This window comes from Melanaphis sacchari, unplaced genomic scaffold, assembly GCF_002803265.2.
Source record: "Melanaphis sacchari strain LSU unplaced genomic scaffold, SCAv2.0 Contig462_pilon_pilon, whole genome shotgun sequence".
Lineage (NCBI taxonomy): Eukaryota > Metazoa > Arthropoda > Insecta > Hemiptera > Aphididae > Melanaphis > Melanaphis sacchari.
Genome location: NW_020271306.1, coordinates 130,199 through 249,897, shown reverse-complemented (window position 1 = coordinate 249,897; position 119,699 = coordinate 130,199). Strand labels below are relative to the sequence as shown.

The window sequence follows — 119,699 nt, the reverse complement described above, 5'->3', positions numbered from 1 at the left end:
GTGTTACATCTTGATAAATGTCCTCTGTTTATAACATTTATCTTCTCTTTTAAGTGTTTAATATATTTCTACTTGAATTCACAATGAATTGTGAAAGTTTCTAAACGTTTAAAACATTTATATTCAGTTTAATATATAAATTATTTTAAAGACAGTATATTATACTGGGCAAGTTCTATAATAGTTATTTATAGATATTACATTATTTTACAATTTAAACAACATAATAAATATTATAGAATATGTTAATGTGTTTTATAGATACCATGAAGAGCAATACGTAACTGAACGAATACACAAGAATGGCAGTTAAATCTTCATAAATAGACATGAAAAAATAAACACCATAAAGATAATTGTGGTGAAAATAAACTATTGTAAATCATAAATATCAGATGATTGAACTTTTCATTAGCAAAAATTAATACTAATAAATAATATTGTAAATTTAAGAATCCAAGAGTGCCACTAATTGTAGACAAAAAGAATTAAGGTTGAGATGGTTCGATTTTATTATTAGGAATGGTAATTCAAAATCAATGAGAGTGACACTGAAAATGAATGTAGAAAAAATAAAGTGAGAGGAATGCCAAAAAAGAAACGAATAAATAGTATAGAGAATGAGGAGAAATGCATGTGTGAGTAATGGAGTGGCGGGTGACAGTCATAAAGAAATGTAGGATAAGGGCGACTAATCCCATATAATTAGAGCCAAAATGCGAAAAGGACAATAGTGTACGATCAGGCAATTTACAATGAATCACAAATCACAACTATCATTGGACATAGGATTTATACCAGAGGTCGTCGACCAGTCAATTTTTTTACAAAGAATATAGGTAGATCAGGAATAAAAATTATTTTAACCATTACTGGTCAGTCACGATAGTGAAATTATAAAATAGTTTGTTATAACAACTGTCAACGACTTTTTTTTTGCTTTTCAAACAAATCTCCTATACGAGACCTAGGCTCTAGACAGTCTAGACCTAGATGACGATCATCAGAGAGTTTAATTTTCTAATGTAGCTCACTTAATCGAAAACGTTGACGTCCTCCGACCTATACTATTGAACCTATGCCACAGAATATTACAATGTTACTACTCACATCAATCAACACGGGCATAATGACCTAATCACGCTGTACTTTAGTTACGCGTTTGCAGATTGCAGTCTTGTAAAAGAATAAGATTACTTTTCAAAAATGTTTAAGTACAAATACAGACTTCAGATCTGGATAAAAAATGCTCTCTACGAGCCTGTAGCTATTTTCGCGATTATTGAGTACCGGCGAATAGTTCGTCGTATCACTCGTATCTCGTCTATCCTGTTGTACAAAAGATAACAAGATAACAAGTTCTAGTAAACATGTTAAAAAAAATTGACAACAATTTGTTTACAACCGTTGGCTTTCGAATTTCGATAATAGTGATAATAATGATAACATAGTTTATGATAAATATGTGGTTTCGATTTACGTTTAAGATAACATTTCCAAATATCGTAAAATAATTAAATTTATAAATTATAATTTTATTATTCGTGCTTTCGATTCGTTTCGTGTTCTTGAAAAACTTCCTACCCATCACTCTTCAATGAATATTTCTACGCGGCATCTACAAAATCACCACTAGGTGCTCAGTCCGCGTTGAAATGTTTTTTTACTGTGTACTTTTCAAAAGGTCGAGTACACCGTCGACTTGAACAATATTGTTTTTTAGGTCGACATTTGTCTCGTCGTACAGTCAGAAAATGAGTTGCGTGACAATATAAAAACCATTGTAAACGACGCATACGTCTGTTATCAACGCTTGCATTTTTGGCGCTCATCTGCCACTTACTGGAAATCGTTATGAAACTGATGTGAAAACGGTCCGATTCGATCATGAACGATTGTGGTGCCAAACGAGTAGTGGCATTAGTCGACATGGATTGTTTCTATTGTCAAGTAGAAGTTCAACACAACCAGTCATTGATTGGAAAGCCGGTCGCAGTTGTCCAGTATAACAGTTGGAGAGGCGGTGGGTGAGTATTTTAGTATGATAATATTTGTGTCGGTCAAGCATTGGATCATAGTCATTCTATTGTCATATTCCAGCATAATCGCTGTAAATTATGAGGCAAGAGCAAAAGGAGTAAACCGACATATGAGAGGAGACGACGCTGTACAGGCATGTCCAGATTTAAATTTAGTACGTGTGAAAGAGCTTCATGGAAAAGCAGATTTATCAAAGTAAGTGCAAATTACTTAAGTTATATAGACCCTTAAAATATAAATTAATAATTATCTATAACTGTGGTTGTTAAAATGTATCTGCTATTTTATTGAGCATTGACATTTCAATAATTATGTTGCTACATAATTTTAATTGGAATTACAGTCATGCAGTATTTAATAGCAACATGATAATTAGAATTGCAATGTATTTAAAAATCATTATTATAATTAAGTACTCACCAACAATATTTCATAAATATTAAAAAATAATTTTTCTTATTTAAGTCTTAAAAAAATTCCCCCCAAAATAATAATTATTTCCTATGCATTTATTAATTTTTAATACCTAATTAATATTCTTATCTCAGTACACTAATGTTGTAAATTTGAGCTAGTGTCTTATTATTTATTATATTATTACTTACTAATTTATTTTTATCGAACACTGTTAGTACATTCTGGTGTCCCTCAAGGGGGCATCTATCTTTCTTTTTGTTTACCAGATTTATATTAGATATTAATTTGTGTTTTAAATATTGTAACTATTAATTGTTAACTGGCGATTTTAAGATATATGCTCATGTACCATCAGTAAATGTTAATTCAAGATGATCTTAATAAATATGGTGAGTGGTGTCTATAAAATAAGTTGAAGCTAAATACTTCTAAATGTTTTAAAATGTCTTTTTCTCATTCTAAAAATAAGTTAGATAATGTAAATTATTTTTTCGCGGACTGTATTAAAGAAATTACTTATGTTTGTGATCTTGGTGTAATGTTCTAAATGAATTTATTATTTTTCTCTTATATTGAATATATTTACAAGAAAACTTTGAGATGTCTTCAATTTATAACTAGAAACACTAAGGATTTTAAAAATGAACTATGTCTTAAAACTTTGTATACTTCTCTTGTTAAATCAATACTAGAGTACTGCTCAATCATCTGGAATCCCTTTTAAAAAGGTCTAATTGAAGCGATCGAACGAATTCAAAGAAGATTTTTACGTCTCGTTGCTAATAAACATAATACACTTTTTTATATCAACCCGTCCACATTATTAGCTTTGTCTTCAGTTCAGGCTTCTCTAAATTTAGATTCTCTTGTAAATAGGCGTAAGTACAATGATATTTGTTTTTTTTTTAATCTAAATTAGCGAATAGTGTGATATTTTGTCCTGAATCATTACAGTCACTTAACTTTCATATTTCGAAATATCAATCAAGAAACTGTCCCACGTTTGAAATTCCTTTTTATCATACATCTTATGGTTTTAATAATTCACTTGACCGTATAGCCAGAGAATTTAATAAGTTAATGAATTTTGATTTGTTTAATATGAGAAATTTATATCCATCAAACCCTTATTTTTCAGCTATTTAATGTAACCCAAATTAATATCAATAATCATCTTAGGTCTTTTTATATACTATATTTCGTTTATTCTACCTAAATTTAATTTACCAATTATTGTTTGCAAATCACATGTTGTATTATGTATTAATGATTTTATATTGTAGTAATGTTATTTTAAGAGATATTAGCTAATGTACTTAAGCCCACGTGGATATTCATGCTAATAAATAAATAAATAAACTATAAATTAGGTAAATAACCTATATTATTTGAATATTTCTTGAATAGAAATTTAAAAAAATATATGATTTAAGAATAACATAATCTATACTAATTATTTGTGAGGTAGTAACTTTTTTTAAAACATTTTTTTTTTTGCACATAACTTGCCATTTAAATTCGTTTTTGAGGAAAAAATGTTATTTCTAGGTATTATTTTTTTACATTTTTTACATCACATCCTGGAGTAAAATATTTTTCAGAGTATTTCAATTTTCATGTACTATGAAATTAAAAGTATAAATTGTTGTTTTGAAATTTAAAACTTAAAAAATGATAAAAACAAAAAAAAATTTACAATGTTATCTATATTTAATGATTTATTCATTTGTTTTGTCCTTTATAGATATCGTACAGCCAGCCAAAAAGTATTTGAGGTCCTCAGTGAATTTAGTTCTTGTGTACAAAGAGCTAGTATTGATGAGGCTTATGTTGATTTAACTAGCGTGGTTAATGATTATATTTCAACTAATCATAATATAATAACAGAAAATGACCTTACCAATACATTTGTTGAAGGTTATTCAGGTCATAACTCTGAAGGTAATTTAGTGTTGAGTTTAAATAAATTTAAAGTAAAAATAACCTAAATTATTGTTTTATGAATTTCTATATGGATTTAGTTACTTATAGTTTCATGTAGTTTTTTATCATAAAAATTACTAACTAATCCTAAAGGTAGAAATTTCATTTTAATTAAAAATAACAAAATATTTTTATGTACTTTAAAAAAAAATATTAACACTTATTTGATTTGTTCATTAAAAAGATAAAAGTGTGAGTATAAAATCTTGGCTCCACGATGTATACAACAATGAGTTACAAGATGATTACTTATTACGTTTAACAATCGGAGCTATGATGGTTGAAAAATTAAGAAAATCAATTTTTGAAAAAACTGGTTTTCGTTGTTCAGCTGGAATTGCAAATAACAAGGTTTGTGGATTTAAATATTTTCCATGATGAATAACTTGAAAAAAAAATCTACTACTTTTCTACTTCATATAAATTAATTAACTTAAATAGATTATTATAGTTTTAATTGTATTTAACAAGAAAAATATAGCAAATCAAAAATTTACTTCTATAATTTATATACCTTGTAAAAGTATTTAAACTTTGTATTTGTTTCTCATGTAAAATTATTTAAAATTATAAATTAAATAATAAAATCATGTTATATTTTTCCAGATTCTATCTAAGCTTGCGTGTGGCTTACATAAGCCTAATCAACAAACACTGTTGCCACCTTCTAGTGTACCTCATTTGTTTGAATCTATACCTATTAAAAAAATTAAAAATTTAGGTGGTAAATTAGGAAATAGAATTAAGCAAGAATTTAACTGTAAATTCATGTCAGATTTAGCTGCAATACCTTTAAATGATTTACAAAAAAAATTTAATGCCAAAACATGGTAATAATTAATTTAATAATATTTTTTAATATAAAACTATGATTACATTTTTTTTTTTTCAGTAACTTTTTGTGCCAAATCTCCAAAGGTATAGATCATGAACCTGTGGAATCTAGAATTATACCCAAATCAATTGGCAGTTGTAAATCATTTCCTATAGGCCTTAAAGTCAAAGATGAAATAAAATTGTGGTTGAACACGTTAATCAATGATATTGTAGAAAAACTAAATGATGATTTTGAGGCTGTATGTACCATTTATTAATTTTATTTAACTCAACTTTGAAAATTATTTTTTATTTTTAGAACAAAAGAAAAGCAACATTGATGACTGTCAGTGTTAGATATTTAGATAAAAATACAAAATTGCCGACTTCACAGTGTTTTGAAGTTACAACATATAATCATAATAAATTATTGGATGCTGCCTTCTCGTCATTGTGCACCATGACTGAAAATCAAAAGTCTTTACATTGGTATTTTATTATACTATAAATATTAAATTATCACTTAAAATATTGACTTCTGTCCTCCTAACACTAGCTAAAACAACATTTAACATACCATGTTGAATATTCGTAATGGATATTAAAGAAAGGACCATCTCAAACTGTGCATATAAAAGTTGTCTGAAATTATTTTCAAATGTGTTTCAGATAGTAATAATTTTGTGCTTACATGAACAAAAAGTCAATTGTTTTTTTGTTGTTATAATCTAAATGGAGAAACTTATAAATTATAATTGCAGTAAAATATTTTTAAGCATAGATTATTTTTAATCAAATAGATGTATTTTCAAAAATATACATCGTCTAATCTTTAAAATCTGAAATATAATTTTTTTAATGTAATAGATCCTAGCCTTTACCTCGTATATCATAATATGCAAATATGGTGATATAATAATAATAACATTATCAAATATCTATATTAACTCGTGAAGCCACAATTATAAATATTTTTAATAGTTCCAAACAAATCACAGTTATGTGAATATTCATTTATACATATCAGTACTAGCAATATTTATTCAATATTTATCGCGAACAACTAAAACATTGACAAAATCAATACATAGACATTAAATATAACAAAGAATAAATTTATTAATAAAAATTAAATATTTGTTTAGTTAATTTCTATTTTTTTATCATAATTGTAAAAATAATGTATCAATTAAGTGTATTTTGTAATTACATAAATTTACGTGTAATATTTTTAAAAATACATTGTTTTATTGATAAAATCCAAGTGATTATTATAGTTTTGTATAAATGTATATGTTACCAACAAAGTGGTGAATGTAGGCACTCTATAAATTCCCTAGAAATTCTATAAAACTCCTTGAACTATTTGGCAATGTATTAAATTTCAATGGTAATTTATATTATGCCTAGGTATACGATACAATTCCTAGGATTTCTATAAAACGCCTATACTATGTTAGGTAATGTGTTCAATCAAAATATGTTTATTATTATTTATTGTTTATTATTTATTTTTATTTATTTATTGTAGCATATAGTTGATGCATGACATTCAGAACTACATAAAATATTATTTTTTACACATAAGCATTTTTTAGATTGACATTTTCAATTTATCATTCGATAAATTAACAGTATTTTTCGACTTTTTTCAACTTTTCTGTAGTACAACATAAAAACATTTAGACATTTTAATGTATCTTAATTCTTAATACGACTAATCCTTTTACAAAAGTGAAAAGAAATCATATTTTTAAAGACGTATATTGATTTTTCCCGTATACACAAATAACATGATAATATGATTAGCTAATAATAATGATAATACTTTGCACACGTATTGTATGCAATAGCATAATCATCAAGATAAACATTAATCGTTGATTACAGGGATACACCAGATACAAATCTAAGTTATTTATTAATTTTGTATACTTTTCCTGCTTGAGGTTAAGTGATTTATAGAATACCTAGTCATTGTATTACATTCTATACCATTTCCTGCTCGTTTTTGGTATTCTATAAAATACCTAGAATTTCTATATAATACCGGATTCAACATATTGCCAGTAACATATATATTATTTATTTTTAACAGAGTGATAACCGCGGAAAAAAATATGCACATTAACTTTAATCCTTGATTGAAGGAATTTTTATGAATTCATTGACTTTAATTAATTAGTACTTAAAATGTAAAATTTTATGATGCAGTAAAATGTATTTATATTAGAACATTCACACTGTAAATTGATTCAAATTTTTAGTATTTAATATTACCTATTTATTATATTTTTGATAGTGATTTGTAATAACTCTCTTATATGGATATTTTACAAATAAATATAAAAATTAGAAAGTATTAAACAAAAAAAGTTGTATATTTTTGGAAATACATCAAATTAATCAAAGATAATTTGTTCTTGAAAAACATTTTATGTTTTTAATTATTCATAAGTTTAACTATTTAAATTGTAATACAAAAAGTAATAAATGTGCTAAACTGTATGCGTAAAAATGACATTACTATTGTTTAGAGCTTATTTTGGTGGAAACAATGGATTCGATCATAATTTTTTTCTCTGGCTAACCATGTTTAGAATTCTTTTTTCCAATGTTCCTGAATTATGTATAAAAATTTTTTTTGAAATATCTTACATGGTCTATTCATTAGTCTTTTGTCTGCTTTCTCTAAAAATATACAAAATATTTGATATGTAGGTTACTTATAAATTATAATTAATAGGATTTGATATACATGCAGTAATATTGTGTGTTATTTAGTATCCAAAAGTACCTTTTATACTGATAAGCTAATATCCATTTTTAAATATTCATTTTTTATATAATTTTACCTTTGAACCAAAAATTCTTATTTTTTTTTTCTTTTTCAGGAAAAATCCAATATCTTTTTTAGGTATAGCTATTGGAAAGTTTTTAGAAATTAATGCCAAATCATCAATAGACAATTATTTTAACAAAGGAGCTGTCAAAGAAGAAAAAGATAATAACATTCCATTACCAAGGCCAGAAAAAAGTACAACTAGCTCTAAAATCATTATTGAAAGTGATAGTTCTACGCCAATTAATCAACAACAATTTAATACTAAAGCTAACACATTATTGTCTAATCATCATCCATCATCATTAAATTACTCTAAAGATAAAAAGAAAGAAACATGTACTAACGATGTAAAGAATTTAAAAACTATGTTTGCTCAAATGAAAGATTCTTCTAGTTCTTCAATTCAATCTTCTTCAACATTACAAAATAAGAGTTCTAAAAAAGAAATTAGACAGCAGTATAAACATGACATAAACAGTTTTTTCACAAAAAAATTGGAAATTATTTCTCCGGTTAAAAATCAAGTAAATGGGAAAATAACTACAGTAGTAGATAAATGCTCATCAGCAAGTTCAGTGGGATTTTTATCGGAAAGCTCTGATGTAATTTATCCGACAAAAAAAATATTGAAGGATAATCATGACAGACCAGATCAATCAACAGAAAGTTTTTTCTCAAAAAAACTGGAAATTGTATCACCAACAAAACATCAAAAAATAAATGATTCAAAGTCAGTGCCAATTGTTCAATCTTCCATTACAAAAGATACTATTGATTGTGCATCTTTTGCGTTATTATGCGAACGGTGTAACAAAATGATTGAAATTGATGCATACGACGAGCACATAGACCATCATGTGGCATTAGAATTGAGCGAAAGTTTGAATACTATTAACCCTCTACAACCATTAAATAACAAAATAATCAAAAATGAACTATCAAAAAAGAAAAAAAATGAGTCTGGTAAAAAACGTAAACACAATTCAAAAGCTTCAAGTTCAAATTCCAAGAAACCATGTACCAGTATTTCTTCATATTTTAAACCACTTTTAAACCCTTGATTATTTTAAATAATCTTTTACAATTAAATGAATTTTTTTATAAAATTATTATTATTGATTTTCGTATTAAAAAATTTATATATTTTTATTTTTTTTACTTATTTTGTAAAATATAATCAATTTAATCAATTATAAGCAAATATAAATATACCTAATATAGTTATATATATATATTTATAATGTATTTAATTTAAAAAAAAAAACAAATTGATTTTTATATATTTTAAAAAGTAATTAAATTAACATTTATATGGACTTTATATAATTTTACTTACTTCATATAAATTTAATTTAACTTTAATACTTAAAAATGCATTTTAAAAGAAAAAATCTAGAAAGTTCTATTCAGTGTATTTATTAGACATTTGAAAACACTTCTATTTCTATTTGATTTTTATAAGGTTCTCTAAACAACAATATTTATTAATTTATTAATTTTAAATACCTCATGAGTCATTACTTTTACCAAATCCTAATTTAAAACCACTTATTTTTCGTAAATTATTTCAACATTAAATTTTGACAGTGGAGAACTAAAATACAATAGAAAGTAAATAATTTAATTTCTTACTTTTTTACCATTATTTAAGCATATTAAAATATCATACTAGACTATTACTAGAATACATACCTGTTGGCAGTAATATTTAAACTTTAAACCAATAACTTTCTTATTAACTCAACTATGAAGAGAGGGAATGAAAAGAGTCTTAAGCATCAAATTATGAGATATTTATTAGACAAAAAAAAATATAACGATTTTGGTCAAAAGTCATGACATATTATGATATAGATTTTTATAGTTTATGGGAAATTAGTGATAAGATGCTTATTATAGGCTAAAATAAATGGATAGATGTATGCTGTTGCAGAGTGTAATATTATTACCAAAGTATGATATCACTATGAATTTTAAATAAACATTTTATGGACCAACTCATATAATTGACAATCTAGTATCTGTTTACACCGGTTGCAACTTGTGTTTATCATTTTATAATTACATTTATTGATAAGTTTCTAAAACATTCAGCACTTTTAAAAATGTATCGATGACTGATTAGTTAATGATTGTATTAGTTTAAACTATGATAAAAGTCTCTAGTTCATTAATTATTATAAGGTAAAAATAAATGTCTATACTAATAAATAATAACATATTTTTATAGGATATTTTAAATGTATAGGTTGTTGATGTGTTAATAGCTGAAGTGATAGTTTTTTATAACTGCTTATTAACTTACTTTATACTACAGAATAATAAAAAGAAAAATTTAAAAGATTCATTTCCAAATTTATGTAAATTGTAATGACAATCACCATTAGCTTTGCTACTTGTGAGTATAGTTTTTTGAAAATGCGTTGGATACAGAAATGACTAAGCATGCTTCACCAAAGGTTTTCTAATTTATTTTTGTATAACATCAAAAAAGATTTATAAAATTGACTGAGTACTAGACCTCTTTTAAATAAATATTGCTTAGAACCAAGAAAAATCATGTTGAATTAAAATGTAAAAGTATATTTTATGTAAAAAATATTGGCATTGTTTTGGAATGGTAATAATTAATTGTAATTTATAAATTGAGGAATGATATTTGAAGTTGAGGAGGTGTAATCCTTTGGGTTTGTGATAAATACATAATCTCACTACCCCAATACTTGAACTAAGTTGTGCCTACAAATTGCATCAATATGATAAACATTTAACACTATACATTTTCATTTAAATCTTTACTCTTTGAAGGAATTGAAAACAAGTATTCCAGGATAACATAATTTTTTCACTCTCCAGAGGGATGTATTTAAGTCAAACGAGTATACTTATATAATATACAACAAAGTTGTTTAGAAAATACTATACACTTTTACACAGATATGCCAAGCCCTCTTTTCCAAATCATAAACAAGCTAAATATATGAATATGATAATTGAATAATATCAGATGAAGAAAAATAAGTTTAACTCCCAAATTTTAAAAAAGCATAATCATTATCTAATCATGATAACTGAATAAAATAAAAAATAAAAAATTATGAAAATTATTAATATTTAAAAGGAGCTGCAGTTATCAATATTACATTATATGTTACGTACAGTTTTAGAGGTCGTGCTTGCGTATAGACACAACCTTTAGACATACAAACATTTGTACTTTTAAAATTATAAGTAATAATACATACTTTTTATTATTCAAAAATTTTCTGCATACTTATATGTTATAAAGTGTTTCTTTTTCAAATAATTTTTGTATAAATATAAAAAAAATTTTAAATAAGTGTGTAGAAGGATTATTGGATATTAGATATTTTAATTATAAGGTAGTCCAAATTAAATGCAAATTATAATGAAACATTAGAATTAATATATTGAGACAGAGTACAGAGTTGATATTACACTACATTTATATGGTTGATTTTTATTAAAATATGACAATAAATATTTTTTCGCTTTTTGTTAGTAAAAAATAAATTGGTTTAAAACAATTATAGGTAAAACTAAATATTAAAAACAAAATTGGTATAAATCTAAATAAATAAATAATAATAATAAATCATAAATATATAAAAATCTGTTACTGTAAATATGTACTGTAGGTAAAAGCATTTTCCAACAAACGGTGACGTTACATTAAAAATTATCAGTGAATATCACAAAATTTAAAAATATACAATTAGTCTACTGGACATAGAAGCAATAATGATTGTCATCCTCCAATGACACAGTTTACATTTCTGTAATAAATAATATAAAAATCATAACAATAATATAAAAGATCAATAATATAAATACTTATGTTAATAATAATAATAATAATAAATGTAATGAATTGTTTAAAAAAAAAAACTGAACATAACAAATATAAACGGTGAATGCTATAATTATTATAAAATTCAATGTGTAGTGATGTGAAAATAATTAACAAATTGCCAATGACCATCAGTAAATATTTACAGTAACAAATTAACATAAAATACAAATAATATATAGTAATAAACACTAAAACTCCATAAAACAGTATGTGTAACCATTGTAACTATAAATCAAGAAAAAAATATTATCCACACAACAAGTATAAAATAGATAGACATAAATAATATTATATATTAATAATAGACTATAAATACAATAATAATAATAATAAATATTAATAGTGAAGGTGTGGATGGTTGTACACCAGAGCTATTACTGCGAAGACTGTCATATTATGAGATGATTATTAATTAAGTACTGCCTTTGAGGGCGACACAGTTAGGAGGGAGGCAAGACATAATTATCACAAAACGTACTATGTATCTTACAACACTCTGAGAACTCTATTAATTAAATAATTATGAAATATGCTTATATTATATATATAGAACATTAGAACATAACACACGAATACTAATATTGCGAACATCTAAGTAAAAAAAAATGTATGGCGGATTTTTCAGATATAATAAAATAAGAATATAAAATTTGGAAACATAAGTTAAGTAACAGCAGTATGTACTAATAGTACTATGTATCTGGACATGCATACTCAACTAATTTGTCTAAACAATCAGGAGTTCATTGTTCTATGACTGTTACAAAATTAATGAGACACAAAATTTATAAAAGTAAACACATAAAATATGTACAAATTTATAGGTTATATGTATAAATTATGTATGCTAAAGGAGTCCTCTAGTCCAGAGATTCCCAAACCATGGGTCATAGGTCACGTTATATTTTTTAAATAATACATTTTTTTAGACATAATATCGTCATCAAAATCAAAAAAGTAAATTTTAAATTATTTACAAAATCTCTAATCATATATAGCGGCTAAGCCTTTGGAATAAATAATTTATTATAAATTATAAATAGCCACTAGTCAGAAAATCAGTATTCCTGAAAATATTAATTTTTTTCTTCTACTAAATCTACTCTTCTTAATAAACACAACACTAAAAGGTAAACATTAAATCAAATTCAACTATGAATTACAATAATCTAGAAGAAAATAAATTGATTAAATGTGATCACTTTTTCAAACATTATAAATACTTAAGTCTAATAACAATACTTAATTTAAGCCATAATAACAAAATTGACAATATGCATTTTTTTTTCTAGATATCCATGTAGTAAATAAACAAATACAACAAAGAAGATAAATATAATAAATTAATAACAATTATGTTCATTATTACATGATTTCATAACAACCTATTTAGTTAAGTTATTTTGAAATCAATGTATTTTAAATTAATTTGAATTTAACTATAGTGTAAGCTAAAAAGTTTCAATGGATTAGAAAGAATGACATTTTTACAGCATTTTAAAATCATGAAAAAAAAAAATAATTATAATTCAACAAATGGAGTACACACAATATCTTCATCATATTAGTAAATTTAATATTTGTAATGATTAATTTCAAAATGAAATATTTTGATTCATCAACAAATTAATATCTCAGAAGATAATAAACTGTGATAAACATTTTTTTTGGTTTATATAAAAAGGTCAAATTTAATATAAAAAATTTTCATTTCAGTACAAACATAAATTTGATGATCAACTAAATGGTAATACTTCATCAAAGCAAATGCTATAATAAAAATAAACATAGATTATAAAATCGAGCTTTTTCCTGAAATAATCAATAATAAATTAAGAAATAATTTAAGTAATATATTGGTGGTTTATAGATTTTAGTAAGCAAAAATTATATAATTAAAAAAATAAAAACCTAAATTAAGCAATTTTATCAAAATATAATATAATAACAAAACTGTAAAGCACAACTGTGAATTGTTTTAAACATTGGTTGAGTTTTTTTTTTAAATAAATTTTACTTTGAAAACTTTTTAATTTTATATTTGATTAATGTTCACATTTATTGAATTAATCCTTCCAGCTCATGAAATGTATATTAAATGAAATTCAATTATAATGCATATGGGTATTATTTAAAAAAACACAAATTTAAATTTGGTTTATAATTGAGTAAACAGTAAAGTGTAAACATGTACTTTACGAATGCAAAAAATTAAAAATATTCACTAACATTAAATTATATCTTTTTTACTTTTTAATAATAAACTGAACTGGCCTAAAATACAATTAAAATAAGGTAAACAAAGGTAAGCAGTATAAATTATAAAATAAGTTTCTTTTTTTTAGTAAATGTTTTTAATTATCACATTAATAAACAGTAAACTCTTATTAATTGTGCATAACTAAAAACATATTATATATATATATTGTTTTGGCAGTATACTGAGTAACCATGTTTTACATCCTTAGGTTTTCTCTTAGAAAACTAACAAAACACAGTTGCAATTAATAAATATAATAAGCAATTATGTTCTTCATTCTATCACATAGACAATTAAAATCTGAAGTGTTATAGTGGTCATATTAATAAACTATTTCAATAATTTATTTATATAATATATCCAGAATAAAACGTTAAGCATATTTTGCACTTCATTCTCAAAACCAACCAAATAAATTGAATATTTAAATTAATTAACAATATATATATATTATATAAATAAATATATAAAGAATGAAAAATTTTTAATTGAAAATATTAACTAGTTCTGTAAATAATAGTATTCCGAATAAAAACAGAATATATATAACAAATTGATTTAAATTTTAATTAATTATAAAATGTTTTAAATGTTAAATTATAAAAAAATAAAATAAAATTGTCTAAACCAAAAATGAATTTGAATTTATTTAACAGTTTATTATATAACCGACACATAGAAAATTTTAATTGTTTGGTAAAGTAGTACCTTGTGTTGAATCAATGCAACAGTTGAAAGAAAATGAATGAGATATATGTTTGTACTAAAAATTTATGACAGACCATATAAAATAAGCTATAACCATCAAGATAAATCATGTATGATTTTCAAAATCAATAAACCTATTGGTTTTATAAGTATTATAAAAAAAAAAATGAATTAAACCTTAATAATTGTAGTCTAAGAAAAGAATTGATTTGATTAGATAAAATAACAAACACCAATTTAAGTTTAAGCTCTTACGATATTGATTTCTTTTTTTGTGGTCTTCCTCTTTTAGCTTTTTCAACTGGTGCAATCACCCCTTGTTCAGCTCGTTTCAACAAACAAGTAGGACAATACCATACAGCACAATCTGGTGGACACTGAATTCCCACACACACCCTGTAATTTATTAAAACAAGAACAATTTTATTTTTTGTTATGTAAAATACGTAAATTATACTTACCAATGATACCATGCGTCACATCCATCACAACCAATCATTGGACTGCCATCATCTTGTTTTCCACAAGTTGGACATATCCAAACTTGATTTCCAGCATCATCCTATACAAGTATTAACACAAAATATATATCATTATTATAGAGATTTCTATTAATTTAGTTTAAATTTTAAAAATACCACTTCTATCAATATTTAAGGAGTAATTTATAGTATTAAATTCAATATATATATATATATCTGTAATTAATAAATTATAAGAATATAAAAGTATATTTTGTTTAGTAAAAGACAATGTTATAAAGTTTTAATATATTACTACATTTGTATAGGTACTTACATAGTAAAAAGCTGGATGTGGTTGAGTCACTATTTTTTTAGATTTCTTGGCAGTTTTAACCTTTTGTTTATTACTTGATGTAATAGAATTTATTAGAGCAGAAGACACAGAAGCATTAAGAGAAGTTATAACAGATATATCAGTATCCACTACAGCACTAGGAGGAACTACAGCGTTTTTTTTTGATTTAGATGGTTTAGATACAGGTTCAGTAACACTTTCGATTTTTTCTTCTTTATTAGATACTAATGGAATAGACTGTGAGGTAGTTGTAGATAATTTATCTTTGGAGTGTGCTTTAGATTTTGCAGTAGAAGATTTTACTCGTTCCACTGGTGACTTTTCTTTTTCTTTAGATAAATTGTGTGAATCATCAATACATTCCGAGGGAGAATTGTTCTTAACTATAGGCTTGATTAAACTGTCACAAAAATTGTATACACATAAATTTAAATTTACCTTTAACATAAAAATTACAGTAAAACCTCGCTAAGACAAAAAATTCTTTGGTCCCGTTTAAAATGCATAATGAATTCACCCTGTCAAAAAAGCAGCTTCATTAAACTAGAATGGAACATTTTCATATCAAAATTGGTTGAAAAGTTTTGTTGATGGAATATAACATGGTAAAACTAAACTCAAATTATGACTAATATAATTATTTAAAGCAACATGCTGACAAACTGTCAACTGATGCTGTCGATTTAATTTAATTTACTATAGTATCATCAATAGCCATAAATAAACAAAGATTGATGATAAATGGGTGCTTTGCAAAATTATATTAAATAATACAATTAATAACTAAGCAGCAAAGTGCTCGCTTTGCTCAGCATTATGTATACAAACTAAATTATAAATAAAAATAATATTTAAAAATCTTATAATCTTAATATAATTTCCAATAGCTTTTTTTATTGTAACTTCATAAAGACTAAAACCCAACTGAGACAAAAAAAAAAAAAATTGAACGGGGCAAGCAATTTCGTTTTAGCAAGATTTTACAATATTTATTATAATATAATTCTAACATTTTTCGTTGTACAGATGGAGATGAATTTGATCCGTTTGACCCTGGTAATTTAAGCTTTATTTTTGGGACTAATGGGTCTTCTTCTTTCATAACAGGCTCTGCATCTTTTTCCTAAAACATAAAATGTATTAACATCAACAATTGCATAAATATGTACAAGAAAAATAATTAATAAATACTGAATTAAATTTAAAAAAATAAAATAAAAAAAAACTGTAAATAGTTTAGAAAATGTAATATGTAACCTCAGAAATAGTAGACTCCAATTTTGATTCTTCAGATTCAACTTTTTCTTTATTTTTCAATTTTTTCAATAACTTTTCTTTCTTTCTTTCACTTCGATCTTTTTGTTTAGTTTTGTCTTTTTTATCTTTCTTCTTTTTAGATTTTATCTTTTCTTTTTTGATTTTTTTATGTTCTTTTTTAGGCTGAAATTAATAATACATTTAAATTATAAAATAATTAATAAAAATCATATAATTTACTTTGATCTTTTCCGTAGAAACTTTTTTTTTTTCTGGAGTAAGAGTGGATGAAAGTTCATCAAATTCAGATTTATCAAAATCATTTTCACCCGGTAAAGGCAAATACATCATAGAAGTAGTTGTGCTAGGTTTTTCTAGTATTGGTAAAACACTATTAGGAGCAGTATATTTTGGAACTAATGGATTTGAAGCAAGAGATGGTGGTAAAATACTTGGCACAGTTGGCAAAAGACCAGGCACTGTTGGTAGATGACCAAAAAATGAAAATTTCAAAGGGGATGAAAACAAGTCAGAATCATGTTTGGTTTTAGTTTTTTTATTTCCCATGTTTTTGGTTTTGAGGTCTACACTTTTAGAATTATCATCACTAGGTATTTTCTGTTTTTTTTTTCGTTTTTTAGATGTATTGGAATTTAATTCTGGTTTGGTTTCTTTTATGGATGGTTTATGAACATTATCAGGTTTTTTTGTTTCAACAGTTGCTTTAATGAATCCTGGCTTAAATTGTTTTTCTTCAGTAGTTTCTAAATTTACTTCAGGTTTAACCAAAATATCTGAGCTGACAATAGTAGAATTTGGCTTAGATATATTAATCGAGCTATTTAATTTTGAACTTGGGTGTATTGAATTATCATTATTAGTTTTGTCTTCTTTAACTTTTGATATTTTTTTAAATATATTTAATTTCTGTTTATCAGGTTCTGTTGTCAATTTTTCACTATCACATAAAAAGTTTTTTGAGTACTTAGAATGTGATGTTGATGTTTGAATAGGCTTATCAAATATAGTATTTAGTACATTTAATTTTGATTTATCTTTGATCTTGGCTGGTTTTTTAAGTCGAGGTCCTTGATTAGATTCCCGGATAGCTCCAATTTTTAATGCTTTAAGTTTTGATGTTTCTTTCACATTAGTAAGTTTTTTCACTTTAGAATCTTCATTTTTATTATTATTAATATTACTGTCAACAATATTTTTTCCCTTTTCTTTGAAACTGTTCAATGTTTTTTGTGATAATTTTTTAATACGTTGTTGATTGTGTTCACCTTTGACCTCTGGTGGAACTGTAGGATAAGATGATGTATGTGATGAACTGACTTTAAAATTAGGAAATGGCATTAATCGAGGTTCTGGCAATTTGCCTTCTCGAGACGGTGAAAGAAATCCAGATGTTGTCATAACCACACTAGAAATCTCTCTAAGTCGTCTGTGAACAACTAGATTATCTTTCAATGGTCTGAAAATAAATTAAATATTTTAAATATTAATACAGCATAACTTTTTTTAATGATTGTAAGAAAACTTGTTTTATACTTTTAAAATAATTTTTAATAATTACTTATCACATTTGGAGACCTGAGATTCTTGAAAACTTAATGGCTCATTAAAAATTCCTAGTGAAGAACTTGAGTGTGGTGTCTGGCTTTTATCATTTTGCATTGATTTTTCATCTGTGATAAATAATTATAATTAAATTCCAGACTTTAATGACTCTAAAATATATAGAATGATGTAAGTAAGCACAAACTATTTAGAAATATTTTACATGATATGATCTTAAAATACGAAGAAAAAATAAAAAGAACTAATTAGAATATCCATTAACTGTTCAAATTAAAATCAAAGATTTTTAAAAATGTATAAAAAGTTTACCAATTTGTTCAGGGTACATTGTAGGAAGATGTTCATGTACATACACGGGTCTGGTCACAATTTCTCGGCTTCCTGGTTTCATAATATTTAAGTTCGATTTTGTTGGTATGGGGAACTTAGGCACTTGATGAGGAAATTCTATGGACCCAACTTGTTTTAAATATCTAATTAAGTCTGGTATAGCAACATCTTTATCTTGAAATGCCATTTTTACATCATCAATATCTGGTTCTATAGTATCGGCTAAAAAAATAAAAGTTATATATTTTACAATGAAATAATATTAATGGTAAATACAATTTCTAATAATAATTCAATAAAGATATTTTTAATTAATAAAAATTATTTATTGTGAAAAATTAAACTATATTTGCTATCAGTTACTACTCCTAAAAAAACAATTTAATCCTATTACAGCAAAGCCTAATCTAACCCATTTTCCAAGTCTTTTTTTAGTTTTTTTTCTTTGAATCTCAATAACCGTTTTTTTACTACAAAAACATTTTTGAAAAGTTAATCCAAAATTCCTAATAAATTTTATGTTTATCTATTAAAAAATATCAAAAATATCAGTCAAAATATTTTATATAAGCATTTACAATTAAAATTTTGTAAAAAATCTCAATAATGTGTTAACATTTTTTATACACATATCTTAGATATAAAAACTTATTAAAAAAATTTACTGATGAAGTGACGTAGATTTTTATGAACGCTTGAAGTAATAAGGCATTGAATATTCACCTATAAAATAAATATTCCTCTCAAAGATTTTTAATTTAGTTTTAGTTAAAACCAAATTTAAAAAAAATTCATAGATAGGTACTTGACATTTTCAAATTGAATTGACTATTTCGAGTTATTTATTCATAGTCATGAGCAATTTTCGATTACTTTAGTTTTGTTTAAATTTTGTCGATAAAAATTGTTTGTAGGGTCAAAGACTTCGACAATTTTATACAAGGTTTCTCACAAGTATTGTTATAATAATTATTTAAGTACCAATGGTAGAGATAGAAAAACACAATTTATTTTCATACCCATTTGAAATAAAATGTTGACAATATTCAAAACCACGAAAGTTCACAAATTATATTGTACTTAAAACTCATACAATTTTATTCATTCATGTCTAAGATTTGAAAATTCCAACATTAAAGATTGTTTATGATCAATTTAGGATATTTTTAAAAAAACATTCTTTACAATTAATACAGTCAAATTATTATCTATTACGTTAAAAATATGGTTTGTTTTGTGATATTGCTATTGAATTATTTATATAATTTAACTAATTTTTAATGTGGTTAAAATAATTGTTTTTAAAACTAAAAACCAGTAAAGCAAATAACTAAAGACCAGATTTTTCATACAATATATGTTGCATTTTTTAAATTATATGCATGCATTCAATGAGTTACCATAAATCATTACTTGATTAATAAAATAACAAAATTTCATGATACATATTTGTGTAATTTTCTGCAAATTATGGATGTTGTTGTTTAATCACTAATAATATAAAAATCAATTTAATTTAAACTGATATTTTGACTGTATTGTAATAATATTATTCAGTAATCATTGATAAGCTAAAACAATATTGATTCAGTGTTGTTTTAGCTTATCAATGTGAATATACCAGGGCCAGACTAGATACATAACCTAGCTATAATATTTATTGATTTTACAATATATATGGAAATACTACAGGCAACATAAACAATCATGTTAGTCTTCAAATTTTTAGTGACAGTATATATATAAAATACTTTTATTTTTAAAAATAAACTTATTATTTTTCTATATCATGTTTTTTTTTTTAATTAAAATGCCAAAAGTTTGAAATTCAAAATTTTAAAGCATTAAACAATGAATTAAATCATACAATAAATCTGATTAAGTTTTTAAAATTATAAACAATAATATAGTATTTTGTGAGTATTATCAAAAAACTATGACCAAATTGATCAGTATGCAAACTAGTAAATTTATTTATATGTGAAACAATAAACAAATAGTAAAGAAAGTACATTTTGGTACATTTTTTCTTGAAAATATTGCAGTTATTAAAAAAAAAAAGTGATATTTATCATAAAAAATAATGGACTGAAATTGATCAAAAATAATTCAAAATGAAATTATTTATTTTAAAGATATCTATTCTCACATATAATTATTTACGAGAAATTAGCCAATTTTAAGTATGCACCAGTAACAAGTATTTATGTAGATCAGAGTTTTTCATTAAATAAGTATAAACTAATAAATCACTGATATAATAATTATAGTATAAGCGTAACTATATATTTCTAAAAGTTATAGTAAAATGTATTATATAAATTTAAATAATATTGTAACTTTTTTCTCCTGACAAGTATTACAAATTTATGAATCTACGAGTAATATTTCTTTTGTATTATTTTTGAGTTTTTTTTTATTTTGCTTTAAATTAATGTTAAAGGTAGGAGATACAATTATTAATAAAATTATAAAAATCAAATATTTAATAATTATTAATGTATGAAAATTTAGTAATTACAAATCACAGTTAAATAGTCCATAACAATGATAAGAACATAAAATTTTAGGAATTTGGGAGAACCGAAAAAAGTTTTGTCTTACTATAGGTATCAATTAGATATTTATATTATTATTTAAATCAGCTATTTTCAAACTTTCTTTCACTTGGACCACTTATATATTCTTATAACTAGATAACATTTTATAAGTGTTGCACTACAATAATTTTACTATAATTTTTGATTTTGAGGTTTTTAGGGTATAAGAATGTATAAAGCTATGTAGGTTAAGCATAATTAATAGAAGTGTATAAGTACATAAATGTTAATAAAATCAATTTGAAAAACTTACCTCATAAATAAAACAAATATTTATTCCTATCCCTAAGTAAAATTATTAGTTATTTACCAGCAATATTAAAGCCGTACTAAACAGTTAAAGGGGCAGTATTTTGCGTTTGTTTACTAGATACTATATCAAATACAACAATAATAGGGAATATCAAATCCTCAAGATTGCTCAAAATAAAGTATTATCTCAATAAATCACAAAACTATTCAATGTACATGTATGAGATATTATTATTGCACATTATTATCTATTACACATTAAGCGCTACAGAGTTATCAACGTAACCAAATAAATACTCACAAATCTCGGAGAATTTTTTGACTGACTGAGCTAAATCTCTGAAATACTCGTACAGGATATCTGTCATCATTTGCAAAGTCGAATTTGACATGGAATGCCAACCAATGTTTGAACATATTTGGGCCACAGAGGTGGTCAATCCTTTCCTGATAAACTCGTCGGTCATGATGGTGCTCTGGAATTTCGTTCAAAACGCCTGCTCGCGATCAATGAATGAGTTACCGTGGACCGTCGAAATACTGCAGATGTCATCGATTGAAATCATCGCTGTAACGCAGACGACTGAACAGAAACAAGACAAAAGTCGTCGTTGGTTTAATAAACGGGCGAGGTGATAATAATATAAATACCTACTGATAAACTGGTGCGAGTCATTTTTCGTTAGCTACCATTAAGTATATGACTATATTAGCATACATTTATTATTTTTAATAAACATCATCGTCGCGCGTCGCGATCGGTGACATCATTTTAACCGGCACTCGGTCGCCGATCACCGTTTACACAGTGCATTAAAACGTAGGTACACACAATGAAATAGTGTTACGCAGAAGATCAATGATGATGTTACCCCGTTACCCAGTGATAACAGATAAGTCCGCGGATTGATTAGCCGCGGCTGGTACTATGACAATTTGCTACCGGGTCCCACCACTCGACCACTCACACCCCACCCAACACTTACCGTATTCGTATACTGTACACACACGCGCGCGCGCAAAACGATATAGTTGGCTTAGTGCCCTAGTCAGCTGTAAAGCCGAAAGCCCGAGTAATGAGTATTGTTATCGACGCCCCAAGTCGAGCACTTGACAATCTCGCAAAATAATTTACAATATTTTAAAACCACTCACCGCTCTTCCTTACAGTTCGAATACACGTAGTTGTGCGTGTTCGCGACATAGCGTTGGCGAACGCTTCGAATACACCTATCTCCTTTGATTGTTGTTCCCGGAAAGAGACATTAAATTTTAAATCCGTTTGTACGCGAGTTGTACCCAGGTAATATTGATATTATATGACGTTAAATTATGGTTGATTATTGTGGCGGTTGTACTAATGTCTTGTACTGCTACTGTTGTTGATACTCTTAATATATATATATATATATATTTCTAATCCGAACAAGCAAAATACTAAATATCAAAATTAATTGACAGAAAGCATTAAAACAATCGCTTTGAGATTGACAGTCATGTCGTCGCTAAAATGGTACGAAGGCGATTCCAAAGCAGCACTTCAACACATGATGGACCGAAATTGTGTGCTTTTGATCTATATAGGTATTTATAAACATTATTTGCAATGATATGAGCTCATGAATAGGCACTACATTAATTTTACTTTTTTATACATTCTTACTTATTTTTTAAAGTACTTGATTTTCTATTATTTATCATTTACATTAAATGAGACTATTCGGAATAATAAAAATTATTTTAAAATGCTTTAAATTAATTTTATAGATTTACAAAAACAAACATTTTGTTATTTTTGAATAAATATACTATTAATATTAATAATAATTTTATACCTGTATTATATATAATGTCAAATTAAGTCTATTCTAATATTATCTTAGTATTATCAATATGTAAAAAAAGACGATTATCTATAGTAAATATTTTACATTTATTATTTGTATTTCTAGGAAATGGAAATGATGATTTTGTAAAGATTTTCGATGATACAAATATCATTCAATCACTGAATAATGAACTAATGTTATGCTATAAAATGGATCCACTAAGTCCAAGCTTTAAAAATTTTAAAGCTATTTGTATCCTTTTATTTTTGATAATATTTCAAGTTTCAACTCTCAATACTATTTTATTAATTTAAAGATATATTTAATTATTTAAAATTTAAAATGCATTTTATTATTATTTTGTACTGATATGGTATTAAATATTAGTAGGTGTATCTGTTGTCTCGTATCTTATATACAACTTAGAACATTTTACATTGGGAATAACAATTTAATTCAATTATTTTTAATAGTGAAGTAAATTAATTTTTTATCACATTTTATGGTAAAAATTATTTAGAGTATCAAATTAAAGGAAATTATGAATACTTTATAACTTTATTTTCTGTAAAATTTATAAATATTTAATGATTATTTAAAAAAAATAAAATAAAATAGTTTATTTTTAAGAGGATGTTATATCGCTTCTAGCATATGTTGTCTCCATCTTACTAATGTAAAATTAAATTACATACTAATATTTAGGTACAGTAGTTCTAGTTTTGTATTGTTAGCTTAAATATTAGAGTGAATTGATTTATTATCAAACTTAAACATTATCTATGTTCTTTGGTTGGCTTTTTTAAATATTTTAATTTTTAAGCAAGTTATAATTATTAAGTTTTAATATTCTGTATAGTGTATACTAATAACTCGCTTAAAAATTAAAATATTATAAAAATACAATCAAAAACATAATTTTCTTACCTCTAAGTTTAATATATATAATCAATTTAATTTAACATTTAAGTTAACAGCACAAAACTAGTAGTGCTGAACTTAAATACTTGTATGTTATATGTTAATTAGATGGGTGTGAGTATGATATTCTTTTAATTGCTAGAAATTTGATTCTAACAGAGCAAATGGTTATTATTGATGTTGTTATATTTTAATTAATTATTAATTATTTACATTGAAATCTTATGCAAATGCAAATACAATTTTCTAACTCCTCAACTAATTTGTTTTTTATTTTATATTTTTTCAACTCTTTTAAACAGAAAATTAATAAATTACAAATAATAATCTATAAAATATCGTTAAAATTTTATTACTTATTAATATTGGTAACCAGTAGTGGTTATTCTATGATCCACAATGCTTCAGAAACATATGAAAATTTTGGTGAGTGTGTGAATGGTTGGATCTTAGGTGATTAATAATTATTTATCATACAATAACTTATTTTATTGTAAAATAATTTAAGTAAACAATTTTGTAATAAACCAGCTAAACTTGCCTTGAGTGTAAACCCTTCATTAAAATACAAAATTAAAAAAATTGCCTTCAAGGTGTACATTCTCAGCTATAGGATTACCTATATATCTAATTTATAAACCATGCATGTGATAGACTTGGCTATGAATTTTTTAGGTTTATACACAAATATTGCATTTTATTAATATAGATTATTATTTCATAGAAATCTAAAATACCTATAAATAGTACAAAAAAAAAGCCAAAATTTTTTATGTGTAATTATTAAAATGAATATTTAGTAAAAATGTCAATTATTTGTAGTTCAATATTTATTTTTGAGTTTGGCACAAAATTGATTTAATCAAAAACTGATTTTGCATAGAAATTGTAGTTTTTCATGATAATATTTGTGTTAGGAAATTTTACTTTTGACCCACAGAAAACAAATTATAGATTTAATTTGCTTTAATTAGTTACCCATAAAATAAAAGTTCAAACATTTTTTCTACTTCAGTTCAGTGCCTTATAAACTTTTATTTAATTACTATAATTTGAAATCACAAACAATGGATTAAAATTTTTAATTTATTTTAATCGTAGGACCAATAATACTGTTCATATCAAGTTCTTGCTACTTTAATATGTATGATATGATTAAAGTCACCTTGGTAAAGTAAATATATATTTAAACTTGGGCATGTAAATATTAAAAAATTAAGTTTCTAACTATTTTTTTTTTTCTAATAATATGCTTATATGTACATTATGCAGTATATATTATAATTTAAACTTTCACAATTGTTATTTTGTGTACAAAATTATTCTTTAACTCATTTCTTCAATCAGTCAATAGTGTCGTCATTCCATCAATTTATTTACTAGAAAAGAATAATTCTCAACAATATATCATAACCAAAAAACAAGTTTTAACAAATCCTGATGATGTTCAACTGGATTTGAAACGTCAATTGTTAAATGCTGTTCAATGTATTATGAAAGATATTTTAGGTTTGTTTAATATTTTATGTTATATTTTGCTAGATTATTTCTTCAAATTCACAAATTTAATCATTAAATTATAGACACAATCAATGTTGATGAAAATAAACAGAAATATTTACAATACTTGACTGATATTACTAACAAGGTAACCCAATACAAAATATTTTCTTTATTAATAATCTTTTTTTTTTTTTTGTTAAACTTATTGTCTATAAATTATGAAGTTTCATGTATATATTAATTTTATTATTCTTAATATCTAATAAATATTATTCTCATATAAAATTATACGTGCCATTTTTCTATTAACAATTCATGTTTATTTATTGTAATTTTAAATAATTTAATAAGTAATAAGACAAACATTTGACCTTATCATCTGGTGATTGTATTATTACTGTAGAATCCCCTTCATCTATAGATATGTTGCTGAGAAAAGTTATCAATGTCTTATGTTCTATGTGTTTTAATCTATATATTATGCAACTTTAACAGCTTTAAATTTTATTTTGTATTTCAGTTGAGTGTCTTTGATAGTCCTAGTAATGTTGGTGTCAAAAAAGTTGCAGAAAAAATTAAAAAGTAATTTCTATTCTTACAACAGTTACGACATAAACATATTTTATTTATTCTACTATATTATCTAAACATTGTTATTTATTAATAGACAATAGACTTTAATGAAAAATTTAATTGTTTTTTGAATTGTTCTAAAAACTAATGGCTTATAATATTTTAATATCTATTTAACAATTTGAAAAAATAAATTCTTATTCTTTCTAATAATAATTTTTAATTTGTTTTTTTAATAAACTGCCAATAAGCTTTTAACCTTGGGTATAGGTATATTTTTATAATCTATATTGTATGTAGTTATATAACTTCCATATCTATACAATTCTACACCATAATGTTTAGAAAATATCTTGGAAATGTTATTTAAATATTTACAAGCAAGTTCTGTAGTATAATCACTTATTCATTATAGCTTATGAAAAAATGATTTGTGTGTATTATATTTATGTAAAGATATTATTAAATGTTTAAATTATTATAGATCTAATGATACTGCAAAAATTAAATTCAAAGTTCCATGTAAAGATATGACGATAGTCAAAGAATTTCAAACAAATTCTTTACTCAAAGATATCAAAACTTATATATTAAATGAAGCTCGTCTCTCTGGAAGGTGAGAACATTTTCTTGATTGATTTTTAAAAAAAAAAAAATTTATAGAATAAAACATTTATTTTCAGACGTATAAAACTTATAGCTCATCGACAATTTACTGATGAAGATTTTAACCAAACATTAAATACATTAAATTTGTGTCCATCATCAACTGTTTATGTACACTTGGATATGGTAAATATAAAATTCAATAAATATTTTATTTTTCTAATCCCAAATTGCAGAAATAATTATTCAATGTTTAATGAATTGCTGAAGAACTGATGATTTCATGGTTTATGAAATAGTATTGAAACATAAATTAATCAGTTCTGTATATATATTATTGTTAACTTGTTTTCTATTATTTATGATGTTAATGTAGGAACAATCAAATCAGTGGCTGTACTCCATACTCAATTATCAATCTTGGCTTGGAAATGTACTTAATTTTATCATTATCAACCCGTTTAATTTTATTCAACATTTTTTAATGAGTTTGGTAAGACCAGCACCATCTGTTGAAGCTCCAAGAACGGTTAATTATCATTATAAAAATAAAACAAATAAAGTCAAGTAAGAACAATTAATGATTTAGAATTATTGCATGCATTTACTTAAACTAGATTATGAAGAAATTTTTAACTGCTTAAATCCTATATTTATCTATTCAATTAAATCAATAATTTTTAATAATTTTTATAAACATGATATTAACACACATTAAGCTAATTGAATGAATTGATAATATGGTTTTACCATTGACACTAGTGTACTAGTTGCTTCTAACAGTTAAAAATGTAAAAATGTCTATAATTTTTAAATAGATAGTTTTCAATATTATATAAAAGAGTTATTTTCCAACAAACCCTAAATTTTATACTAAATAAAAAAAATCTAGTGTTAATTTCCCCAGATAACTGGTTTGTTAAATTTAAATTTATTCATTTTTTTATGTATATTTAGTAATCCATAGTATTATAACATCAGTCAACAGGGCCTTCTTAGGTATATAATATGTGTCCATGAAAACAGTATACTATTAATTCACTACTCTGTACACATTTTCCAATTCATTTTTTAATACCAAGACATAATCAGAATTATTATTAAAATCATAATTTAAATGGTCCAAGATTAACCATTTTAGGAGCCACTCTACAGGTTAGTGTTTTATACCAAATTTCACTCTTTTTTTCTTGAAAAATTTGTGCTTTATGATCAGATATTTCATATTGTTAATAATAGATAACATTTATCTCTAAAGATAAATTATCAAAACAAATCGCAAATCATTTCACTAAAAATCTTAACTATTTTTTTCCTATTGTTCTTATAAAAATAGGGCCATAGTATAATTTATCATTAATCAAACTAATTCATATCTTTATCTTTCAACATATTTGTAAGTTTATAGGAACAGTTTAATGAAAATTTTCATTTGACCAATAGCGATTATTTAATAATTAATTATCACAAAATATAATTAATTAATAATGAACCGTTCTCAGACGTACTATAACATTGATTAAAATAAAACTTTTTCATAGTTATTTATGATTCATTTTTTTGTATAAAAACAACAAATAAATCACAGAAATTATAACTTTTTAGATAATAATAGATAACTTGAAATTACTAAGATCACAATAACATATAATCAAATTCATGATATTTAATAGAAAAATAATGACATTTTAATTATTTTTGGTAAATCACAAAAATAAAAAGACCAGCACTCATTCTTTGTTAATAATAATTAATAATTATAACTTTCGTGGAACAGATAATACACACACCATATAAAAACAAAATAAATTTTTAAATGTTTAATTCAATTTGTGACCTGTAATTAACACACCTGAGGAACCTTTGAACAATTGATCTAATAATTTATATTTAAATTTTCTATCAATCAAATCAATACTTATTTATTTATTTTTTAATAGTTCCAATATCTAAATTAATACAATTAAACCCGGTTAGATTTTATCATATTTTATCATAATACAATACGTTTTTATGTATAGATTCATTTTTCTATTTACATGGTATATTTTTGTTAATTATGAGCTACTATTCAATTATACATGAGTGGTAATTAGTATGAATATTTTTGGTAGACAATCAGTAGATAATTATAAGCCACTTGATTATTAGAAGCAACTTAAATATGTTAACCTTTTTATTTGTGGCAAGTATGAGAGGCAATGTTTAAATTTAAAGATAAACTAATATACTCCAATTTACACTAATTAAACATAAACTATATAATTAAATGTATCATTTGAAATAATTGCTTTTTTTGATTGTCACATAGAAAGTCAACATACAAATCAGTTTCTAATATCCATCAATTGAATACTAAAAACTCTGATGATGATGAAAACAATACATACAATGGAAACTCTACACAACAATTGTAATATTTAAATGTCTTGAATATATTATTCTTTTTAACTTAAAACAATATATTAAATATCTGTAAAATCAATTCTATTTTTTGTTATTTATTTTAAACATTGTTTATTAATTTCAATAATTTATTCACTTTATTTTTTAGTATAATTAATTCTTGATTATCAGAATTAAATTATTTATATTATAGTATAATTAAATGTATAATTTTTTTAATTTTTAACATAAACTGACCAAGGTATTTAAATAAAAATGTTTTTATTGTACATAATATAATAAAAAATGCAGTATTTTAGTAAAAATAATACATTATTATAATTTAACTAGTCAAACTAATGTTTGTAGACACTAAATTATCACAAATCAATTGTTAATTTAATAAAAATATAAAATATAATTGTTTGTTATTATGGCACAAAAATACACCAATAAAAAATATATTAAAATTCAGAAACATAAATTTCTATAAAACTAATACTTGAAAAAAAAAAAATTAGATCTAAAATCATGAAATTATTATTCAAGAAAAACTTTTAAAATATACTATAATAAGAATAGTATGTCAACAATTAAGTCAAATCAACTGGTCGCAGTTGGCGTTCACCATCAGCTAAAAACACAAGCATGGCCCGATACAAAAGATGGCAACCAAGTTTACATCGATCGCTATTCAACCATCGAGCTGTGTTATCGTAGTATGTACCACGCTTTTCATTTGTAAGTTTGTCCAATCCAATAGCATCAATCATAGCTGCCTCTCGAATATGTGCTTCTTTTATCATCAAATGGTGGAATGCTTGCACACAAACCACCCCCAATTTTTCCTTCCATAGGCTCAAAATATATTCAGTCTATTTTAACATAAAATTCAATATATAATAATATGATAACTATATTTAATGTAAATTTTTTAAAAATGTTTAAATACTACACACTTTACGGCTTTTATCTTGATTTTTGTTTTCGACCCAAGCCTTAAATGCTTCATTCATATGATCGTTAGGTCTAGATTTGGTGCCTTTACCAATGTAAAATATTGATCTAATAAATGTCTGCCATATTTCAATGGGATTCATTTCATTAGCTCGAACGGGTAGATTGTTTGTAATACGTGGATCTAATAATAAATATGTAAATGACGAACCACTCTTAGCAGAAACAATGGAATCTTCCAAAATACTCCAACTTTTTATAGTTTTTTTCCATGCATCATCAGCTAAAACTTTAGTTAACTGCATACTGTATGAACCTTTTAAAGAATAAAAAAATAAGAAATATATTAATTATAGTAAGCAATGACAATTAAAAACATACCAGATGAATTATTAATAGGCTTATCATCATGCTTCTCTTCTGTTTGCTTTTGTAATATTTGATTAAGTTTTCTTACATAAACTTGTTTTGTACTAGGTACTATTGGTCCTGGCGGATAGCCACACTCCCTAAGACTTTCACGAATGTAATCTGTATCACAATCTGAAATTTCAACTAAACTACAACTGCACTCATCTAAGCAAAACAGTAAAATCATAATTAAAAATAATATTAAATATATACAGAATTAAAATAAATAACTGAACATTCTAAAAAGTGAAAACATTATTCTTAGATCATACCTAAAGAATTAATAATATTTGAAACTTCTAGATTATTTAATTCAGCTGATGTTTTAGAAGTCGAATTGCTAAAAAAAATTAAATAAATATATTAATATTAATTAAATAAATAAAAACTTAACAATATAAAATATATGTAAGAAAAATTACTATAAATATATTTCCAAAGTAGAAATAAATATTGTTAAAAAAAAAAATATTGAATTTATCAAAAATGTTCTTAAAAATATAGGTAATAAAAGATATTAGTTATTATATTAAAAGATCGATTAAGATAATTCATGGAAACATTAAAATATTTTTTAACAATTAGAGCTATCAATATAATGTACTATAAAGCCATTAAAAATGTTGTATAAATATGCTAAAAATTTTAAATTTAAAAAGTATAAAATATTTAAAAATAATATTATTAATTAAATACAATGTATTATATACTAATATACATTGATACATATAAGTTTTAAGCCCTGATGAATATTTTTAAAAATACAATAAAATAACTAGAATTATTATTCTTTGTTTAAAAATTAAAATTATTAAATCATAAATTTAAAATATTTATAATAAAAAAAATTGTAAACATATTTTTTCTAAATTTTTTGGGTTTCAGAAAGAACTGATAAATAATTATGAACACATCATTGTAAAATCAATGTTTATTACTCTGTTTGAATTTTTAGTCCATGATTCAAACTTTGTGTTAAAGAAACTGTGTTTTATAAAAATTTTAAAAATCAGCTGTCCTATTAATTTATAGATCTAAAACAAATAACAACAGTTAATAAATATAGTACCTTATTGAGCCATAAATACTTGTCGTTGATAAGCTTTTTGTAACATCTTCCAATTCAATGTCAGTCTTATAAGTAACACTATTAACACTATTACGAATTTGTCGTTCAGAATTTGTATCTGTACATGTCAAAAAATCATCGGAACTCAAACTAGATAATCCAGATATATCTGACATCAAATCACTGTCACTTAAAGATGTATCTTCTACCTGGCTAAAAATATTTTTTGTTCCTAATTCAACCTCGTTATGTTCATATAATTCAGAATCACTTAGTAAATTACTGGAAGGAAAACTAATATTTTCTATGCTTTCAAATTCATCTGATACGCATTTGATTGAACTCAACATAGATCCGTCATAATAAATTTTAGATGGAATACGCTTGACGTGTAATCCAGTAATATGATTGTCTGATGAAACATTTTTATTTAAAATATCATCAAAAGAGTAAGCTGTTGAAGTTAATATACATTCATCGATGTTATTATTTTTTTGACCAACTGAATCAAATGTTGATTTGGAAATGCTATCTAAACTTTCACTGCTATTAAGATAACCACTGTTTGTACATAATTTATCAGATTTATCAAATGTTGATTCAGCATCGATCGATTTTTCAATATTCTGTGCTTTTTTAGAACTACGATATTTTTCTTTAATATGTTTTGATTGCATTACATCAGAGACTTGCTTTTTTAAATTACCTAAGGTAAAACATAGAAATACACAATTTTTAACTCAAAAATGTATATTAAAAATCATAAAATGTGGTCTCTGTTATTTATAACTATTTAATCTCATAAGCTTTGCAAAAATTATATTTTGTACTTACTTGTGTAGTTTTTCATATAAGATTGAAGAGTAGCAAGTGATTCCCATGCACTAAATTTCACAGCGTAATTAAATACATTGAGATTATCTTCATCTTTTATGTATGGATTGGGTATAATATAAGGACTTTTGAGTAAAATTCCAACGACCTGTGAACGATTCCATGCAACAGCAATATGCAGAACTGTGCGATTTCCTTCACAAAGTACGTTGGGATCACCTCCATTATGTAAAAATAATGAGGTCGCTATTTTTCCGAACGCCAAGTTTTCATGCCCTGCAGCTAAATGAAATGCTGTCATCCCTTCCTCCGGAATCAAAATATTTGGATTAGCTTTATTCTGAGATAACAAAGTATTGACTTGCCTAAACAAAAATAATAATTTAAATAATAAACACCACTTTTCAAACTCATAGAAAAGCTGAAGTTCAACAGCTTATTAAGTTAATATGAACCAAACTATTACACAATCAAATGTCCATGCAATTTGAAGATAGAGACATTGATGTAGTACAGTTTATCTGCATTCACACTCAAGTCAAATCCAGATTTTTACAAAACAGTATTATTTTTTATTTTCCGAACAATACGTACTGAATATTACAATCCTCGACTGCGTCATAAAGTGCTCGAGCCAGATACAAGGTTCTCCATTCGTCGTTCATTATGGCTTTCGCCATCGTTGTTACAAATCGATTAATTGATTGTCAATTGTTATTTCACTTGTTTCAAACCACATCCGGTACCCGTACGAATACGATTTCTGTGAAATATCGTGTCCAGGACATTTGGAATAATATTTACGAATACACATACATATATTCACACACACACGCGCGCGCGCGAGCGATGGACGATAGATAATCCCGACGACCGGTAATTACAGTTTTGTTTTAAACTCGGGGATCAAAGTTTATTCAAATCATCGTAATGATTAAGCGATAAATATTAATAAAAAAAAAAAGTACGCGATCGCGTACAAACATGAAACATGTCTCGTAACGAAAATCCCGTTATCACTTTATCAGTTATCACAGTAAGTTTGTATTTACTATTTACTGTTTACATTTTACATCTATCGTGAGTTGGCACAAATCAATGGCAATGTACTATATAGTACATAATTATAGTAATGAATGATATTATGATTAAAGAGAAATATTTTATGTTTTTACATGATATTAATATTATTAACTAATAACTACCTATGTATTTTTTTTTTAATGGTTGATACAATGATACCTAGCATAGGTAACGTTATCGAATATCGATAGTGCTAAAAACTGAATGGTTAATCTTTTTCAATACTGTGTGCAATGAAAAAAAAATCTATTTTCATTTACAATTGTATTTTAGGATTGAGGAAACACTTAAAGAAAATGACTACCAAATTTTTGGTCGTATTTTAAAGTCAGCTACTTTTTTTTTTTTAAATAGATTTTTTCCATTTAATTAAAAAATTGTTTTTATTAAAATAATGAATGATTAAGTCACTACTTACCAATATGTATAAGATGTTACCATATTTCTATTAACAATTATATTTTATTATAGATATCTAATCGTTTAAAAACATAATATTTATATAATAACTTTTTTATAAACTTATAATTTTGAACTGCTGAAGTCAAAAATATGAGTAGCGAATATATTGTACAGTAATAATGATATAAGTAATGTAACTCATACTGAGTATTTTACGAGTATATTAGGTAGGGTATTTCAAGGTATAACAGATATATTAATTTGTAATAAATATATTTCAAAAACCTGTTATAGGTCAAACAAGAAATTTAAGCTTTCTTTTAAACCAAACACTACCTAGTGTCCTAGTCAACTACTAACTAGTAAGTACCTACCTACTAAGTAGTTGCTATTACTAAAATACATTAGTTCATTAATATCTACTCTAATAATATATCTAAATAAATATATTTATGATTAAAATTACTCATTTATTTACTGTGACTAAATAGTCACATATCTACATTTCAAATAGACCACATAGGTATTATACATTTATACCTACTAATACAGGACATAGTTCTCACACTTCAAAACTACACTTTGTTATTTAAGTTACCTATTGGTTTCTTGACTTCGTAGTAAACTCTGCAGTAGTCAAAGACAGAAACATTCAATATTGTTGACGTCTCCAATATTAACCTAATATTTATGAATATATTTATTGAAATAAAGAAAATTAGGTATTTAATAAAATTGTAGTTTTTAGTGGTCGTAATATACATCGTAATTTTATTTTTCTTATTATATACAATTATATTATTTTGTATCACTATTTATCATTATTAAATGTAGATACCTATTATACTTATATATTGTTGTATGTTTAAATATTTTTATGCCTTTATGCTACATGATTTTATAAAAATATGTATTTTATGATTAAATGGCTTGTTTATGTATTACTAAATAAGGGGGTGTAAGAAAAACAGCCCTTGCTATTGGTAAACTGCTTCTAAAAATTATTCTTGAATTCGACGTTTTTATTATATTTTCTAATTACCAACTCAAAAATTGATAATAATCACTTAGACAGGTCCTATATAAAATATCATGATAAATTCATTTGTATTTTAACAAGGCTGGGCATTAACGAGTTAAAAATTAAAATTAAGTTAAAACGTTAAATTAATATTAACTAAGTTAACTAACTCGTTATTTTTTTTTTTGAAACTAACTTTTAACTTCATAAGTTAAATTTTTAACATATTTAACATGTTAACTTCAAGTTAATTATATACAGAGATTTCAAAATTAAGTTATATTTTAAAATTTGATATAACCCATTGATTTATAATTTTATTGGTTTAAGAAATATTAGATAATAATATATATCATATAAAATAAATAGGAAAATGTATAATTAATAAATAATAATTATTATCGGTTGTTTGATATGTACACATACACAATATAATACATATAATAGACATATAGGTATTTCCAATTTTGTAGATAGCCTATATCCAGTGAAATACCACTAATACCCACTCGCATGTATTATTAATTAATAGTTTTAAATTTAAAAATTTCAATAATTGATATTATATAGACGTATAGTAGCGCGTATAGGTAGGTACTAGGTTCTAGTCACTCTAGGTAGTAGGTACTACGGGTGGTAGCGACGTCTATGTACTTAATTAATAATTAATTTTGTTGTAAACTATAACTCATTACCTAGTGACACTTTACGAATACGCCACACATCCCGAGAAATACGTTATTACTTGAAATTATTAAAATAACTCATGGGGAAAAATTTATTTCTGAACATCTTTGTTAACTCTGTCATTCTGATTCGATGTTAATGTATCTCATATACTCTTGTATCTAATTATGCTGATTGTGTTTATACTTTATATGGATTTACCATATATTGACATGTAGCAGCTAATAGTAGAACTTGTATAATTTGTGTAATTATACCATTTTAATTCCCCCCTTTTCTTTAATGAGTAGGACAGTGGGAGAGAGTTGGATGGATTGTCAATTGCCCACCCTAAATCCTCGGTAAATACTGCTAAGCATACTACATGATTGGCTACATGGGTACAGAAATCTGAGCTTGACATAAATTCAAAATTAAGTAACCTATTTTTCTTACAGATTCGAAAATAATTAAATATTTAATTAAGTTAATTTTAACTTAGTTAAATTTTTTTATTCATTAATTCTTAAATTAACGAAGTTATATAAAAAATATTAGTTAACTTTTAACTTAACTTAACTTACTTTTTCTTATACTAACTTAACTTAACGAGTTAAAAAAAAAAAAACGTTAACTTGCCCAGCCTTGTATTTTAAACCTTTTTTACAAAAAATAATTTAAAGAACAAAAATTAAAATACATTATATGTGTAATAATACATTAAAAACTAACTTGTTTAAATCTGAAGCTATAAGGCATAAAGTAATAACTAGAACTATAAATAATATATAAAAAATTATTTTAAGAATTAGGAAAATTACTATTATTTAAACTTGAAGCCCATAATAATTATGTCATATGTACCATAGATTAAATATACTTAGATTAGTATATTTAATCTATGTATGTACCTACTTATAATAATAACATTGTTATATATATCTAACGTAAAAATTAATTTTAATTGATTTTTAAATAATAATGTAAAAGAAGAATTATGATGAAATGTGCAATATTTTACTTTTTGGTTTTAAAATGAAATTGTTTTAGTTAAATCTATTAAATATATAATATATAATATATATTATTATTTATTTAAGTTTTACATAAATTCATAATGAAAATATTTTTATTAATACAATTAAATATTTAAATAAATAACTGGTTCAATTACTTGATAACTGAATAAATATTTATTTTTTATTTAATTAACAAATAAAACTGATTTGATTAAAAATGGCTATAATTTACTATCTACTTTTCATATACCTTTCTGCCATTTTTACTATTTTAATTACCATTTTTTCCATTCTATTGAGATCAAAATATTTAATTATTACATAAATTATATTTATCTATAAATACCGATACCAGTTAAAGTTATACATATTAAAAAATAAAGTTGGACTTATTAGGTATGGACTTATAACCAGTTGTATATTATGAATTTAATATTATCGTAATATCATTGAATTTTTTTTTTTTTTAATTACGGCTCTTAGGACCATCCTGAAAACACTAAACTTTGCCACCTATCCCTGTCCTCCACTACTTCTCTCCACTTGACACCAGGCTCTATCTTTTTCACTTTTTTCTTCACACCATCTTCCCATCTTAACTTAGGTCTACCTAGTGGTCTTTTTCCATTAGGCACTTCTTCGATCACCCATTTTACTAAAGTACCCTTGTTTGCGCCACGCATGTCCTGCCCAACTTAGTTTCCGCTTGGCGATCTCTCTAACTATATTCAGCCTCTGGAAAAGTCCTTGGAGTTCCACGTTATGAAGTTTTCTCCATTCGTTCGTTTGTCTATCGTATATGGGGCCAAAAATTTTCCGTAGAACTTTTCTAATATCATTGAATTATATTTTTTTATAGATGTTTACAATTGTTTATTTATAGATATAATTACTATCTTTATATTTTTATTTTTTAGTTCATAATTTTTTAAATCAAACATCTCAAATTTAAAGTTATTAAGAACGATGAAGTCATGCTACGTAATAATACCGGCTCTCCCTACGTAATGTTTCTTTATACAATTATACCTATGTATTTTTGCCACAACGTCCTATAAAATTAATATCAATATACTAAAGAGCTAAAGTAGATATCTATATTTTATAAATTTGAATAGTTTTAGCTTATTAAATATCGACTAAATTACAGCAATTGTCAACGATTTATTTTCCCGTGTAATAACGTATAATATTATTTAATTACATGCAGTTTTTGTTATACATATTAGCATATACACCTGTTAATAATAAAATATTATAAAAATAAATAATCTTGAAAATTATGTAATTATGTAATAGATGGCTGATACGTAAAAAATAGCTACTATCTAATCATGATTTTATAATTATACCTATAATTTAAATGTATTTTTACCTTACAAGTTACAATGGATAATAATTTACAATTGTATTAATATTAACAAAAAATAACATAATATTTGAGGGTCCTGCGGGGTAATATTGAGAGTTAAGATTGTTAAGAACGAGTGACGTTCAAACCCTAGACAAAAATCTGAGAGAGTGTACAATTTAAGAAATTGAAACATAAATTATAATTTATTACAATTACGAATGGATTTTGTTATTTAGCTCTCATATTACTTTCAAAACTTAATATTGCTTTTAGTGGAAATTTATTAGATCGAAATAAATAGAATTTTAATTGAAATTAATAAGTATCGCCGAAAGGTACGTACACGAGACTACGTAAATAATATTTATAATATAAGTTTAATTCATGTCATTAGTGACAAAAGTTTCACAGAAAAATGTATCAATACGCCTTTATAAAATATTACTAATCAGCCGAATTATTCGACGATAACATTTTAATGTTTTCTGATATTAATTCCTTATTAAGTTATAACTATTTTATTAAATTATGGTGTATAATTTTTTGTCTACTTGTAATTAACTGGTGTACGTATACTTATTCTATATTATACTGGTTTTTGTACAATATTAAAAAAAATACACATTTGCATTCAATACTTACACAATATACACGATTCATATCTTAATGCACCTAGTTTACATAAATAGTGTTAGGCTAATACACTAGTATCAGCCTATTTATTGTTTTTAAAATATATATATATATTTATGTTGAATAAAAAATACTAAGTACCTACATACTTGTCACTGCATAATTTAAATTATAAAATACAGATTTCTTAAATTATTAAAAATAATTTAAGTTGTTCAAATTAATATATTTATAATAAGTCGGAAAATGATAATAATCATTTTTAAGTTATATGTCCACGAAAAATTGATAAAATATAATAAGTATTATACTTATAAAAATACTAGTTCGTATACTTAAATAGGGTGCCTGACTAGATAATATAATTATATTGTACCTATAGCAGGGGTCGGCAATTCAATTCTATAGCGGTCCAGAAATTTGAAAACAATTTTCGAAGTACAATAAAAACTTAAATATATTAATTTGTATAAAAATTGTTGTGTTATCGTAATTCGTAACTATTATTGCAAACAGCGCTAAACGATTCAACGATGAACTTATCGTAATATCCAAATACATCATAAAACAGATTAAATATAGGTACATTATGTATTTACGAGTATGTGCGGAAAACCAGCATTAAAAAATAATTATATTGTTTGCGGCTCAGTTTTTTTCCCTTTGGGAGCCGCCCATTGTCGACTTCTGTTGTACAGCTATAATTGAATATTAAACTTACTAAGTACTTATTTGATTTATTTGTTACTATATATGTATATGAATCTTTATAACATTATGCCTAAGGGCGCCCATAGAAAAATTCTCAAGGGGGACAAAATTTTAATTATGTCCATGAGATAGGAAAGGGTGTACAATTTAATATTATACTATTATATTTTATATATCAAACTAGAAGATTATGTCGATTATGAAATAATTATTATTTAACTAATTAACCATAAAAGTTATTTATTGAATTTTCATTTGATTAATAACATAAATTAAAATATTAATTTACAAATAAAAATTGTAAATTTCTTTTTTTAACACCAAATATATTTATTATTTGTTCTATGCATTCATTCGTTTTATCATTAATTTTTTCCCCATGTACGCTTATCATGCATAATCCATCAAGTCTATCTTCACTCATTGTAGATCTTGTGTAAACAATTTTTCAACATTTTCCAGAGGGGACATGTCCCTCCCTTGACCCCCTATTTGGGTGCCTTTGACTATATCTACGCCAATATAATACAAAACTATTATGTATTATAATTTAAATGTATATGTATTGTCTACTTTATATAAACTCAAATCGAAATAACAAAATGTTTGTCATTTTTCAAAATTATTATGAATAAACAGAATAATTTATTGAATTCTCATGAATTATTGACAATTTTATCTTGTTAGTTGAACAAATCTATTTTTTAAACTGAATGGTAACAAACATTTTGTTGATCGAATTTATATTTATAAATAAGACACGATATTTAGTTGATTAATATAATTAGGGCTCGGATTTCAATGCATAATTGCATCATTTTTTTCGAATATCTTACACGATGTTTTCCAAGCTACAAACGTATTTCAAGTATTTCGACTCCGTGTTCTAACCAAAAAATGTTTTTGGGGAATTTTTTATATTTTAGCAAATTTTTACTTTTTTAGCGTTTTTAATGCATTTTTTAATTTTTAGAATATTTTTAACCTATTTCTTCTATTATGACTAAAAATTGACTTTACTGAAATATAAGTACTTTATAAAGTACTACGTAATATAAATTATTTTCATTTTAAACTTAACATCAGGAAATCTGGTTTTATAATAGACAAGACATTTTCAGTATCTATATAATAACTTGTTGGAAGACAACCGTCGATTATTTTTAAGTTTAAAAGCATTAAAGAAGCTCTTATTGTAGGTACAATGTAATGCAAATTTAATTTAATTTTTACTCATTTTTAAGTTTTATATTTTACTTTTTTCATAATAATTTGAATTTATATAATAAATAATGTATTTTTAAGGGAATTTATATCCGAGTACTATTAATAATATAATATATTATGATAAAATTTTGATCATACCTACTCAAAAGATAATAGTAATTAACACGTTGACTGTCATGATTACCGACCATTATACGATATAATATAATATAATATAATATATATTATTAACATGCCAAACACATTTTCCCATGTCATTCTTAATCTGTAGGGTTTGAATTGAAGACAAAAGCCTTTTTTAAATAATAATAGTAATAAAAAAAATAATTTTTTTATAAAAATGTGTGTCATTTAATATGTAAGACAATAGATGTATATTTTTTTTGCCTGTTTTATGTATAAATGACTTTTTTTGGTTTTTTACCTATAAATGCTTTTTTGTGTTTAATTTTTAATAGATTTGATAGTTTAATACACAACATACGTCTAATGCATAGATATTAAATTCAAAATTGTTTGTCAGTACACAATTTTCTTTTTAATACAAACTAATTAAAATATACAATACACAAACTACTTAATGTTTTAATAAATTTTATAATTGCATTTTTTACAAATTAAATGTTTTTTTGCCTTTTTTGAAATTTTAAATGCTTTTTTTATTAATTATATTGCCTTTAAATTCGAACCCTACTAATCTGTAAATACTATACTTCATTTGAAAAAACGTTCAAAAATATGTACCTACAATAAAAAAATAATATGTTTATTAGATGAAAAAAAAAAATGCAATTTTCCCGTTACGCTACTGCACTTTTTTTAGTATATTATAGTAGTGTCATAGAAAAGTTAATAATTTAAAACTGTATCCATTTATATGGTTGCCATAGGTACACGTAGTGTATAAATAATAACATGGCGCGATCGTAAACATAATGTTTTATCACTTGTATCTTAAAGTCGAGAGCCGACAACGTTTTATGTTGAAATAGAAAAACGTTTGCAGTGTAATGTCAGTGATCTAGTTTAGTTTGAACTCATCGATTGAGATTATCGGTTGAAATTTTTATACTTTGCAAAGGTCTTTTTTTTTATAATATAAAATAGTAAACATTAATAAATTTACATTAATATAAACATTTTATGTGCGATCTGTGATCTGCAGTGTGATTTACTTACAAATCGAGTGTATAAGAAGTACCTACTGTAATTATCTTAAATTAAGACCAAATATTTTCATCATATCGATTGAACTTGTTTTTTCTATAAATAGCAGTCTGTAAGAGGAGGAGATGTAATGTAACGATATGTCATATTGTAATACTTGGTCCATCTAGCTATACTGGCACACCACATCGATGTCATCAATCTACCAAGTCTTGATCACTGCACCGCATAAATGCGAACTCAACGACCATCTCAATAGATTGCATAACTTTATGCATAGAATACAGGATAATTACGTCCCCCATATTTTTTTATACCTATACCATATTATAGCTTCACTTGTATTTTATTTTAACTCCACTCGAATAGAGTATGTACACCAGCTTAAGCAAAATATTCCCCACACTCTGTACACATTCTTCTCCTGCAAAATATATAACTGTAGTAATTTTGTGTTTAAAAACAAAAATATGTTAAAATAATAAAAAATTGTTTCGTCAAATAATTATCACGGTAATCAATCAGTAAGCAATAATAGTTACCTTTTTAAAAGTTACGAATATTGTAAAAAATATAGTATAATAAAATATTTTATTACCTATGTAACCAATTTTACCCAAAAATGGCACTTTAATATATTTATACATAAAAAAAAATTTACCACGATTACTGACTGACTCATATGTTAATATTTAATGTAAAATGTTCATTAATAAAATATGTATCATAAGATTCACCATCCTTGATCAAGATTTCATTGACCTGTATTTGATATAAATTTTAATTTCTATTCGAGTTTTGTGCTAATTGCCTCACTCCGGAAGAAAAAAAATTTCCTCCATTTTTTTGTTTTATTTAATTTCCTTTTATGTAATTTTTTTTACACATTTTATTCTGGGTCATCACTCATTGGTTAGCGATTCATGGTAGCTATGCACAGCCGCATAGGGGCGTCACTGCGTCAGTAATTACTCAGTATACATAAAGTAACATAGATACTATACTTGTACATAATTATTCATTAACTAATTATAATTAATAAAATATTCAAATTAAATATAACATTATAACTATCCTAATCAATACTTTTTATTTAAAAAATAATGTTATTTATAACTAAGCTAACTGTAAGTGTAATTAATCTCCACCAAAAAAATGAAATTTTAAAGATTGATAAATAAATAACTCAGCAGAAAAACGTCGAAATATTTTGAAAATGTTTTCATGTAGATATTAAAAATGATTGTTTAAGCATTTGGTGAAAATATAAAATACCTACGGTTTTCTGAAAAAATGAATATATACTCTATAGAAAAAATTTTAAAAAGTCAAATTGAAAATTCCCAATACTTTTCAAACTATCGGGAAAAAACAAAAACAAAAAAAAAAGGTTGGGCAAACGATTATCACTTTTTATACATTAACTATATACACAGGGGGACTTGCGGCTTGCTATAATGGATGTTTTAAATTTTAATTCACTATTACACCATGGTAAACGAAAAATGACACTTAGTGGAAATGGGCCATCTATCAACCTACATTACTAAGTTTACCAATTTCATTATAATGTGTTTATTGATATTGCTATTAAATAAATGTTTTGTTTTGCATTAGTGTCCTCTAGGACTATCCCGTCATACATCTATAGCCTTCCACCCATCCCAATCAAATTGCTTGTGCTTTCCAACCTCTCCTCTAGCTCTTCTGCATCTTTTTTCACTATATCTTCCTACTTCATTTTTTGTTTTTCAATGAATCTTTTTTCTGCAAGGTTCTTCACTTATACTCTACGGAATATTGGAGTAATGGGTTTTGTTTTCTCAAAGCGTGCCCCGCCCATTATAGTCATTTGTTTCTGATTGCTTTATCAATATTCGGTGTTTGATACAGTGATTTTAATTCCTCGTTTTTCCTGATCCTCTAATCAGTAGTTACACTGTCCTTAACAGGTCCGAAAATATTCTGGAGAAGAATAAATGTTTTATATTATAAGTATTATGGTAGGTTGACCTATTTTTTTCTGAAAATATTGTATATTATATTATTAGTAAATTTTATTAAGTTATCATAATAATTTACATTTATGTATACAATTATATATTGTACACACACAATGTAATTTTTAAATTCAAAATTTTTGGAAAAAATTAATTCCATAAACTATATTATATTGTTAATTAAATTAGGTATAAAACAAATTATTTTAACAGCGATTTCAAAATTTATGACAATAACATGAAATATACTTGGTGATATAATAGGTCGATAAATTGTATCCACTAAAAATCGTTTTTCATATATACAAGTATACAACATATTTATATACATATATAAATTTTAAAATCAAACATCAGAGATCATGCGTTTGAATATTGATTCCAATCTCCAGTTGTATCTATCCAGTTGCAAATACTAGGCAAGTAACGAAGAAATTCGCTTTGAGGTAACATGATTTAATAGATAGATGTGACATTTTATTTTTGTGTAATTAACTAAATATTTTTTTTTCATTATTATTTTATGCAAACTTAGACATTTTTTACCTGCAAATTTAAATATTAAGTTGATAATTTAGCAGTGTTGGGAGCATATTAGACGCGTGTTTATTTAAACGTTATTTTTGTGCAGGAAATGTTGAGCCCTGTTTATTATATTTAATACCCAAAAAATATTATTTTTATAAAAGTGTATTTTAAATTTTTAAAACAATACATAAAACAAAATAAGAAAAAACAAGATTATGTATAATGAATACAATACATTATTGAAATACTAATGTAAGAATATTTTTAGTACAAATAATACAATATATATACATGTATATTATATACATGAGGGATTAAAAACCAAAACGTGCTATAGCAAATAAATGCAGAAGAAACAATTTTCTAAAACCATTAATTTAAATAGTGCAATGAATTAAAAGATTTAAAATAATTATAAATTAATTTTTTAAATATAAATGCTATTTTTAGGTATTTTAAAATGTACTATTACTTTAATTTTATAACAATAGTACGTTTTGGAAAAATGATTATACATATTGCAATAGGTTTACAAAACTCGTACAAACATACAATATATTTCACAAGAATATTTCCTATAAAATAAATGATTATATTTTGACATTTATGTTTAACTATATTTAATTAATCAAAATATTATTATTATAATGTATGCATTAGTAATTTAATAATAATCTTCTTTAATTAACTTTTTTAATATTACCTTAGTATAAAAGTACTTTATTACATATGACAAATTATATTTCATATTTTTGTAAAACAATTTACATGAATAATATATATTTTTAATACATACATTTAAATAACTCAGAATCAAAACATTTTTACATTACTTGTTTGAATTTTGATTTAGATACAATCATAGGAGTGTTAAAAAAAAAAAAAAATGCTTTACAATTTACAGTAAATTTGTTTAGATTTTTTTTTAAAAAATTTAAAAGTTTTTATTGTTATAAGACACTCTTTAAATGATACAAATAATTGTTTTAAAAAATACAATCCTTATTATACCTACTTAAAAATTCTAAAAATAAGAATTTGAATAAATATAAAGTAGTATGTAGAATATTTTAGATATCTCATCAAGTTATGTAGGTACATCATTAAGTTTTATATAGGTTTCAGTTATAAATTTATATAATAGGTGATATTTAGCTCAGATATCACGTAATACTAAAGATTTAGTAAATCTAATTAGTGGTTACACCGACATAAAATAAAACTGACTGCCATAAAAATTATCCAAAGTTACGTTTATGCTTTTGGTACCTATCAATTATTTATGTACTTAATTACTAACCAGTAGTAAATAAAAAGTAAATTCAAATTATATTGAGTTATAACTTCTTTGAATAAACCACAATATCTTCTTTTGTAAATGTATTATTAAAATTATAGGTAGATACCTATATTTTTTTTTATGCTTAACAGATAGTGTTGGCAGTTAAGTAGTTATTTACTAATATTTGTATTAAAATATAATGTATTAAATTAATTCTCAAATATTCCCGGATAATATATTCTTAATAAAAACAAGCTCTTTAGGTAATAAACGGTAACATTTAAAATTAATTTTAGAAATTACTATTACATTTTTAATTTTATTAAATATTTTATATTTTATATACTTTCATTATACCTATAACAAAGGCAAATATTACGCTTTAACATAACAGAAAAATTTTATTTTGGGATAATTTATAGTAATAGTTTTTTTTTGGTATAGTTATGATTGGTGACTACTCATTTAAAATAGGAAATAGCATGTTTTGATTATTTAAATACAATTTTTATAATGTAGGAAACGTTCGTTTTGTATTACCCAGTCATTTTTAATAAGGAGTTAATTAAGATCTAATTAAGTCTATTCTGACAACGCTAATTGATTCCTCAATGATTTTCTATACAAATCCATACTTAACTTGACTTTGTAAATTTTGTCAATATTTCATATAGATTTCTACCCCACATACTGCAATATATTGTTTTATAGATTGTATGTACAAAAGTATATTAATTAGTTTCATAATTTATTGACAATATAAATAGAAAAAATACTATTTTAATATATGTTTTAAACTTAAATATAACCCCATAAATAGTTTACTTCAATAAGTATAATTTTAATATATTTTATTAATCAATCAAATCAAGCATAGTATAAAAGAAGAATGAAAATAATAGGATCAGTATATTCTAAATTTAAGTCAAAAACCTAGAAATGAGAAGAAAAATATGTAGCATGTGTCCCAAGATGGCACATGAAAAAAGTTAAGGGTATACAAAAAATGTAAATACTAACATCAAAAAAGTTAATAAATACTAAATTACTTTTTAGTTAAATATCTAATTAGCTTACTAAATAAATACAATAAATATATTTAAAGAAATACATTTTTTCTTATTTTACTCATAGTATTTACTCAATTTTTATTTTACCTAATATTTTAAATACAAATAATTTAAACCTCGTTTGAAAAATCATTAACTACCTTTGAAGGTAGAAGTGGAATAGCTTTAGGAACAGATTTGATCTGGTTTGATGATTGAGATTGATTATGAGAATAATATGATTGAATAGTGTTCTTACTGTTAATTCCATTTATTATTTGAGTGCTTTCACAAATAACATCAGGCAATGGTGTTTTCGTTTGAACCTTTAAAAAATAACTATCAAAATAAATGTTTATTTAGTATTAAAAAAATATATAACTTACAGGGATGACGGATGTGTCTAATTTATTTCTTTTATCCAATTGTGTAGATGTATTAGAATTTGTTTTTACTTGTTTTCTTAATGCGAATGGAAGAATAACAGATCTTTTCATTATTGGTTTGTTTAAACCTGTTTTAAAAATAGTTTTCAATGTCCTAGGCCTCAAATAATCATGGGAATTCATTACTTTTGAATTAACAAAATACATTCGATTATTTTTCCCAAGTACAAGTAGCTCTATCTTTGATGAATCATCCGTGTTCGAAGCAGGATTATCTGCATTATTTAATACTAAATCATTATTCAACGAAGTAACTGCATTCATAGATGAACTTGAACAAGTTGGAATATTACTACTTATATCACTGGATATTGGAAAAGAAGGAATTACGTACGGACCTTTGTTATATTTAGTGAAAATATATTTTTCATTGCTTAATCTTGAATTTGTTATAACTGGTGGATCTGTTTCAGTTAAATCAATTAATGCTGATGTAGAAGGTTCATGACACTCAGTTATACTGGATTCAGTCATCTCAGTAGCTGTGTTATATTGAGTAGAATTTGTAATTTGACTATTTAATAATTCTGGGCCTAGTCTTGAAGCCATCATATCTGGTGAACTATCCATAGTTAAATCAATGGATTCCAGAGAAGAAGATTTATTACATTTTTTAACTTTAGATTTAGTTAACTCAATACTTGTGTTATTTCGAATCAAATTAGATATTTTTCTTTTTAACGATGTCGGGCTTAGTAGTGAAGTTATTATAGTGTTGGACGCTGAAATACCATTTTTAATTGACTCAGTTATTTTAGGTTGACTAATCTCAATACTATAGTTAAATTGTGTTAAATAGTTTTCTTTAGAATTAAATGGTTTAGAGCTTATTCTTGAAATAGTTGTATCTCCTGGAATTTCTTTAATCAAATCAACTATTTCTAATGTAGAAAATAATTTTTTACTTATTCCTTCAGATTTACTTGTCATGATATCTGAACCAGATTTAAATAGGTATTTGTTTTTACTATTTAAAGATTTTTGGCATAATTTTGAAGTTTTCAAGTTTTCTGGTGTAATTTGGTTTTTTAATTTTGTGGAAACTGAAATAAAAATGTACAATCAATTTAATTTTAGTTTTTATTTTTAATTATATGTTAGTTTTAATTATTGTTTGTATAAGATAGTTAATTAACCTTTATTATTTATGCCGATATTATTTTTTTGTATGTTGACTCCAATATTTGTACATAATGTTGTATTCTATAACACAGTTAAGACATTTTTAAGTTAAATATTATATTAAAAGAATATTTATCTAGTAAAATTGTATGGATTAATGATATACTTAAATTATTAAAAATATACCAACTAAACACTATAATAATAATGATAGTTACGATATGATTATTTTTTTTTATTTTACTTGGAGACAATAGGTAAATAAAAAAATAACTCAAGACTAACTCAAGTCAGCTGTTTCTTTAATAATAATTTGTAGTTGGTACTAGGCAGTGCTGGATCTTGAACTCTAAGGGCCCCAGTGCGAAAAAATTAGGGGCCTCTTTGAAAAACATTTTATTGTATAGCATTATACCTTTATATTCTAATTAAAAATCAAATTACATTATACATGACAAGCAGGTAATTTGAACACAATTTAACACTATATTATAGCCTTTTTTATAAAATTCATAGTAAAACTTAAGACACTTTTTTAACAACAAAATGAAGTATTTTTACTTTCTAAATGTTCCTATTAAATGTAGGCACTATATGATACTATCTATATCTCATTAACTATAACATAAATAATACCTAACACATTCAAATATAAGAAGTTTTTGTTAGTTTTTATACGTGTTTCAATCAATTTAAATATATTCACATTAATTTACCGCCAATAAAACAAAATAAAAATAGTTTCAAACCAATTACTAAGATGTAATACAATGTTTGAAAAAATCAAAACATAAATTTCACCAAGTATCTATTTTAGTTTATGGTATTTTAATATTCATAATATTGGGAAGCCCCCAAATATGTCAATCCAGCAATGGTGGTAGGTATGTATAATATAAATTATTATAGCTACACAATTAGTACCTATAGCATTAACTGACAACAGAAAGAAGACGGTAATGCCATAATTTATTTTGTCTTTTAGTATAAATCTTATATACCTAATACAAAATTACCTAGTTAAAGATATAGAAAATATTAACACATAATTGTTCTGTTGGGTGCTATCATTGTTATGTTACAATTATTTAGACATTATTATTTGTTTGTTAAAAATTTAAATACAGAATATTAAAATTTACCTTTTTATTTCTATTTTGAATATCGATAAGTCTTCTATTATTATCTCTTCTTGTACTATTTAATAATGTATTTATTTTAAGTGCCAAACGGTTAAACTTTAATTTCCATCGATTGCTATAATATTTTAATACCTGAATTTTCCTTTTAGTTCTATGATTTCTTTCCATCATTTGAATTAAAAATTTGTTAAATAAAATACCTTCAAATACCTACAACATCAATCAATAATATTAATTAAAAATTTTTTAAATGTAAAAACTGTATTACCTTAATTCCTGTCAAAGGATCAGACAATTTATCTAAAACTGAAGGCCAATTTTTTTTACAATACATAAGTACATTAATATCATCACCCATTAATTTAACATTGTTTATTTCATTATTAAGTTTGTCATTACGACGAACAATTTCATTAAAATCAGAAATAAAACCATCATCATCATCATCATTGTCATCATCACTACTGTTAATAATAATTACATCATCTTCATTATCAATACTCTTGTTCACACGTCTTTTAGTTGTATGTGTAATATTAACTGAAGGTACACTTGTAACTATAGGTGTACTTTTAATTGTAGATGTTAAAATTGTAGATGTACTTAAAATTGCAGGAGAATTTTCAATTGTAGTTGTACCTACAACTGTATATGTACTTTTAAAAGTAGGTGTACTTATAATTGCAGATGTACTTGTAACAGTAGTAGTATTTATAACTTCATGTGTAAAATTTTTAGGTGTACTTATAGTTTTAGGTGTTAAAATTATAGATGCACTTGTAATAGTAGGTGTATCTATAATTATAGGTGTACTTGTAATTGTAGATGTACTTAAAATTTCATCAGGTAAAATTGTAGGTGTACAAATAATTTCCTCTGGTAAAATTGTAGGTGTATTTGTAATTGTGGATGTACTTATAATTGTGGGTGTACTTGTTATTGTAGATATACTTATAATTTTATCTGGTAAAATTGTAGATGTACTTGTTATTTTATCTGGTAAAATTATAGGTGTACTTGTAAAAGTAGGTGTATCTATAATTCTAGGTATACATGTAATAGTAGGTGTACAAATAATTTCCTCTGGTAAAATTAAAGATGTACTTATAGTTTCAGATGTTGAAATTGTAGGTGTACTTGTAACAATAGATTTATCTATAAGCGTGCTTATAATTGTAGGTGTATTTATAATTGTAGATGCATTTGTTGTTGTAAATCTATTTTTAGTTATAGGTAAATTATTAATTGTTGTTGTTAAAATAGTAGGTGTACTTATAATCATAGGCGTATCTGTAACTGTAGGTAAATTTTTATTTGTAAATTTTGAAGTGTGGTTTTTTAGTTTAACTTTTGGAGAAACTATTTTTTCGCAATCATTTGTGATTAATATATTTTTATTTTTTTGTTTATTAGTAGTTATATTTTTTTTCTTATGTGTAGTTGTAGTCAAAGTACATTTTTTTTTTGTATTTTTGATTTTTCGAGTATTAGTAGTTAAATTATTTGTTTCTTTATATGTGTTAGAAGTCAAAATATTTTTTTCCTCTTGTGTACTTGTAAATAAAGTACTTGCATTGTTTTGTATATCATTTAGTTTTTTTTTTGATCTTGTATTATAAATTGGTTCACATTCTTTGAGCTCTTCATTGAAAGAAGAATTATTTGTTTGATCTTCTATCATGCCATTTTTTGAGTTTTTAAATTGTATCTAAAAATAATTTAAAATATAATTATAATTAAGATCAAAAAAATATACACATAAGTGAAGAAAAATAACCATCCATTTATTTTAACATCAGAATTGGATTTTTTTTTAACAATTTTAATTGATTATTTTAAATACATATATTTTGTAAAAGTAATTGTGAATGATTATTAATAAAAAATTGTATGTTGTAAATGTTGTAAAATGCATCTCTCATTTGATTAAGTATATTCAATATTTTGTTTTTTGTTTTTACCATAACTTAATTAATTTAACTTATGAATTTAAGTTTTATTTAATGTGTTACACATAATTGTTGGTAAAATGCATGTCAAGATTTAAGAAGGAATTTATTTAACTTACTAAATAATTTCTTTCCTACATTATCATTAAATATTTTAGGTTTAACTATTATTTAATGTTCAACAATGGGATGATAGACCAGGGGTCCGCAACTTTTTAAACTATGCGGGCTATTTTTTTTTTCAATTGTTCATCAAGGGCCACATTAAAAAAAAAAAATTACATATTATGATATAATACTAATAATTGTATTACTATTATAAAATGGTTAGATTTGGTTTTATTTATAAATGAAAAGTAATTATAAAATATTGAAAATTATATGAAAATTGTTATTGAACAAAAATAAAATACAAAAATTAACCACCTTTGTGCGAGCCATCAAAAATTGCTTTGCAGGCTGCGGGTTGCTGACCCCTGGGATAGACGGTTAATATTGCACTGATTCTATGAGGTTGAAAATATTCATTTTTTTTTTTTTAAATTAATTGCTCTAGATTAACAACCTTTATATTATGTATATTTTCAGTTCACTATAATATGTTTTACATACGTGGAAAAATCAAATACACTTCACTAACCATCAAGAAATGTATGCATCAAACAGTTTTAAATATTACTAAGAGAAATAAACACTTAAGAGGTTAAATTAATAAATTAGTCAGTAGTAATAGATTACAGTGTTATTTATTATGTACCTATGAAGTTTTTATATATTTAAATAAGAAATGTCGATTGGCACATTTTTATTTTACAATAATAATTACTTAACATTATTTACACTGTAGTATTTTGATAAACATAATACTTGAGTAATTGCAGAATTTAAAATCATAGCATAAAGATTTATTAATCATGTAAGTTTTTACTTATACTCATTTTAGGTCTTACACAACATATAAACAAAAACAAATCTATTTAACCACACAATAGTGTCAATTTATGTCAGAAGAAGCTCAACATCAACAAATATGAGCAATTATGTATACAAATTTTAAAATTTACAACTTCTTTACAAACATATTAGGTGTTATTATTTAAAACTATGGAACAAATATATTATTAGTTTGTTAAACATCTTATTTTAAAATAAAAGCAATTAATGATATTGTTAAAATATAATTATTTAAACATACGCAACAAATAACAATATACCTATTTAATAATAGCAATGCAAAAACAAGTTTTTGAATTTTTTTTAACTTTTTGAAATTAAAAATATTTTATTACAAGCAATTTAAAAATTAAATTATTAAATATAAATTTAAATAACTTACTTGGTTTTGGTTTTCTTTTGGTTTTAATGAATCGCATGGAAAATTTTCAAAATTGATACTTGTATCTTTCGAGTTATTATTTTTGATTATTTCTTCACATTTTTTTGTGTTTCCATTTTTTGTATCAAGATCCAATGGATCAATAAAAAATATTTGATTTTTAGTAGCACAAAATCTGGCTATTTTATTATTTAAAACATTTTCAGGAAAATACATTTCTTTACCAAAGCTGTCCACACCATTTGATTTATAACCAGAGCGGTCCATATCATTTCGTTTATAACAGGTACTTCTCCTGAAAAAATAAATAAAATTATTAAATATAATCTTTTAAATTAATTTTAAATATTTTTTTACAAATATCTACTATTTTTTAATTTACCCATATATTATACTCAATTCTAGGCAGATAAATAAAATAATTTACTTTACAATGTGTTTTTTATTTTTTTTAATTGTTTTTTTTTTATGTCTACAGATACATTTTTATAGAAGAGAAAACAGTTCAAACTTTAACTTCATTTTTTGAAAGTAAGCCTAATATAAAAAGTAAACCTAGTTGGTATAATAAAGAGTTGAAAGTAAACATTTTCAAGCACTTTTCTTAATAATATGGGAAAAAAAGGTAGGCAAGTGAGTACTGCTGTGTTACACATTAGGTATCAAGTAAGTCACTGTAATGTTACAATATGTTAAATATGAATTCAATGGTGTATTATTCAATCATTGTATACTATTTTTATTAGCTTTTAGATCAATATCATTTAAACAGTGTGAATAATTTGTATTAATATTATCTATAAATTAATCTACATATTTTGAAAGTTTTATTGTGTATAGAAAAAGCTTATATTATATAATCTTATTTAAGTATGAAATTCAATAGTCTATAATAATAAAAAAATGTGCTTTTTAGTTTTTTTTGATTTTAGTATAAATTACTTTAAAGAGGAACTTTTTATTAAATTTTCAAGTCAAAGTTATAAAAATTGAACATTTTATACAATTTTAACTGCAAGATATTTAGAAAAATAAACTATGTCAATACATTTTTAATATTTATAAACAGCTATATTAACACAATTTATGTTTACACAATTAATTTATATTAAATTGTTAAGCACTTTTTAAATTTAAAAAAGATAAAGAAGTGGGTACATCACTCTGATATATATTAAATGTCAGTCTATATCACTAACAATAGTATATTTAATTTTTTAATGGTATGTTTAATGATACTGCTAATGAAATAATTTATTATGTTTTGATATTACGATAGGTCTAATTTTTTCGAAAACATTGCGTTAATTATATTATTAGTATTTAATTATTATAATAATACATATTTTTATTTATACCATATTACATAAATTTATATTACTCAAAATATAATAACCTATTTCTGTAAATACAGTTTAACAGTAAAAATAGATTCATAGTATATACATAAATAGATAATATCTTAAATCTTAAAAATTTCATAGCGTATAGATAATAAAATAAATAATAATAATATAATATACGTAATAGCTTTAAATTCTTATAAATATATTTTTTTAATTAAAACAAAATAATTAACATTGTTATTTATAGTTTTAATACTAAAGTGATTTCGTTTAAATTTGAAGTAGTCAAGAACTTATGCTTATTCGTTTTTAAGCTATATAAAAAAAAAAAGTAATTTCATTAGAAGTTTTTGTTTTACGCACAAATATCACTCAGAATTTTTTTTTTTTTATATGGGTTGAAAACACAAGAAATCTTGTATTCAATTTTCAAACCTTAGCTATAAAATTAAAAATTATATGAATTTTTAACTACAAAATAATTTTTAAGTTTTTTTGGATTTGTTAAAATTCCAAGTTAAAGATAAATCGATTATGAATTATATTTAAACTTTCATAAAAATATTTGAGAAATATACTCAACTTTTTTTCCTTAAAATTTTTATCGACAATAATTAAAAATACAATAGAAGAATAAAAAGCATTATTTGAAAATTAATCACGTGTGGTTGTCCAATTATCTTAACACCAAAATAAAACGTATTTTATCACTTCATGTAATTGTTATCACAGATTAAATATTCGTTGTATTAGTATGTATATAAGCCGCCTCATTCTAAAGCTTTAAATTCGTTTTAGATTTGGCGTTTTAATGGTTTGAAACAAGAAGACAAGAGAAATCAAACCCCGCTTAATTGTTACATTAATGCATATTATGGGACTTGAGCTGCTCTAAAGTCTAAAGAGAAAGTCAACGATAAAGTAGAATAAAATATTTTCATCTTTCAAACCTTTAAAATAATAAATGTAGCCGCTCATTTTTATATTATAAAATATACATAGCATTTGTTCCTGTTGCATTAAGGTGTGCGTTTTTTCTATAGTTTATCTCATCGTTTGAAGGCTTGAAGGTAGTAACAATGTTTCTACTTTATGGGGTCAAAAACGAAAAAAAATCCAAATACTTTTTAAAATTAACAATGAAATTAAGTGATTTTCTCGAAAATCTCGTTTTAAATTTTAAATCTTAAATGAAAAATTAAATTTTTTTATGAATTTTCAACTACAAAATAATTTGCAGATTTTCGTAACTGACCAATTTTATTAACAATTTAAATTTAAATGTTTATTATTAAATACTGTACCTAATTAAACAATTTAAATATTTTTTAATTTTTGAATAAGCAATTTATGAGAAAACGTATATTTATAAATGTGCAAACCTTTTAATCTCAACAAATATTATTTTTCGACATTAAAAAAAAAAAAGGAATAAAAAAATGATAAAAATTTCAAGTACCTACGGTTAATTATTATATCGAATTACACCAAAAAATAAATTGATTTAATTAAAAATTGGATTTGTATACAAATTTCTATTTACCCTTTTTTTTCTATTTTTTTTTTTTTTAATAGTAGAAAATTTTTATCTCTATAATGTACAGAATAGATCTAATTTGATATAAAAAAAACCCGTTAAATGTTACTTGTCTGCCGGCTTCTATCGTGTTACGTTAATTGCCTTCAACGAAAAATTCGATACTATTTTTACTGTACAATGAACATAATAAGTTAGTTCACTGATAATCTTTTAAGTGCACGAATAAGTTGATGATTTTTTTTTTCTAATTAAAACGAACGCTATGAATAGTGAATTAAACAGAATATTTATAAATAAATTACGAATTGCTTCATAAAAAATTAAACAATCCTTTTAATTTTTTTCACCTAAATATTTTTAATTTTATAGATATTTTAAAAAATATAAAAACTTATACTTATATAGCGTTACAAAGTCAGGGCTCGCGAAACAAATTAATGATTGAAAAGAAGGATATATTAAAAAAATATGGAAGAATTGAAAACTAAAAAAAATAATTCAAATTGATTTGTAAGGCAATTGTCATTCAAATTTTACCTTGTTTAGTATAATTCTCATAAGTTATAATAACTTAATTAATTAAAATATGCAATTTAAAATGTAAATAATTTAATTTCTAGACAATTTACATTTTCGATTTTTTAATTTTTAATTTGAATAACTGTTTTTGCCTGGTAAAAAAGATTAAAGATTATAAATTTAATAAAATAATACCAATAAAATAAAAAAGTAATTATATTGGATACAAGTTATATCTTTATTTTATGTTTTGAAACAAATAATTAAGTATAAATTCTATGCAGTTTAAATGAATGTGTTAAAAATATGAGTAGTTAATATTTTAATATAGTAGATACAAAGTAAATTCACTAATATTATTTTATTTAATACTGGCGATGCTATGTTGAATCATTTATCAATAAATAATTGAAGGCTTAAAATAGATTTTTTTTTAAACTTTTAATAAGACCCGATCCAGTGTCATAGTAAAGCACGGAGTTTTATGCACTAAAAAGTATCAAAATATGCCATATAATATGCAGTAAAAATCATAAAAATATGCAACAAATATACAAGAAAATTTTTTTTTATTTAAATAAAATTTACAAATTAAACAACTTACAATAATTAATTACTTAAATAAACTAAGTATATAAAAATTTTTCGTTTTTATATGCAATATATTTCGAATTTTGTAAAAATATACAGAAATTTACAAATAAAATTTCACCAATAGATTCAAATTCTTATGATTTGTGAGATAACTGACAATAATCCAAAAAAGTAAAAGTGAAAAAAATATGCAATTGCATAGAACTCTGCGCTCTATTCATAAGGAACTATTTAATTTAATACTTACTTTTAACTTTTGAATACATAGTTGACTTGGGTAAAACAATCATTTTATACATATATATGATAGAACCAAAAGTTATAGAAGATAAAATAGTAATTATAACCAGATATAATTTTAGACCTGTAATTTATATTGGGTCAAAATAACAAAAATAACTATGTTAAAATTGTATGCAATTTACATTTATGAGATTATTAAGGACTAAATTCACAAGCATTTGATTTGTTACAGACAATGCTGTGCAGGATTAGCTAGTGTATAATAATTTAAATTTGATAGCTGCCTTAGATCATTCTTGCAAAAATTATTAATTGTTTCATTTGAGCTACAAATATAATATAATATAATATAATATAATTTGACTTAATATAATTGATGGAAATATTTTAGTAAAATCTTGATTTTTTTTTTTTTTTTTTAAAGCCAGTTTGATTGTTTGATTGCAAACATGAACAAATGTTTTAACACAAAAATCTGATTATAAAATTATCATGATTTAGTAAGTAATGGTAACTAACAATTTTGTTTATTATTCTCCTTTGATGTTTTTCAAACAAAGAGAACATTATACCCTAACTTTATATTTTGACTGTAAACATAGTTTAAATTCCACTACTCAAAATTAATATTAGGAGAATTTAAGAGTCTAAGACATATCACAAAATTCAAGAGAAAATATTTTTGAAATAATCCCATGTTATTTATACAAAAATTAAAAAAAAAAAAAATTAACATAGTACACTACATGATATATTTTTTCCTCTATAAGAAAAATCTATGAATTATAAATATTTTTTTGAGAGGGAAAAACAATTAATTATAATTGTTTACTATTATTACTTTTATGTTATTATGAAAATAGTATTACAAAAAACAATCAGAAAAAAGTTTGTATCCAGCCCAAAAACATATTTTTATTAAAAATATTGTTCAAGAAAGAAGTTATAGCTATACCTGAATATTATAGAACAGATGCAACTTCTTTGTTAGTTAATAATGTACTAGAAAGGCATTACCTCAAATAAAAATTATACTTCTTTTAAAATTTGGTAATTGGTCTTTAAAACCTAATATTAACTTATGTATCACTACTTCAATTTTATGGGATTTTACTATTTCATACTCATAATAATGTTAAAGATCAAAATAGGTAAATACTTAAATAATTATTTAAAAAAAATAAAATATAACATTTTAAGCAGGGTAAAAATGTTGTCATTTTGATCGCTTAATGCACAGAAAACAATTTATTTAGCATACTTGGGCATATTTTGGAGATGTGAGAATATTTATCTTATTTTTCATAACGGTGCATGATTTTCTGGATAAATAATCAAGATTGTTTATTCCTCAAGTTTGGATTTTATGTAAAATAATAAAATTATACAAAACATTCAGTACTTTAAATTGAATATGTTATATTTATTAATTTATGATAAAAATAATTAGTTTAATTTATATAATATTCTTCATCTATGTAAAACTATTATTCATTTTCTATTATCATATAGATTTTATTATAGAATAACTAATAAGTAAACAAATATAATTAGATAATTAGCAAATAGAGATAAGTATGAAATATTTTTAAGTTTAAAATGTTTTGAGCATATTTTATCAGTTTTTAATGGAAAATGTTAAAGAAATATTCGAGTATTTAATCAGTGCATAATAGAATATATATCAATATATTTTAAAAACAAATTAGTCCTTTTATTTATCTAATAATTTTAAAATATAGAGTTAATAAATAATTTAAAAATCAACGAAAAATCTTAAAAATATTTTCATAAATATGAAATTATTAAAACAATTTAATTATTAAACAATAATGTTTAATAAACAAAACATATTTTTTAATTTATATTACAGTCTAAGAAGTTTTTAGCATAAAATTGTGAAATGAAGTACGTTTAATATTATGTCTAAAACTATCAAATTGAATAAAATTAACAAGTTTATTTCTATACAATTTATGACATTTAAATAACAAGTTTCACTTAAAAGACAAATACTGAGTAATTGTAAACAAATGTATAGGGTATGAAAAAAAGAACAAATGTTTTAAAATGGAGCTTTAGAACCATACCAGAATATGAATGCTGATGCAAAGTTCTAATAGCCACAAGATTTTAAGGGTTTTAGCATTCTGAATTCTAGAATAAGCACCAGAAATTAAATCACCATAATAAGTATACTTATCATAATATCACCTTAAATAAAATTATTTTATTTTATATATTTTTAGTTTACATTAAAAGTGTAAAACTCTTCACATGTCTGTTTAATCTACAATATTTTTAGTACTTTAACATTCTAAATACGTTGAGCAATTTGCACCCACCCATACAAACATATTAATACATAATTTAAAAATGTTCAAGGTGAACTTCCTAAGTATAAAAATTTTCATTCTACTAAACCAAAAGTAATCAATTAGAATTCTTAACTTTAACTGAGTTTAACATTTAAATTTAAGTGCAACAGAATTTTTTTTTGAATTGTGTTTACCATTGTAAAACATTATAAATTTATGATTATCTTTTTTAAAATTAATATTATACTTTATTTTTAACTTTGTTGTTTATTAAATATTTTAATACTTAATTACCTAATTTTTAATTTTAAAACTCAACACCATACAATAAATAAATAATATCAGTTACATGCCATTAATTGAACTAATAAACAAATTATTAATGAAATAGACAAATACATGAAATTCCAAATCTAAGGCAGAACAAAGTTGGAAATTATTTTTAATATATATTATACAAACATATTTCACACTTTTATCAAAATAAATATCTTCTTAAAGAGTATAACTATATAAATTGATATAAATATATAATATCGAATGTAGGTAATAACGTAATACTCAGTGACAGGTTTTTAGGTAACATACATTAGGCCCCTCGTTAGGCTAACATGAAAGAATATAATGATTTTGAATCTGATAAAAAAGATAATATTGTATTAAACTAACATACTTAGGTATGTAATTTAAGAAGTTTAAGAATTGTATTTATTAAGCAAAATATAAATCATAGAATTTAACAAAATTTGACAATTTTTCTTGAAATAGTTTTTATATTATACTTAATATAATTAACATACAAATGAATTGTTCATTTTTATTAAAAATATATTACTGCAATATTATATTATCTTACATATTTTATTAATTCATGTATAATTAATTGATTCTAAAACAATTACAAATAATGATAGGTCACTGAATCATATATAATGAGACACATATTATTCCTATTATGCCTAAAATCTTAACATTAATTAATTATTAAAAAATAAGATTTACACATGTGCTTTGTACAAATGAACAAAGTGAAATATACTCGTATAATAATGCAGTAGTAGCATTAAATGATAATACATTGATCAAAAATGAGTTCATCATTAAGAAGTTATCAAACTAAAAAAAAAATCATGCAAAAATACAACTACTTAAGTTGAAAAAGTGGTATTAAGGTAATATATTTTTCCAAATATTTTGGACACTAGTATGTTATCAATTATTTTAAGCACAACTTAACAATATTCAAACTAGAAACAATTAATATTATATGTTAAAATAATAACAAACATTAAATACTAAGACAAAACACAATATTAATAAAATACTATTAGTTTAATTAATTTAATAAAATATAACAAATAAGAAATAATACTTTTAAGAAATTTCATACAAATTAGGAATGTAGCTGAAATTTGTTTAAAAATTGAAATATAAAATACAATATATTAAACATTATTTAGAAGTCACTAAAAATTGCTTAATGCTCTGGCACATATGACACAGGCTAACCGCACTGTCTCTGTAAAATAGTATAACCGGATGGCTACCCACAGCAGTTTGTAATAGCAAACTGCGTTTTGTTTGCCTGACATAATATAAAGATTATCATACAAAATTATATACTTAATTTGTTTAAGTAATATTGAACATAACTTGTAGTGACGTCCATCCTACAATAGCAAATGGATGTTTCATTTATAAACTGTTGTTAAAAATGATAACATATCATTTTACTACAATTTTCAATATGTAACTATAATACATGATCAGTTTTAAAATAATTAGGAACCATAATCATAGGAAACTAAATTTAAATCAGTAGTTGATCTAAGATAATGAAATTAATTATTTATGAAGAAAAAAAAATCATTGCAAATTAATCTTATGTAAGATATGAATTGGTCAATAAGTAATCATCCAATCATTAATACAAATAAAAAATAAAATAATTAATACAAAAATGGCGTACAAAAAAATAAAAATACAGAATAATTAGTATTATCTAAAAACTGTATTGTGTTTGTGTGAAATAATTTTAAAGTTTGAAGCAGGACATGATAATACTATAACAGTTCGATGTTATCATTATTTGTAATTGATAACTAACAAATCAAGATTGTGGAGAAATTAATGGTCTTATGAAACACCCAACACACCACTATGGAGGTATAATAATAAAATAAAATATACATCTATGTGTGCAAGTAGGTGCGTAGGTTGTGTGCATTCAATTATAAAATTTTATTTATAATCTTACTTGTAATATGTCGAATTACGGTGTACGTCTAATTTGACTTTTATTGCTTCTATAAAGTCTATGTCGTTCCCGTGAACATGTTCGTGATCGACGGTGATGTACTTTAGATTTAACATATCCAAGTTCGTTTTGAGCACCGCCGGACATTTCATCGAAAAAACACGGTTGCATTTCCATCGGAGGTGATGGGAACATTTTTTATGGAAATGATACATGTACCCGTCGTGCACAAGTTTGGGGTATTTATATGGCCCCAGTACGTCGATATTGATGATTTCTATAGGTTCCAGTCGTTCCAGAGACATGGTAAGGGTAACGGCTCACCGAACAACCACCGTTGTACCTGCACTCTGCAGGAATGACGAGTGACGACTGAGCAACGGCGGGCGATGAACCGACGGCAATCGAATAGAAGCGGAGCGGACGAAAGCGACGTTCCACGAGCGAACCGGGCAAGTGGTGCGCTGTAACTATCGCGGGCTGTAGTAGTTGATTATACAATAAATAGATGTGGTGGCGGAAGTAGTGGCCTTGGGGTTTGTAATGGTGTCCTGGTTTGCCACCCAATGCTTTCGATAGCGTTCGTGTCAGCCGTTATCACATTCTCCCGTTATCATCAGGACGGTGGTCATACAATAGGATATTAAGTTTAAATAAAGGATTCTTGATCCTTTATAATAATAATAATTATAACTCAAGACAGTAGGTGCACTTATAGTAGTACTCGTCCCCGTTCAAGGGTCTGTCATTATTTGATAAATTGGAATCGATAGAAGTTCAACGACCAGACTACATCATGAATCATACGATAATTACCATATTATTAAAAATTGTTTTCGTTGCCACCGTTAATATTTATACTATCGTTATATTTATTATTAGGTATTATTGTACGTTCGCCGTTTCCATTATGCGATAGGTTTTTCGCGAAGGGTTTAGAAGGGGGGTGGCTTTTTTGGGAGGGTGTCTTGATGGGGGGAATGTTCACCCTAAGCTACCCTTCTTCGATTTCTCTCGGCTTCTGTCGTTTTATTCTCGTCGTCGTTAAAAAAGTTTATTTGTTCAATTTTACGGAATAGTATAATACGCTGTTGCGACGTTTATTCCCCGCCACAGCCAACACAAACTGATTACAGTAGCTACGAAGACACTGTTTTTGTTGTACGAAAAATGTACGGCGTTGACTATTACCTACTCTGCGCCGCCTTGTTAAACGTTGTAGAGTAGGTTGAAAATTGAAATTGTTGAATGATTTTATTTTACTACTTCATGAACAACCACAATCTTAATTTCCTGAACAATCAACATAATCCATAATGACTATTACTGTGGTGCGATTTATTACGACGTCCAATTACTATAAAATTGAAACAATTAATTTTGGGAATTTATTATAATTAGTAATTACCTCTTTTTGTCTGATTATTGTACAATTTGTGTAGCTTTTAATTTTAATTGAATACATTTCGGCTGGTTAATCCGTTTGCGCGTATATGCATCTAGTACTGCAGGTTTTGTAAACTTTCCATATACATCTGAAAATTCATAAATCAAACGATAAAAAAACTATTATTGTAACTCGACTATGTTACCTAATAGAGTTATTTTTTTAACATATATTTGATCTATTTATTTACAGACATATATTGTAAATATATATATTTACAATGTAATATGATGTATATAATATAGACCGTAAATGGCCGTTAGTTGGATACAAAATAAAATTATTAATCATTATTCATTACAGTTGCCATGACAACTAATTAATAACAATGTTAAAATTATATAATATATCGATTAATAATAAGTAAGTGCATTGATTAAAATCGCTTGATTCAATTTATTATTCATTGTTTTTTATAATTGTTTTATTAACAATATTTCATAATATATTATTAAAATCACAGTTACATTGTAATTGCAACCAAACAATAATAAATAAATAAAGTATTATGTAACATTGAATTATAAAAATAACAGCGATCGCCAAAAACAGTAATAGGTAAAAAATACAAAAAAAAAAAACAAATTAAAAATAGTTCACAGTAAAACACGAAAAATTAATAAAATGATAAAAATTACGTATTCGGTTTTATTTTGAATATTTATCCTACAACCCCAATTTTTTTTATTTTTCCGCACAGTTGAGAAAATATCAACTAGTATGAATCATTTTTAGTGTATTTTTTTTTTTAATCGACTTCACGTCATACTATGGGATCTTAAATTAAAATAGCAACACTAAATACATTATTTTAAAATCTAAATTGAAAAAATAAAAACTTTATAATTTATCAAATTACAATAACACAGTAGTCATTTTATAATACAACATTATTATGTTGAATTAAATCTGTTGATTTAATTTAGGAATAGGAAAGCACCGCCTCTCAAGTTATTCATATTTTTTTACACTATAATGTTAAAAATATACTGTTTTAATCAGTAACATAATCTGGTTTTTCCGAGAGACTGGTATTTTTGTAGCGAGAACGATATGCTGATATTAATATAGCACACTACTATAATTAGTAGTATTTTTTCTAATTTACGGATAATCTGTGAATTTGTTATAATATGATCATGATAAAATAATAATAACGTTAATTATTATTTAATATTGTGTTTATGTGCTATTTATCTTGAAAAAATTAAATTTTATACCTACTTTGTTTTTTAAAATATTTTATTTAATAGAATGTCAGTGCAATAATTATTTTCTCTCTCAGACCTGTGCCGTACATGAGATCACACATATTCACGAAAATCTTTTTTGTAATCATTGAGTAATAATCCTGGCGTAAAATCACCAAAATTTAAAAGGATAATAATTTTGAAAGGTTTATTATAGGTAGGTATTAAGGTTTATTATTATTTAACTTTATATTTAACTTTAAAAATAAAATAAATATTATACGTTTTAATGAATATTAAATTGATTTGAGAAAATACTTAAACAAATTAATATGTTAGATCTTCATAAATATTATTCTTTATAATTTTTGTAAAAGGTGATTTAAATCATTAAAAAAAAACGATGTTGCACGTGGGTCCGAGAGAGAAAATAATTATTGCGCCGACATCCTCCTAATACTTATACTTTATTAGTTTATTACCATTGTCTCTTTATATAAACATTTTTCTTATTAAATTTATCATTAGGTACTTAAATATACAATATCTAGATAATAAAATTAATTTTCAATGTGTTTTTAATTTTTAATATTGAAAACCAAACAAAACAAAAATTCGTCATCACGAAAATATAATTTCAATAAGATTAATGAATCAAAAGCAAAATAAAATATGTAACTATAAACATACCTAATGACAACAATGAAAACATTCATTTAAAAAAAGGATGTTTAAAATTTAAATATTCATTTTGATGATATGGGTAATATTGATTCGGGTACAAAACAATGCCAAACTTTAAGAAAAAAATAATTTACCATTTATAAATAAAAATTAAATGTAATAATAATAAAACAAAAAACAAACTAATTATTAATTAATAACATAACATATCAAATTATTTTAACATAATTTGTCATATTATTTTATTTTTTTTTTTTAGTCATATTTGTTTTTATTTGTACAATCTGTATAAAAATATAATTACAATAAGCACAATGGAGGGGTAATACAATTATAGAGCATTGGTCATGGTTGGCTTGAAGAAGAAGCTATTCATTAATAGCACTTCATAACGGGATGGTGATATTATTTTATTTCATAAACAAAAGTTTTAAGCGATATTCAAACGTGTTATACAATCAATCGTCGTGGTTTTAATTGGCATTGTTGTATTTACTCCGTTGATATGATACGACATTGGGACTAGCATTGACCACCGTCACTGATTGACTTTCAATTTCGAACTATTATTACACAATAGTCGATATTTAGTGATTAAAATTGTTTATTTAAATAATTTTGCATAATATTTATATTTTAAATTCTCTAATGATACGTGATGAATCAAGGTCCCCCTCATAAAGAGGGTAGGAGGCCAGTGAATACCATGGTCTCGGGGCCTGGAAAAAAACATATACCTATTTTTATTATTAATTTAGTTGTATCACTCTAGTCACCATATTTTATCATGTTTTGTAACAATCTACTATATGTGTATATTATCTCATAAGATCTAACCACTTATATTGCAAATGAAGAATGTGGCACGAGCAAAAATTAAAGGGAAAAATATCCACCAATAAGAATAATAAAATTAGTCTGCCGCCATAAAAATTAAAGTTGAATATCCATGTCTTTCGCTTGTCAAAATCAGATTATTTTAAGTTATGTTTATTTCATTTGGAAATGGATACTCTGATTCCGACAAAATGTACATTTATAATACAATTGTTGTTTTTTGTTCAAGTTATAATTATTTTAACAATGATCAAAGTCCAAACTCCATACAACCCACGATAATATTATTACACTTAAGCCTACATTTTAGTTTTTATCATACAACCGTCGTCCACCGATCAATAATTTACGTGTCATGTGACACATTATTATTTCTCTCTCTGAAATGTAGCGTTACTTGAATATCTACTTTAAATAGTACTTTCAAACAAACATTAAATTGCTTTTCTTGTTTATTTTTTAGTGATAAGATTACTAGTGGCTACTGTGCAAATAAAAACCGAAACCTTTTAGCTAAGAGAAGTGAATTTTCTTCAAATTTAATAAAAGTTGTATTACAAGCTTCCAACACATGATAACAATGAAACATATCGTACTTTTTATTATAGGTGGACAAATTTACAGTAATCTTTGCTAGGTTATGGATTAGACAGCTAATTACAATATAAAATTTTAACGAAACAGTAAAAATAAATGGAAAATTATCTTAAAAAGGCTTCTTGATGTAACTTAATTCCTCTCTTCTAGAAGATTTCCTTTTCAAAGCATTAGCACTAAAGTTTATGATGTAAATATTGGTAATTTTCTTAGCATATTAGAATTTCTTAGGCTTTATAGTGAAATAACAAGAAGGTATTTAGCTTATTATATTCAAAAATGTCAAAATGAAGTAGGGGCGTCATTTTGGGGGATCAGGATATGCGGTTACACCCTTTACTTTTAAAATAGTACTAATTGGCCTGCACCCTGCTGAGATAGAGCTTAATATTAAATCTCCTTTAATTGTATTTTAATTTTTATATTGAAATTTATCAATATTGGTATAGGGTCAATTATTAATTATTTATTATATTTTAGTTTTTAAATTGATTTTTACTACCTATTTATACTGATACAATGATTCAGTCCACGTGAGTTATAGAAGTAATTGAAAGCAGGATAATATACATATACGTACATCTATTTTTATATGGCCAGGTGAATTTCAAAATGGCCTGCTTGAAACCTCACACATCAAAAAAAAATTATCTGAAATGAAGATGAGAGTATGAAAAGAAAGACCCATTATTTATCTTGGCTTAGTCAAAACGAATTTATTTTTCTGTGTAATAATAAGGCTTGAAAACATATTCTTGAGGAATGAATTGAATCAAAATTATATATATTATTGGCTATAGAGGTACTAATAATAAATTAATTTTTGGAATTGTATTCTTATAGGCATGTTAAAAACCAGCAGTTACAGTTATTTTAACTTTATCGGGAAATAAAAAATTCTGTTTTAATTGGCTCTTTATTAGCTTATTCACAGAACTCGTTAAAAATATGTTTATTTCATAACCAACACTAGTATTTAAACATCCTAAGCTTTTTCCAAAAACAATATTATTATGTTATAACATGTCATAATTGGCCTATATTATTAAAATAAATAATTTAATAAAAATTCTTAAAAATATTAAGCAAATTCGACCTACCCAACATACATAGTATTATGCTCAAAAAGTAAATCGAATAGAAATAGAAATAGAATTAAAATCCAAAAAAGCAAAAATCATAAAACGCTTCAAGATTAAACATAAACCAAATTAAAAACCAAATCCAAAATCTTATCGCATAATAATGAACTTTCAGGATGTAAATCGATTAATACAGTTCTCCTAGCATGCGCGTGGCCGTGAAAGAAGACTTACTATAGTTACTACCCATGATATAATAGATATATAGTAGATTATGATAAAGTCCATCTGTTATTTCCAATCAATTTTATTGTCATTTTATCGTTTATTTTTTATATCTTATATCATAATCAATCGCTTGTCGTATATGTGACAAGTGCACACTGCACACCCATCTTTTATTAATTAATTAATAAATTTGAAGTAACACATTTTTCACGTATTTGAATTATCGTCAATATTATTAACTAGTATGATAGATATAGGCTTATATCATATTTTATGGTTTATGTACTTTTTAACAAAATTTAGTTAACTAAAGGGTATATATATATATATATATATAGTATATACCCTTAAATGCAAAATTGTGTTGTTACAGTTAAGTTTCATTAACCCTAATTAATTTTTTATAAATATTTATTTGTCAACATTTTTACAATATTTACTCACAAAATAATTTTTTCCCAAACGATTTTTGTTTCAAAATGTTTACATACCTATAATAATATTTTATAAATTATAAAATTTTAAAACTATTTCAAATGTTTTTGAGTTATTTATAAACATTCAAATATTCAATTTTAATTTAATTTCTATAAATATCGATAATATTTTTTTTACTCCATCAAAAAGTTTACACATTTGTAACACCTTATAAAAACTCTTAAAGCAATATAAAAATATTTAAAATACATAAGTACAATTATTTTTTATAAGTACCTATTTGAAGTTCTAATTGTGATAACATTTGTCCAAATTACGTACATTTGCGAATTGTTTTGCAGTTAAAATTTTATGAAGTAGGTATGCAATGTTTATAAGTTAGGCCTGAACGTTTTAGTAAAAAGTTTCTCATAAATAGTTTATTTTACAATCAAAAATCTAAAAAATACATAAACGTTACATTTTTTTATTTTATTTTAAGTTAAAATTTGGAAAAAGTTGCATATTAGGTACTTGAACCATTTTACTTGATATCTCTGTTCATTATTTTGTAATAATTTAAAAACATTATTCGTGGGAGAGACATACAACTTTTACGTACCTATATACTTATATTAAATACACTTATACACACAATAAAAGTTTCAAATTCTATCTACGTTATAGCCTATATTATTAATATTAAAATAAATTACGTTACTTAAAAGTAATATCATAAAACATAAAATAAAATAGAATTGGTGATATTGGCTGATATAGACTGTTTTAGCTCAGAATCATTTTTCGGATAGGTACCTACCCTATAAATGGTACAATGTTATGTTGTTGAATTAAAATTTAATATATCTATTACAGACTCTTCGACAACTATTATACAGCAGAGCGGTATACTTACTCATTTGCTTACTTTTTTTTATTTATTATTATAATTGTAAAAAATCGCTACCGAAACATTGATTAATATTTGTATAAAAATTAAAAATAATCATCTCATTCTATACGTATTTATTTCATAATGTTAGAAATAAATTATCTAGATTAGATAACAATTCGAAAACTTAATATCAACAGCCATGTTGATCAGACGCAGACGTATATTATAGAACGGAATTCAACAAATATAATTTCAAATAAAGAGGCTGGGATTGTACTTTATTAATTTATTATAATACATAAAGAAAGATACAATATGTGGGAACACACAATAATATACAAGATGACTCGTCGAAACATGTTTGGGTATTGTAAAATTAAAATGTTTTTTAAATAAAATAACATATTTATGTAAATAATATATATGTATATATTATATATTATGTATACATATATGCTATGCTATTGACATATATTTATCACACTATACATTTAAGTAATTTAACAAACTATAATACTATATCATTAAGTTAAAGTTTATTACTGTATAGAATATTTTTAAATTAAATAATATCATTTATTTATTAATTTAGTTTGATTAAATTTTCTACCAACAGTACGGATTATGAATTTTTATAGGTATACTTCTGAAGTTTTTAAACCCGTTATGGGAAATGGCGCGTTGTAATTATTAATTTTAAATTTCGCGATTTTAGACTAAATAAATACAAAGGTAAAAATTCTGTTGTTCTAATCGTAACTATAAGATAACAGAAAGAATAGCCAAATAATTTAAAATTTCCATTGATGGAGACCACGGTTATATAAGGTTCTTTAAGAAGAAACCGTTACAAAAAAATGTATGGGTAATTGTGTTTCCTCTATAACGCTACTTACTTAATAGTATTATTTAAAATAATAATTTAAAAATTGTTATCCAAATGTGGTATTAAAAAAAAAAATGTCACTAAAAAGAAACCTAACCTAACTTGTTTAGTAAAGCAGTATATTCATTTTTGATTTTTGAAAAAAAAATAAGTACCAAAAACATGTACCTACTACCTATATCAAATTGGTCTCCCGATTCTCAGATGAAAATATCGTTATGTACCCCCAACTATTGTTAGGGTCGTTATGACAGGTCTCCAACAAATATAAATTATGGTATATTATAGTATTCGGTGATATTCAATAGATGATATACAATTTTCCCTTTTGGTAGCACAATCGAGTACGTCTGTACAATTGTATATAATAATTTTTATTTTTATTTATAATATTATTTTACACCCCAGGGGCGTTAGTATAATGTAGAGGTTCCTGACATTTTTTGACACCCTACAGCAGCAGTTTTCAAACTGTGGTACGCGTACCAGTAGTGTTACGCGAAAGGCCGCATTATAAAAGAACGGAAAATTAAAAATAATTATTTTTACTTGTGTTTGAAATCGTTATTATAATATTATTTATAAAATAAATTATAATATTTCACCAGATATTTTATGGCTAATATAATTAAATTATATTTTATTCATGATATAAATATTAAAATAAGATAAGTATTATCTTATTTAAAATAAATGTATTTAGCTAAGCGAATTTGGATCGTTTTATATTTAATCATTAGTGGTATCCAAAAAAATAAAAATTTAAGAATCGCTGTATTTTACCAGTGCCCCTTAAGGCGTATAATAGTATCATAAAATATAATAAATATTATCACACGTAATCGTACAGACGTACTCAATTGTGCTACCACAAAAAGGAAAATTGTACCTATTGGCTATTGTACACATCACTGAACACTATAAATTAATAGCACATTATAATATATAATATATAATATACAATATTATATACAATACAATATATTTGTGGGAGGCCTTACATTTTATAACAAAATTAATTAATTAAAGCATTAGACACGCACGTTTTCATAAAATCATTTGATGATAAAATACATATTTGTATAATATGATTGTTTCATATTAGAAATAATTTCAAGGCAATTCGGTACCCAGTACTCGAGGGTTCTGCGAAATCCTGGTTGGAAACCTCTGTTATAATGTAATTTTACATCTAACTCCTCGAAAACATCACGATTGCGTATGAAAATTAGTGTGACGTTGCAAAAATGTGCCTACTATTAAGTATAATAATTTTAATTTTCAAATAAAGTTGTTTATAATAAAAGTTTTTAATAATTTATATTTTTAAATAAACATTGTAAATTTACTATTAAGTCGTCTAGTGAAAAGTGATATAAATATTAAATACAAGAATTTAATGTTGAATTCATATATTTAATATCATTGGAATATTTTATGTACAGTGTACACAGTTAAATTTGTTACAATATAATCAATAGTATAGTTGATTAAAAAAATTAAAATACTTATCAATATATTAAAATATGAGTAAAAATTATAGCTTATAACCTTGATATTTATAATCAGTTTTTGATAAAATATTTAATTTATTATCATCTGTTTTCAATTGGTCTTATTACTTTTATTACTTATACAGTGGTATTATATGGTTCATTTTTTTAATTATCTATAATTTTTATTTATGGTGCATATTTTAATATTTATTCGAGCCTGTATTTTTTCTAACGATTAAATGGAAAAATATATTTGTGAGTGTGCATTGTAAAATTGATAATTAAAAGCCAGTGAAAACTATAGACGATTTTAATGTCCTGACATTTTAGTTATGTGTCATTTTTCAAAAATATTTTCATAATCGTTTACGGCAACATTTATGTTGATAACAAATTTTATCTTATTTGTACAAATAGTTATTCTATACAAATATTGTTCATTTTTATAAAACACCGATTCTAAAAATATGTAATTCTATAGGTATAGAAATGTCATTTTTGACAATTCCATTTATCTATATACATTCATACACACACACAATATATATTATATAATATACATAATATAGTTACTGAATAGTTTGAGATTGAATAACTAAAAATATCTATTGAAACTAATATTATATATACAGTAAGTACGTACGTATATTATAATATATAAATATATATATTTAAAAAATATAAATGTTCCGCGTAAAGTAAAAAGTTCAAGGTGAAGGAATTACAATCGTAATTTTATAAATTTTAATCTAAAGTTAAATAACGCTAGTAAAACATTAAAAAAATTATTTTTTTTTATTTATCAATTTAATTGTGTCAATACACCAGGTATTTTTACAATGCCGATTACAATTTACGATTAAAAAAATTATTTAATAATATAATTGACAACTTATTTTAACTCTATATTATTAGCAGTTCTTGTATAGTATAATAATTATAATATAAAATTACCATTAATTAACTATAATAGCGCTCATAAAGTCATAAATCATAATAAGTTATTTAGTTAAATATTATTAATAATTAAATTGTGATCGTTGAGTTTATCGAGTTGTTTTTCTACGTTTCGCTATGAACAAGAATTTGTTTTTGTTTTCGTAGAGAAATATTAAATTAATTTAGTACCGTAATGAAATTTTAACAATTTTATTAATCTTAGAATTATTCGTAAAACTATACCGATAACAATTGACAATTAACGTCGTAATTACGTTCATAATAATAGCTTTAATGTAGTAAATATCATAATAAATAGGTACTCAATAATAACATTATAGTACATATAATAATAAACTTTTAATACACTTAATCGTATTGTTATTTAGGTAGACGATTGTGTAATATATTTTTAAAAACCATTCAGCGTTATTCTTGTACGAGTTATACGACGACAACGAAAAAGAGTCCGAGTTTCTTATAAAATTTGTTTTTCGACGGTTCAGACTGAATACAAAAAAAAAAAAAAAAAATGAAATGAAATGAATTTAAACAAACAAAAACAGAGTGCTGGATTCGAGAAGAGCCGCGCGACGTGTCGTATAAAAACCGAAAGCAATAATTTGGTATTCCGAAAGGGTGGGTGTTAAACAATTTCTGTTTGTTCGTTGTTTCAGACGTGGCTGTTGGTATTGTTTGTTTACGAGAACAATATATACAAATACAACAACACAAACGCACAAAAACCCCGTGAAAATATTGTGTTCGCTGTTGGCATCGCTCGAAACGACATCTCAGTAGTAATAGTAATGATATTAAATAAATAAATAACCGAGCCAAAAATCGTTAACCGAACGAACGCCGAAAACATCGCGTCCCGTGCGGAATCTAGCGAGATGAGGAGGAATGCAAGTAAAAAATAATAAAATAATTTAATCGATCGCCGTCGACGACGGGGCAGATGGTGGCGGCGGCCTGCCTCGGCGGCAGCGATGAAGCTCAACAGATGGGCCCTGGGAGGTACACGGCGTACACGCCCGACAGCGCGCCAACGTAACGAACGGAAGACGTCGAAAACCGCAGGCCCGTAGGACGTAAGTCCCCAGATGCACAGCAGAAGGCTGAACCGAGGCGGTGATGTTGTATCGCGCGCTAAGCGGGGCCCAATCACAGTGGTTCTCAAGACGGTCGCGCGCGTGTTGACGGGGCGTAATACGTTTTGTTCGTACCGCCGCCGCCGCCGAGGGTCATTGCCCCGGTCTGACGACGAACGTTCGTCGCCCGGACGATCGTTACAAAGGCGACATATATAGTGTGTTTGCGCAGCATTGGCACGTAAACCGCCCGACCTCGTCCCGCCGCCGGCGGTGCTGAGAACAATGATCGCCGCTCTCTGGTCGCAAGAATCAACAGACTGTCCTCAACATCATATTATTATTATTATTATTATCGTTAACATTACGTGTATCCCTGTCCAACACGAAACCTAACCGGTAAAACGGGAAGAAAAATCACCCGCCGCGTAAAACGTGGTATTTGTGAGCACCGTTCTATCGCACCGCCGCCGCGGCCATCGTCAACGGGGACATTGATCGCGGGCGCCCATGCGTGGTATGTCAGTATACCGACACGATATTGATGTGGTACGCATGTCGTATTAAAAACTTACCGGGCGCGTTGCGATTGCGTCGACGTGGGCGCCACAGCGCCAGTTTGGCGGAAAACCAATCGATTAAAATATTATATTAATATTGTCTTCTGGTACGTGTTTCGTGGGTGCAAGATCTAAACGAAATTGCCGTTTTTACACCACCACTCGTCGTCGTAGGGTTGTTTTTTTTTTTTGGGGGGGGAGGGTGTAATAATCCGTGATCGGACGTCTAATTCGTATTTTTCCTTATTTTTCCTTATTATTTAATTTTTTTTTTTTTTTTTTACTGCCCATCTATAAAGTTACGTTATTTTAAGTGTTTGGCGCGATTTTATAATCGGTCGTTTGTTGTAAACACAATACAGTGTCCAGAATAACTACCCCCCCCCCCCGTAATTTTGTTGACGAGGGATTTTTCCGTTTTTATGGTTTGTCGTCGATAACATTCAGTAACTATACGCACTATGTTGAAGTTTTTCGTAATTTTTCGTTACGTTATCTATACAGTTCGTAATACTCGATACTTTCTTAGGGTACCGGTAAAATTAAGTATAGACGACATGACGTTATATATATAACATAACAGAATTAATGTAATGTCATTTATCTACGAGATTACGATGGATAAAAAAATAAAACGCGTTTACTCGTCAAAACCGTACCTATATGATATTTGAAAATCATAATTAAAACGTATCGTAAACATATTCAAAACGATGACACAATACTTATTATATTTATGTTATATCTACGATCATAAAATTCAAAAACTACTGATGTCAGAACTCAATTCCAATACGAGCATTTGCATAAAAAGACGTGCAGGATTTTGAAAATAATTATTAATTCGTTAACATTAAATAACTTAATGTACCTACACGGCTACACTTGCTAAAATGTATCATTAATCATTATTTATATAATTATAAAATATCAGTAATGTAGAAAGAAAATAAATTATATATTTCAGAAATAATTTTAATCCCGCTGTCTTCGTCTTACGAGTGTACAATATGGCAAATTTTAATTACAATTTTGTGCAGTTAGCTTTAATAGTATAACGAATTTAAATCTAATTTATAATTTATGACTAATAATATTGTTATCTTTGTTTGCACATGAGTTTTTATAATATTTTAATTTTTAAATAAGTTATGATAATGTAAAATATTACAGTTTAAAAATTCATTAACTCGTTTAAAAGTTAAAATATTGTAAAAAACCATCTAAAAACACAGATAATATTCATTATGTTGAAGTTTGATAGTATTTCAATTTTCTTTATTATTAATTTTTGTTGTACAACATTTGGGGCTTTTGAACATATAAATCGTTTTTAAATAAAATAAATTTAGGTATTATTATCATTTACACTAATACTGTAGGTACGGGCTTTTTTTATTAACAAAAGTTAACAATAATAACAATAGTTAATTTTTATATTTAATGTAATATTTTTAAATTTAAGATCGAAAATTCATCTTTTGTTCTGTATAATTTATGTGTATCTGACATCTGTTGTTAATCAAAACAAAAATACATTTATTTTCAAAAACTTCAGTATTTTATTTTTTGAGTTTTTATTTGGAAAAATATAGACTAGAGGCGTTATTAATGAATTTTATTATTAAATTTATCAATTTAAATATCAATATCTCAGAATTTTAAATCTAATAAGAAATCGCATTAACTAAAAGATAACTATAATTTATTTAGACGAGAGAAATAATAAATATTCGTATTTTAGTATTGTTTAATGTATCATTATTATATTTTATCAGTATTAACTATTATGTTTTTCTATAATTAATATTATCGTTATTTATACTTAAAGTTTAGCTAAAATTATATATGATGGGTATCAATTTATATATAATAAATATATACGAAGACACGTTGAAAATGTTATGATTACTAGTGTAGTGTTTATACGATAATTTTAAATATAGAATTGTCAAATCAACACACGATATGAAATAGTATAAGGCAAAAATATTTGGTAGATAATCGTAAATATCATTTAATAAATTCAATTTAATAGTAATCATATTACTAAAAATAATAATTTTTAAATCTTTTGATGTATTTTAATTTATATAATAAAAGTTAATTCTAAGGAATTACACTACAGGTATTTTTTTAAATAATACCAGTAATTAGAATAAGTAACTATAATTTAAAAATGTTGTGATTTCGTTCAGTTTGATTAAAATAAATAATAATAATAAAATACCTACCCAAAGAATAAAAAGTTTTATAACTTTAAATATGAATATTTAACTCAACGCCAAGGTAAAATTTTAGTCAGAATTATTGTATACTAAACTTCCAAGAAATAGTATGTAGTTCTTTGTCATCAAGATACACAGCATTCTATGAAATACGAATAGATATTATAAAATTATAATAGAAAATGGGAATGTCATAAAAGTAATATCAGTTAAATTATTTACAACATTTACAGGAATCTTATGAACGTTATTATGTTATTTTAATATATTATTTGATTTAAATAATATTTAGAAAATATACTTATTTATTAAAATTAAAAATATTAACATGAAAAATTGAGAAAAGAATAATCACTACTTATATAATTGTGCTATGATTTTGTCCTTGTGTTTAATTGTTAAGTAAATTGATAAATAATTTATGTATGTGTTTTTTATAAATTTGTTTTCTTAATTACATTTCATAGATATACCACTAATTCAGCCAACAGATAGATCAGTTATCTATGTTTTCAAAACTTATCTAGCTAGTCAGAATAATCATTCTTTTGTTAATTAATTTATTATTACTTAAAAACTGATCTATAAATTATTTTTGTCAAACAATTGAGTTCATCAGAAAATTGCACATTTTTATTTTTAGCGCTTGATTTAATAACTTTAATAAATTTAAATTTAGAGTTAATATTATCGAATTGAACAGTATAAAACTAGGAAAATTTATTTTATTTTTATTGTATATTATGTGGACCTCAATAATAATTTATATCTCTATTTTTTAGCTTGGCGTTTAACGTGTTTAATTATTTTCGTCATGTTTTGATTAGTAGTTGTTAGTGGAATTGGAATACCCGAATAAATGTATAGTTTTTATATTTATTTATAAATTAATATATTATCGAATAATATTGAATTTATTATAAAATAATAATATGAATTTTCATTGTTTAATGTTTATAGTTAATCAAATGAAAAACAACAACATTTTTATTGACGCGAGAAGTCTTAAGTCTGGAGAAAGGACCTGTACATGGTACGTTAGTATAATGGGTTACTTACTTTTACCAATCTTTATTGCGGATATTAGACAAACTTCTTATCGCTAAGAACTTTTTTCGTAGTTTTAATTGTTATATTTATTTTTAAAAGAGAAAATAAAATTCACCGTATACAATTGAAAAGAGAAAGTATAACCACTCTGTAGATACAATTTTTGTTGGTACATACGCACAGCATTAAAAATAATTAAAATTTAATTTTTACTGTTTAAAATATAATCGTAGTGTATAAAAATCTGGCAACGTTGCCAGACGTTTGACACACGCGCAGTCGTAGTAAAAATCGTGTTCTTTGTTATTCCGACATCACGAACAAACCTAACCGTACACTATAGTTAAACAAAGAAAAAAGCGCGCACAATCATAGTAATCATACTCCACAGTGGTCGAGGTATTTTAGGTTTTCAAATCATTTTTAGACCACATGATATTCCGTGGTTTCCAGGGGTACTCTTTGGTAACCATTGATTTATAATACTGTACGAACCTATGGAATCAACAATTATTATTACTAGTAGGGGTGAATTGAGGCGACGTTTTCACCGACCCTCCTATAATTTCATTGATCTATACATCTACATCTGAAATATATTAGTTTTTACTCTGGGGTTTTACTACACATTATATGGCCTAACCATCTTGTCAGACCACAACCAAGCGACCGGTTTTGCTTAAATCAAAGGGCCCTAAAATATTTAATAATGAATTTCATACAAAAATGATGATACAACTGATACAAGTACATTCACAAGCACACCAATACATACATACTCACACTCACACAAATCCGCTTATAATATTGAGACTGAAATAAATTGCTTATTACAATAATTAATTGATAAACTTATTAATTGACAATTACAACGACAAATTTTATTTTTATCTCCTTTCACGGAAAATTGTTATTACTTCGATATTTTTTGTATGAAACTAATTCAAGTTATACAGGTTTTATTATTGTAAGTACTTTATTTTTGGAATATTTCATATTTATAAATTTTTTTTTTTTTTTTTTTTTTATTAGAAAAAACAAAAGACCGCGGCAGCTATGGCCATTGGTCAGACAGTGACTAAAATAAATTACATAGCTACATATTTACATACATTTTTACAATATACAGGTTATATTTCTTTGAATAAGGTAGTTTTTTTTAGAAAAATAAATAATTTTTGAGTTGCGGTTGGTTCCGGGCTGAGGATTTCGTGTAAGTGGGTTGCTCCAAGGGTTTCCATACGTTCTTGTTGGTTATTTCTGCATTCTGTGAGGATGTGCTTGATGGTGAGTTGGACACCACAGGTAGTACAGTTGGGGGGGTCCTCTCTTGTCATAAGATAGCGGTGGGTGAGTAATGTATGGCCTATTCTTAGGCGGTTTAGAATTGTTTCATGTCTTCTGGAACAACCGGGGGGAGGGGGCCATGGGAGTATTGATTTTTTAACTTCATTGAGTTTGGTTGATTGATTTGACCAATATTGTTGCCACTTTACGGCATAAAAGTTTTTTATGTATTTTTTTGCATCGCAGTATGTAAAACCTGGTACATTGATAGCTTTAAGTGATGTGTATGAAAGTTTTGCGACCTCGTCAGCTTTTTCATTACCTGTTATATTACAATGTCCTGGGATCCACATGAAGGATATGTGTTTCCCGGCAGAGTGTGCAATGTGACAAAGGTTGTGGATATTTCTAGCTATATCGGTAGGGTTATTTATATTTTTGAGGCTTGTTATTGCACTGAGTGAATCGCTTAGTATAATACAGCGTTTGTCGTCGACGGATTGTATGAAATATTTGATTGCTTCTAGTATAGCCATGGCTTCAGCGGTATATATTGAGCATTTGTCAGATAGTTTAAGTTGGATTTCGGTGTCACCACATATGATTGCAGCCCCAACTCTTTGATTTGTTATAGATGCGTCTGTGTATATCTGTATATGAGGTTCGGCATTGGCTATGATTTCATTAAAATGATATTTATATATTTTAGGATTGGTGTCCTTTTTGGGGAGCTGATGTAGATCGAGGTTGATATCTAGGGTGATTGTCCAAGTTGGCTGAAGGCTAATAGTTGATGGTAAGATCTGATCTAGGTTCAATTTGTCTTGTAAATTTGTGAATAGATTATTGGGAGATGTGGAGATTCCTTGTGGGGATCTATGGATTCTGGCTGCCAGTAGTGATTTTTGTTCGGCCCATCTTAGTGATAGGGAGGGTATTCCTGCTATATTGGATATGCTGTCTATTGGGCTGGATCGGAAAGCGCCTATTGCCAGGCGCATTCCTGAGTTGTGAATATTTTCGAGCTTTTTTAGGTGAAATTGGATTGCTGACGAGAATAGAGGGGATCCATAATCTATTTTGGAGAGAATTAGGGATTTGTGGATCTTGAGAAGTACAGATGAATGGGCTCCCCATGAGGTGTGAGAAAGCATTTTGATTATATTGAGACGATTGGTGCAGGCTTGTTTTAATTGTCGGATGTGAGGTGCCCATGAACATTTTGAATCAAACGTTATACCGAGGATTTTAATATATTTTTCATTTTTAATTATATAGTTGCCCAAGCTAATTGACATTTTATTTTTGTTTTTGTTGTTGAATATAATGAGTTTAGTTTTTTCAGCTGAAAATCTAAACCCAGCTGAAATTGACCAATTTCTTAGTGAGTCTGTGGCATCTTGTAGGATATGTTTTATTGTTACTAGACTGCTGCTTCGACATAAAACGGAGAAGTCATCAGCGTATAGTATGGGGATGATTGGTTTTGGTATTAGCTTGGATATGTCATTAATGGCTAGCAGAAAAAGGGTTACGGAAATTGATGAACCCTGAGGAACTCCATTTTCTTGTATGTATGTATCCGACAGGCAGTTTGATGATTTAACTTGGAATGAACGTTCAAGTAGTAGGTTTTGGATGAAGTTAAGTAGGTTCCCTTTACAAACTGTTTTGTTAAGTATGTACAATATTCTTGGTCTCCAAGAGGTGTCGTAGGCCTTGGCAATATCGAAGCTGATCATGCCTAAACTTTGTTTGTTGTTATTAGCTATCTCGATTTCTCTTTTGATACTTAGGAGATTGTTTAGAGTGCTTCTATTTTGTCTGAAGCCATTTTGTTCGGGAGTTATATATTTAATTTTTTCAAGGAACCAGATGAGTCGACGATTAATGATTTTTTCTAGTAGCTTACATAGTGTGTTAAGTAAAGTGATAGGGCGATAGCTTTCGGTGAGATATTTATTCTTATTGGGCTTGAGAATTGGAATCACAAAACCATGTCTCCAGTATTTTGGAAAAACGTTATTTGTCCATATAGTGTTATAGATGTCGAGTAGGTGTTTTATACCGTTGAAAGGTAGATTTTGGATAAAAATATAAGGGATACCATCTGGTCCAGGGCTTTTACTTTTGTTGGTTTTCAATACCATTTCCAATTCTTCAATGGTTATATGGGAGTTGATTAGGATTTGTGTAGTATTATTGGGATCGATTGTGTTTGGTGGAGAGTAGTATCGATGGCGATTTATGAGGAATTCGTTTTCATAGTTGGAATTGCTTGAATTTTTTTGAAAATATTCTCCAATAGAATTGACCACTTCTTTTGGTGTCGATATGAGTTTTGAGTTGTATAAAAGTTGAATATTGCTGTGTCGGTTGGTTCCTTTGAGGGATTTAATTTTGCTCCACACTACTGAGGGATCGGTTTGGTTATCTAAGCTGGATGTGAAGGTTTTCCAGGATGTGGCTTTACTGAGTTTAACTAAAAATCTAGTGCGCGCTCTATTTCGTTTTAATTCTAAGAAGTCATTTGGGTTGTGTGTGTTTTGGTATTTTTTAAGGGATTTGTTTTTATTTATAATAGATGTTTTTATTTCGTTGTTCCACCATGGAACCCGAGGTCGTTTTGGTTTGTTGTTGGATATTCCTATGGAAATTTTTGCAGTGTCAGTGATGAGTTTTGAGAATTGGTTTACATCATCATCGATATTTTCTTTAGTAGGGGGTTCAAGTGAAGATATACTGTTTTCAATTAATGAATTGAAGAGGTTCCAATTAGCTTCTTTAACTTTCCATCTTGGCGGATAGATTAAGTCTTTTTTGTTTGACGAGTAAGTGCATGTTATTTGGATGGGAATGTGGTCGCTGCTGAAGATATCCGGTAGTACTTTCCATTCGAGATTGTGTGCAAGGGAGGTATTGGATAAAGAAAGGTCGATAGTGGAAAATTTCCCGTCAGAGGGATTTATTCTGGTGGGCTGTCCGGTGTTTAATAATACTAGATTGTCTTGAGTTAGGAGCTCTTCAATTATTTTCCCTCTTGTGTCAGTTTTATGTGATCCCCAGATTGGGCTGTGGCTGTTGAAGTCCCCGACTATTATGAACGGCTGTTGGAGTTGATGGATGATATTTTCTATATCGGTGAGTGTGAAATTTTTTTGATTGGGGAGGTAAAGGTTGCAGATAGTTATTTTATTGTGGGGTAGAGTTATGGATACCGCAACTGCTTCTATGTCTGTAGTTAAATGAATTTCTTCACTAGGGTATTCTTGGCTGGCAAAAATTGCTACCCCGCCGCTGGCTCGATTGCACGTATTGCGGTTTTTTTTATAAATGTTGTATTGATATAGCGAAGGATTGTTCTTGTCTGTGAGGTTTGTCTCTTGTAGGCATATTATGGTAGGCATGTAATCTTTAGTAAGTAATTGGAGTTCTGCATATTTTGAGTAGAACCCGTTCATATTCCATTGAATAATGTTTATCATAATATATTAGGTGTATTATAGATGTTAGTAATAATGCTAAACTAAGGTTGTTTATTCTATTATAGTGTATTTGTTAGGTGGTTTAGCTTGATAGAGACGGTTGGGCTTGGAAGAGGAGGTTTGACAGTTTAGTGAGACGGCTTTTTATTGATCGATCAGAAGAGTCTGATTTGATCTTAAATCCATTAGAGGTATACCAATATTACTTCTTCGGTAAGTGAATGGATGTTGATAGATTTATTAGTAAATTTTCTAGTATGTATAAATTGTAGATAAGAGATAGGTAGATTGTCATTTTCTGTAAGAATTTTCTATGGTTTTATGTTCACCAGAGTTTGAGTTGTATGATCTGTTGGATTTTTGATCTGAACGAATTTTGCTTTTTATTGTTTTCTTTTTACCGTGTGTTTGACGATAGTTATTAGAGTCTGGTAATTTTAGAGACGATGAGTCGGAGATTGGTCTTTTGTGTGTATCGTCTTGTGTTTGTGTTGATGGGGGTTCTTCATTATGTTCGATAAATGAGATGTATCTAGTGACCAGTCGTGGTTGTAGGTACCTGTTCATCAGGTTGGGAGTTGGAGGCAGGAGGTGAGATCATCTTGAACGTGGGTTGTATTTCGTTGGTGTTGTTGTGACCGTTGGTTGAATGTGTTATTATAGGTTCGGCTTGAAACGTAGGTTTCGAGGTTTTTGCAGGTATTATTGGACATTGGCCGACGACTTTACACCAGGAAACAAATTAACGTATCATCCGTGAAGAATATTCTAAATTGATTATCGTTATGTGTGATTAGCATTGAGTTGGGCAGTTTTGGAATCTTCATGTGTAATGTACACTTGCCTGCGAAAGCTCATGATATGCCAGTACCTTCCATGTTGATACCGGCTTTTAAGATGGTTAATTTGAAATGGATTTATATTATGTGTTTAAATGCGTCAAGTATTGTCTCGGTTTGGGATTGACGGACCCATTAGATATAACAATGCGTTAAGTCAGGTTAACAATTTCAGTATTTAATTAGTGATTTAATTTTAATAGTCTGTGTTTGTTAGTCGTGTGAGAACTTGTTTACTGGATAAAAATACACAGAAACGGTGATTGGAAATACGTGATACAAAGATAATGTTGAAAGGTTTGACTATTTGCCGATAGATTATGTACTCAATTTGAGATATTCCGTCGATAATAAACACTATCGCTTGCTCTCTCTGTCAGGTGTTTTCCGTGGCAGTCGCCGTAGCGAAATTCATGTTGGTGTTTGTGTAAATAGATGCGGGTTGAGTAGAGTGTTCGTTAACGATAGAGTCATTAGTTAATTGGTTTGCGATAGCCGTGGAGACTGATGTGTTATCGATGGGACGGGAAGGTGTAGTCTGGTGTGTATTCATTGGCGGCGTGACGGAGGGGAATGGTTGATACGAGTTCGACAGTCGCAAATTTTATCTTACGGAGACAGGTTGTTTTGAGCTGGCTTTGTTGTCGATATTGGTTCGTAGATGGAAATTGCGGTTTTGTATTGGAAAAGCACTTGGTTATTGACATGTTGGTGGTGAAGGATTTAGTTTGTAGAGTGGTTTGGTGTTGGGCGAGACGCCCGAGGAGTTTTTATTCATTTTAAATGAATATAGTGACCGCGTTATACGTGATTAAATGGTGAATAATCATATTACCTGGTAACGCCAGCCGTGGAGTGTACGTGCTATCGAGAGCTATAAAACGTAGTCAGAGAGCACACGTGTTGTACGATCGGTGGTAGAACACGAACTGATTTATAAATTTATAAACACATATAAACATTAAACATAATAATATATTACATATTATTATTATGGCATAAACGTTAATGTTTACAATATACATACAATTAGATAGGTAAGCCCTTTGACAAAAATTTTTCAATGAACATTTTAAAGAATAATATTCTTTAAAAGTCATTAAATCAATAATTTACTAAGCGATAATTTATTATTATCATTGAAGTATTTTTTTTGTGATGTGCAAAAAGATATATTTTTATAATATAACAATACTCAACGGGGAGTTTCTTGATTATGATTATCGATTTTCATTCATTTAAATAAAATAAAAATGAAACTTATATTGTTAGTTGGTAACACTAAAACACATATTAATACTGTATACTGTTTTATAATCAATATTATGTTGATTAGCTCATTATTAACTACTAAAATACAATGTAACAATTAAATTTGTATTTAATTTTTTAATAGGTATCAGTGGCGTCACAAGTATTTTATAAACTCGGCAATTATTGAAACTATCCATTCACCCACACATATAATTAAAACCTGTCTATGTTTAGTTTCTTTTATTATAAAATTAATATTAATATTTTTTCATTCTATAATTTAACACGAGTATAACAGCTATAACAATAAATATTTTATTACTTAACTAATAACTTCAATAATAAATGCCATATATATATATTACCTATAATAAAATATTATATACTTATTATCTTCCCAGTTTCCTAATAATACATACTACAATCATTTAGCATACGTTTTGTTACCTATATTCTGACTTCTAGAGCAAATCAGTAAATTATAACTATTGTATCGCACTGAATTAAAATCAATTTATTAAATATTAATTAATGATACTTAAATACAAAAATATTTTGTTACAACCTAATGGTTTATCTACTCATTCAAAATTATTTGAAGCGGTTAACCCAAAAAAATATTTTCTTGACGCCACTAATACCGATTATAAAGATACTACCGATATGCATATCTGTATATATATATATATCTAAGTATTTCTTATTATATCAAATTGAAACTGCTTACCTCAATTATTCCTGTATTAGATAATTATTCTTAGTTTGACAACTTAAATTAGGTTTGGTCAATATTTCGGCTCAGTTTACTTAATTCCCAGTAATATTACAAATGTATCCTCACTCCCCTTACAATATAGTATCTGAATGTACTGCTCTTAACTAATCTTATCTTATGATTTCTGTCATTTCTGAATATTATGATGGCCTAATGAAACTGTGTATTAATACCTTAGCTGATCCAAATTATTGTTATTCCCTTAATCGCCTAATTAACCTTCTATTTTTGCAATCCCTAACGTCTGGTATTTTCTTTACTAGTTGAAAAACTAGTTTTATCTTCCCAATTTTCAATTTTGGGCTTTGTTTTTAGTATACTTAACTAATAATTTTAGACCGATATCTAAATTAAACGCATTACCTAAAAATTATTTTATAACTTTTAGAGCCTAAACTTTCATACATACTAATAATTATTTTTGTCGGACGTTATAAGTTATGTGTCACTCTCTATCGGAAAAATGGTTTAAAAAAATAATATAAATGGCTATGTAACAATTGTTAAAATGTTGTATTTTATACAATAATTCTATACTAATAAGGGTGATTTATAAGTTTTCATTTTATTAGCGTAATTGATTGATGTAATATTAATATTTAAGTTTTCACAGTGTAATGATGATTTTCTCAACTTCAAGTAGTAATTTTACTTTTATACTTTATTAGGTACTGATTATGGAAATGCACAGTGTTTGATAACTTAGATTTTTTTATTGGCCGTAGGTATTATTACCAATGAATAAAAAATTAATTTATATATGTTATAGAAGTATTGAAATTCTATTTTAGATTCTGAACTTCTTAACCTAACCTTCCTGTGCAGTCTCTACGTGACCATATAATATAAGTCGTTTTTTTCATCAGTGGTGAGAAATGTTTATGGGGTTTTAATCTGCGTGCGAAAACCTGACCGTTATTTTATTTATTTGAGTTTTGTGGTTACAATGATGTGTAAGCATATCATTACAATGGTTTCTAATCGAGTCATATACTGTGTCCAGTTTTTCATAGAACTTTTTCTTAATAACCTCGTTCTTATCTTCAGTAGATTCATAGCTGTTGATTATAAATAAGTTATAACATTAAGAATTTAATTCTAGATATTGCTAATTGCTTTAAAACGTTTTACGTCGGGTAACAATGGCAAATCTAACTCCTGCTTGATGATTTAGTCCACCACCATAAAAATAAGCCCAGTTATTTGTTTTAGGTTTCCTTACTCTGGCAATTATGTTTTTTGAATCATAACATTTATAACTAAAGTCATTCAAGACCTTATATCATTCTCATTAAAATGTCAGCCCTATACAGAATCTTACGATATTTCATTCGAGGCGATTTTGGTTGATTTGCAATAGTGTGATTTTTCACATATAGTTAATCCTACGTTAACTCTATTAGTAAGGGGCCTAACGGGTTCGAGGTTGCTTCAGATTATTGGTCTTAGAATTCCTTACTTACCCGAGACGTCATCAGTATGATTTTCAAGCTGCAACCTCAAGTAACTAGAGATCTGCGGGTTTGTTTATTCTATATATCATCACAGAGACCCCTAGCGAGAATAGAAATGTTTATGAATGAAAAAGTAAAATCGTTACCCTGAACTATCAAATGAATTGTGAGTTACTGACTAAGCATTTTTAGAGATAAAACAACTTTTTGAAACATAAAATTACAAGGAAAAGAAAAATTACATGCATATTTTCTTCTCCAAATGGTATATATATATCCGTTATAGTCCCAAGTAACATGGGATACAGGGAACTTTTTACAAGGAGATTATGATTTAGGAAGAAATCTCTGATAATATTATCTTAATACTGTGGCTCTGTAGCTTATTTTTGAGTCCACTACCAGAGCCCAAAAATCGGAAACTCCATAATTTCTTGGGTTTGCCCATCTGCAATTCAAACAAAGTCCAGTGCTTAAGAAATACTTCAGTTAAAGTTCTTTGCAACTCATTGTTTGGCGTACATCCCAACCTCTTAGGATTACAGTAGCACAACTATTACTACGAGTGCAATTTTCTATGACTAAGAACATCCGTTTTCTTCGTAGACAGTATTGCTATTAATCAAGTTTCTAACACCAGTGTCCACAGATTCAAAAAGTACTGTCATTTTTATTTGAATCTGTATCTGAATATTTCTTCTTGCAATCGACTAGTGAAAAAGAAACAAACTCCTCTGAAAAGTCTTCAGATGTGACAGGACAAATTGACAACTATTATATCAACTTATCATGTTTTACATCACTTGAAACACTATTTATATTTTCTTGTTAAACAGGCAGAAGTGTACATTTTTTTTCAGTGTTATGTCCTTCATTTTAATTGTAATCATTCGTACTAATTAATCCACTTCCTGGTACAGCTTTATGATCCTCCACAAATTCCACTACAAAAGTGTTAGATGGTCCTCTTTTACTATTAGAAAATCTCTTATTTTGAAATAAATTATAGATTTATAACATTTAGGACTTTATTGAAGTAAATTTTTGTAATCTAAATTTTACCGTGATTAAAATTTTTGAGACATTTTTTGAACCAAGTCTCATCTCTACCCCGAAAATTTTATTGTTGGTTGATTGAGTAAGTATGGTTCGGGTGTCCAATAAGAAAATTTTTTATGTTAATGTCTCAAAATTATCAAAATTATTGTATATAGCTATTTAAGAACTGCTTCACTTTACGTTAAAACAGTATATAACAGAGGATATATGCAATATCTGATGCATCGGCGCAGATACTACTTGTATGATTTGACTCTTACTTCCCCTAGGCCACCAAAATGTGAGTATGGGTGGGTATGAGTATTTCAGTATTCTGAAATGTATCGTTTTGTTAGAATTCAATTGACAATCTTTTAACGCTTTTGAAGCTTGTCCCGTAGTAAGAATGTATTTGAATGGGGATTTTTTTGTGAACTATAAACTTGGGCAATATTCTGCCACGAAAATTACATTAGAGAAGCTCAATACCAATACCAAATGAATCGTTCGATTAATAAAACAAACAGCTACGTAAATATACAGCTACTTCTTTCTTGTGTCTCGTGGTCATAGCCTAAGCCAGTGATGGAAAATGCTGAGGTTAGGGTGACTATTATGACTGAAAAAGAGTCCATCAATTGCGTATTAGTTTCTATTATTTATTTCAATATGTGAACACAAAGGCAATGGTATACAAAAATGTGTGGTTTCTATCCTTAACACTTAAGATTTAAATGTAAATGACTGAAAAGGATAATGTTACGACAACGCTTTCATTATTCTAGGCTGCTACAAGAGGCTACAAAACAGAATTAAAGAGCTCAATCAAACTATGTCTCTTTAGCAGACATACTTTAGTAGTAATTTATTACAGTTAATATGCTCTGCAGCTGCTAGAAGTAGCCGAAATTCTATTAAACTATTCGCTCTAGAACCTCAATTTTATGAACTTTTCACTTTTCTGCCAAAATATGGGACATTTTTTTATTTTATGATGATAAAGACTCCTTAACGGTGAAGACTTTCTCAAAAGCACGGTAAAGTGTAAGTACCGAAAAAAGTAACGCTGTGTAGAAATACTATAAACTAATTATTTCAGCTGTATAATAAATCAGTACATCTACCGATAATAGTGAAGGATCGACTTCGATTCAACTTAAGGTAAAAATATTATCTGAGAAACTCAAATCCTTAGAAACGTTATTGATGAAATGCTTTTAAAATGAAATTCTCATAAAGTTTCAAGATATCAGTAAAATACTTTAAGGTGAAAATATATATTTAGATCAGACAAAATGTTGTATGAAACGCTAGAATCGTGTTTAATAGCATTAAGGGATAAACAATTTTCAACCTTTCAAAGCAAAGTTAATTCCATGTGTGGTTCCTAAAATTATAAAAAAGATTGAAAAAGTAAGCAATTTATCAACAATGTATTCTTCAGACTTGGACTTAATTTCTGTATTTTCAAGCATTTTTAGAAGAAAACTTAGGTAGAAAATTAAAGCTGGGTACTAAATTCTATAGACTTGTGCAATTTAAAATTCTTTAATAAAGAGTCACTATTTCTAAATTTTGAAGTAATTCTAAGAATATTTTTAAGTATGACCTTACAAATGTTAGCGGAGAAAGATTATTTCATATTCTTGGGCGGGTATGGAGCTTTTTAAGATTCACTTCACGTCAGAACAAAATTAAGGCATTTGCACTTGAAATTTTGTTTATTGAAAATATTTTTTTCAATGAAATACTGGAATATTTTGTGTCTTCAAAATCAAAAAAGAAAATTTTTTTATAAATGATTTAAACTAATATTTGGCGTAATTTTTTTAAAAAAAATATTCATGTTTAAATCAAAGATAATTTTTTTATATATTTGATGAATAATCAGTTCAGTCGTAAATTTAAAAAATTGAATTTCTTTTCTATAATTTTCTATTGAATTTGAAATACATTTTATTTGAAACACTAAAAGTTTAATGTTTATATTTTTATTTATGCCTTCACTTAGAACTTCTTTTTTTTGAATACATCGTAGGGGCACCAAATTAACCCTAGTAAATAGCAGCAAACTTATTACATCTTAGGCACTGATTATATCTTACGGCTGACATACAGCATCTTGATTTAGCATCCAATATAATCAATTTTTATTTTTATCATCATCAAAAATTTCTTTTTTATACAATGCACATACTTATGGATTATTTCTTTGAATTTATTATAAATTAAAATTTGTTTTACAATTATTTTTCGAAAATTAAAGTAATTACGTCAGCATCATGTAACCTTGATGATTTATTTATATATTTTTATCCATGCAGAGGAAAAAATATCAAATAACACATGTTTTTATAATTGTTGATAATAAAGTTTTTACTGGGACAAAAAATGTTAATATTAAAACTTTATATAGTAATAAAAATCAATATCGAAACCTTAAAAAACTAGTACCTATTTCCTGAATTTAAATCATAATCAAAAGCTGATTTAAACATTTTTAAAAACCGGAATCCTAAAGAAATTTTATTTTTTGGCTTCAAAAATAGTGCATTTGTATGTAAAAATGTATAATATTTTTAACTTATGAGTAAACCATTATCTAAAATCATAATTTATAATTTAATATTATTATTTATTTGACATTTAAAACTAATGTAACTTATATATTTCTATCTTAGTAACAACTTTATACCTCTATACAGCATATATAATAATTAAGTATTTCGTTTAATATATATATGAATATAACAATTTACAACTACAATGTTACATAAATCTATTTAATTTATATAGATATAATATCGTAATACTATCATATGTTAATAGTTCTTGAGATTATAAATCGTTATAGACTGTAGATTTAGTAATTAAAATTTAATTATTTAATTATAAGCATTCCTTATATAATTATGTCATATTACTGTCAACTTTCAATTATAAAAATAATAGAAAAATTAATCAAAATCAAAATAAATTATTAATCAAGAATAAACTCAACAAATTCTTTGTCACTGCAGCGCTGAGTGGAGTAAGTTATCAGAGTAAGTAATATAAAAATATAATCCATCATTCAATAATTATAAATAAATTAAAATTAATATTAGTAAATTTAATACAAACATATACTCACTATCTTGTATTATTTAAAGTATTTTTGTTATTTATTTTATTTATATACTTATTAATTATTATTATTTTGATTTCCAGTAAAAACTAATAAAATAAATTATAAATTTAAAAGTAATTCATAGCTCCGAAAATTTGAAATTGTAATTTTATATTATTCATACAATCATACCTATTGAAAAACCCAATAAATAGACTAAAATATTCTATACCTTATATTAGTATTCAAAAACCATGGATGAAAGGTTCATAAACTTTAATAATTAAATGTAAAAAAACAATGATTTTATAAGTAGGTAACCTCAGTCCTCAAGTAATCTTATATAACAAAAACTTATTTTCATTGATTTAATAAAAACTAAGTCAGAAATTTAAACCAAAATCATAAAAATCTTATTATGATAGACAATTTGCTATTTACTTAGGTAAAGTATAATTAATTCAAATAGGTATAACATACTTTAATTTTCCGTTATTACAGAAAAAAACTTATAAGAATTTCTTCCTACTAAGTATTTTGTGGGGGAGGGGGAATTATCTGCAAAACCCTCTGCCATTAAATGATACCAATATAGCAAAATACTTATAGCTAAAAGTAGTAATAAATATGTAATACATTTTAACTTAATGTTTGTTATGAAGTATTATTAAGTAGATAGGTAAATATATTTATGTAACTTTAAACATTCAGGGGAAACTTATCATTAAAACATAAAAATAAATTTAAAAAAGTCATATAATAGTAACATGGAATTTTTTATAAACATAAATGATTAATAAATACATTTTTTAACTTTTGACTTCATCTGTTAAAAATAAAACCCAACATCACTAAACTTTGCCAATGCAAGCAGTCACATACATCTTATTACCTAGTAATTATATTAAATCATATTTAAAATAATTTTTCACTTTTTTTACATTTTTCATTATTTTTTTTAGTATAAAAATTTATTAATTTTAAGTTGGCTGTTTGCTTAGAATATTGTATTACATTTAGCAAAATTAAAAAACTGATTATTAATTTTCATTAATGATAATTTTTATTTTTTTGTATACAATGCTTGTGGTATTTACGGCAGGGTACTGTAGCTGAATTTAGTCCAAAAAGAGCACATTTAGGAAAAACATATTTTGGTATTTTTAAATATACTTAAAGATCATATTTTAAAATTCTTGAAATTATTATTAGATACTATTTAAGGAGAGTTCAATTGTTATAAAAACCTCAATTTTATATAATAAATTATTTAGTGGATTATTTTTTTGATGTAGGTATTAAATTTAGAACAAATATTTTTTAAGTTATTTAACTTTGTGTACTAAGGATATTAAATACATAGTAATAGATTTGGAAAGTTTGAGGGTACAGTGATTTGAAAATTTTTGTAACTTTTATTAAACCATTTTTAAGGAGTATTACCCTTAATATAAGCATTTTGATAACTCAAAAAACTACAATATCAATTTAAAAAAAAATCCATTAAATAATCTATGATTAAAAAATGGTTCTTATTTGGGAGATACAAATTTACATAGTAATAGAATATTCCTTAAATATTTAAAAAAATATCAAGAATTTGAATAAAATCATTATTATGAATATTACCTATTACTTTGTATGTATAGATATTTCATTATGTTCAAAAAATTATAGTGAATTAACATTTTTATTTATAAAAATGAATAACTTATTTAATTCCAACTAAATTAATTTTTTTCATTAACTAATAAGAATTTTTATTCACTATTTTAAAATATTGTTTAATTTATACATTTGTGTTTAATTATTTAGGTGTCTACTAAGCCAGAGAGTCAAATTTTTATCTATTTTATTTTGTTAGTATAAACAATGCATTAATTGTTGGTACCTGAGCTATAAAAACAGACTATTATTCTATATAATATAATTTTAATAATTCAGAAACTACTCGTTCAAATCTTTTTGATAAACTATTTGAAAAAAAAAAAGTTTGTATTACTCAAGTAATCAAAAATATGATTTTAAAGTATATTTAAAAATTCAACAAATCAGATTTCAAATAATTCTCTTACTAAAGAAAAAAAGAGGGTTAGTGTCCTTGGTTAATCACCCAATTAATAATATTATGTTGTGTGAAAATCTAAGTATAATAAAGACTATTAAATATTCATCTTCTAAGTTCTAATAAATATTAGTATTATTATTTTTAATTTTTTTTTGCTCAGAAAATTAAAAATTTCGTGTGCTATTTTTTATTTTGTCTTGGTTAAATAATAAATAAACACAAGACAAAGTAATACATAGTTATCTAATTTAAAGGTAATTAATATGTTACTTATGTACTATCTTCATTAAAATACTATTATTTTGTATAAAATGTTTTGGAAATTAAATTAATAAATAGTATTAGTAGCTAAAAACCCAGTATTGTTTAAATAATTAAATATAACAGTATATAATAATAAATATTTAAGAATATGCACGATTTTATGTTAGTAATAAAATACTAACTTGTACATTAACTTGGTAGTAAATTAAAAAACTAAATTATATTAGGATTAGCTTAGCTACTCAACAAAAAACAATGGTTTGAATACAAATTTTAGTTTCACAATTACAAATCAATACAAAGGTATTCTTAATGCTGTAATAGTACATCATTAAGAATGATGCACATCATAATATGACGTGAGATGTGACTTAAAAAATTACAAAAGCATTAAATAACTGTTAACGTGGCAATTGTTTAGTTGAACAATAATAACTTTTTAATACTTATGAGTAATATAAATAAAGTATTTACTAAGCTATATATTATAATTGTATAAAACAATTTTAGTACGTTCAAAATCAATGACAACAATAAAACAAATGGTAAGCACCGATGAATAATGTTACTGTATATAGGGCAGAATTGGGATATCACATCACTCAATTGTACGGCACAGCGTTTAACATTGTCAATATTCCAATAGTTGAGTATACATCAGAGTCATTAGACACTATTCAAACAGTTATTGTTTGGGAATATTTTTACTTTACCGTGACATTAGACTTTGGAAATTTAATCAATAAATCACGAAATAATTTCACGCGATGAAACCACAATGAAATCAGAGTTTGAAAGTGATTTTAAAATGTGATCTTACGTGTGGAACGCCAATCGAAAATTCTTTCAATTTATTCGATGTTTATGATAGGTAGGTACGGGAATTAAATAATTAAAAATTTATCTTGTCGATAACTGTTTGCCTAGTGTAAATATTAAATGACAACGGACTAAAGGCAATGACGAATAAATGTTAAACAGTAATATCCATTTTTCGGCACGTAAATACGGAGTACGAGTACCTTATTAAAAATTAACAATTGCATTATCTTTCCGCAGTACGACATAAATATTGAATACATGATAACCGAAGGGCAAGGAGTGATAAATAATAATATAATAATCATCGTCCTCGAGGCAAACGGTGATAACGCCGTATTCGAACCCCCGCTCATCATTGTTGCCAGTAAATGTTTGTAGGTCATATTATTATTTATTTTATATTTTTTACATTTCATTACGATTAGGTACTGCGCAGAAACCAGTTTTATCATTGAGTGAAAGTAGTATTTTATTTTTTCACGTATTGGGTAAAATGCTACACAACTCGGTCCATCTGTGATATTATATAATATCCATTAGTGGCGAGAGACGAAAAGAAGTCGAACAACAGAGATGACATTTCTATAAAAATATAGCACACACTTTATTTAATGTCTCGTAGTACCTATTTATTATTATATACCTACACAATTATTGGTCATCTCTTTCTAATAATATAGACACTCGACAGTCAACGGTAGGGTATGGGGGACGCGCAGTCCACATTATAATATTATGACCGTGCTTTATAAGTGTGCCTGCTGACGATAAATTGTGATGCATAATCATGAACTAAGATTTAGATATAAAAATATTATAAATTTAAATGCAATAAAATTACCTATATAGGCACATGTATTTTTATAAGTCATCTTGCTTCTAGAATATATACCTACCTCGATTCAATGGTAGGTACTCACTTTTTTTCACGCCTAAACCACCGAAAGTTATATGTTCGATACCTACTAGTCGAAACATTGGAGAATAAATTACTTTTTCGGTTTCCAAAAAAGTACTCTGCCCAAAAAATAAGATTAATAATTTAATAAACGCGTTCGACAGCTGTTTCAAATAGGTACCCACTATTTGACAGATGGGTCAATCTCCACTGTTATTCTGTATAACAGTTCGGCGAAACTAGATATACAATACGTATTATAATAAGTCGAACGACAATAACTGTTCCATTATTGTGCGCCGTACTGTTAAATGAACGATGTAAACGAACAATATATTTTTTGTAGATCGTGCACGCTACATAGTTGTGTTTGAATAATATACGTTAAAATCGGATAAATACGATTTGTACAAAATGTTTTAACGTTCAAAACAACGTAAGTAGGTACAATAGTCTGGACCAACGTGAAGGCATTTGCCTTTTGGTGTTGTAGTGTATAATATTTTATTATTGGTATAGGTATTTCGGACAACCTAATGTATGCCCCCCCCCCATACTCCGTGTCATAGACGACTATATAGTCTTGTTTATTTCGAGTGTTGGGTTTCTTAAACCGAAGGTCTTGAAATATAATATCTGTTTTGTAAACGTGTATTTTAAAGACCACTACCATAACTCGTTAAGTTCATATTGATACTCAGCAACCATAACGATTTTGAAAAAACTAGTGGTTCGAAAACTATAACGCGTTGCAAAAAATCGATAGAGACGGTTTCGGAGGCGACAGAGATGTGACACTAAAAAAAAAAAAATACTATTTACGTAAGTGTACGTAACCATGCAGCGCTTGCCTTCGAGCTGTAGTCGTTTCACACACGTCACAAACAATTGAAATAGTTCACTTTCTGCCCTTGATACTATATATTTATTAAGGTGTTACTAATATAATAGTTAAAATCTAATAGTCATTTATGTAATGGATTATGATACAAAATTTGTTGTATAGTAAGTTATTTTTAAGGGTTGGTTTGCTAAAGGACACAGAAAATAATATACGAATACATAACCCTTATTACGTTATATTTGTATGTATTTAATTTTTACAATGATACAACAAATAGAAAGAGTCAATAATTTACCATCATATTTGTATTTTGTTTCGAAAGAGTGTGATTTTTGATATTTTAGTTATTTATTATTGCGAATTTTAGTTTTTATTTTAGCCTGTATGAATATTAGTAAGTAGTAAATACTTGTATGGGCGATTTTTTAGTTTTTTCAACTGTATTATATTCCTATATTAATAGGAATCCAGCCAAATAGATAATATAAGAATTCTAAAAGTATTTAAATAAAAATATAATAGGGGAGTATTAATTATACTGCAGGAATATCGATGATGCACTGGATATGCGAATGCACATGAAAAAAGTGCATGTATCGGTGAAATGGCATGTGTTATTCGATGTGTCATTCGAAACAAAATATAAAAAATACTGAAGACCTGAAGTAATATTTTACTTATACCTATAATACATTTGTAAAATAATTTTTTATATAGAACAAAAAAAGGGGCAGCATACTCTATATTTTTATTACTACCCTGAATATTTTAATTTATGTATGATTTACTGCATAGTTCACCAAGAATACGTCCTTAAAAAATGTTTTATATTAATAATAAATTTATGATTTATTCTAGTTTTGTACATTGATATAGTAAAATTCAGTACTTGGGTAATAGATCCTCCACTTTGTCAGATCGGATCTATATCATTGTCATTGTCATTTAATTGTAACTATTTAACAACAATTTGCAACATAATTAAATAATATTAGTGATTTTAGGATGTAATAAGTAAAATGTATTTTATCTAGCATTCTAGCTGGTGATATTTCTAATGAATGAATTACCGGTAGTAAGGTATTTAAAACTAGGTATATTAATTACCGAATCGTATTATACGGGTATTTTGATTACTAAAAATAATGTACACCAGTAATTACTAATTACTAATTATTAATTAATAAATAATAATGTTGGTTCATATACTGCGATTGAAAATAAAATATTTCCTAAATAATTCAAATGTATATGTACTCATATGTTAAATAACAATTATTTTTAATTTTTTCATTATTTTACATGCAATTAAACAACTTTTATATTTTTGCACATATTCATTACATTATAATTTTTTGTTAAATGAGGATTATTATATGTTATGTGGATAGACAGTAAATAAAATAAACAACATTATTATCTATAATAAAAATAAGTGATTTTTTTCTACAACTAAAACACATATTAAGTAGGAAAGATTAATTATCTTCTAGCAATGTATGTACTATGCTTCTGACTTATGAAATGAACATGACGTATAGATATCACTTAACTAAAAAATAAAAATACAAAAATGCAGTAGATTACAGTGTGCATTTTGGTCGTCTTTATATGTGTACGACTGTACAAATGATCTAATTTCATTTTGTGACAGAAATACACAATTACATAATTATTTATATTTACAATATCATAATATGATGCAACATAATATGCAATTAATATCTTAATTATATTTTTGAAATTTTAGAATTTGGACTTAATTGGAATTTTTGATTTTGCAATAATATTTGATTTTTTTTTTGTGCGTATATTTACTATTTAAACAATTTATATATATATATGAAAAAAAAAGTTTTAATTTTGTATCTTGATAGTAGTTTCTGATGGAAAACTGGGTTTTATTGATACTGTTCAGAGGTTTTAATTGAAAATTCTTAGTTTTTGTTTCAAAACAATTGGCAGAAATAAATGAAAAACGGGAATGTTTTGGATAAAATTCATTTTTTTTTTTATTAAAAAAAAATAATCGTAAAAACTTTTATTTTTCACTAAACATTTATTTAAGTATTTAGGTGCTAGACACCATATAATTATCAAAATATTGCAGCTGATTTGTAATATTAATAGATATCTGATTTTTTTTTCGATTTATGTACAGTGACATTTTAATTGTTGAATGAAAAACCGAAAAAAAATATAATATAGTAAAATAAACAATTTTATACATTTAATAAATGATTGTTTGGTAATATTTTGATAATACCTATGTAATATTCAACTTGATTATAATTTTAGTGTGTATATATTTGTATAGAATTATATAACATATACTGCAAGAATTTTTTTTGTTTCATTTAAATAGGTTTGTGTTATTTTTTACGTTTTATTTATAATCATATAATCATATAAGTAGAAGTGTAGAACATATACACCTAAGTACTTTCGATTAATTAAAATGATAGTAGCTATCCTTAAGCACTTCGTTACTATAAAAAAAATCCCATCTCTTATAAAAGAATTTTTAAAACCTATTTCTTCATCAACTAACGTTTTTGGCGTTGTCGGTTCCCGATATACCACGTCCCATCACCTCTTTCCGTGTTATTATTTCATTTTCGCTTAGCGTTCTTTCTAAATTTTCTTTATTTTTTCTCGACTACTAAGAGTCATTGTGTGATATTAAAAGGCCCACAATCTTCCACAAAAATTGGACTATCAAATGCAAAAATAATTTTTTTAATGCGGCAGGTAGTTCCAGAGATAAGCGCGTTTAAACAAACAAACAAGCTTTTTAACTTTATTATACTCATATTGTATAAGTATAGACATATTATATTAGTACGTACAACTATAGACATTCTGTGTTTTGTTAAGTAATCACAATTTATTTGAATGGATAATAGATATATTACCAAATTTACTAATGTGTATTAGGAATGTTAAGCTAAAAAAGTTCCAAATGTTATCATTAATTTAGCATTAGAAATAAGCCTTCACTCATGTGTCACAGAAATAAACATTTTTTGGTTTGGTATCTCCACGATTTGCCATCATAAGTTCTTGACACTCGTGAATAACTATTTTACTGAGCTCAAGATTCTGGTCAAAATCTAACACTGTCCTTGACAATTAATGGCAGTCTTACATGAAATTTGTTCTGTCAACCTAAAAAGTGTAGTACAAATTTATTGATCTTGGTCACTGATAGTAGTAAACATTATTGATGTCGATATAAAAATTTGAAGATTTTGAAATGTGGATAGATAATTGCTGTGTATCGTGAAATAGTTGTGATTGGTGTTACAAGCGATATATTCAATGGCTTTAAAAATGGTTAGAGCTTCAGTTGTATATAATGATCATTTATCGGAGAGCATTCGCGGAATTTGATTATTTTTATAAGTGGTGGCCATTCCAACATGACTTTATAAGATACGTCGGTGTATTTATGTGTGAGGAAGAAACTCTCCCTAAAGAGGTTGTTGAATGTATTAGGTAATGTTGTTTTCTTGAGGAGTATGTCTAGGTCGAGATTGATATTCATTGTGAAAAGCTAGTGAGGGCATATAGAGATTTCGGCGGTTATTATATTTTCAAGACCATATTTTGTGTATATGTTTTTAAACGTGTATTTTGGGTGAAGCGTGATATCCAAGGCAAAGTCTTGACATTCTAGTTGCTAATTTGGAGGTTTGTTCGTTCCACATGCTGCTAAAGATGATATTCCGATAATGTTAGGATACTTAAAATTAGGGTGGAGCGTAAGGCACCTATGGAGATTTTAAAATGGAATGGATTAATGATTGAGAATAATGAAACACCATAATCGAGTTTAAATAGAATGAAGGCTTTGTGTATTTTCAAGAGAATATGAGATTGAGCGCCCCATGAGGTATGTGCAAGTTTTTTTTTTATCATTTTGAGTTTAGGAGTGGTTAAGTATTTTAAGTTTTGTATATGGGGGATGCATGAGGTTTTTAAGTCGAAGGTTACACCTAGGATTTTTACTTCGAGTTTTTCCAGGATTGAGTGGTTTCAGATTTTAATGGAAATGTTTTAGGTTTTTCTCTTCTGGTTGAAAATAAAAAAGTTTATTTGGTCAGGGAGAAGCGGAAGCTAGAAGATTTCGATCCAGACATGAATTTTTTTGGTCGTTTTGTAATAATTAATTGGATAAAGTTAAAGTTCGTGCTATGGTAGATAATGTGAAGTCGTTAACATAATATAGTATAGAAATATAAGTAGTTTTTATCTCTTCGGCAATGTCATTGATGGCGATAAGAAAAAGAGCGAAGAAGATGTTGGGACCTTATGGAACTTCGTTTTTCTGTTTAAATGTGTTAGAGGTTTTGACTTGAAAAATTCGATAACTGAGGAAATTTATGATGATGTTGACCATATTTTTTTTGGTGATGATTTTGTTGAGTTTGTATAAAATTCTGGGTCTTTTTCTGTGTTGTAAGCTTTAAAATTTATTAAGAGTGCTTCTGTATCGATGGAAATCGTTTTGTGTTGAAAAGAAGTAATTAAAGTTGTCGAAGTACCATATTAAACCACAGTTAATGATTTTTTTTTTCAAATAATTTGCATGAGGTATTTAAGAAGCAAATGGAATAGTAACTTTCGTCAAAAAAATTTTTTTGTCGGATTTGGCTATAAAAATGATGGTGTTTGCGGTCGTACCCAAACAGAACTGGTACGCTAGGCGAGAAGTTTGGAGGTGCTTGGCTCTAAGGGGCTCGTTCTGGCATGACCGCCCGGAGAAGGAAACTACGCGATTAAATAAAGGGGTGATCACTACTATAAATACCAGACAGACTTTTCAGTCCTTGCTATACACAGGAAGTGGTAGGAATACACTCACAGCCATAGTTTGCAAACTAAAAGCGCTGAGGTGTCGGACCCAGGGCCGCTCAGGCACGGGGATCGGCGTAACCGGCCCAGGACACATAGGACGTCCGACCGAACTCGTTTTCCACGCCGCCTTCGGTAAGCGTTGGCCTATGCGACTACGCGATCCATGGCTCACACAGTTAAAGGTCTTATATGATACGGGAGTATCGTTGGGTTTTTCTCTTTAACTATGACGTGGCTTCGGTGGTTGTCGTAGTTTTGATCCGCAGAAAGTAGGTTGTATAATTGTGGATGTTCGCTCGCATGGGTGTGGAACTATACTAACAGGTTGGTTGGACGGATACGGCGAGGACGTTCTTAACTTTCAGTGGTTGGATGCAACTTGGTGAATCTAACATAGTAGAGTCGATGTAGAGTTCCTTGGACAACATTCGGAACATGAGACACTGTTAGACGTGCGACGGTCGTGATACTAGAAAGCGATCGCCGGCGGCCGATGCTCGTCCGGCGCGACTTATCTTCCCGTCCAGTCTTGGCCTTTACGGCGTTGGTAGGAGAGTTGATGATATCCCGTTTTTACTCGTGGTGGTGGTGATAGTGTAGACCGATCGCTACAGTGCTAGTACTTTGTACTGGCGACTGTTGCGTCCCGTGTCAACTACGTCGGATCAGACCTGCTACGTGCTGTTACGTGGGGAGTCCTAGAGTTACCTCTGAGCTTCAATTCCTTCGTACCCTCCACAGGGTCCCCGGCGGACGATCGAAACGAAATCGTGGTCCTCTCACTGGCACCCTTTCGGGCCAGTGCGGGGACCACAGTTGTATTACCTTCATCTCGCCGGGGTCGCAGTAGTGGACACAAAAGGAAATGCAGATCAGAGGTAGCTCGGGGACTCTAAGAGCCTCCCGAAATTAAAGTGGAGACGCGCTGACGGAATAAAACATTGCCTGCACTTAACCACTTTATACATATATATTAACCAGCAATACACACCAATTACCCCCGAGACTTTCCACTGGAACTACTTCGGGGGTATAGGGTGTCACCATCGTTTATTAATTGAAACAAAAACATCACATAGATGACATAGTTTAAACAAATATGGGTAGAGACAAGAATAGTACCCTAATCACCCACCTATACAAAATTTAGTCTAGTTACACTTTAATGAGAGGCCTTACCCTCTCTAGAATTTCAATTTGACCACAGCAAACAGTAACTTAACTACATTAAAAGATGATACTTTTTTCCATTTCCGTTTACGCTGCTGCTCTTTCGCTTCCCTTGTGGACATGATTCTGATTAGAAGTTGGGTGATGAGTTTCTGTCCTTTGGGGAAAGACGTCATCAGCTCGACTATGTTCTCCGGCTGGAGCTCGAATGATCTCCAATTCTCCACAAGTCTACATCCTTCAGTTTGTTCAAGCATCGTAGTGAAATATGTCGTATTCAGGTCATCCGGCGAATTACCGCACTGTGCGCAGCTGTCTGTCTCATGCAGGTGCAGGAAGCGGTGCAGGTATGAGGTGAAGCAGCCGTGGCTCGATAACACCTGTGATAAGCTGAACGAGACCTCGCAGAAGGTCTTGATAGCCACCTGTCGAGTTGCCCGATCAATTTAAATGTCTATCTACCCTTCTGGCTGCTTTTCCCCTTGGTCTGCCAATCCGTTGTAAACTCGCTTCTTGTGTTTTGATAAATAAATTTTCTTAATAATATGCAATAATTTTTTTATTCATATTAAGCTTAAAAAGAAAATGTTTCGATTCAAATATAATATCTGCTATTTATTTTCATGAATTACAAGAAAAACTTTATAAAATCGATGATTTACGGCATTTGCGCGTACGTATTCATTTTATTGGCAGACAGACAACTATTAACTAATTCAACTATAGATAAATTTATACACCTTAGAATCGAATAATTTCAAAATAAACATTGTAATATAATAGTATACGTGGTGGACCCGTACTGATCACGATCTCTAAAATGCAAATGTTTATTCAACGTAAAGTGTATTAAATCTATATTCTATTCACAATTAGGAAAGCTAAAATAAAGCATAATCGTCGTCGTCATCATCGAGTTTTTGGGAAAAAAAAATATTACTCTACTAAAAATAAACGAACCGAAATATACCGTTTAAAATTTTGGAATGGTAAAATAAATTAAAAATTATGTAAGTTTATTACATAAAAATAAAATAAATATTCAATACAATATTGACGCCTTCTAAAACTTTCCGCCCTATGCGATTTTGTAGTTCGCACTGCCTTAAATCCGACTCTGCTAATATTAATTACTCATGTCTGGAAGTCAAAAAAAAAAAAAAAAAAAAATGTCTGTAACTAAAAAAAATTCAGCATTATTGAGTTTCCCTAGTAATGTATTATTTCGTGAGGTAAAAATGAACAGATTGACATAAATAACAAATAAAACTACGAAAATACACATTCAAACATTTTCATATTAAACAATTATAAACACAGTATTACATTTCGTACTTTTTTTATCATATGCTATTAGTTATAAATGCTACAATATTACTTGATCATATAAATAGATAAGCTTCAAGATCGAACATAAGATCAGTATTATGTTTTATGGCTTGCTATATGACATAATTATAGCCTTATGTTTTTCCTAAAAGAAAGAAATTAAAGGGTGCCTCTTCGAACAAATAAATTTCTTACGAAAAAATGTTTTCTAAAAACTTTGGTCACATAGAAACTTAAATATAGATTGCCTGATTATGTATTATTTTAATTAGTAATTATCATCATCAGGTCATCAATCCATCGCATGTGACCAATGACCATGCAATCATGTCAATCGTGATATTTTTAAATTCATACTATACTATAGTACCTATTATTGTAATTATTTAAATTAATATAGATTGTATCATATATTTTAACATGGCAAATTGCAATATCGCAGAACTTTTTATTCTAAATCGAGGAAGTTTTCTTTTGTATTTTTATGTCCTTTGATACGCCGAAAAATTAGCTGAGTTGTGTATTAAAAAGGTATTTTATGCTTAATCATCTGATAGTCCCCCATGCATCAGTTATTTTATTCAATGAAAAGTATTTAAAATCATACATCCTTTTTTTCTATAATTGTTTTTAATTTAGTCTTTAACACTTTAAATAACATATTAAGGTAATTTTAAAATAAAAACCTTTATAATTTAAGTACTGTCTTTGTTTATTAATTAAACATTAGATAAAAAACTACTTATAATACTAATAATATAGTTATGAACACAATGAATTTAGAATGAGCTCATTTTTGACAAAAAAAAAAAAAAAAAAAAAATGTTTTTGTTGTTAATCTCTTATAATTTTATGAAGTATGAATTGGTTTCACAAAACACCAGCTATCATTAAGAATTATACACACATTATCAACAAATTTAGTAAAATAATCATAAATCTATGATAACCAAGTTAAAAATATTATTTAATTATTGAATTTGAAAAAAAGTTTTCACTAGTTATTATTTACCTTAATTACAACATTACAAGTATCTACAACGTATCTTTCGGGTAAAATATAAAAGAAATAAAATTGCTTTTAAACGTCCGTCAGAAGTAACGGAAATTATTATACACCTCTGCACCTTTCTGCTTATAAATTAATAGGAATAAGTATACTTATTATATTGCATTGGTATCTATATTGTTGAGCATTATCAAGAATTTAGATAAGTAAAAATAGATCACTTGATGTTATATCTTTGATAGATATTTATGTACATCATAATCCGAGAAAACTTAAGTTAGGTCCCTAGATATTTTATCACTTATATTAAACACGAGTTGGGTCCTTCGTGTTATTTAGTAATACTCGAATTGGGTCCGCGGTAATATTTTATGATTTTATCTGTTATTGACAAAGTAACCGCCGGTTGTCGACACCGCAACTGTATTTCGACGGAAAACAATATTGTCGTAATTTGAGTTATAATTAATTAGAAATATTAACTACTTATAAAAAGATAATTAAAAAAACAAAAAATGATATTAATAACTAATAAGTTATGAGAAGTATTATTGTAAATTTATAAAATATAGATGTAATGATAAGTTAAATACTTTATTACTTTAATCATTTATACATGAGTAAACCAACAAATAAAAAAATCAAATTTTTGGGAAACTTTCTAGCCAACCTCTACATTGTCTCTTGATAGTTAACGCTAAAAGAACAGATTAACTGAACTTAAATTTTGCTAAAATAAATAAATATAAGGGACCCAACCGTGTACTAGATAGAATATTCTGAGACCTAATTTATGTTGTTTTCAAAATTTGGAACTCAACTTAAGATTGTCCTTTAATTAATCTAGATAAATAAGTGTATGAATATTTTCACAGTACAAAATTAAATATAAAATTTCATAGACCTTGATATAGTAATTGTATAATTAATATTTAAATAAATATCAAACAAATATAAAAAAAAAAAAATAAGTTTGACATAAAAATATAAATATTAATATTATTGAAACAATTATTCACCTTTTGTATTGATATACCTACTATAATGTTTAGTGTATTAAGATTAAAAATGCTTAACTTTTTAATAGGATGAATATTTAATGGCAGTAATAGCTTAACAAATGCAATAATAAATGATGCAGATTCTATGTTAACTTTAATTTTTAAATCATTATTTGAATTTATTATTTATTTTGATAAGATGTCGAACTTAATTTACACTAACATTATTTCTCAGAAAGTTGTTATAGAAGTTTACATTTTTAACGTCAGACACGAACTGTTTCAGAATATTAACTAATTTTGCGATATTTTTAAAAAGCCATAAAAAAGTTTTAAATTTATCAATAATATTTGTTATTAAAAACTAAAAATTTTAATTTTAGATCTTCAAGTTTAAATTTAATAAATGATCCATATTTTGTAATTAGATTTATATAAATATACGAGTAATGTTTTAGCTGTAAGTGTCTACAACCAACATCTTAATTAAAATTTAATGTTTCAAGGTAGTATAGCGATTGAAAATAATTTACATTTAAATACCACTCCAACTTAATTATAAAATAGTTATGTATATCAAATATTTCTTAAAAATAAGCATCAATAAATAAATATTTTCAAAAAAAAAATTTAAGTTTAATTTTATAAATTAATATTTAAAATCTACACAAGAGTTATTAGTTATTACTTATTATTTGAAAATTGTACTTCTTAAAAATGTTTTCATTATTTTTATTATTATTATTATACTTTTTGTTTTTTCCTACTGTAATAATAAATAAGGAATAATTATTTTAAAGATATTGACTTTTATCTATCAGAAATTCAGAAATATCCTACAATTTTTCAACATATCCAAATAATAATTAGAATATTTAATAAATTACCCTGTAAAGTTAAAGATTAGAACATTGAAAGCTTTACAAGTAATTACAACAGCCAAATAGTTATTGAGGCGTAATAATTTTCGTATTATAATCTTTTGATTTTCTTTTTTTTTTTCGTGATTTTCGTTTCGGCACAACCGGTGTACTGGGAGGTACAATAATTGATAGTTGTGTCACAGATGTGATGTCTTCTTCAAAACTCAACTTGTCAACAATTTCTTCACATATACTCGATGAGCTCTCGTCGCTTTAACATACAAACGTAAATGGTTTTTAATACAAGATGGCAAAATTATTAAACAATAATTGAATAATTGTTAATTAAATGATTTAGTATATGTTGAACCTAATTTTAAGTTAATAATAAATTAGGTACAACATTTTTTAATTATTGTCTAACGATATATTAAATGTATGTTACAACTTGAATTTTTAAACATTCAAATAAATAATATTTATTTATATGATTTACCTTGAGTAATCGGATATGTCTATATTCTTTGGTTGTTCTGCATTGGAGCCCTGTTCCATTAGTCGACTGCATATTTTTAATTTCATTTTTTCCTAAAAATAAAAATATTCCAATAATAATTATTATAGTTATTATACAATATATATATTTTAATTTCAGAATATGATACATTATATATTCATATTTAAAAAAAACAATCGTCACAAACATTTCGGGGATCTTCGTTATAGTAGTCTAACAACGTTTCACAAAATGTCTGTCCAATATCTTCAAAATCTTTGATGGCGAGATGAGTGTTTGCTCGAGAACCAAGAGACGAACCACAAAATGACGCTTCCATAGTGTAGCTGTTTTCAACACCCATCAGCCAAACAACTACACGAGCTGTATTCTCCTTAGAACGTTGAATGTTGAAATTGCAATCTTCAAATGAAAACTACGGCGCGAACGATGTGTACATATACACATACATGTATACATATACAATAAATTACATTATTTTCTCTATTCTTTTCGCTTAAATAAATAACCATAATTATACTTTTTCCGGAGCATTTTTGTGCAACAAAAGTGGAAATATTTGTTCCTGCAGTTTTTTTCCTTCGTGGCCTTTCCCTTCACATCCATACATGAAAATATTTGACTTTCTCGAATGTGCATGCAAATCGCAAAACATTACTACTTGACGTTCTTCAATTAGTCTTAAAATAAAAAATAATATTCATACCACATTATACATTATATTAAATAATTAATACTATATAGTTTATTTAAGAGTTAAACTATTAAATCGTTCAAGAAAAAAACTCGAATAATTTTTTAAACAAAAAATAAAACTTCAGTTTTTAATTGTTTTGATAAAATAACTAATATTAATAATAAATATTATACAAAGTATATGAGTTGTATTATCTACAGTTCATAATTAGTTAAGTGTATTTATATCCAATAATATAAAGTGACTTATTAAAATAAAAAAGGTGATCAAAAGATTATCCTTTATTGTAGGTACAGTAGATGAGAAGTGACTCACTGTGAGGTACCTATGTGTTATATTTGAATTAAATAATTTTAATATTGAATACAGTATACGAAAAACGATTTTAAGTGGAGACTGTCTGTTAGACTAGGTGAACATATTTCACGATATTGTGTTTTTAATAAAGCAGTTCAAGTTACTGTTTTTAATTTTAGTACTACGGTAAGTTGATAACATTTTTTTTCGAAAAAATTACATTTATTATATTATTATTTATTTATTTATATTATATTATTTTTATTAAATTTTTAGTTAATATCAAATTAACGTAAAACTGTATAAATTAATTCATGGTATAAATAGGTAATATCTTAAATTAATTTACTTATTTTAATTATTATGTATAATAAATTCATGATATACGTAAAAGTTTTAAGTACCTACGTCTCGTATCACCTTAAATCGTTTCTGTATTTTTTCTTAACAACCAAAACACAGCTGACAAACTAGTTAAAAAGTAAAAACCATCAAAAACTTCATATTGATAACCAAGAAATAACAATAAAAAAATTGATAAATTCGCTCAAAAGAATCACTGTAATAAATTATTCTCGATTATATCTAATAGCACAATAATCAAAGCCCTTCAAAATGATATATCACCATAGAATTAAGATCAGTCTGTTAAAAATGTATGATTAATGACTTCAGATGTTGAAGCCTTATCAACTAAAAAAAAAAAAAGCTATAGCCAAATACCAATATGTAAGAGAACGGCAGTTCTCCACGATTACCATCACGCAGTATGAACACCAAGACAGCCCCACATTTTGGTAAACTGTGTTCGTAAGTAATAATAAACTTTATGTATTAAAAATTATTAGACCAATTTACTCTTGTTTATAAAATTAAGATCCTTAATACCTTTCATGCTCTCGAGCTGCGGTTATAATGTATTCAAAAAAAACTAACTCCTCTGAATATATTTTATTTAACAAGTTATCACCGACCACGTTACATTTATTAATTAAAATAAACGAAAATTAAATGTTTTCTTAGTATCTAAGAGGTGAAATATTCAACCATCAAAGCCAAACTTGTAGCTTTATTTTCTGGCCGGTACCTGTCATAATTTATAAAAAATAAAGGGAAAAATGTGCCGGTTTAAAATTTTTAAAAGTTGCATTGAAAATCACAATCTCTAAGTTGATTTAATTATATAAATAATAATAATATATATTAATATATATTAATTATATAAATAAATATATATTTTATTAATATGAATTTAGGGTAAATATTTAAATACATTATAATATTATACATAACAATAAATACCTTCGAAGCATAAGTTTTGTATGCCAAATAACCGGATGGGCGTCACGAATAACGCTACGATATTGTCGATTTAAGTCCCGTCCATTTAAAGAACATCTACTATTACCAACAACTACGCCGTCTGGATTCAACATTGGTATTAATTTGAAAATAAAACGATTCCGTAATTCCTAAAATACATTTAATATTTAAGGTGTGGTTGTATAAGTATAGTAGTTAAGTTGATAAAGTCTTTTATCCTCTTATGGCTCTAACCATACATAAATATGGAAAAGTAAACTTTACTTAATACCTACTTTGTTTAATTTAGATACTTATATTGAAAAAGGTACGTTGCACTTCTTCAGTTACACATAAAATTCACCACTAAGCACAAATCCATAAAGCTAATATGATTGAATACGAAATCTCGGGCAATTTATTATCATATAGGTAATTTATTTAACAAGGATTATTGCATTTTGACTTATACATTGTCACAAGTTATCATATTAAAAATATTTTAATCGTATTTTTGATATGCAATTAAGTATTGGTAAATTTTAAATAACAGTTACGGTAATTAATTTCTTAATTAATTTAAAGTACCTACTTATGTAGTTATTTTTTTTTATTTTTTCAAGAGAATAATGGCGTTACTAAATAGTTGTTTGTTTACGAAGTTAATGAACAGCATATATTATGTAAATTAAGTAATTCAAGTTTAAAAGTATTAAAATTGTATTTCATCAAAACATATTTTGCTACAAAATATTACAAATTGAATAAATAATATAATTATGTAAGTATGGAAGTTTGGTTAATAATATAACCTAGATAAAAAAAAATTCATGAGCACCAAAATATGATAAGCTATAATGTATTATTATAATTTATATTGAGTATTGACACATAGTGTGTATAACAATATAACATGTACATTGTACACGTGTAATTTATACATTAATTTATTCACCAATGTTACAAAATTAATTCTTTATGTTATGTATTGAATTTGGTAATATTTGAAAAATATTAAAGAGTATGCTTATTGTTCAATTGTAATACAATAAAAATGTTACTCCGATAAAGACTGTACTCAATCGTATTTTACTAAAAAATAAGGCCTATAAATTGTTGAAACATTGTTGATTTTATTTTTATAATTATAAATCCCATTGTTATAACTTATTTTTTCAATTTAACCACTGTTTTTAAATTTATATTATAGTATTGTATGGTGATACTAGCTGTATTATATTCATAATATTCCGACTCAGCCTAGTGGAAAATTAACAGAAAACAAAATTTTTTGACATGATCCAATAAGTAGTTGTGAAGGCATTAAAAAAAAATAAAATTTGCGGTAAAGGTTAGGTGATCTAATGATACTAATTATTTGAACCTATTAACTTCAAATATTACATTATTAATCATCTCCCATCTTCACGATATCATTACATGTCTTGTCCTACTTATTTCATGATTTCCTCCAGAAAAAATGATACAAAACTGTTTCTATTTTACTCCTATTAATCCTTAATTTATTTTTGAATGCTGTAGTCCATTCTTTCAATTTCTCATTCAGTTCTTCCAATCTTTCTTCCACTAACGTAACATCGTTTGCAAACATTATGTGCTATGTAATTTCATCCTTTTTGTCATTTTAAGTCTTCCAATTTTCCACATACATTTACTCTTCATTCCCATTATTCTCACTTCACACACATCTTCTATTACTTTTACATACATCTTCAATACACCTTTATTTCTAAATATCCATTTTATAAAAATACATATACATATATTGATAGATAAATAGTTAATAAATAATCTAAAAATAAAACGTATCTATATTAAAATTACCTTCGCTTGCAATGAATCACCAGTTAAAAAATCAATTAATCCTTTCATCATCCAAGACGATGGAGTTTCGGATGGATGGACCCGTGCAGTTAAAACAATCACTTTTTTTTGCTAAAACACATTAAAATCATTTACATTAAAATAAAACAACACTTTAATACAGTTATAATAAAAAATAATAACTAGAATATACTTTGGGATCTTCTTCTTGACAAGGTTCCGTTACAGTCAAGTAATGCACATTATTGCCAGCTAATGTTCGGCACAGAACTCTAAGTTTTGTAAACACTGCTTTAACCGGATCGTCCTAAAAAATATCATTCATATGTTAAGTTTGCTCATCAAAATTAAAATAAAGTTAAATTAATAAATTCTATATTAGCTACTACTGCATCACCTTGAGCTTTATTAGATAGTCTTGTAAATCTGTATATGTGTACGGATAGTTGTAGGCCAGGTATACTGTATCCATATCATGTGGAAACTCTAAGAGAAATGAAAAGATGTAGCGTGGATTATCCTCGCTATCACCGTTTCTGAAAATGCCAAAAACAATGATGAAATAGTACTAGAAGTATGGATGTGATTTTGAAAAACGTAATAATTAATAAATATTTAATAATAAAATTACGGTGCATCGTTTCTGTAATATGCGATGCTTTCCCCACAACGTCTCCAACCCACATTTTTTTGACTTGCATCTTTAGTTGAGTATAACAGCGGTTTCATACCAGCAGTGAAAAGGCTTTCAGACTTATACATGTTGACAATAGAAAATCTAAAAAAAAATAATAAGCACTCATTTTCAATACCTAAATATATTTATTTATTCTATATTTATTTACGACATTATATAATATATAGGTGTACGAGTATAACGATAGTATCCACCTAAGAATATTTAAGAAAAAATACCTTAAGTAAATATTTGTTTGATGAAAAATTCCGGGGAATATATGTCTAGTGAACCTTACTTGGTGCAAAAATTTAATAAAAAAACAACATTTTTATTAAAATAAGAATTATATTTTAAATATTTTATCATAGTATTAATATATAATCTATATAAGTAATTTATATTCATTATTTTACCAATTTCAAGTACCTATCGTTTAAAGCCGTCGATTATAGCAAAAAAGTTTTATACTCCAATTTTTCAACAAACAGATGAAGATAAACAAACAATAATAGTGTCAATAGTGATATAAAAATATTTATTGTATTATAATTTATAATTAATAGTTATTATTATTTTGTTACTGTACATTAAGGTATATTGGGTTTTTTTTTCTATAAGTTTCCTGAAAATATATACCTACTCTTTTACACAATAATAGTATTATAGATTTAATGGCCATAATACTATTTACAAAATGTTGATATTATTGAAAATAATATTTTTTTAAATATCGATTGTCAGTCAGTAACTAGAATAATACTGCAATAATACAGTTTATTATATATTATAATTTCTATAATTTTTATTACAATATAAGTCAATACTGACGTTTGAAAGAAAGTTATAAGTAGGTGGCAGTAGGTCCGTGATTTAAGTATCCAAAACAATGTTCTCTTAAGTGATTTTTCATAATGAATTATTTAGTATTTTAAATTTGGTATATTATTTTAATAAGACTGCTGCAGAATTGTGAGCCAAACACACAAATACTTAGTTGAGTAAAATTTATAATTTAATCATTGCAAAAAACGTACTCATGTGGTTGGTTTTTTTTTATGGTGATTTCAATACAAATTACTCAAATTTTTGACTTTTCAAAAAAATATTAAGATGGGATTTGTCATCCATATTTGAGGTCATATCTAATACTAAAAACAATATTTTAACTGTTTATGTCTTCCTGTGTTAATTTTTTTTTAAACTACAGTTTTGTTTCTTGTAAATTATATATAATATATTATGAAAACATAACTTTTGTCTTTTAGTTCATTAAAAAAAAAAAGAATCGTCTTCCTGTATAACTATGTATTGTCAATATATTATGATAATCTATTTTACATTTTATTTAAACATTATGAATTTTACATTTACACATTAAAATATAATAATTAATAAATTAACAATAAATTTATTCAAGACATAATTTACAATTAAATTACAGTAAAATTTTTATTGACATTTTTATTAGACACCTACTTAAAATTCAAGAAGAAATAATTAAATTACAACAAAATAATCTCTGTTTGCATATTGAGCATGTCATATAAAACGTATTAAATTATAAGATTGAATAAATCCAGTTTTGAAATAAATGTGAACTTATTGTTAAATTGCATGTATCTTTTCTAGTTTAAAAAAATTTAATTATCTTAAAAATGTTAGAGAAATATTTTACTTACCTATATTTAATGTTTTTTTTTGTATTTTCTATTCGAAAATAGAACCATTGGGTGTGTCGATTTGTATACATATCTGATCTTAGTGATAACTCATAATATGTACTGGTTATTTTGACAACTTTGGCTAGGTTACCGGATTCAAAACGTGATTCAAAAATCAAGTCAGAAGGGTCTTGGCTACTGTGTGCTGGAGAACATGCGCTACCACCAACGGCTGAACGACAAAACTAAATAAATTATAAGAGATCAACCATTGAACTTATTAGTAAAAAAAAAGTTAAATTAAGCTAAGTCTAATGTCTAATACTTACATAGTTCACGCTACTGATAGGATAATATTTAAATATTACTTCTCCTGAATCTTCACCTACTTGTTTGGGTTGTATTTCTTTACCTGTAAACTTGTATAAAGGCTCTTTTTCTGAATAAGACGCAGACGTCGGGTGAATGTGAATAACAGGATCGTCTAGGACCTAAACAGTTTGTATTAAATGTAATTATTGAAATTACTTAAATTAAAAAGACTTACAAGAATAAAAATTAAAACGAGATGGTGATTTATCATAAAATTAGTCAGTATTTTCATTAAAAATAGATGCATATAATGAATTACATGAAACATATTAAAATGTAGAATTGTTTTACTTACTTTTACGACTTTTAAACTTAGAAATTTACAAATGAATATAAATATAATACAAGCAAAATTAAATGTCATTAGAATGAAGTATGAATCATTTTGTTATAACGATTCAAAAATTCACATTTAATATGTAAATACTACTTATTAGTCATTATATATGTATGTATTAAACAACCATGTGGCATAAAATGCATAGTTTTGATTAGTTTTTTTTAAGTAGATAATATTAAAAATTGTCACACTAAAACAAAGTAGATCAATTTAAAAAAAGTTTCAACATAGATAGTTAAAATGGAATATATGTCGAAGCATACCCACGTGATTACGTTAGTTATGGATGTATTTAATCATGTGATTATGGAAATTGAACTTACAGGACTGCAGGCGGTGCTTAATAAGAATTAAATTCATAATACACTTTATAGTTATTTTTCTCACTTGACACTCCATTGGCCATCTTGCAGCTTGATAAGGACAATCTACCTCTTTCATTAATGGAAAAATTTCTTTGATGTCTCTTAATTTGGATTCTAACTGTTTTGGGTCGCCGTCTGAAGTTATATCAATTTGATTGTTTCTCAATGTACGATTCAGTAAATTGTTTAAAAACGAACCTTTAAAATAAAAAACGAAATGTTACAGCTATATTATTTTTATATTTTTACCTAAATTGGATTTAATCTATTTTATTTTTCTCGATTGAAATAAATAAAATAACTATCTTTTAAACCGTTGTCGATCAGCCGTCATAAATGATAAAAAAAGGAATAACTAGTTATAATAATAGTAATAAAAAGCTATTTTGTACAATTAACTCAATATAATTTTTGTTTATTTTTTATCTAGTCATCATATATAATACATTAAGTAGTGCACCTGTATCCAATAAACAATAGCTTATAATATAGTGTATTTACGCTGCATTTAAAACCATATTTAAAATTGTTAAAAGCTCATGTGGAAAAATATTTTATACAGCAACATTAATTTCGGAACTTTATCAAAGGATTAATGCGCCCTATTATCACTGTACTATACTGAAAAGTAAATGTTCAACGATATCAGAAACATTAGAATTCGTTTAAAATACTGCGTGTAACTGTTATTATTATATATTATTATGTATTTATTATTATTACACGACGTGACATAATACATAAGAAACTCAGAAGAAGAATATTGTATAGGTACTTAAAGTGGATATAAGTTTATTCGTAAATTGATTTCATTTTAATACTGAAATATGAATATTAAAACAATGGCATTTTGGCATGTAACACGAGCCATTAATCAAAAACATAACATATTGAACACGATGATAGCATCATATTCATTGTATAAATTGATTGAGTTTGAGAAGATACTGCAGAACATTTTATCGTGTGATGTCACGAACTCAAGAAACAAATAATACGCTAGTTCAATATATACCTATTTCAGTATAGGTGTATAATATATAACGACATTAGGGTTAAATTTTTATTATATACTGCGTTTGTTAACGACTTATTAATAGTTTAGATGCAAATTAGGTATAACAAAAATACCCTTTCGCCAGCATGCTACCTACTGTAGTCACCAAACGAAATAAGACGAGTATTGTAGTGTAGTATTATTTCTCGTATAAAACAATACATTATGTAAAATACCTATTTAGTTATCGAACAAATTTACAAAGATTTTAAGGTCCGAGGCTGTATAGAACATAACATTTTGATATAGTAACTAGTAAGTGAAAGCCATATAAATATAATGTTGGTATACAAATAGTAGGCAGGTATACCTACCAAGCGCGTAATGTACCGCCGAGGATCATTTCAATGCCGAATCATAATTATTAATCAAAACAATTTTCTTGTATCTACGTCTTTTTTTTCAAATTTTAACTTTTGCATACTAAACTACACGATTACACACTATAATAAACTACGTATAATATATGATGCATGAGCATGCGTGCGATGTAACGAAAATATGACTTAATAATATCTTAGTTACGCGAATATTTCAAAAAAATGTCTTTGGTAAAAGACGATTACATATAATTATTACAATATTATCGTCAATACTCGTCGGCCGAACAGACGCGCGTGTGCTCGAAAATATTATATTATATCGTTATTGTCAACGCGATACGTTTTATAATTATTATCGAAAAAAAAATAATTAATAATAATGATTGTACCTTTCGTACAAATCGGGAATAGCGACGCTTGCAAGTCTCTGACCTGTGCCATGTTTACGTCCGCGTTGGCCCCATCCATGGTTTAAACTCGCGGCACACCGCGTTTTCACCAACATTCGTCCGGTTACTACGGTGACACCGGTATAGACTATGACCAATCGATAATATTCTTATTGTGCTATGCCGCTGCGTTTGCGATTCGACATGAGCAGTAACAGACTGTAATCATCACAACAGTATCTACGATATTATATTGTTTGTGTTTATTGTTTAGTATGTGTATAATGTATAAACTAATATATATATATATATATATATATAATATATATACATATATATGTATGATAAGTTTACGTGTAGTGCATGTACCTACTGACTGATATATTATGCATTGTACAACCCTTTTGCACAAACTCAGTAGTTACGTGCAACGCGTGTAAACAAACAACGAAAAGATACACAATAAAAAAAAAGTCGTCGACCCGCTTTTGATTTATACGATATGATATATGATTTAACGACCGCGTATTCTTATGTGCAGACGACTGACGTATCAATGTGCAGCAATCATTATTGTAGTTTATACACACCAACTAATGGACGTGATGATAATAATACAATGTTTTCGCTTTATCCGTGTGATTGTGTGACATTTGATCGCCAAATATTCACACTTAGCTATGATAAAGTATGGAATAAATTGCAAAATACAAATGTCACAGATATACTTTAAAATATATATCTTTCTTCTAATTTTTTCCTTGGAAAATGCATCAATTAAATCATCACGATTCAAAGTCGTCCAAAAATTCGCTTTGATATTCAATACTGCCAAATTATTGCGTGGATTTTTCGTTAAGTGCGTATTGTCGGATTGTTATTACCTGAACCATCATCCATCGATAATATAGAACAATTTTATTATGGTTGCATTCAAATTATTTAAAAACATATATAAATAGTTAATATCAATATTCAATATGTATTATTGTAAGACCCGGGTTTCAATATAATGTGCATAATTTTTTTGGATACTCTAGAGGACTATACATTCCAAGTATATTATATATTTCGTTTCATACCTACATGTAATAGATACTTCAAAGACGAAACTTTTATTATGTATTTTTTGCAGTTCTTAAATTATAAACTTTATGATTTTTATTGTATCAGCTTTCAGTGTAAATTAGGAAATTCAAAATGTTATTTTCATAATATTTGCTTTAATAATTTTTAGTTATTTTTCATTCTTATTAAATTTTAACTATACTGTTTATGAATGTGATAATGTCTTTATTTGCAACGACCGTCGGATATAATGTTGGTGTACTTACTGGTGGGACTTAAACAAATAATAACTAATTGGTTAATTGAAGTTATTTGTGATTTATTTATTTCGAGTATATTTCACTTTTTTTATTATATTGTTAGTTTAATTAATAAAGAAACGTTAAAAATGCAGGAAATTAAACTGTTCTTTTTCTATCGTTTGTGAGCCTATCAAAAAAATTTGAGTCATTTTTAAGACATTGTGTTAAAAAACTATTTTTGCTTATTTTTTAGAGCGTTTTTTTTATAGTTTTTTAAGGCATTTAAATTCGGGTTCTAATTATAATACAATACAGATGTTATGAAATAAAATATATAAAACTGTTTCGAAATTATTTTCACACGATTCTACATTTTTATATGGAGTTCTATACAGAATATATTATTTTAGTTGCTTATCAAATATATGTATTTATTTTATATATTAATTAAATAATATAAACGTGGGTCGTTGGAATTATAATAATAACATAATGAAATCTACTAGTATAACATGAGCTTATGTTTTAAATATATTAAGTATATAAACATATAACAATGCAACTGAATGTTGGTGGATGAGATAATAAAATATAAGTATGTATACCTACAAGAATTTATTTATTTAAAATAGATATATTTGTGACAAATATTATATTATGTGTTCAAGGCACGCACTAATGAATTGTATCGATACATTATTAGTTTTTACTTACACAAATAAGCATACATCTACTGTTTAATGCCATGCTAAACGTATGTAGTTGCTACTTATAAACTATCACTTATATTCTTATAACTTATAAGTATAGGTACTTAGGTACTAAGTTAAATACAAACACGCAATCATGCAATTTTACAATTATTACTGATTAATAAATCATCAATGTACATTTTTATCGTCAACAGAATCATAGTTATTAGTTAGAATTTATTCTGTAGATAATAATTCATGTATATAAATATAGGAATTATCAAAATTCTAATTAATATATCTTTGAAATATAGTAAATAACCTTATTTAATATGCATTCGCTTACTAAGCAGAAGAAAAGGGATTTCAATCAATGTTTATTAGGTACCTACTCAATAGATATTTAGTAATTAGCATACATATAAATCAAGTATTAATTTGAACGGCTTCCATCGTTTGTTATTTTTATCACAAACTTAATAATTATAAAGTAGTATCAAATCGAAAAAAAATAAGATGATTATAATAGTATTATAACAGCCAACAATTTAAATATTACAAACATTGATAGTCATTGAAAACTACCTACTATATAAATAGGTACCAAATAACGTATTGTTCTGATACTTTTCAAAATGGATACTTTTGTTCTATGTTCACACAATGTACTTTCCCCTTTTCTCCATTAATAATTCATAAAGTACTAAAAAAATCGAGCAAATCGCTTTATTGTTAAGTGTTAAACTTATCTCATTATTTAATAAGTTACTGTAGAGGGTGTATTCAATTTAAATTTAAAGATAAGTCAATGTACACAAAAACGGTTCTAAAGGGAAAGAGTCTGTTAGCTAATATTTAAAAAGAAATTTAAAAATATATTTATTCTAATATTAATAATACTCTTCATTTTTCTTGTAGTAATACGGTAGGTAGATTAAGTTTTAATAAAATAAATCACAAATATTATAATTAAAAACCAGATTTATGTGAAAAATAATTATTAAATATGCAAGTTAAAAATAAACAAGAAAAAATACAAAATATACAACATAAAATTTAATTATTATTATTGTAATTATTATTTAAACTATAATAATAAAGATAAATTCTTTATTTTTCGATTAAATTTTATCAAATTTTGTCAAAATTTGAACTGGAATGTTAAAAAAAATTGTGTAATTGTATAATTAAAACTTTTGAGTGCTTCTGTTAAAACACTTATGAGAAACCTTGTATTAAACTTTAGAAGCCTTCTTAGTTATTAAAACTTGAAATTTCACAAATTTTAAACTTAAAAATAATATACCTGCATATTTTAGCAATTTTGTTTTGTGAAAATTTAATATTAAAACACTTGTAAAAAATTGAGAATAAGTATTTTTGTATTACATTTTCAAACTGTAAAACAAAATATATTATACACAAGTCAACAAAAAACATTTAAAATTTAAAATGTCTATAATAGCGCAAAAAGAGTTGAAATTATTTTAAAAATTAAATCATGTCAAGAAAAATATACTACTATTAATAATTTTTGAAAAATCAAGTCCCTATTATTTACTCATTTTTGAATTACAATAAAAACAAAATTGTTTCCCTTTTTTTTTCTTATTATTTTAAAAGTTTCGGGAATCCACTCAAAAATACCAATTTGATAAAATTTTATATCAGAAATCACCCTTAAATTTGGTGGTCAAATTATTTTTTATATTATAAATAAAAAAAAAAGTCATATACCTATTTTTCAGTAAAAACGGACGCATGTAAACTCCACCATAAGTTCTTTTTTTTTTTACTGTTAACTCCGCCAGTGAAGAAAATTTAGTAGGTAACAGTATACAGTTAAATTAATAAGTATATTATTATTAAAAAAATTTTTTATTTTCATAATAATAATTAATAATAGTTTACATTAAACAACAGTTTGATAATTATGTCATAAAATATATCAAAAATATGTAAAAATTCAAAATTACTTACTACTACTACTACTACTACTACTACTACTACTACTACTACTACTACTA

At 25.9% G+C, this 119,699-nt stretch overlaps 6 protein-coding genes across 8 annotated transcripts; 2 read left to right on the top strand and 4 right to left on the bottom strand.

The window, feature by feature from the left end:
• The first annotated feature begins 1,486 nt into the window (after positions 1–1,486).
• On the top strand, positions 1,487–9,162 carry LOC112598255 (DNA polymerase eta-like). Of its 2 annotated transcripts, XM_025344660.1 has the most exons (9): positions 1,487–1,636; positions 1,724–2,027; positions 2,101–2,235; positions 4,202–4,398; positions 4,625–4,791; positions 5,047–5,270; positions 5,333–5,516; positions 5,576–5,745; positions 8,151–9,162. In XM_025344660.1, the coding sequence occupies exons 2-9, from the start codon at positions 1,888–1,890 to the stop codon at positions 9,160–9,162; spliced, it is 2,229 nt and encodes a 742-aa protein (XP_025200445.1). In that variant the 5' UTR covers positions 1,487–1,636; positions 1,724–1,887. The 2 variants fall into 2 exon arrangements, with proteins under 2 accessions (XP_025200445.1, XP_025200444.1); XM_025344659.1 differs by having other exon boundaries at positions 1,487–2,027.
• A 5,747-nt stretch (positions 9,163–14,909) lies between these two features.
• LOC112598259 (transcription initiation factor TFIID subunit 3) lies at positions 14,910–22,655 on the bottom strand. The gene is made up of 10 exons (XM_025344663.1): positions 22,441–22,655; positions 22,087–22,368; positions 18,913–19,155; positions 18,599–18,710; positions 17,260–18,496; positions 17,020–17,202; positions 16,773–16,885; positions 15,742–16,162; positions 15,405–15,505; positions 14,910–15,339 (listed from the first exon to the last, which is right to left on the bottom strand). The coding sequence occupies exons 2-10, from the start codon at positions 22,250–22,252 to the stop codon at positions 15,195–15,197; spliced, it is 2,721 nt and encodes a 906-aa protein (XP_025200448.1). The 5' UTR covers positions 22,253–22,368; positions 22,441–22,655; the 3' UTR covers positions 14,910–15,194.
• A 134-nt stretch (positions 22,656–22,789) lies between these two features.
• On the top strand, positions 22,790–29,702 carry LOC112598260 (UBX domain-containing protein 4-like). Its single transcript, XM_025344664.1, has 10 exons — positions 22,790–23,088; positions 23,247–23,369; positions 23,738–23,866; positions 25,883–26,044; positions 26,119–26,183; positions 26,559–26,620; positions 27,096–27,227; positions 27,295–27,403; positions 27,594–27,784; positions 29,529–29,702. The coding sequence occupies exons 2-10, from the start codon at positions 23,282–23,284 to the stop codon at positions 29,632–29,634; spliced, it is 1,044 nt and encodes a 347-aa protein (XP_025200449.1). The 5' UTR covers positions 22,790–23,088; positions 23,247–23,281; the 3' UTR covers positions 29,635–29,702.
• Positions 29,703–30,108: 406 nt separating this feature from the next.
• Positions 30,109–34,457, bottom strand: LOC112598258. The gene is made up of 8 exons (XM_025344662.1): positions 34,375–34,457; positions 33,468–33,636; positions 32,874–33,238; positions 32,040–32,745; positions 31,243–31,310; positions 30,941–31,135; positions 30,562–30,875; positions 30,109–30,477 (listed from the first exon to the last, which is right to left on the bottom strand). Exons 2-8 carry the CDS (start codon positions 33,551–33,553, stop codon positions 30,196–30,198), a joined length of 2,016 nt encoding a protein of 671 aa, XP_025200447.1. The 5' UTR covers positions 33,554–33,636; positions 34,375–34,457; the 3' UTR covers positions 30,109–30,195.
• A 12,642-nt stretch (positions 34,458–47,099) lies between these two features.
• LOC112598256 (uncharacterized threonine-rich GPI-anchored glycoprotein PJ4664.02-like) lies at positions 47,100–62,375 on the bottom strand. The gene is made up of 8 exons (XM_025344661.1): positions 61,828–62,375; positions 53,011–53,305; positions 51,181–51,433; positions 49,994–51,105; positions 49,726–49,935; positions 48,634–48,664; positions 47,402–48,483; positions 47,100–47,341 (listed from the first exon to the last, which is right to left on the bottom strand). Exons 1-8 carry the CDS (start codon positions 62,130–62,132, stop codon positions 47,147–47,149), a joined length of 3,483 nt encoding a protein of 1,160 aa, XP_025200446.1. The 5' UTR covers positions 62,133–62,375; the 3' UTR covers positions 47,100–47,146.
• A 43,483-nt stretch (positions 62,376–105,858) lies between these two features.
• On the bottom strand, positions 105,859–115,774 carry LOC112598253 (cytosolic carboxypeptidase Nna1-like). 2 transcript variants are annotated; one of them, XM_025344656.1, is made up of 13 exons: positions 115,671–115,774; positions 113,924–114,099; positions 113,154–113,315; positions 112,843–113,069; positions 111,116–111,262; positions 110,882–111,020; positions 110,678–110,791; positions 110,485–110,595; positions 108,640–108,809; positions 106,864–107,023; positions 106,531–106,758; positions 106,323–106,414; positions 105,859–106,097 (listed from the first exon to the last, which is right to left on the bottom strand). In XM_025344656.1, the coding sequence occupies exons 1-13, from the start codon at positions 115,747–115,749 to the stop codon at positions 105,911–105,913; spliced, it is 1,992 nt and encodes a 663-aa protein (XP_025200441.1). In that variant the 5' UTR covers positions 115,750–115,774; the 3' UTR covers positions 105,859–105,910. The 2 variants fall into 2 exon arrangements, with proteins under 2 accessions (XP_025200441.1, XP_025200442.1); XM_025344657.1 differs by lacking the exon at positions 115,671–115,774 and adding an exon at positions 115,273–115,340.
• Positions 115,775–119,699: the final 3,925 nt, after the last annotated feature.

Bases quoted from the DNA above. Each gene is read 5' to 3' on its own strand.
- LOC112598255 (XM_025344660.1), top strand. From the start codon at position 1,888: ATGAACGATTGTGGTGCCAAACGAGTAGTGGCATTAGTCGACATGGAT. The intron at 2,236-4,201 runs GTAAGTGCAAAT...TGTCCTTTATAG, and splicing joins GGAAAAGCAGATTTATCAAA to ATATCGTACAGCCAGCCAAA. The intron at 4,399-4,624 runs GTAATTTAGTGT...TTCATTAAAAAG, and splicing joins TTCAGGTCATAACTCTGAAG to ATAAAAGTGTGAGTATAAAA.
- LOC112598259 (XM_025344663.1), bottom strand. From the start codon at position 22,252: ATGACCGACGAGTTTATCAGGAAAGGATTGACCACCTCTGTGGCCCAA. The intron at 17,203-17,259 runs GTAAATTATATG...TATTAATTTCAG, and splicing joins TTTCTACGGAAAAGATCAAA to CCTAAAAAAGAACATAAAAA. The intron at 16,163-16,772 runs GTTAGAATTATA...TTTTTGTGACAG, and splicing joins CCATCTGTACAACGAAAAAT to TTTAATCAAGCCTATAGTTA.
- LOC112598260 (XM_025344664.1), top strand. From the start codon at position 23,282: ATGTCGTCGCTAAAATGGTACGAAGGCGATTCCAAAGCAGCACTTCAA. The intron at 26,045-26,118 runs GTTTGTTTAATA...ATTAAATTATAG, and splicing joins TATTATGAAAGATATTTTAG to ACACAATCAATGTTGATGAA. The intron at 26,184-26,558 runs GTAACCCAATAC...TTTGTATTTCAG, and splicing joins TGACTGATATTACTAACAAG to TTGAGTGTCTTTGATAGTCC.
- LOC112598258 (XM_025344662.1), bottom strand. From the start codon at position 33,553: ATGGCGAAAGCCATAATGAACGACGAATGGAGAACCTTGTATCTGGCT. The intron at 30,876-30,940 runs GTATGTTTTTAA...ATTCTTTAAAAG, and splicing joins GCCTATTAATAATTCATCTG to GTTCATACAGTATGCAGTTA. The intron at 30,478-30,561 runs GTGTGTAGTATT...ATGTTAAAATAG, and splicing joins ATCAAGATAAAAGCCGTAAA to ACTGAATATATTTTGAGCCT.
- LOC112598256 (XM_025344661.1), bottom strand. From the start codon at position 62,132: ATGTCTCTGGAACGACTGGAACCTATAGAAATCATCAATATCGACGTA. The intron at 53,306-61,827 runs GTAAGATTATAA...TTATTTTTTCAG, and splicing joins CGTAATTCGACATATTACAA to GAGAAGTACCTGTTATAAAC. The intron at 47,342-47,401 runs GTAAGTTATATA...TATTTTTTAAAG, and splicing joins TAGACACATCCGTCATCCCT to GTTCAAACGAAAACACCATT.
- LOC112598253 (XM_025344656.1), bottom strand. From the start codon at position 115,749: ATGGATGGGGCCAACGCGGACGTAAACATGGCACAGGTCAGAGACTTG. The intron at 113,070-113,153 runs GTAAGTATTAGA...TAATTTATTTAG, and splicing joins CTATCAGTAGCGTGAACTAT to TTTTGTCGTTCAGCCGTTGG. The intron at 111,263-112,842 runs GTAAGTAAAATA...ATTTTTTTTTAG, and splicing joins AAAAAAAACATTAAATATAG to ATTTTCTATTGTCAACATGT.